Source organism: Nothobranchius furzeri, chromosome 4, assembly GCF_043380555.1.
Source record: "Nothobranchius furzeri strain GRZ-AD chromosome 4, NfurGRZ-RIMD1, whole genome shotgun sequence".
In the NCBI taxonomy this organism is placed as follows: domain Eukaryota; kingdom Metazoa; phylum Chordata; class Actinopteri; order Cyprinodontiformes; family Nothobranchiidae; genus Nothobranchius; species Nothobranchius furzeri.
The window spans coordinates 71,012,309-71,156,487 of NC_091744.1; the positions used below are offsets into that span (position 1 = coordinate 71,012,309).

Below are 144,179 nucleotides of genomic sequence, written 5' to 3' on the forward strand. Positions count from 1 at the left end.
CATCCTTTTTTAAATGAGGACACACACGGTAGGAGGATTTTGTTTATGTTTGTGAATTTGGCCGATGCTTGTATTGCTTTTATCCAAAGCAACTTACAAAAGATCACATTGTATGAGAGTTTGCTCCTAAGATCCTTATTTTTTTTCTTAAGTTTGTGTTGTGGTAAAACATCTCCTAAGTTGCAAAGTGCATTACTTGTTAAAGGTCTTACATAACTAAAAACTAACATTGAGTCATGGACTTTCTTGTTAGGGTGGAAGGAAAGTGTACAGACAGGTTGAGGAAGATATTGCATATTTTTGTTACTGGCTAATTTACCATTAGTGTTGTTTATGTGGAAGCTGCAAAACATAAAGGTGCACACACACACACACACACACACACACACACACACACACACACACACACACACACACACACACACACACACACACACACACACACACACACACACACACACACACACATATAAACTGGTAAATTTCAAACATGTTCACAGCATAGTTGTTTGTCTTATTCTTTCAGTGTGACTTGTCATTAGCCTTTAGCACTCCACTACCCCCATCTCCACCACCTCCTTCCACTCTTACAGTGCTCTGCATAAATGATACACCCCCTTTAAAAAGTACAAATTTAATCAGTAGCTCAATGATCAAAAGAACAATTTTCAGAATTTTCACAAGGCTGGGTTTTATTAAACACTTGTTTCACTTCATAACAGGAAATTAAGGTTAATAATAAAACTTAGATCACAAAATATTCAGTCTTACTAAAATTGGTTGAAGCAAAAATGAATATACCCCACAACAATCACGACTGCATCTAGTAATTTGTTTGGCCACCGTGATTTTTAAGGTCAGCACCAAATCTTCTAGGCATGGAATGAACAAGTTGGCGACATGTTGCAACATCTTTTTTCCATTCTTCAAGAAGAACCTCTTTTAGAGCCTGGATGCTGGATGGAGAGTGATGCTCAACTTCCTGCTTCAGAATTCCCCACAGGTGTTGGATTGGGTTCAGATTAGGAGACATACTTGGCAGTTCAAGCACCTTCACCGTGTTCTTCAGAAATGCAACAGCAGCTTTAGATGTGTGTTTTGGATCATTGTCGTGTTGGAAAAGTGCACGGCGACCAAGTGCACCGAGTGATGGCAGCATCTTCTCCTTCCGCATAGAGGAGTACATTGTTGAGTTCTTGATACCATCAATGAAATGCAGCTCCCCAAAACCAGCAGCACTCATGCAGCTAGGGATGGGTACCTTTGACATTTGAATCGATCCGGTACTAATTCCCGGTACCTACGAATCGATACCGGTACTACCAATGTTCGATACTTTTGAGTGTTTAATATTTTTAATTCTCTTTTATAATTAAATATATATTTTTCTCACTATATAACCATATTTGATAAATATCACGATAAATAACGTACAACTGTTTGTATTTTAACATCGTCCTTGTAGTTTTATAAGCTGATAATTAAACTGAAGCAAACATCTTTACTGTGAACTAAATTTACTGTGTATCTTCATTCCTTTTACCGTCCATTTTCAATTGATTTTTCCTACAGGGAAGTTAGAATTTCCGAGGAGAAAGCGAACGCACCATTAGCTGATAACAATGGTGGCAATGGAAGCTAACATAACAAGCTAACGTTATCTTAAAAGTTTATTTGACTGCTGGAGCAGATTTAAACGATGATGCCTCACACTAAAATTGTTGTCACTGGTTTCATCTTCACCCAATCACCCGTCGCATTTAGTAAAGTGAAGCCAAACATTAGAGCGCGTTCATGTTCTTCTAGTCGGAATTTCGGAGTTCCGAGGAGAAAGCGAACGCACCATTAGTGAAACGGAAGCTAACAAATCGAGCTAACGTTATCTTAAACATTTTATTTACCTACCGGAGCAGATTAAGATAAGGATGTCTCACTTAGATCGTTGTTGCTGGTTTCCACCCAGTTACCCATCACATTTAGTGAAGTGAACCCAAGCTTTAGTGTTCGTTCTTTCTACTATGCTGCTGTTAACAACTGGCTCGCAGCGACCGATGACATAACGCCCTTGCGCATGCGCAGCTGTCTAGGCAAGTTCTCGTTGTGAAGGACGGGTACCGAAATGAGGCACCGTTTCAAATGAAATGAATCGGTGCTCGGTCGGTACTGTGGAATTCGGTCGGTACCTTAAAAAGTACCGAATTCGGTACCCATCCCTACATGCAGCCCACATAAGGACACTGCCACCACCATGTTTCACTATAGGTAACATGCATTTCTCTTTGAAATCTTCACCTGTAAGATGCCATAGAGTTTTGAAACCAGTAGTTCAGAAAACAGTGATCTTTTTCTCATCACTCCAGAGCCTAGAGTCCCAGTAGTCTTCATCTATTTCAGCATGGGCCCTAGCAAATCCTAGGCACACTTTTTTGTGCATGGGCTTTAGGAGAGGCTTCCTTCATGGACGATACCCATGCATGCCACTCCTCTACAATGTATGGTGTCACGGAAATGGTCACTCCAGTTTGGCTTTCTACTGCTGTCGCTAACTGCAGTGAACTTGCATGGCGATTTTCTTCAACCCTTCTCATCATTTCATCATCATGGAGATGTTAACTTTCATAGACGGCTTAGATGCCTCTGTAAGATGGCTGCAATTCCATCTTTCTTAATTTTGGATCACTTTTTCTACTTTATTTTGACTGATATGTAAAGCTTTGCTGGTCTTCATGTAGCCCTCACCTCTTTTGAGTAAAGAAAAAAAAAATTCTTGGATTTTGTGACATTTCTCTCCCATGTGGAGCCATTGCTGACAGCATTAAATGGGAAGGGCTTTTCTTTGTTAAGTAATGCCCTGTTATAATCACCTGTCTGCTGGACACCTCTAATAAATCATCAGACTCACCTGTGGAGGAATGCCTGTTTATTTGAATTTTGTAGTCTTAAGTGTGGCTTTTCTCCTAACACTATAATTGGGGTGTGCTCATTTTAGCAGCATGGGCTTGAATAGATTTGTTAGGAAAATCACTTTTTTGTGTGTGAAAATTGACAAATCTTGTTTGCATCCAATGGCCCACATTTGCGGGAGTATATATATATATATATTTTTTTTTTGTTTGTTTGGTCTCTCATAGAAAATGTTGATTCTGAAAGAAAACTAAAGGTTTTCTGACAAATGTAGAGGGGTGTACTCATTTATCCTGAACACTGTATGTCTTGCTGTTAATCTACATTTTTAAACACCTAGAAATTACCTAAAGTAGCCTTATTTTGGGAAGATGATTTGCAACACAATGAATGGTATGCAAATTGGATTGTTTTGTGTGGCTTGTCTGTTTAGAGAAGGATTGGGGCCGAGAAACATAGAAGGAAGACAAGTCAGTGTAATTGGCTAGGCTACTTTGTTGTGGGCTTAATGAGGAAACAGGGAAACAAAAACATACAACAAAAAGGATTCAGCTATTAAAATTAGCACATTTCAAGGTAGGGAGGAGACGTGGGAGCAAAAACCATTCATGTTTACAGGTATCAATACCTAAAATTAGACTTAAGTCAGTATTTACATTAGATGTGATTTTCTTTTATTGTCCAATTCATTTGGAGATTAATGTTTTTCTTAGTCATTTCTTATTTGTCTACTCATTCTTATTATATTTTTAAACATGTGGCCCAGAGAAAGAACAATTAATGTCTTTAAAACCTTTGCTCATCCAACCATTTCCCAATAACCTTGGATTCTACAGAGAAAGAATCTGAGAAAAATTCAATTTTTTTGATTAAATGCGTCAATCAGGAGATGCTGTGCCTACTAAACTTAACTTTCTGACACAAATTTAAAACAAATGTTTTAAAATGAACTAAATTGTTTCTATTCGGCAGAAAATGTGTTATTTCGATTACTGCTATCTCAACTATTTAATCAAAGCAGAGCCCAAGTAAGCTGTTAGTTTCAATTTCAGGCCTATTGAGCTAAGAAAATCAATTCATAAATGTAACTTTGAAACCCCATAACTATCATACTATTTAATAAGGTTTTGTTCCCTTGGTCATTGCCTCTATTTTTGATCTGATCAATCTGATCAGGATTTATAACCAGCCATAATACTAATGATAATCCCATGGACAACGGGTGTCTGTACTTAGTAGGTCTAATTTTTATCTAAGGTCCTTGAGAAAATAGTCTATGCACAGTTGATGAAACATCTAAATGAATATCAGGTAATGGACACCTGTCAGTCTGGTTTTAGACAACAGCACAGCACTGAAACTGCTCACGTTCGGGTGTTTAATGACATTTTTCTGGCTTTAGATTCAGGTTTCCATGTGGTTCTGGTACTTTTGGATATATCTGCAGCATTCGACACGATCGATCATGACATTTTGATCACAAGACTTCACACTTGGGCTGGCATTTCAGGCTCAGCCCTAGATTGGTTTAGGTCATACTTTTGTAACAGGTCTGCTAGGGTCATGTTGGACAGCTGTTCATCCGAGTCACAGCCTCTACGTTGGGGTGTCCCACAAGGTTCAATTCTCGGCCCGTTACTGTTCAACCTCTATATACTGCCCTTAGGAGCCATTTTCAGAAAGCACGCTGTCGCATACCATCTCTACGCTGACGACTGTCAAATCTACTTTTCATTTAAGCCAACTCAATCAATGAAATCTCTGTCTGATTGTATCCTTGAGGTCAAGCAATGGCTAGCTGACAACTTCCTCCATCTCAATGACTCCAAAACTGACTTAATCGTTTTCAGTCCTAACAGTACCACGGCGACTCATCAACCTGACCTCAACTATCTCTCACCTAATGTATCCTCTGTAATCTCCAACCTTGGAGTAAAAATGGACCAGGCTCTGAAGATGGATGCCCAGGTCAATAACACAGTTAAATCATGTTTTTACCAACTAAGACGCATCTCAAAACTAAAGCACATCCTGAGTGTACGTCTTCTGAAATCGGTGGTCCACACTTTTATCACCTCAAGGCTGGATTACTCCAACTCCTGCTTATATGGCATCAGTAAAGCAGCTCTTTCTAGACTTCAGCTGGTCCAGAATTCAGCAGCTAGGTTGCTGACTGGAGCTGACAGAAGACAACACATTTCTCCAATTCTGAAATCTCTCCACTGGTTGCCCGTGCAGTTCAGGATAAACTTCAAAATTATGCTTCTCACTTACAAATCCTTGAACCATCAAGCTCCTCCATATCTGTGTGAACTTGTCCATTACTACAACCCGCCGCGTGCTCTCAGGTCTGAGCTCCTCCTAGCTGTTCCGAATGCTCGTTTAAAAAGCCGTGGAGAAAGGGCTTTCTCTGTCTGTGCACCGAAGCTGTGGAACGCATTACCACTGCTAGTGAGGCAAGCACCAACAGCTAGCATTTTTAAATCACGCCTGAAAACTCACTACTTCAACCTAGCTTATACAACACAATTATGGACCTCACTGACATCTGCACTGTTTAAAAATGGACTCCACAATTATCGACTTCCGCATTATTGAGGTTCTTTGTAAAATGTTTTTTCCTATTTTTATTCACCCTGTGTCTTATTGATTTTTAGCTGTTATTTTTGGGAATTTTGTTGTATTTCCTTTTTATCTTTTATCTGTGTTCGACATGTTTATATAACGCCTGTTTAACTAACCAACATTTCTAGTGTACAGCACCTTGTTTGGTTGTAATGCCTTGTGAATGCGCTTTATAAATAAAATTGGATTGGATTGGATAGGTCTCAGTGGTGTGTTTGAAGCAGCTGACCTTGACACTCTCTGACATAGAACTGAATATTTTAAAGAACAGTGTGTATTTTCCATGGCAATAGGTGGCAGTACATACCTAAATAACTGCAAACAAGCAGTATTTTTGTGTTCAACTAAGAGCTTACCAATGGATGGCCATTAGGGTCAAAAACCCATGGAAGCGTAATTTTTGAGAGAGTACTTTGTCAGATCGTTCAACCTCCAGCAAAATGACAAGCACGTCAGACAAGCTCCTGTTGAAGGAAACATTGAGAGACTTAGACCCATTCCCATGTATTTTAGACCAAATTTTGATGGTTATATGTTGTGAATCTGTCAATATTTTTCAACAAATGGTCATCATTTAATTCATTTTGAATAATGTTTCCAGAGATTATGGTAAAGACTACACATTGTCACTTGAAGATTAAGCAAACACCATTATGTTTATTTGAAGTCATGATCCCTGAACAACTTACATTTTTCCTTGAACAATGAGTCTTAATGCATTGGTTTGTCATAGAGTTCCTCAGGTTACAATGCTCGAACCAACCATTTTTATTAATGCTTCCATTGAATAACATAGTAAAGCATATATTTTCATTGTGATACCATTGAGTTACATGTGTATATAAAGCCATTTATCCAATAATGCTTCCCCATTTATGTTTCATTAAAAAATGAGAAGTGTAAATATATGTGTTCACTGATTTTAAGAAAATAACCAGAACCCTTTAAACAGCTTTCAAGGTTTTAATAGAAACACAGTGCTCCTTTGGCTCTTGTAAAAAGGGGAATTCTTTCAAGTTGTACGTTGTTTTCTGATTTATCTGATTTGTCTAAAAGAATGAGGAACTGAAACAAAAGTATGAAGTGATTTGTATATAAAACGGTCCGAGTGAGAACATCACCTGGCTGTCCTTTGAATTTGCTCTCGGCTTTTGCTGAGGGAGAAAGTGTTTGACCTGTAATAAGCTAATCCATGTGCAGCCGTGGTCAGAAACTGTGTTCTCTCAGGCTGAACCATCACTGCAATGTCGCTTCTCACTTAATGACTTTCTGCTTCATGGAAAACCTGGGCCATAGAGATTATATATAAAAAAGACAGAGAGAGAAATGGACAGAAAAAGACAAAAAAAAAAAAAACTATGCAGAGAGAAGGACTTGAGGGTGAGCAGCGAACCATGCTAGCTCTACTAAAGCTGTAGAAATAGCTTTAGACTGATGTTGATCTTGATTACTGATTGATCTTGCTTCTGTTGTGTCCAACAAGTTCTCCAACCTGAACTCCGAGGGAGATTGTCCTTCTCACTGTGATTTTGACCCAACATTTTCTAATGTTTGGTTTGTCATTTAACAGGGCTACACAGTGGCACAGTGGTTAGAGCTGTTGCCTTGCAGCAAGAAGGTCCTGGGTTAACTTCCTGGCCTGGGATCTTTCTGCATGGAGTTTCCATGTTCTCCCTGTGCATGCGTGGGTTCTCTGTGCATACTCCAGCTTCCTCTCAAAGTCCATAAGTATGACTGTTAGGTTGGTTGGTCCGTCTAAATTGTCCTTAGGTGTGAGTGTGTGTGTGTGTGTGTGTGTGTGTGTGTGTGTGTGTGTGTGTGTGTGTGTGTGTGTGTGTATGTGTGTGTGTGTGTGTGTGTGTGTGTGTGTGTGTGTGTGTGTGTGTGTGTGTGTGTGTGTGTGTGTGTGTGTGTGTGTGTGTGTGTGTGTCGATGATTGATTGTCCTGTGTATCTCTGTATTGCCCTGCAATGGACTGGCACTTTGTCCAGGGTGTACCCCGCCTGATTGCCTGTTGACCTCTGGAGACAGGCACCAGCCCCCCCGCGACCCTACATGAACAAGCGGGTTCAGAAAATGGATGGATGGATAGATAGGACTAACAACCCTCCCTGCCCTGTCAGCATAGCTTGAGGGGTGAAATGCGGGTTCAAACATGCAAAAGAACACAGAATGATAGTGTGATGTATTTGTGTTTCATTGTAATTTCCTAGACCAGTGGCAACTTTTAACTTTATTTGTTCCTATGTGGGACGTGAAAAGAAGAAGGCGCGGTTTCTGATGCCGTGGTCAACCATCACAGCTCTCCCTGCTTTCATGTCTGAAATCAACAGAAATGTGTGGCCTAATGCTAGAAACTGAACATGAGGAGTTTTACAAAACTTGTTGCACATTTCATTGGACCTTTAAAGCTGTCATTCACTCGTTTTATCATACATTTGTTAGCCTGGCCTGCCAGACTCACCCTCTGTCTATTCTGCACAGAGTCTGGGTACTTAGAGGCAGAGAGCATCATGAGGGGCGGGACTAGCTAGCTCAAAAATAATCAGTCAGAAAAAAGGCGGAAATGATGACTGTATTCTGCTACGCTGTAGTTTTTTAGCCATAGTCAAAGATGGCTAAAGATGGCGACAGCGCAAACATCTTTCCTTAGAAGAAAAGCTTTTAGCGCTTCTACTTGTTGTGGTTTTAAAGACAAGTCCAAGTAATTTGGAACAGAGGAAAGAGCTGCTTCAGACCATCTTTGTTGTTTTTGAGAAACTGAGCATTGTGATGTGTGACGTACGCTGCTCAGCGCTGATTGGCTCGGTTAGAAATCTCTATTTGAATGGGAGCATGGGCATGGCTGTCCAGGCTAATCATTTGCAGTGGTCTCTAGTATGATTGCCCTGTGAGTTATTCTCTGTAGGTTATAAACTTGTGCGGTCCTATTTTCAGAAAGTAAAAGTTAGTGGAGCAGAAAACGACAGGATTTGAGTCTCAATCATTTTTATTTCGGTGTTGTTGCCTTGCAGCAAGAAGGCCCTGGGTTCATATCCCGGCCTGAGGTCTTTCTGCATGGAGTTTGCATGTTCTCCATGTGCATGCATGGGTATTCTCAGCTTCCTCCCACAGTCCACAAACATGACTGTCAGGTTAACTGGTCTGTCTAAATTATCCTTAGGTGTCAGTGTGTGTGCATGGTAGTCCTGTGTGTCTCTGTGTTGCCCTGTGATGAACTGGCAACCTGTCCAAGGTGTATCCTGCCTGTTTGCCCGAAGACTGCTGACATCACTCCTCTAGGCTGACAGTAATGCACTTCTATCACTGCCTCCTTTCTCTCTGCAACACTGATGTTTTATCCCCACAAACAACACAAACCTAATGAAGTTCTGTCATGTTGTGGAGTTTAACCCAGCCTTCCCCGTCACGAGCCAAAATGGGTGAGTTCATGAATGCAATTTACAGTGTGCTGTAGATCTGTGTGGCATTATCTCATCTATTTTCTGTTGATGCAGGAATCAGGGAAAGAAGACCATCTTCACAGTGACCGATCATAATTAAAAACAAATTAAAAAAACATTTCTGTCATGTTCTGAGGTAGATGCCTAACCCAAGACATGCAGAATCGGAGACTGAGGCGAGTATTAAGGAAAAAATAAAATATTTTATTTTTAAACAGGAGAACTAAGGGCGCACTGGGGTCCAGCGGATGAGAAACAGGAAGCAGCGTCTAAAGGGAAAACAGAGGTGAGTATGGGAGTTGTAGTCTAGAGGGAATTGTTTGGAGCCGGAACTTACGGACTTATGCGGAAGTAAGGCAGGAAAATGGAGGGGGAGTGAGCCGGGGTGATATCCAGAGCGAGAATGCAGTCCAGGAGGATGAGTGATGGTGGATTGAGTAGAGGAGACTGATTCGGAGAGGGAGCGTGAGCGAGGTGGAGTGCGGGTCGGCTGAATGAGAGGTGATGCAGAAATGAACCGGAGAACTTCTTCCAGAGATTGGCAGAGTATCCAAAGATGCAGCAACCTGAGGTAAGGATCCAAAAATATCCACATTAAGCGTAACTTCAAAAAACCAAGCACAAAAACGAGTCGAGAGACTAGAGAAAACTCGAAGGGCAAGAGACTACCAGTTAGTAGCAATCATCCGGCGTCGAAGCATGATCACCCCCTTCCTTATAAAGCCGGACCACTGATGAGGATCAGCTGTTGCTCCCTCTCCTGCAATCAGAACTCAGAGATAGTGAATCGTGTGAAGAGTACTCACCCCGGCTCATGACAATTTCTCAGCTGCTCTTTAAAAATCCTTCAGTCACTACCTTCTGTGCTATAACAATCTTCCATATCCTGAATTATGTGTATCTCAATCCAGCTTGTTCCAACACTGTGCTTTTTTCTTCCACTCACTGTACTTCTGAGGATGGTGACCCAACAGCTGGTCTTGGATGTTCTTTATTGGGAGGAAGGTTTGCACAGATTCCTTCATATTTTTCACATAAACAAATCTTTTTTACACAAATGGTCTGGTGCTCATATATCTAAAAAACACCATGCGCAAAACTGGGTACTAAAAATCTTTGGCAACAATGAGCTGATTTAGCTAGTATAATGGAATTAAAGGTTTGAGTACCTTTTTCGGCCGTCCTAGACAAATCCCTCATTGTGAACAGAATTGAGACAACAAATGATAAATGTGAGGGTGATTTGGAAATAAATGAATTAAAGTTATGTGAAGCAGGGTTTGAATTACTGACACTATCAAATGGGAGCTGATTAAGAACTTATTAAAAAAATCATCTCCTTGTTTTTACTTTTAATTTATTCTAGGATGAAACCAAACATTCACTTAAAGAATAATAATTACTTTAGAATGATGACATGTGTTAAAATAAGACAGTTCAGCTGGCTTTATCCTGATCCCGAAAAAAAAAAAAAAAAAAAAAAATATATATATATATATATATATATATATATATAGGGAAGTGCATAGCGCTGTAATGTAGTCAACAGATTAATTATTGAATAATTAATCAAAATAATGGTATGGCAACTTAAAATTTATCATCAAAATACATAAATCAAAACATGTGCTAATGAAATATATATATATACATATATATATATATATATATATATATATATATATATATATATATATATATATATATATAATTTTTAAAAATATCTTAAACTCTTTGTTCAATTGTACTTTTTAACTTAAGAACCCAATACAAACACACACAAAAAAATTCTGAGATCAGACATACATACAGTACATAGGCATAGACACATGTCAAGAATTGGTGATTGTGGTCATTCGCAACCCAAGTCTCGCTACCTTAATAGAGATCAGAGGGTTTACATGAGGATTGGGTCAGGTGGAGGAAAAAAAGGCACTTCAGAGTTACCCTCCACAGGGAGGGCAGCTTTGCTATGCAAAAAACACCTCAGACAGAAATGCAACAGAGTTCAGACATTACACAACATACTAGGTGGGGAGGGAGGGTTGGGGACTCTCCACACATCAGTGCATGCAGCCGCGATAAGCAGCACTCGTTACCTCCATTTGGACATGGGGGGGAGGTAGTTGGGTTTAGAAAGCACAGTGACTCCTGGAAACGATTCAACGGGCCTTCACCGGTCGCATGTATATATATATATATATATATATATATATATATATATATATATATATATATATATATATTATATTTATATTTATGTATGTGTGTGTGTGTGTGTGTGTATATCCTCAAACGTTACAACAATTTCTCGTGTTTTAAAGTTTGAAAGTATGAGATAACACAAGTAAAACTGTCTTGAGATTACAGCTTTATGTTTTGCTTCATTGTGATCTCTAAAGAACTTTATTTTGTTAAGGTATGGATTAGAACTGTGTCAAATTAGAGTTCATAATCCACAGATGGAAAAGTGTCCTCCTTACCTGGATGTAAAACTCTTCAGACCAATGCCAAATCTCATTTCAATATCAGATGGCCTGGTCCAGAAACAATGCCTCTATTATGCAACAGATGTTCTCTACTAAAACAGATCAAGTTTCAGGGAGCACTGTACATGCAAGCCTTATAAAACAGATTAAACAAAGATTCATTTTTTGCCTTTTGGTCCCGTGCTGCTTTGTCTTCCTGTGACAATTACAGGCTGAGTGGAATTAGTTCTGTCTCCATGCGTCTCCCGTCCCGTGACCCCTGGGCTCATTGTCATGCAAAACTACTTTTCATTTGCTAACGATGTGGCACGACTTCAGTCAGCTCGTCTGAATATGTATGGCGACTCAACAGAAAGAACAGGTTTCATGAATATGTGGATCCATCATTGTCACTTTACATGCTCTGATCCATTATGGACCATCCTGCTCTCTGGTAACAGTATTTTTGGGTTTATTCAGCACATTTGTGCGAGTGAGTGTTTGTGTGTACAGTAACCTCTCATTTAGTCACCCTTCATTTGGTCATTACGTCCACTAATGCAGAATATGCATGGCTCTACTCTTAATCACACTCCTCTGATATGCAAAACAAGCACTCACCTGCACCTGGCATACAGATACACACTTCTCATCAGCAACAGACTCCTCTCTCTAATTTGCTTCCTGTTCAAATGTAATTGGAAACCACTCATACAGACAACGTTTAAGGGGCTTTTTCTCGATACGCCTGTGCGTATTTGTATGGAACAAAGCCTTTATTCAGCTACAAGAAAACAAGAGAAAATTAGAAATAGGAAACAGGCTACAGATGGAGATAATAGAGTTGTTATAGGTGTGTTAAATTTTGCACATACTAACATTTGGTGAATAATCTCCTTTTGTCTGTGCCTGCGATGATCAAATCAGAGCTGCACTCGTCTGAGCCGCTCAAAGCACCTTTGACAACCAGCACATGTATTAATTCAGTCAAATCATTTCCAATACATATGATAATTAATCATCTGGCGACATTCCCATTACTTTCCTTGTCCTAAAGCGTGTTTGTGTGTGTGTGTGTGTGTGTGTGTGTGTGTGTGTGTGTGTGTGTGTGTGTGTGTGTGTGTGTGTGTGTGTGTGCCAGTGGGTGTTTATCATCTGTGTGGGTAGCAGATAGAACAGAAGGTGTGAAAAGCGGATGTGACCACAGGCTGCAGATAAGACACTCAAGCCCGTCTATCCACACTTCTTCTTTCTCCCTTCTCATCTCCTTGACTAAATATAAATAAGATCAGTTGGGCGTTTAAAGCTTTTTTCAGAAACCAAGCCCTCACATCTCCCGCAAATCGATTATCAATGCTTGGAATTCCGTTCTGTTCTGTTTGGATGCAACTTTGGTGGCTTGGACTTATGATTTAGGACAGTTCAAAAAAGGAAAAGGAAAAGTAGAGAAAGTCAGAGTTTCTCAAAAATAAACTCAAAGGAAAGTGGTATTTTAAAAATCAAATCCCTTCAAGGCTTGTTTAGGTTTAACATCAGGTCTAAAATGAGCTCGTGCACGAGTTCAACCTGTCGCTTTCATGAAGGGAGGATAAATAATTTTGGAATGATCACCCACAGCTCCATCTTTTCTGCTCACTCGATGAGCCCGGGATATGTTACACCTTCATGCTTCTTCTGCTGCATGTGTGTCAGATTGTAACGCAGAAACAAACCCTACTATCTAAAAAAAGGTTGGGAAAGGACACATCACCATGACAACCCAGGGAGGAGTAGAATGTGCACCATTAAAAAATATGGAACCAAATTTGTGTATTTTAGTCTCTCATTCTTTGTGCAGAGGCAAAAAAATGAGGAAACATTTTTGCATCATACAGAAAACGTGCGTGTGTACTCCCTCTTACTGCGATCCATTGAGTCAGCCCTTGCCTAATTTGCCACGATGGTGACAAACTGAAATAATTTCCTCCACATCTTTTTATTCCAGTTCACTGAACTCTTAAACAATTCAGCTTGAACTTTGATTACTTGCTGCTCATTTGCATACATTTAGTCTAAGCCCGTGTGTTTTTTCCAAAGGAAATGAAACAGCACTTGAGAAAACGTTGACTTTAGGCAGAAGTTTAACATCTTTACACCAGCAGCAGTTTGCTTCATGGTCCATGAGGTTGAACAGATCACAGAGTAACTCTTGCGTTACTTGGCAGGATTTAATTGGCTGTTTTTGTGCATTTTGAAAACATTGTGGCGAAATGACACTTTGAAGATGTTTGCAGTCAGGCAAACATGTCAGAAAGCTGAAAAAAATTAGCTTGATCACAGAGATTATGAGGACATCTAGTGGTCATTTTGTGTATTGTTGACATGTTTTGTAATTTGTGCACTATTCAAAGCGGCTTGGTGTTCACAAATTAATCTTTTTTAACCTCTTTTCTCATTTTTCCTCTCTTTTGTTTGTTTTGTTTATAGACAAGCATACGTTTCTAGATGTGGGAAATTTCAGTGACATCAAATTTATTTAATAAATCCAGCTGTCCAACATGAAGTGTTTCCCAATTATCCTCACTGCTCCTGGCTGTGCAAATTCTGATTACAATGTAATAAGAAGCTGAGAGGAATATACAACCATTTATGGACTTCATATTCTGCGCTATTGTGTCAGATAGGCGGCACGAGTGAAGATGGGACAAGCTGTGACGAAAGAGAGGGAGGTGAGGAGCAGACATAAATCCCAGGAGAGGAGGAGGAGTGATGGAATGAAGAAAACAGGGGATGCTGGGATGAAAAAAAAGGCAGACAGACACAGAGCCTGCAGGCCCCGGTGGAGCACACAGTTGTAGCTCCGCTGTCATCAAATCAAAACAGTGCATCCAGCAGAAAGGCGAGGCAGATATAATCCTAACTGTGTGGTGACAGGGCAGACGAGACATTAAATGCACATCAGGGGGGATGTCACAACCCCTACAGGGCAAACAGAAAGGAACAAGACAGAAAGAGATGACAGGTCAGTATATCAATGCCGGGTCTCAGAATTCTCACGAATCCCAACAGACAGCGTTGACTTTCTGAGACCCTCCCCTCAGCTTGAGCCTGAATGGGTGTAATTTGAAGCCGTAACCATTTTGACACCTAAGTGACTTTGTGATGTCAACGTGAACTCAGGTTGGATAAAAGACAGCATTGGGAAAAGTGGTGGGTCCAAGGTGTGGAAAAGTAAACCTTATGGTATTGTATCAGACAACTGACAGAGTGAGCAGTGCGGCGAGGCTGCTGTCAGCAGGGAGCCTCTATGACAAACGAGAGGAAGGAAGGTTAAAAGAGGCAAAACATCTGCAGTTCTGATGGGTTATTCTTTGAAGACCAAAGCAGGGAAGATGGACTGACCCCCTGAGATGCAACCCACAGTTTGACTCACCTTTGTGATGCGGGAAAAAAGAAAGACTGAAATTTGTTGCTATCACATTATTATTATTTTTTTAGAGCTGCGGCTCTTGGAGGGTGCAGACGCTTTTTTCCTCCTCTCCTCCATATCTTATCCTCAAGGCCCTTTGCCTGTCTCTGTGTACTGGGTGCACGGCTGCTTCTGCATTTTTTCTGGAAACTGGAAACTGAAATTCACTAAAACGGATCTTGTCAGTTGGTCTCTCAACGCGATTGATACATTTTTTTCAATGATGAGAACGGGAGAAGGGGCTCCTGGATGCCCCTCGGGACAGACCCAGTTGGACACATCATGGACTCCTGGAAACAGTGGAACTTGATCTGTCTATCTCAGCTGTCTGTGGATGAACTGAACTGAAGACGTGTGGATATTCATGGTGTTGGTGTCAGGTTTCCTGCTCATTGGCCTTGGAGGCTACCTGGCTTACAGGAAAATTAACGAGCTGTTGAGGAATATTGGCCTGATCCCGGAGCTCTGAGATGGTTTGCACCGCGCTGTGAATTCACAGACTCACATAATTGTCGAGATGAATTGTAAGCTTGGGACTTTGGCCGAGAGTCATTCATTGGCACAAAAGATGGATGCCATCAAGGAGAGAGTGGAAGAATCAGCACGGATTGGGATAGATTAACGTCCATTATTGGGATTTTGAGAGGTTGAGGACCAACAAACTGTAAGACAGAGAAAAAATGATCTCTGTCTGGCCCCAAAACAATTTCTAATCGGAATCTGGTGCCCTTGAGCTTTCAAGGCTCCAACAAAAACTCCCCCCTTAGAAGATATGTGGAATGTGCCATCGCCATCGCCATGGCAACTCAACTCTGTTTCCTTTCCCAGCCTGGGCGGGACTGCGGGAAGGCTGCTGAAACGTTCCAGTGTCACTGCAACCCTCCAACTCTCAATGCTCCTCCCCCTATCCACACTGAGGTGACATGCACTGCTTATTGTGGATGCAAGAACTGAAGTGGGGATAGTCCCAACCCACCACCCCACCTAGTGGACACTTATGTTGTGTTGTCTGAAGTCTGTTGCATATCTGTCAGAGGTGGGGTTATTTTGCAGAGCAAAGCTGCCCTCCTGGTGGAGGGTAACTCTGTAGTGCCTTTTTTTCCCTCCACCTGAACCAATCCTCATGTAACCCCTCCTATCTCTATTAAGGTAACACGACTCAGGGTTGCGAATGACCACAGTCACCATTTCTTGGCATGTGTCTTGCCCATGTATGTCTGATCTCTGAATTGTGTGTACTGAAACTCTATATTCCCTCTGGGATTAATAAAGTATCTTTGATTTGATTGATTTGATTTGATTTGAAAACACAAACAGCAACTGCAACTTGGGCTTAATATTTCCATAAGACAAAATATCAACATTTTCTACATTTTTACTCCAGTTTTGTCTCCTTTCAGATTTTCCCTTGACCTTTTTTACCTAGCTAATACCCCACCATTTCATTTCAAGCTGTGATATTTACCACTTTTACCCGAGCTCAGCAGCTGCTGTGTTTCAGTATTTATACCAAACTACTCGAACTTAATTTGCTCTATTTGTGGGATTTTAAGGGTAATTGCCTCTTTGCTCAAGTATCACTTATTGCATTGCTCGACAGGAAAGCAACGCTGAAATTGCTCCTAGCATCAACATATTTACAGTATTTTACAGAAAACGGTTTTCATGTCGCATTTGTCAACAGCAAACTGGTGAAAAACAACAAATGACCCAAGTGTAAGAATTCTGGATTTGGGACAGACTGCAAGTGTATTATCTGATCTCGTGCTGAACTGCTATTGTGAAGTTACAGCCCTGACATAATAATGGAGTCCCCATCCCTGTTTTCAATTTCACAGTCAATGGCCTCCATGTGGTTAGGCTTAATTGGGGCATTATCTTGGGAGTTCTGAATAGACATGTCTCTGTGTGTTCACAGGTGTGTGTGTAAGAAAAAAAATAATGCTTAGCTAAATCTCAGAAGAAATTTAATATTTTATTATCTTGTTTGCATATTCATATAATAATTTTAGAAATATTTCAGATTTTCAGCTCTAAAAGCAGGAAACCTGACATTAACCAACAACACAGCATGGCGTCGGCCTCCTCACAGTTTTGAGACTAACTTGACTGCAATTGATGAGCTTCAAATGTTTTTCCTCTTCTTTGAAATCAACAGCAATCACAACTCAAATGCCCCAGGGCACTGAAGAAGCTGAGAAATCTTTTCATCCTTGAGCTTTTTGCATTTCCAATGAGGTCTGAGACCCCTTTCACATTGAATGAATATACTACAATGCAAAAAAGGGAAAGAATCCAGAGCATAAATGGTCCTTGAGTGTGTGTTAAGAATGCAGCTGGTTTTCCATTGCACACAGTGAGGCCATGCAAAAGATCTTGCTAGGAATGAGTGTTAGTAACTGTGGAAAGGCTCTGTAAATAAGTGATTGTTCTTGCATGGTTTTATTTAGATTTTTATAGTTTTATACTGCATGCTTTTATTTTGGCAAACCTTTAGAGGAAATAAGGGAGAGCAAAGAAGGTCTGTTGATTTTTGCTTGGAAACTGACAGCATGCTGTAAGACCAAACAGACAGGACCGGGCACCTAGCTGGAATTGGGAACAATGTATTGTTTGATGCATGTGTTTTATGTGGATTGATGTGACTTTCTATGCATGTTGTTGTGGTTAAAGTGGTTAAATTCAGAGCAATCGTAACAGCCATCTCAACCATAGAGCCATGTGAACACCCATGCTAGTATTAGCTTATGTGTGGTTCACATGTTTGGACTTAGTTTTAATATTGGCTTTAGCTTTTAACATGTTTATGCAAAATTGTTGATCTCACTCAGCCTACTATTAATGTAAATTCAATAATATTGTCACTGGTTATATGGCATAACGCTTGTCTTTGTAAGAGCTCATTATAATTTCCTTTGTCTGTTTTATTTAGCTCTTACGGTGTTTCAAGAAGGAAATGTGGATTTATGTTAAAAATAAGGATTCCAGCTGAACAGAAATAAAACATACCTTGAGAAACATCAGTACGCTTCACCATTGTCTGGCTGGGTTCGCTATAAGGTAGGATTGTCATCATGGTTGGAAAATATCAAAATTCTGGGTGGAGACATTTGATATTCCTATCTATAATGTTAGGCCCTTGAGTACCAGCATGGTTTGGCCTGTATGAATTTGAAGCAGAACAATACCAAATGCATGAACTTCATGCTGGTTTGGCTCATCATAGAAATCAGAGAAAAACATGGAAGGGAAGTGTGGACTTGTAAAATGTGGTGAGAGCTCAGGACATGGGAATTCCTTTTAAGATCAGACTTATAGCGTACAAGGATCATGACTGCAAACGTGCTAAAAAAGATTCCCCTAAATTTTAGGTAACGTCATGGTCATGGTCTGACAGGTTTTGGAGACTGTCGAGGAGTTTTCATCCATCCATTTTCAGCCGGAGTCAGGTCGCGGGTGCAGCAGCCTAAGCCGAGAGGCCCAGATCCCCCTCTCCCCAGCCACTTGTGCAAGCTCCTCCGGGGAATCCCAAAGCATTCCCTGGCCAGCCGAGAAACACAGTCCCATCTTGGGTCTTCCTTTAGGTCTATTCCCAGTTGGACATACCTGGAAAACGTCACCAGGAAGGCATCCAAGAGGCATCCCCGATGGCCGAGCCACCTCAACTGGCTCCTCTCGATGTGGAGGAGTAGCGGATCTACTCTGAGTCCCTCCCGGATGACCGAGCTTCTCACCCTATCTCTAAAGCCCCCTTCAGACAGGCCATGAAAAACGGAAATGCTCCGGACTCTGTCCGTAAGACCTTTGTGTCTGAATACAAACATCTGGATAACGTTTTCCATAATTAAACTGGACAAAGCCCCTAGTAACAGGTCTGGACATGTTATGGACAAAGTGGCTGCTTCAGACTGGTGAGGTCGAGTTCCGGACAGGGAGGAGGGGGAGGAGGAGGGGACCGTGGGACGCTGTGCGCACCTAGATAGCTCGCTCCTGTAGCATGCGGCGAACCATGGCAGCTTGCCTCCTACGGTACCGTCTAGACGCGTGACGGAGCGCTTCACACCACTTCAATTATTCCTTTAACCATTGAGTTTCATCATCCAGGTCTCTTATGCATCTTCGTGTGCGCAGAATTATGCTTAACATAAGTCCGTTCCCCCCGCTCAGTCTGTCCCTGTCGTTAAGTCCTTGAGCAAGACACTTAACCCACCTTGCCTGCTGGTGGTGGTGGTGCATGTGTATGGCAGACTCACCTCTGTCAATGCGCCCCAGGGCAGCTATGACTACAATGTAGCACATCACCACCGTGTGAATGTGTGTAAGTGAATAGGTGAATGACTGATTGTGTTGTAAAGCACTTTGGGGGGTTCCATGACTCTAGAAGGCTCTACATCAAATACAGGCAATTTACCATTCTGTCTATCGATCTCACGCTCCATATTTCCCTCCCTTGTGAACAAGACCTCAAGATACTTAAACTCCTCCACTTGAGCAAAGACCTTGCCCCTGACCTGGAGAACCAAACTCTTTTCCAATTTAAGACCATGGTCTCAGATTCAGAGTTTTCATGCTACGTGAATTGGGTCTATGATTTAAAAATTTAAAAACAAAGTTCTCATTTTTAAAATACATTTGTTGTGGTCTCTGATATCAATGACCGCCTAGGGATCTACCTCTGTGGAGAAAAAGCTCTTGCACTGTTTCAGGATCTGGAAGTGAGCCAGAGGAGTAGGGAGCTGGACATTGCAAGTTTTGGAGTCTTATGATATTTAGACTTCTTGCCTCTTATTGGCTAATCACAACACAACTCTACCACTCTCTGTTTGCTTTGCAGTTTTGATATTTTATACCCACAAATAACACAAGCCTGGAGGAGTTCTGCCATGTTGTAGAGCTGCTAATGCTAACGGTTAGCTTAGTCTAGACGTTCTCTGCTGTTTCCTGGATGCTAAACCAACTACAGCCTTCCCCGTGGCGGGTCAAGATGGATGAGTCCATCAATACTTTTTTGATTAAGTAACATGAAAATATCACTGGCTTTTCTTGATTTTGCTATCAGCAGCTAGTGCAGGAAATGGGTAGAAATCTATTTTCATATTTAGCGTGCATGCTAAACTCAGAATGACCATTCATATAAAAAAAACATAACAAGTAAAAATAGGTTTCTCAGTGAACTTGGCCTTTAAAGAAAACAAAATGAATGAAATTGAAAAGAAAAAATAATTTTTTGGCCCATTTTTAATGTTCTCATCAGAACCTCACCCTAAATGTTTCAGGTAATCTGTATGACCTTGGAGAAGTAAGTTTTTCCATTGGTGGCCTACATGTGACTTCATTCACCGATTCCCATTTTTGTGGAGAGAAATGTCTCCCCTGAGAATGCTTAGATACTTCCTCTGGTTTCTTCAGCCTAAAATTTGTGATGAAAAATCTCCTAAAGATAAATGCCTCTGGTTATTTTTTTCAGCTTCACATGAGTCATAAGGATCAGTTTTATTTAAAAAGTCCAGGTTTTACACTGGGAGTGTCTTAGGAAAACAGAGCTGATGGATAACGAGTGGGAATCCATAAATTGTGACTGTTTCACCTCTTCATTCAGAGTTAGGTGTCCTGTTATTTCCTTTCATGTTCAGATGAAAGAATGTCATAAAATTGGTTTAATAGACAATGTTAATGTAGAATAAATGTTTTATCCTGCCGGAGGCCTACGTTACTTACAGACATCAAACACATGATCAGGTCTTTGACCAGCCTCACATCAAAGTGTTTGCTTCCTTCTGGCTCCATCTGTCCTTTCATTCCTTTAGTCCCTCCCTAAACACTGGAACTGCATCACCTCTTTGGGATATCAGCAGTCAGCAAACCATTTCCTTTTAAGAGTAACAATAAAATTCAGTGGTCCAAAGAGGAGGCAGGGTTAATAAAATAACATTTACAGTGAACTGAGAGGAAGCCTATTTAACAGTGCTCCTGAAAAAGAGCCGTCAGGCCTGGCTTCGTATGATTGTGTGCAAATCTTTTGACAGATTTGAAGTTCACATAGTTTAAATTGTACATCGCCACTATTTCTAGCATGTTTTTTTCCTTATTATTCACCCCCGACCTCCCATTGTATTAAGCCTGCCGCACACGAGAGCAATCTGCTGAGCAAACTGCCTCGAATGGCCATTCGCCGTGTGTGCACTACATGAGCTGCCGGCTGAGCTGAGCTATTCTAGTGGCCAATCAAAGCACATTTCACATGATTCCAAGATGGTAGCCCCCTGTCTGCATGTCAGAAAACAAACAAAATGGAGACAGAGCTGGAAACGGAGGAAAGGCCTCTACTTTTGTTGTTGATGAAGCGTCGCCGCCACTGGCATTCCAAGGTTAGGAAAGTATGGGTACGGTGGCTGGAAAGATGGGCCAGGCAAGGAGTTTATGTCAATTTACTCCAAGAGATGCACCTGGAAGACCCAGAATCCTTCCGACAGCACCGTCGCCCGGATCCTTGGAGAAGGTAATGGAAACAGTGGGCCCATCGATCCGCAAGGTACTGTTTTGTTTATTTTTCAGACACGCAGACAGGGCAGGGGACAGCTTCTGAATACATCTTGGAGTCATGTGAGCAGAGAACGCGTTTTGATTGGCCACTAGAATATTTCAGCTCAGCCAGCAGCTCAGTAGTGTGCACACAGCGAGTTTTTACCCCTGTGAGGCGGAAAATATCTAACTGGTCAGATATTCGGCTCAGCGTCTCATCAGGCGGAAAACTCAGTGAAAATCAGGCGCGCACAGCGAGCAATCTGCAGAGCAAACGATCATTCGAGGCTGTTTGCTCAGCAGATTGCTCTCATGCGTGGCAGGCTTTAGTATCTACGTTCCTTCAGAGCAGACCAGATTGTTTAGGTGTATGATGCATGAACTTGCACTTGCAGAAATGTCTATTTATCCAAAAATGAAAAACAAAATAAATAACCCTCATTTGTATAGAACTTTTCTGAGCCAGAAGACTTTAAAGCAATTTACTCCACAGTACATCATTCATCCGTTCACACGCTGGTGATGATAAGCTACATATTAGCTACAGCTGCCCTGGGGTGCACCGACAGAAGCTAGGCTGCCGTATGCAGTCCCCACTGATCCCTTTGACCTCCATCAGCAGGTAAGGAAAGATAATAGTTTTACCCAATAAGGATTTTGACATGGACGGAGGCTGGGTTCCAAATGGTAACCCCCACAAATTCCTAACTCCTGAACCGTCATTGCTCCTTTAATCTATAATCTATAAATTAGTGCAAAATAGGAACAATTTCTCAAAAATATCTGTTGATTTATCAAAACTTTAAAGTGAACATGTTGGCAATAATCAAGATAAAGTTTGATTTTCAGTTAATCCAAATAAATACAATTAAAGACAGAAAATGTGTTTTATTTGAAACGTAACCAACTAATCAGATTCCCAGCTAATTCATGTAAAAGTAGAAATGCACTAATACAAAAAATAAATGTTACATGACTAATGTGACACTTAGACAAACCTCCTCTGTGTTATTTACAATTTGTTTTTGTTTTCTCCATTTTTTGTACTGTGGAATGATAAAGATCCTAAATTGTGAGCTCAAAGTATGAACTTTGAGATGAAAATCTCTGAATCAGGATAATCTGAAGGATTGCAGCATCATCTTAAAAACTTTATTAACAACACTACTTTCAACTGTTCACACATTCAGTCAGGTTTATTATGACTAAAATGGCAGAATTATATAAACAAATTATACAGATTTTTGATGTGACGCTACCATAAAGAAGCAAAGACACAAAGCAATATCAACCATGCTAAAAGTTATTTCAGTTTGTGGTCTTAAACATTATTAGTTTGGGAACGTGAAGGAAACAGATCCAGGATGGAAACCCAAACGTGCCTCTTCATGGTGAGACTCCAGCTTCTCCTGGTTGGATCCTAAGGTATTCCCACACTAAAGAGGATCTATATAGCTTTCAATATTTTATATTCAATCCCAAGAATGAAACATGGTTTGTTAAATATAATTGAGGGTTGAACCGTTTCACCAGAAAGAGTGGTGGAAGATTTAACCCCCATGAGTGCGTTACGATGCACATTCCTGTAACATATACTGCATGTGAGTCAAATTATGAAGCAGGTACAAACCCTGTATACCTATCAGTGTGTAACATGAGATCCAGTTATTTAGTTTCAGACAGACAGATTTGTTCCTCAGACAAATATAGGAGCTGACATTAACGGCAGCAGTAGGAAAACGACCTCCTCCAAAAGCAAATAACTAAAGTATATTTGCTGCAAGGTACAGAGGGCTGATGAAAGGGAGGCGTGTCTCACCCAATGATACGGTACATTTGCTGTAGCTGCCAGCAGCATTTATAAAACAGACCTGAGTTTTTTTTTTGGGGGGGTGGGGGGGGGGGGGGGGTGCAAACTTCAGTTAAAAAGTGATAAACAGCAGGAGATTGTGCATTTACAGACCTGTCCTCCTCCTTCACTCAGCCTATACTTCAGTGGAGCAGGTGTGGTGCATCAAGCTGCCTTTGACTTCACACAAACACTAAAAAACTCCTGTTCCAAGACAAAAGCAAGAATAGTTCTCCATATTAATGTTGAAAACATGCATCTGTGTGGTGTGCATGCACACACTTGGAAACAGGAAGCTAATCAACTGAACCACATTCCATATTAATGTGATATATTACTGCTGTGAAGGCTAAATCTGATCTTGCAGACTGTCGGCGTGGAGAATTAATCTGTTTCAGTTTTAACTAATGACACATGCCACAGGCACGCTACAGACATGTTTTCCCATTCATGATGATTTCTGGTCCACAGTGATTGTAGTTTTTAGAAAGTTTTTTCTGCTCTACATTAGTAACAAGTACTCTGTTTTATTTTGCCTGGTCAAGAACTAGATTTAAAATGTGTTTTATTGCATCTTCACTCAGGTCTTGAATGATAGAATCATCATTTTTTATTTTAAATTATTTAAGAGAAATGTACCCGAATTGAAAGGCATCATGAAAACATGTGTAAAAGGAGGATTTTAGGAGAAAATTTAGGAAAAAAGAAAACTAAATTAAACTTTAGAAAAAAAACAAAAATGCAAAGTTATAAATAAAAACAGTTCAAAACCAGAAACTAGACTAGACTGTGTCATGTAACCATACATACATTCAGAAACTTCAGGAAATTCAGTAACATGAAGGATTATTTAACAATTCTATGGTTTGATTTAATTATCATCATGGCAAATTTCTATGGCATCTTCATTTTCATATACATATATATGTATATTACATACATGAACACATGAGCAACTATAAACATTCAGAAAAATCTTAATAAATATAAGAAAAACCTGGAAACAATGAATGCTCTTGGAAACACACACACACACACACACACACACACACACACACACACACACACACACACACACACACACACACACACACACACACAAACACACAAACACACACACGCAGGTGACCTCGTGGTAGACACCTCATGATTGATTACCAGCCTCTGGCTATCACTCTCCTTAAATTTCCTGGTTTTTAAACTCCTGCTTCCTGAAGGAATTGATGCTTTTTTTGTGGAGTGCTTTTTTGTGTGGTCTTCCAACCACTGGAGAGGAGACCTTAGACTAGAGATAGTTTTCCAGCTGGACTAGCTTTTGGTGGGGAGGGGGCAAGGTGGGGTGAAGAGAAACAACAGCAGGAGTTTAATGTTTAGATGCAGAAGAGCTATTTGACTCCAGGTTGTCCCTTATTTTTAGTCTTTGTTAAATTGGGCTATAATGTAATACAGTTAAGCCTTCAATTCACTTCTGCATCTGCACTGTGTGTAAATGTCACATTATTTGTTGGTCTATTTTTTTTTAATAAATTTTGACAAGATATCATTCTCCAAGTATAACAATCAGTTTTGGAGCCCTGAACCTAATTCATTTTATGCTCGTTCTTGCAGGTGTTCAAAATGGATCCCACCAATTATTTGGCAGGATAACGATACTTTGCATGACTTTTTATCTTGTGTTTGCATAACAGTTGAGGAAATGCAGAGACAACAAATAGAAAACTCTGCCAGAAGCGAGCAAAGTGAAAGTAGATTCACTCGACTCTTCAGCATCACAGATTTCCACCCCTGGCAAAACGGAGATGAAAGAGATGAGAAATCAGAGATATAAAGGAAAGTGATTATATAATATAAACAGCCTGTTTAAATACCGGCTCTGTGGAGTAAAGGTGAGTTGACCTATTTAGAGATTTTTTTTACAGGAGTTTAAATGTCACACCATTACTGCAAAACTATGACCTTTACACACAGACTGACAAATTGTACAGGATGCATTATATATGATAACACAGTGGCTGTTTTTCAATACTAAAGTATGCTAGTACATTTGTGTACATCACAAGTACGTTCTTGGCAAGTACAGCACAAAGTCCTTTCTTTGAGTACAGGAGGATGAGGGCAACATTTGAAACAGAACTGGACTCCGTGACATCATGGCAACAAGCACTGCTTTATGTTGTAAAAATATCTAGTTTGTCCCCAAAATTACAAAATAACAATCACTGCATTTCATTAGTATATTTGGTCCACTTTTTTCTAGCTTTTAAATGAAATAACTAAGTAAATGTTTTCTCGTCTGCCATTTTATATTTAGGGTATAAAGATTTGTGGTCCAAATCTGCAAAAGGATGTGTGGATGCATCTTCAATACAGTGGGTGGAGCAAGAACACATCCAGGAGTTTCGAGCATACTTGCAATGATACGTACTCAGGATTGGAAAAGTACTTGGTTCAACATTGATGATGTTTCACAACATGAGAACACCAATTCAGACAACTGTTTAAAATCAGCCATTGTGTTGAGCTCTGCTGTTGATTTTGAATTACATAATGTTACTTTTTATTATAAGGGTCGATAGCATGCATAAAAATAACAATGTAGGAAAATGAGCTGCACTAGAGGCACATTGCTCAGAAATTTTTGTAATCAACAGACGGACAGAACAAGAAATTAATTTATCAAGTTTGAAAATAAAAAAATGCCAAGTGAGAGGGACAGTTTGGTGTTTAGCACAGACTCCTAACCCAGATATTCCAACAGTAAGCGTCAGGTAATGTCTGCTAAGCGTAGTACGCAGTAATCAGCCGGTGTTACAGTGGTGCTTTTTGGATGTGAATGTTACATTTCAAATTAATTTCCATGTGCTACGCTTCTAGAACGTATCAAGCTCAGCAGCTCATACTTTGATGACAGAAGGCAAAAGGAGAGCAGCTTGCAACTTTAGAAAAAAAATGTAATTTTCTGTGAACCCTTCATAGCGGAGGTAAACCCAAAAATAGAAAAAAAAAAACACAGACCTTTCTGGATACATGCCTCAGTCTTTTCTCCTTGTTTGTTATTGTGTGAATTGCTGATGTCATACATGATCTTGAAATTCTCTAGTGATTTCGTGACCCCATGGGAGCAGCTGTTTGGAACACTTCTGCTGCATTTTTGTGTCTGAAACACTCCTGGTGGGAAGGGATGTGCTGCTGAGTTTGCAAGTCAAACTTGTCTAATACATGATGTATATTATTATGCATCCAGTAGAAATGCCAGGGTTACAGACAAAAGCTATCAGGGACGTAGTCTATTTCATGTAAAGTTTTCATGTTTTAAATGCCTCCAAATTCCCCCAATTAGAAAACCTGGAAATTCAAAAGTGACTGTAAAAAAGTAAAAATCAACATGGGCTGTTTGTCTTGTTTATTTCAGTTTTCACATTAAGTTGGTCTGTTTTGTACACAGTCTTTCACTTCATTACATTACGATAGAGTGCATTGCTCCCTACCAAAATCATGTGCTTTTCAAATAGACTGCGGCTTAATGTGCACTAATAGCAGGGCAGATGAAGATTTCCACTATAAAGGTGATACAAGCACCAAATTCAACATGACTGTTCCCTGCTCTAGCAAATATGCTTGGTTGGTCTCTAGAAAGAAAAAAAAAAAAGAAAACTTTGACCTTTTAGTTTTTAATGATACTGTTCCAATGGCAGTCAAATGCTTTGGATGGATGCAGCACTCCTCAGTTCTACTCACCCAACTTTCAGCTTTGAAAATATACATCAATGTTATTGATGTCATCTTTCCCTGTCTCTCACTGCTGTGAGGAGCGTGCACACACACACACACACACACACACACACACACACACACACACACACACACACACACACACACACACACACACACACACACACACACACACACACACACACACACACAGAGTGCTGCCAGACACAGCAAAGTAGGATGCAAAATCAGAGTCACAGTCTCCAAAATTCATTAAACAAGCCTACAATGAAACAGCACAAGCATGCACATGGGCCGGACCTGGCCCGCGGACCACCTATTGAGTATCGCTGGTCTAGAATAAAGGATAGCTTCCCTTTTCTGCTATGTAAATCTCACTGTTGGAACTCAATGGCCTCAAATAACCCTGTTAGCCTGCTAATTGCATTTCTTCTCTTAACAGCCATATGGTATTGGTTTCACTTGCACAGCTTCATTCTAATGAGCTATCCCCCGGGAGAAAAAGAAATAAAACCCTTTAGATTTATAACAGTCTCCAAACTGAATCTAAGAATCGACCCTGTGATTTGAAAGGTTAACAGTTTACCGCACGCTAGCACAAAGGCAGCTAATGATCATTATCGCAGACGAAAAGCAGATAAAGGGTTTCCTTTCCCAAACTTTATCACCACTTTACCCTTTTCCAAACCTCCTCCGATTTTGCTCCTTCCCATGTATTGCCTGTTTTTCATGTTGTGGTTGTCGAAGTCAGATTGCATATAGTGTCACACAATCAGCTTAAGAGAAACCAAAAAGTCAGAACAAAGAAAATTTTCTATAAATATTAAGAACAAAATAAGAACACAGAACCATATATGTATCACTTTTTTCGGGGGAAAAAATAAGTACTTAAAATCCAACTTGATTCAACACAGTGGCGAGAGTTTAGAAGGTTTAATGACCATGCGACATAGTACTTAATCTGTATTCATGCTATTAGAGATTGTTGCTGCATGACACAATCTGGCGTTAGCAGCCTGTGAGAGTCTGGAAACAGCAGGTGTGCTAACACGAAGTAAAATTCCACATTTAGAACACAAATCTGCAACTTTATTTGTCCCCCACGCTGCCACACGCTCACACACAGACTACGAGTTGTTTCCTGTCTCAGCAGCAACACTCTGCAGGGTTAATGAGCGCCACAGTTGACGGAAACCCTGCCACCACTCCTACCACATTATTCCAACCTGTCCCACCGCCGCTTTTGCTTCACAGTGAGTCATTGTGCCGATCACTCTTCATTTCCTCTCCAGTGAAGGCTTGAGCTGTATGGCAGCAGCCAGAGAGCAGTACACAGCAGCCTGACACACAGTACTCATTATAGCCTAATGGAGGTAAAGGTGTTTTAATGGCTGAGTCTGGACTGTTCAGACGGTCAGGTGCCATGCGCCTCACCTCTCCAAGTCCCTTATTATAAATGTCTCTTACACTTCACTCAAATACTCACACACACACAGTCACACACACTCAAACCAGCTTGTGCCTTCATCTTGTAAACGTATGCCTGCTGAAAAAGTGGCACTCTTAAAAATATTCCTAACTGCTGTAAATTGTTTCCAATTACTCCAAATTGGTCAGTCAATCTTTGGTTTATAGAGGAACCAAGTGAGTTACTGAGTCACCTCAGAAGGGTCTGTGACCATATTAGCATCGGACTACTCTGTAACAATGCGGGGGCTCTACAGGAACCTGAATGTGTGCATAATTGGGTGCCTAACTGCTCTTAATTTTCCCAGTTGTTTAAAAAAATATACTGTAATAGCATGATTTATGGCTCCCACTAAGCCAGCTAGCACCAGACGTCTGCAGCGAGTATCCCCAAATGAAGCAGTAGAACAAAAACGCACCAAAGTTTGCCTTTTAGGATATAATAATCATGCTTCGCCGCACATTCACATTATCCTCCATTCATTCCTTGAGGACATAAAAGAAGGTCATGTAAATGCATTCCATTATTATAATGAATAAGTGGAGAAATACAAGTTCAGTAGACTGAGCAGGGACATCTGCAGCTTGCTAAAGAGGATTAAAAATAACGATAGAGTTGATGCTAGCTTGTATCAGTAACTCGATCATGTAATCTAACTTTACCGGCACGCCTCCTCTAACTTCATGTGAAGGGCTGACAGCCTGGAACAGAGGAACGCTGGTGCATGATAAAATTAAATGGATTCAAGTTTCTGGTATTACTTTTGAAAGGATTAAGGATCAGCGTAGAAGAAATTAAAGGGTTCACAAAACAACAAAAAGGTAATTGAACTTTGTTAATGAAAGTTTGCCGAGCACGAGTCGGAAATCTTTGTCTTTTAAATCACTATTTGCCCATTTTCAGAACTTTTAGATACAATCTGCTGATGCAGCTTAGGAAACGTTTGTCAGAGTTTGATTTGGAGTTGCACGTTTATACTTATAGCAGCAACACTGAAACAAGTGGACAAAATCACAATTAAAAAATCAAACAGACACAACTGTATTTGTACAGGTTTCACTCTTTTCCACAGCAGTTTTTTTGCACAGTCTCTACTGATTAAAAGTCCATATTATTTTTATCTGCAATTTGTGCCAGTGTGATGCAGGTGTGTGATGACCATGGTGATCCCAATGAAGCCACTTGCTGCAACTTTGACATTTCTGTGGATCTAGCTTAAAATATTAAAGTGACAATGTGTAAATTCCCTGGCAATAGGGGGCAGTACATACCCAAATAATTTCAAGCAAGTAAGCAGTGTTTATGTGTTTGAGTAAGACCTTATTAACGGACTAAATGGTTTAGGGTCAAAAATCCCTGGGAGTGCCACCTCCAGCACATCAGACTCCCTTTCATCACTGGTAATGACCAAAGATATAAATTTGTAAAACAACAATGTTTATGACTGGCTAAGGTTTTGCTACCATTTGTTACAAATCAGTAAATACATTTTGTCCTCACGGGTTCCCATAGAAGGAAAAATGGTATCTAATATGGCATCGCCCATAAGGGTGGTTCTCAATGTCAAGGAACCTTGCCTTGATGTCTTGGTGCTGCCCTGGTTGCCTAGGACATACGTCATCAGGAGACATACGTCATCAGGAACCGCCAAAGCATGTTCCAATGTTTATGTGCTACAGAGGCATCTGTCCTCCGTTTGTTAGCTGTTTAGCTAATTGACCAAGGATACTGTAGCGTACCCAAAGGTCAAGTATTTAACCTTCCCACTGCCCTAGTGGGTGTGACTCCGCGAGGAAAGTTGACCGTTGAGCAGGATTGATGGTTTATCCCTTGGGTCAAGTTGGCCAGTTTTTAGGTACTGTTTGACCATTCAACATCTGGTCAAAAAGGAGACACAAGACTGCATGTGTTCCCTTTAAATTGGCCTGCCTTCATCCCATCAGCTGGAGCTCAGAGCCTCTCTGCAGCTCTGAACACAGATAACGAATTGTCAACAATAATGTTCTCTCGTCAAGGTCCAAGCTTCCCTTATCATCCTACCGGATTCATCATGCCTATCATTCACAGTTCGGATCAGTTGCAAAATCAAAGAATAATTCCTAAATAAAATATGAACTTCTAAAACTTATAAGCTAGATAATCATTTAATAAACATTTGTTTATTGCTACTTATGCTATTTATAATATAATGAAATGTTTCATTAATCTGTGCTTAATGATTTAAGTTTGAAATAAATTTTATGTTATGATTACATGGATTGAAATATGTTTCAGCATGTTGAATGGCGTCAATGAGCTAGAGGTGATGAGAAAATGTTGGTCTTATTTAAAATTGCACGCATTTAGTTGTATTCAGTATTAAAAAAATATATATATATATATATGTATATGTATATATATATATATATATATATATATATATATATATATACATATATATATATATATATATATATATATATATATATATATATATATATATATATATATATATATATATACATTTCAAAATATTTGGCTTTCATGGCTCTCTCAGCCAAAAAGGTTCCCGACTCCTGCTCTAGCTTATCAAACCAAACAGCCAAATTGATTTTACCACCCAGACTCCACAATCTCTCTCAGATACTTATAAGGTTTGCTAAAACATCTAGCTCACATTCCAATTCCACTCATAATCTGTTATCTGTACAACCATCATTTCATTCATACTTTGTCATCTACAATCATTTAGTTTAGAAAATGGAATTAAAGTCATTTTTACAACTATATTCTTGACTGTCTGAATTAATGTGAATTGAATGTTCTAAAGACTTCTGATTAAACATTCAATGACCAATCAGATTGATATTTCATATTTATATGGAACAGCACATCTTATTGATCATTTAAAGAAAAAGTTTCTAAAAATTAACACTCCAGCATATGGCAGGTGTCTTGTTGCCTTCTCTCGGTCAAACATTTCCCAGAATACAGTGCGGTATTTTCAAAAGGAAGGCGGATCAGGAGCCAGCAGCAGCTACATCTGGGGCAAATTTCCTGTTCAAATGTAAGTAAGCTAACTGTAGCTATTGGGCTGATATCTGACATGTTTTTTTTTAATTCGATAGTTGCAGCTTCGGTGGCAGGTACTAACTTGCTTACGTATATAATTTGACCAATATATACACAATTAAAAAGGTAAAAAGCTCGTTTTACATTTATATTGAAACTTATATGTATAAAATATAACTTTACATCACGTGTCACGTGACGTGACTGCCACATGAGCCACAGTCACATGAGGTAAGTTTGTTCCATTTAACAGTTTTCTTTGACCAAGGAAGAATAGAGTCCTTGTTAGCAAGGCACCTAGCCTAGAAAGGTAGGTTGGGCACCTTGACATTGAGAAACACACTTAAACCCGCTCCTATGTATTTAAGACCTAATTCTTATGGTTGAGTGTTACGATGCCGCCAATATTTTTCAACAACAGGGCATCATTTAACTCTTTTTCAACCACATTTCGATGGATATTTCCAGAGAATAATGATAAAAACTACACATTGTCTCTTTAAACCCCAGATTACTGTTGAGATTTTTGTTGAACGTTATGTTGAAGCTTCTAGTTGCGTTTCCTTTATCATGCGAGTTTTTCTCATGCAGTTCTGGTTTGGATGACCCACAGATACAGTGACTCAAAACAGTGTATTTCATGAATCCAGTCAAAACCTGAAGCACAGGCTCACCAAACCACCTCTGATCTCACCAAGAGGTATTTAAACAACAAAAACGCTAAATGCATCATAAAGACGCCAAATTTGTATACAGATGTCATTAAAAGTAAGCACATTTGCTTTTGTTATAGTCCAAAAATGCATCTCTAACATTGTTTCACAGTATTTACTCTCTGGAATCAGGTCAACAAATGTTTACTCCAGCACGTCCAATCCCAGTTTTGTTTTCGCAGGCAAACAGTTCCAGTGTTTGTGACTGTAGGATCACCTCAGGCGGCGTGTCCCTCACCAAGTGGTCTGAGATGTCTGATAAGCCATGAGAGCTCTGAAGTAAATTCAGTGTGATTGAGCCACAGGCATTGCTTTTTTTCCATCTACATCCCTCTTCATCCTCTCAACCCTCTTGGGCTTTCTTTATCTTCCTCACTTCTCCTAATTTTTAATTACCTTTGGTTCAGATTTGAATCACAAGTGTTGGGAAGAGCTAAAATGAGTAAGCGAGTGAGTGAACAACAACAATCGGCTAACCACATGAGTTAACAATCCAACAGGAACTAGAGTGAGCATGTTTCCTGTCTCCATTTCCCCTTCCACATCTCTGGCTGCTGACCTTTATCTGACCTTTATGATGAAAACAAAAGTCAGACCCTCAGGATGACCACTGTAATATTAAATGAGATTTTGGTCATCACTTCAACTCATGTACTTATGTTAAAACAGACATAACAAATTCAGAATTACCGTAATATATTTTAAAACCACTTTTGCAATAAAGCATTTTTCAACAGTAAAGGGACCAAAAGCTTGACGGAGCATGTGCACAACAAATAAATAATATGAGAAAATAATAATTAAAGGGTGCCAGAAGCAGGTTGAGCATTTCAGACATGAATATAAATAGCATAAAACCATTGTAAATGAGAATCTTGGACCTATAAGGAGCTGAATAACTTTTGGCAAGGACAAAGAAAACCAAGCTGGATTTGTTCTGAAAGAAAACAATTAACAGGATAAAAAGCAGACATGATTATTACCTAATAGGACTTCCAAGAAAACAGCGAACCTGATAAATCAGCAAAATAAAACAAAAAAGACCTGAAAACAATACAAAAAGCAACAAAAACATTCTTTTGCTTGTTGCAGACAATTGAAAATGAAAGAGTTCAGGTTGATAAAACAATGTATATTTTTCTACTAAGTTCCTTTATGACATTTGTTGCTTTATGACTAGTGTAAATTGCACCTATACTTCAGTTTGTTGAGCTGTAATTCACCAAAAAACACAAACTCTTCTGCATAAATGTTTGTTTTTTCTGATTAACATTGAGATAAATGACAAAAGGCTACACATCCTTGTTATTCCATTTAAACCCTTCATGACAGCAGCAGGAGTAACAGTACAAAGTCTATGGCTTTGGGCTGAAGCATGTTTGTCATCATGTTTCCCATTATCCCATTATTTCTCCTCTAAATTGTTTGTCTTTTACTAAACGGTGAAGGATAATGGGATCAAATATAAAACCTCGTGTTTTTAAACCATTACCTAAGAGTCTGGATTTATGTAGTGCAAACAGCTGATGGAGGGAGGAGGTTTTCTTGATAATTTAACACAGAAAGCAGATGTGCTGTATCATACACACTCATGCATGCGCGCACACACACATGCATCTACATTCACACAGGGGAGAATGTTGTTATATGTATTTTGTTGAAAGACTTACAGACAATTTGAGGCTGCATGTCAGCCGCCTCCCCTCGAGGGTCTAGTTTACACTCCATCCTTCTTAGTCCTTCATTCTGTCTCCTCTTCATCCTGAGTTGTGCTGTTGGCTCATCCGATGACATCCCCAGATGTTTATTTCACAAGAGAGGAATCTGAAGACCCATCAAGATCTCAGACAGATCAAGTATTTGGTCGGGACTCCCTGTCAAACCGAATATTTTTGTACAGTTTGTCTGGATTTTTTCTAAGGAGCTGTATCAGTTTCTGACAGGATGAAGTTATGGAATGATAGGATTCAAAAATTCTCCAGATAAAATAATTTAGAAAAAAAACCAACCTTTCTTTAGTGATAGTTATATTTGCTGGTATTTGTGGATATTTGAGTTATTATTCTAAGGAATAGCAAAACAATGGCCATTTTTTCCAGATAGATATGATTTATGTTTGGTGATTTCCACTTTTCTCCTTCACTACAGATAAGGACAAAACTATAGTACTCTGAAGTTTAACTCAATGCTTTAGAAAACATCTGGGATGATCTAGGTCACCTAAAATGTCCCCTTCAATAGTTTTACGTAGTACTTTTCTTTTCTGTTTGCTTTTTGTTCAAAGTAGAAAAAATTGGAAAACGTGAGAATTAGGATAGCCAGGAAGAAGAGATGAAACATGAGAAAAAAAGTAAATATGGAGCAAAGTGCAGATAGTTTCCTGTCTTTGTGTTTTCTTACAACGCCCAGAAAAAACCTCAAGGATGAATCTTGAACTTTCAATGTTATTTTGTTTTATCTCATTTTAGGCTAATTTATTGATCTTTTCACTCGGATTTTTCTCTTTCAAAATTCAACGTCTTCCTGCCCATCTATCCATATCACATCCAAACTGTTTCTACTTTTGGATGTAAACATCAGGGGTCCATGTTCCTGCTGCAAATAAAATAAATAATCCCACGCTCAGACACTCAACGCAAAGCCAGGAAAAATAAATAAACAAAATGCAAGCAGTGGGGAAAATCCCCCCAAAATAAACTCATTTTGTCTGTGCACCAGTCTGCTTATGCTCTGATTCAACTACGGTTCCTAATATAATGGGTCAACCTGTTTTGTGTTTACCTTTGGCAAATTAGTTCAGTGAATTTTTGAACATGTCTTTTGAAGTGAGTGCAATTGGAAAATGCAGATAATTGGGGGTGTGGAGTCGTTGTTTGTACGAGACTGTAAAGTTTGCAGCTTTGATTTTTTTTGCCTCCCAACTAGAGTAAAGAAGCCCTGTGATGTTTGCTCAGTGAGTGTGTGTGTGTGTGTGTGTGTGTGTGTGTGTGTGTGTGTGTGTGTGTGTGTGTGTGTGTGTTTGCTTGCTTGTGTGCGTGTGAGAGCATAAATCCCTTTGGAGTTTCAGTGAGAAAATTTGCCTTCAAATTACAAATTGATCACATTTTTATGACCTTTATTTTGTGGGATGATGAAAGGGTTTTTGGTTGATTACTTCTGAATCATTAGCATCACAAACAAGAGACAACTGATTAAAATGGACTGGAAGCACAGAATGAACAACATTAAAGTTAAAGTCCCATTAGTCGTCACACAGTGGTGAAGTATTCTTTCCACATTTGATCCATCCCCATGCGGAGCGGTGAGCTGCAGACACGGTCGTGCTTGGGAACTATTTGGTGGTTTTACTCCCCCAGTTGAACCCCTTGATGTTGAGTGTCTAGCGGGGAGGTTTGGGGATGCCGATCTTTGGTGTAACTCGACCATGGATTTGAACTCTCATTCTCCCAGTCTCAGGGTGGACACTCCCACTACGAAGCTACTGAGCTAGTTCTCTGTGTGATCTAGCTGCGGCAATCTCAGGCCCTGTCCACACGTAGCCGGGGATCTGCGTAGATATTTTTCTACGTTTTGGCCTGTCATCCACACGAAAACAGAGTTTTTTCACACGAAAACGGATCTTTTTAAAAACTCCGGCCAAAGTGAAGATCTGCGTTTTCTCCGTTTTGGGCGACTGCGTGTGGACAGAAAAAAACGGAGTTTTAAGGTCCGCAACGTCACTTTCCGCGACAAAAAAATGCTGACATCACGTGTGCGACCTGTGTTTACACTAGCCGACATCATGGAAGCCCTCAGAGCTGCGCTCGCTTTATCAATTGTCCAAGCGCTTTTTGCTTGTTTGTTTTTGCAAGCGGAATTACTGCTCCTAGCAGAAGACCACAGACGACGCTGACTGGATACAATTCGGGGGAAGTACTGCCGCCTACAGGTCTGGCATGTCCTTAACAACGTATTTATCTGGGTACGTGTGGACAGAGTTTTTTTTTTTAAAGAGGTGGTGTGGATGCAAGTTTTTGGAGGGGTGGATATTCGTTTTTAAAAAAACCTGGCTACATGTGGACTAGGCCTCAGTTTGAACAGAAAATCATACGTCGTTTACAAAGGTTGTTCGAGATGTTGAGTCATGAGATAAAGCAAAAAGGGGTTTTACTAATGATTACTGCTGTGCCAAATTATTCCATTTGTTTACTTCGGAAGATTGTTCTCCAAACAACATGCCTTTGACATCGCTACTGTCAGGTTAAAACCTTGTATCTGTTTTTCCATCATTTGCATGTTTAACATAAATCAGCTATACTGGTCACCCTTCACGTCAGTCGGTGTTTTTATGAAAGGTTATCAAACTAAATGTTTTAAAATGACCTTTTGCCCCTTTCAGGTTTAGATTTTGGAGACACAAGGTGTTTATCCAATAGTCTAAAGTGGTTTTGTTCTTGTTGTTTGTTGTATGGTGATCCAATCTGGGTCCAACATGAACTCAGAAAGTGGTTTCTGCACCTGCAACAAGAATTTACGTAATCTTTAATTCTGCTGCTATAATTAAAGAGTCCTCAGGAGAACAAGTATTGGGATCGAGCTTCCATCTCCAAATGTGAAAATGTCCTCGGGAAAGAAACTGAACCCCATGTGGTCCTGATCTGCAAATCGTTGTGTGATTGGGATAAGGTGACATTTATTGCAAAAGGGACTCTGAGTAGTCAAGACTAGAAAAGTGGCAAATAAATGCAGTCCATTTACTGTTCTGTTGATCTAAATTATGTAGGAGTAGTCAGAATCTTTATTTGCTGGCTAATGTTTCCAGCTGAGTTCTAATTAATGACGCTTATCGATAATCTTTGATAAGAAACAATCAGTAACAATTAGTTCTGCTCCAGTTGTTTCAGATTACTGCAAGTTGTATAGAAGCTATCGAGTTAGTGAATCGGTTTAAGTTCAGTGATGGAGCGTGGAGGCTGTGTGTGTGTGTGTGTGTGTGTGTGTGTGCGTGTGTGTGTGTGTGTGTGTGTTGAGGAGCTCCCTTGGTGACCAAGCCTGGATGGCTGCCGTCTTGTCGAAGATTTTCAGTGATTACTGTGAAAATTACTCGCAGATTGCCGTGAATTCTGGACTTTCTCCATCTCTCCGTGTGACACCATTTCCACCTGACAACCACAGAATCATTAGGAAAAACTATTTCAGCTATTTTCAGATATATATTGCAAATGTATGGATGCCAAAGTTATAGTTTCACACTTAATTTCAAAGTGCATTTCAAACGACAACTGACCAGAGCTAAAATGATCAATGTAATATTTTATAGTTACATATTCAAAACCACACAAATTCACCATGAAGGTGTGTCTAGTTTCGCTTTACCTGGACATTGTCCCAGAAAAAAAAAGATGTACACCCTTCGTTTGTTTCCCAAACCTCGTTTCCCGCAATTTAAAATCTTCATCCTGCTTTTGATGACAAGGGTGACCATTGATCCTCAGTAAAAACACATCAGCTCGATTCATAACCAGTTGCTTATTGTAGCTATTTTTGCATTGCCAAGACCACCGAGTGTATTCAGGATTCATATTAAAGACACAAAACACAGTTGTGTTTTCTCAAAAACCTTGGGTTCCTGAAAGTTCAAGTGAAAAGGTTTATTCCAATGTGAATTATGTTTTTCTGATACAAACTAAGCAGACTAAACATCGAGAGAAAAATATTAAGGAAACAAAAAAAGAGCAAAGGTCCCACAAGATGTGGAAACACTTTCCAAGTTGGAATTAAACAAGCTTATTATTTTATTGTTGGTCTTTGCTTTTGATTTTAAAATATCCAGGCAGCTCCAAACTCTGCTCTGCTATGCTGTATTTATTAGAGATAAACAGTTTAATATACTCTAGAGTGTGTAGAATACAAGCAAAAAGTTTGAGCCACAATGCCACCTTCTCCTTTTAGTCCAAATTAAACCATTTCTGGCTCCAAAGAAACACAGGTCAATACTACTGCGTGCTGGACTTCACAACACCTGGTAAACATGTGTGACATCATAGTGGCCAAGTCCATCTTTTATCTGCAGCACGTGATCCAAACCAGAACCACAGATATGATGGGTGAGTTCCCAAAGTCAGCATTTTTGTCCTTTTGCATCACAAAACAAATACACACACCCAATGTTTAGCATAACTTCCAGATGGCAACGTAGAGACGCTGTGGACACTGTTGAATCGATTTCAATTGACATCATTGCTGCTGCTCATCACTAACATCTTTGTTCCTGTGTGTTATCAAGAGGAAGTGAACACCCTGACACTAAACCTCCCAAAAGAGAGGGAGGATACAGATTTAACCTGTTAACCTTTAACCTATAATCCTTTTAAACAACTAGGATCCAGTCACATCTGTTAAGAACACGCCCGACGCTGGAGCAGCAAGGTGAAATAACAGGCACATCCCATCTGAATTAATAGGAACTGGACACATTGTACATCTCCTTTCTGGGTTCCAACATCAACGTTTGATCTTGAGTGAACGTGACCTCAGCGCACATTCACGCAGGATCAGTTTCTCCTAAAGGAAGAGTGGAATTAATATGGTTTGTGTGTTGATGTGATTGCCAAGTTTGGTTCAGAATTCATCCCTCTATTTATTACCCACACTTGTCTACACTAAAGGAACTTGTTGTCTGTTGTTTCTGCTCATCTCTTCTGTATGAAGTTGTTCATTACAGGTTATAACTAGATTAACATGTCTGACATGAAAAGCGTAATTATAGCATCTTCCCTAGGGCGTGACACGTTTCCACAATTACTCAGTATACGTTTGTTCAGTTAATAAGGCAGAAAATCATTTCGATCTCTGCAGCAAATATTATTTAACTTATCAAACGGCCTCAGTGCTTCCCAGTGACCTCGTATATTGTTCTATTATAAGATCCTATTTAAATATGCAGAGTTTGGTATGAATGAATCAAACATAAATCAAGAAGGCATTCTTATTGTGGAGCAGCATTGTAAAAGTGTGTAAACATGAATAAATTAGAAAGTTCAACATAACCAAGCAAGACTTGATTAAAAGTGTAGAAAACTCATTTAATAAATGCATTTGCAGTGGGGTTTAGTAGGAATGGATGTCTTTTAAGTTGCACAGAGGGGGAACAAATATACCGGTGCACTATTTCCAGTGACCCACATAGCAGCAGACTGAGGTTTTGGAGTCTCATTTCCTGATATTTGGGCATCTCTTAGGATTGGATAACAGCAAGACGACTCTACCACTGACTTGTTACATGGAAGTTTCATCCCCCCAAAAACCACAAGGCTGGAGGAGCTTCTGCCATGTGGTGATGTCGCTAATGCTAACAGTTAGCTTCTGCTAGTCAAGACGTCATCTGCTGTTTCCTGGACGATAAACCAACAGCTTTCCCATTGTGAATTTAGATGGGTGAGTTCATGATTATTAAGTGACTGTGTGACATAGATCTGTCAGGCTTTTTAAGTCCTAGAGTTTTACTATTTATTGTCTATCAGAAGCTAATGCAAGAGATAGGTGTAGGAAACAATTTTCATGTTGAGCCTGCATGAACAACTCACCCTTACCAATTATAATCAGGAATATTCATTAAAAATGGGTTTTCAGTGTTCCACACCTTTAAAGTTTTGATTCACATAACTTGACTCCACAGCTATTGCAGACATTCCTTTAAAAAATCTCTCCATGATGTTTTATATATTATTATATTATTTTAGTCAAAGGCGAGATTCAGAAATTCCAGTGGCAGCACAGGAAATGTGAGCTGTCTGGCAGCATTACAGATGCCGAGGGCCCCTCCCCTCCCGCGGTAACACAACTGGGAGGATGCCGTCTCTTCCCGGGGCCAGCTGCCACACAATAACCCATCTATCCACAACACACACACGCACCATGGTCTGAGAGTTAAAGAAGAGTGCCTGTTTCTCTAGAACTAACAAACAGAGAGGAGTGGAACCCATCTCGCCTTCTTACTGAAGCCGTTCTAGCATTATACCCCTGTTTGGTTTTTTCACTTATTTTCAAGTGCATCAAGGAACTCTCATGAAGGGAAGAGACGTGCTCCTTTGAGCGCCGCAGGTTCTGTTGCACGTGAAGACAAGAAGTTGAGCACACGAGCAGGTGAGATGAAAGGCACAGCAGCACTCAAAACTGTCATTTAATCCTCGTTTTCTGTGTAGCAGTGATAACCAGAGGTTTGTTGGTGTTTACATTTCTCATGGAAAAAGTAGCAAAACAGTTTGACAAGTTTAGTTTGTTTTTGTAATTTCGGTTGATTTCTTGTTCTTTACGGATGCTATTCTCTTTCTTGCACTTTGTAATACCAGACATTTTTTGGAAGGCATTCCAAGTGCTTCTACTCATGAACTTTCCATACTTCTAACAGTACCCCCAAAAACATTTTAATTTAATAATGAATTCTTACTGCAAAGAGATGAAATCACAGATGAATGAAGAAAGTATTATATATATATATATATATATATATATATATATATATATATATATATATATATATATATATATATATATATATTAGATACCTTTACAAACAAAGATGCTGTGCAATTATACCCCCAGTCCACTGCAGGGTTTACTATTAGCGTTCCACAGCATGGATTTTTGATTTATCCAAACCAGGTTTTTACTTCAGAGATTATCTATGAAGCTGTAAAAATAAAGTTGTGCACCTCTTCATCCAACCATGCCTGTGTATCAAAAAGTCAGACGCTCGCATATCTCTTGTTGCGTGTCTGAAGGTTTATCTTACTCTCTAGAATGAGTTATGGGCTGCAGGGAGTGTTATGAGTGTGGCAAAGTAACTGATGAGGCAAGGTAGAAAAAGGAAGATTTAGCTGCATTTCACTGGTTGCATTTGTGAGCTTTTGGTCAGCATGACGTTTCAGCCCACAGAGGAACACCTTATTGTTTAAGCATTCTCGTTTTAGCTCAGTCTATTTTAGTCAGTCAGAGAGATAGGGTTAGGCGCACCAAACGGACTGTTTACTCCAACATGGGGGAGGTTCAAAACTACTTCTTTGCACGTTCAGAGCACTGATCTGACCCAGAGTATGAAATAAACATTTGATCTGTTCAAATTTTATGTGAGACATGTCCAGACAGATGTAAAAACACCCATACAGAGATGTGTTTTCACTGGCTTGACAGACCTTTCCTGACATCATCCCAATCATCTCGAGACTCTTTATTTTCTGGAAGGTGATAAAAAATGTAAAATGAAAGAAAGCTTTCTCTAAAGTCAACAGGTTTTGATGGAAAGTGTTTTTAAGGCATGCTGTAACCATGATGCGTGCTTGCCTTACCTAATATGGTTATGTTTTCTGAATCCCCCAGTGCCGACAAACAAAGCAACTACCTTTACAGCACAGAGGATATTTAAAGAGTCTGCAGTAACAGTTAGGTGCCAATGAGTCGCTGGCAGACAGGCTGGCTGGGGTTGTGTCTCTCTTAACTCAGCATTGTCTCTACCCTAAGTCAGTGACTTAACTTTGCTGAGTCTTTGCATAAACAACATGATTTTAAACTGCACAACAATAGAAGTGGATCTGAAGTTTGTAGACAACAGTAATGCTCTTGAGAGGAGTTGGTGCATAGCATAGATGGGTGTATCCCTGTGTCCTCGGGCTACGAGGGGACAAGTGAGAACACTTATATCTGTCAGTCACTGTTTTCATGCCCTAATGCTCCCGTCCTTCTGCCTCAGGATGGTATTAGCTTACTTGCAGACAAATGTCTAAACACTCACGGACAACTGGTGCACATTCAGACTTGCATGCTCAGGTCATGTCCCATCCAGGATGTGTAGAATGACTTGATTGGTTATCAGTTATCAACAAGCCTACCAGCATGTTTATCCGGCTGTCATCTGCTCGGTTACATGGTTACCGCTCTGTTTTGATTAGCCCCCTGACTTTGTTTCCATTTTGGCTTTTTGTGTTCATCATGCCTATTGAAGAGTTGAAGCACAGATCGAGTATCACTTCCCAGCCCCTGCTCCCACCGTTTTCATTAACCCTTTTGTGTAAGAGCAGAGGTGAGCTGGCGCTGATCCAGGCTAGAAGATTAAACCACAACATTAAGGATGGGATGAGTCCTAAATAAAGGGTGCACATACATCATAATCAGTCTTTAGTGTATTTAATTACCACTCCTAGCATGCACATGCGGGATTATTTTACCGCTGTTTTGAGATAGCGGCTTTGAGATGGACAAAACATGATCAGACAAGGCTGCAGGGCTGCAATTTTACTCTTAAACAAACTTTTTTGAAACTCAAAGGAAAAAAACAAGTGATTTTGCTCCCCCGTCAATTAATACATTTCATAAAATTATCCGTAAACTCCTCCAAAAGTGCTTATTTTCATATCCAAAATTATGGCCTTATTATTTTACTGTGTAAAGGCTGGGCTGTGAAGTGTGCCACCTTGAGTCAATTCAGTCAGGTGTTCCGCTACATCAACATCCGATCGGTCTTTTGGATTTTATCAACGAAACATGGCTGCAGCAACTCAAGCAAAGCACCAAAAAATGGCTGTGCTCAAATCCACGGAGACATAATAGATTTTCTTACCTATAATGTTTTGCAGAAACATTCATTTAGTGTTTAACTTTAATCTAATGCAGTATTTTCTACTTCAAAGCCAATCCCTGCCTCCATCTGTATGATTAGATGATTAAATGGCGAGTAAGGTGATATTCTGGCGATTCATTCTGCATTCGGTTATCAGGGCGACATCATTTCCCAAGAGATGCAAATGCTGAGAAAAGCTCTGAGAATGCAATAACTTATGAAGTTAGAATCAAAAGGGAATCCCAGCTTAATGCTCTCAATATTTATGACTCAACAAAGCCATTTCAAATTTTCTGTAAAGATTGCCAAAAAGCTTTTATGATAATGGTCCTTGGGTTGGCTTCTGATGTTTGTTCCAATTATTCTTGTGTTTTATATTTACAGTGAGTTTTTGGCACACAGTAAGCCACATCGGGATTTATGTGTATGTGGTGTCAACCCTGTTTTGACAGAATCAACATGAATCAAGCATCCATCTGATATGATTAGGCTTCAAATAGAGGTCTTACCCTGCTGTTTTCAGTTATTTTAAAGTCTTTTAGCTTCATAATGGTGGAGAAATAAATTAGTGCTAAGATGTAAAGAGTGAACGGTGTCTGTATGTCCAGCTTTGATAGTTATTACACGAATACTGGTCCACTTTGGAGGTCCGACGTTCCCCGCAGCGAGACCCGATCTCACACAGACTCACAAGCGAGTTACATGCTGGCCTAACCGTGAGGTTAAAAAAAGATGATTGACTGTTGCCAAAAAAAACAACAAATGCCTCGAGAGCTAGAAACAATTACCGATGTTGTTCTGCCAGGTCAGTGCCTGTGGTCAGGGAATAAAGACAAATAGTTGTGCTAATGCACTCTGTCCTGTGGAGATGGAGGGGGTCGATAATGACGTGTTAGCCAGGGCACCTGGGTGTTGCTAAACGCCTCATTAGGGGTGGTCTCTGTGAAAATGCCCATGGCCAGAGCACTTCTTCACCATCTGCTGCTTTCTCGTGACTTCTGGTAACTCCTATGAATGGTGGTTACTTGATGATGGCTACTCAAATGATTTTGTTACAACAAAGCATTAAAGCAACCAGGTTCTTGATAAGTGTTAAGTACCAAATACTAAATAAGCTATATTTTATAGTTAAAATCAGATTTTTCTAAAATAAATCCATAACACTTAAAATGACAATAAATTGCACGTGTTTGAATTATATTTTGATGTTGGATCAGAAGCCAAAAACCTTTTTAGGCTTTAAATCTGTCAAACGTTCTACCAGAGATGTTTCCCATCACCCTCTGCACCACATGCCAGCCACAAAGACAACAGGGGCTCGCGTCACCAGGAAACAGAGGTGTTAGCTTAACCCCCATGCTACGGGCTGTATGTTTGCCCTTTTTCAGCAATCCTTTACCTTTTTATGTGCACGTAAGGGGGTGAGTTAGTCACTTTGCCTCTCAAAAAAAGGTTTTTAAAAGCTCAAGTTCCAATGCATAGTCCCCCCTTTGTTTGGGTGTCGATCTTTGGAGCGATTGCTGTAAAAACCGAAGCTGATGATGAGTGCACTTGAGCCAAGAATAGAGATACCTTTCCTGAACGCTTTGCACTTGGGTCACATCATGTCACCACTGTTCTGCAGATTCTGTCAGGAGGATAAGCTCTGCCTTTGGCACTATCACCTTTTCCCACAAAGTGCAAATACCACACGGATTTAAACCTTTTGACTTCCCTTCTCTCTTTGCCCACTGCTCATCCATCACACAGAGCTCTGTATCTGTATTCCTAACCCTGAAGGTGTGAAGGTGCCTCGAATTTGTCATTTTAAGTAAACAGCAGTCTGTTTATCAGGGTTTAATCCTCTTGGTTTTAAAGGTGTAGGGAACTTGGATGGATGCCACTCTGCCTTTCGAGTTCACTCAATCTTCAGTGAACTTAAGATTTTAACACAACATGATCAAACTGAACAGAAAAAAATAAATGCATCTCAATAAAATCTAGTTTTACGGTAAAAACTTTTAATTTTTATTATGTCATGACAAACGCATGCCCTAAACCATATCATTAATTAATTACGATGTGCTGCCTACGTTATGCTAGACTTAATGGCAGTGTTGTTTATTATTTTTGCGCACAGCCATTCTGTCTGCAAGCACCATATTTGGATTCAGAACGTAAGATAAATGTGCGTCTCATCAACATCTAATCAATAAATTTACCTTGACATTGTTTACGCTGCCACTTGACAGGTTGATGTGTGTTATCTGCGGTGGGTGTGGAAGAAAAGTAATGAGGGCGGCCGCAAGGTCAAAGGAGGAAGCTTTCTTTAGATGTGCTGATTAATTTCTTCACCAATCGTCTGGTTGATTAGTAACTAAACTGCTGTGAAAGCTGCAGTTTTGGCAAGATGTGAAAGAAACTTGAAAAAGTGAAACTTTTTTTGCACATTTGTGACTGAAAAGTAATTGTCCCACAACGACTTCACTCATTACAGCCAACTAATCAGAGCATGAGCACATGCTTGTCCCAAAGTCCTCATGTTAGGTCCTAACTAAGACTTTTTATGTTTAATGAAATAAGATCCATGAGCCGCACGAGCCTCGGGTGACACAGAAGAGGCGAATACATCAGGCAACTAGCTGAATAAGATATCTGTGAGAGATGGAAATGAAGGAGAGGGAGGAACTGGAACAGGAAGAGCTTGAGGCAAGATGGTAAAATTCATTAGTGTGGTTAGTTTGACCTTTGTTTTGGGCAAACAGGCTTAAAATCAACACAAAAGGAAAGCTACTGATGGACAACAGCTGATAGGGTGAGCTAAAGAAAGGGGGATGCCTGCAGGGCTCCATGGTGAAACAGCTGAATGGTAACAGATACGAGTGTGCACATCCGACTGCACACACCCTCGTGCACACTCACTTGTGATTGCTCCACCCTGGCTTAACCCTTTACGCTGGTACCCCCCTCCCTCCAACAGGTTTGAGAGAAGAGTGGAAACAGAACGAGGCTACTACACACAACCATGAAGACAGAAGAGTCTGGTAATCAGAGCTGGAAAAGAGCTGGAGATCTGTTCTGCTTGCCTGGCAGTGATTATGACGGTAAAGGAAGAAGGACTCTGGTTCTGTCCCATCCAGTGGTCTCATTAGTGGGGCTGATTTTGTTGGCCAGCCTCCCTTTTGGAGCAAGCATCAAACAGAGCGTCCCCAGGGTCAAACTCAGCTACAAAGGTAAGAACTGAAATAACCTTAATATGTCTTGCACACGCTGCGCAGTGGCACAGTGGTTAGAGCTGTTGCCTTGCAGCAAGAAGGTCCTGGGTTCGCTTCCCGGCCTGGGATCTTTCTGCATGGAGTTGTGCATGCGTGGGTTCTCTCCGGGTACTCCGGCTTCCTCCCACAGTCCAAAAACATGACTGTTAGGTTGATTGGTCTGTCTAAATTGTCCTTAGGTGTGAGTGTGTGTGCATGGTTGTTTGTCCTGTGTGTCTCTGATTGCCCCTTGACCGCTGGAGATAGCCCCCCCCCGGACGGAAAGGGTTCAGAAAATGGATGGATTGATGGATGGATGTTTTGCACATTTTATTGTACTACAAATGTCATACAAACTTCAGTTTTGTTTTCAATTTAGAGCAAAAGAAAGTAAAGGAACTTGATTTGCTTTTAATTTTCTGTCATTAACTTCATTTATTTTTCAGTAACCTCACTCAAAAAGGAGCCCTTTGTGAAGAGTTCCTAATGTTAAATCAAACCTGAGACATGCCTGTGAGGCTGAGTACAAGATTTAAGACTCATCCATTAGTCTGCATTATAATTCCATGTCTAAGTTCCTTTGCGATTCCTTTTTTTGTGGTACAGCTCCGTTATCCTCTCCAAATGTAAATCCTTTTAACTCTAAACTCATGCTCTTTTTTGCTAACACCACAACGGCATTTCAATTTTCCAGTCGTTGTGTCTTCTTTAAATGAAACCTGTATTACTTGTTGACTCTCTTGTAAAAAAACAGACACAAAGTCTGTCTGAGTCCGTTTGCTTCGTGCTTCCAGGGAAACACAAAATTGTTGTGGCCTTAAAGCCAACTCTCAGCTCCTGCCCACACTTTACTTCAAAGTCCCGTGTATCCTCTGCCGTGTGGACTGCAAGAAACCACACAAATGAACTTCAGTCTTGCTTCATAAAACGGAATCCCCACGGCGACCTGAAAGTAAACTCACTCTGACTTCAAGACTCTAAAGGCTCCCTTTCAGTCAAAGCTTCCAAGTGTTGCTGGAAAAAGATGTACACATGTTCTTCGTGTCCAACATAAATACATCGAAGTAGCTGCTCGAATAATAACTGCAAGGGACAGTGTTTATGCAGCACTTAAGGCAGCATTTGACTCTGCAGATAGTCTCAGTTTTTAAGTTTTTTTCCAAAATAAAGCAGCTCGTGTAATTACTTTTTAATAGGGCCACATGTGCATTTGAGGCTTCTTATTTCATTCACTGTCTCGGGATGTTTTATTGATTTGGCAAAAAATGACAGACGTTCAGGATTTAGTCACGCAGTTGATGATCAGACTGTAAAATAGTAGCCCTCTGAGCACAGTGCCCATTTTTGGAATGACCGAGACGTTAAAGACATCCCTCCAAAGTGATTCCTCCAGTGCTTCCGTTATACTCACATGTCATCATCATCTCATCAGTGCACAGTGCTTAAAAGCAACACCGCCCTGCAGAGATCACTCTTCAAACATCACACCACGTCCATGCCCTCCTCCCCCTGCAAAAGCACAGGCTCAGTGAGTGAAGGTTGAAGTGATCAAAGTCGAATCATCCCTGTGTGAGTGAACACCTTCAAAACAAGCAGCTCCAACCGCCTGAGCTGAAAATCCCCCGCTGAAGGATGGCTTTCATCAGAGTCGGAGTTAAACAGCGTGACTGCCTGATAATGAAAAGGAAAGCTGTTTAATGAAATTGTAAAAACTTATTTATTGCACGGTATTGTGAGTTATTGTCGTGGCTCTGTGCGTGTCTGAAACAGCGGCGCATGTCTTCGTCATGTGGGTTTAATTACTCAAAATGTGGTTTCAATTAGATCGAATTTGATTTGTAAATAGCGGCTACTTATCTTCTGTGCATTTATTGAACACATTTGCTTGGTTGCGTCTCTTCTTGAGATTTAAAACCAGCTGTTGCGTTGACCTTTGTGTCCTGAATCCTTGAACAGAACATTTTGCCCTGAATGTTAACGAGGGAGACCAGGATTGTGTAACAAATACAAAACAGGCTTTTGTCAGCTGGTCTAAATGTCAGGACAGCCTTTCTAAAGCTTGGTTTATGCTTGACGCATTCACTTTCCACGCGGTGATGCGGCTCGCGGATGGAACGTGCTTCACAACTCGCAGCTTTTATGGTTCGTGCGGCTCGTCTCTGCGGTGAGCCAATATTCTCCCAAACTGAACGGGGCAGCATGGAGCTCTACGGCATGCACCCAACACTACACCATAGTAGAAGTAGAAATTACTGTTTACAACATGACATTCCAGCATTTTTAACAGCGTTCTCGTCTTTTCCGACAATGCGAGCTATTTCTCTCCAAGAATTATTAACAACATGTTGATCACGGTGATCTCTGAGAGCTGAAACATACAAATGTCTGTATTTACGAACCTCTGCCATACTAGTTCTTGCCGGTCCGCCATGTTTTTCCGCGTCCGTCCGCCCGCGTGGTTAGAAATTTTCCAAGGTGCGCGTTGCGGAAATTCTGGGCCGTGCGGAGACGCAGTGGAGGGGCGTGGTTGTTAAAATGACGCAAAATGACGCAACTTTTCCGTGCGGAGCCGTGGGGACCTCGCGGACGCGTCAAGCATAAACCAACCTTAAGGAAACACTGCTCTAATTAGAATTTTTAATCAAACATTTCCATCACATGCAACCATGTCAGATTGACCGTTGTTGGAAAAATTGTGTTTTAATATGATTAGACGTACATTTAGTGGCCTCTCGATTAGGTTCAACATGTTCACACAAATAGGTAATCAGCCAATCACATTGCTGCAATGCAATACAATGCATTTAGTCTTCTGGTGCAGAGAAGTCAACTTGCTGAGCTTCAAGCAAACATCAGAAGAAAGAAGAATGGAGATTTATCTGACTTTGGAAATGCTAATTTACCTGAATTGTATCCAAAACCATCTCTAGGGTTTACAGAGAAAAGAAGAAAACATTGAGTGAGTGTCAGGTTTGATACCCCGTTGATGTCAGAGGTCAGTGGATAAAATGCAGACTGGTTCTAGATGATAGGAGGCAACAGAAGCTCACATACCCCCTCATTACAGCAATGGTCTGCAGAATACCATCTCTTTACAAACATGTTAAAGCAGATGAACAGCAGACAACACCAGGTGTTACCCGTGTCGGCTACAGCAGGACCGAAGCCAAACAGAATCACAGTAATCTTATGGTAAATACCTTGTATAGTGTTTTTCTGAGTGAGATTACTCAAAAGTACTTTACACTACAGTTCACTTGTTCACACACTTGTTCACACACTTGTTCACACACTTGTTCATGACCCCAGGAAGAATAGCAACTGTTTTAACAGTGGCTAATGGTGATCTTAATAAACAAACAAACACTGTTGAAATAAGCTGCATTGTGGTCACACCTGCCTTGGGACACACTGACAGAGTTAGGTTGATATGCACGAGTGTCACCGGTCCTTCCAACCACTACAAGCAGGGTGAAGTGTCTTACCCAAGGACACAATGACCGACACGGCCAGAGCCTGGATTTGAACTGGCAACTTACCCATTACAAGCTGAACTCCAAACCGTGAGCTACTGTCACCCCCTAACCTGAGGCCATCACGTCCACATTGACTGCTGTTGACAGACAGCGAGGTGTTCCCAATAAAGAGGCTTTTTAGTGTTTATTAGATGAATAAATCAGGTGCAACAAATGCAGCAACATGATAATTTTGGGTCATTGGAAAAAAATAAAAAGCTCACTCTGCCTTTTCAGCAAATGTAAATGACAGCTCCTCTGAGTTCCAGTTATGGAGCTAATCAAGAGTTTTTCATAATGTTGAGGGCTCTGATCTTTGAAGAAAGGCGAGAAGCACCAGCAGCTAAAAGAGATGGACTCATAGTGCTGCGTGTTTACAGAACAGATTACTGTTAGTCAGAGGGCCTAATCTCTCTGTGAGGTTTAGTCTTCTGGGGGCACGATGTGTGTGTAGGAGTGGGAGATACCAGAACGTGGGGGTTCCTATGTGTGAAAGCGTATGCAAGGGTGGTGTGTGTGTGTGTGTGTGTGTGTGTGTGTGTGTGTGTGTGGGTGGGTGGGGTATTAGGCAAGACTGCATGGTGTGGAGGGGTCCCAGAAGTTCAAATATTGAAGGTTCCTAACCTCTCCAATCCTTCACACCAAGAGGGTAATCACAGTGTCAATCCTTTCAGAGTGACTCCCACAGGACTCCACTGCACCGAGGCCAGTGTTTACTCAAGGCATGTTGCTGTACTGGCGTGCTGAAAAGAGCCTGGTGATAGAAAAGATTTCCTCAGATCAAGGAGATCAAGGACTCAGAGCTGAGCTGAGCTGAGAAAGTAGCTGCGTCCAGCTTCTAGGAAAACTTTCTACGATGCGAGCCCTGGACACAGGGAGTCCGTGACCAACTAGTCAAAACAAAGCATCTGTTTTAAATGTTTATAGACAGCACGCATTAAGTAAGAGTCAAAAGTAAGCTACCGTGATGTGATGGTTGAGCAAGAGGCATTCCACGTGCCCTCATAAGGGATCTAATCTTCTATTGCCTATGGCATACGCTTCAGCCTGAGTTCATGTTCATGAAGATGTTCGCTCATGTGGAAATTAAGCAAAACTGTAGCTTATGAGGATTTCTTCAGAGATGGATGGGAAAGAAAACGTTTCAGTGAAACTACCAATTTAAACAATGGATAATTAGCAAACAGTCTCTTTTTTTTAATCAGCAAGTGCAGTTGAGTGTATTCATCCCAAACAGGCATGTGTTGAGTTTTTTTCTCCTGAGCAGGAGCCTTGCACTTGTCTGCAAAGAATGAGTTTGGCATTGTGATCCTACTGAAACATGTACAGTAACCCAATGCTAGTCGATGCATACTCAAATGTACAAGTTGCGTGCCCATTGGGTATTTTAATCGTTTTGTGTTTGTTTTTCTTGTCTTGTTCTTGGCCAGAATTGCAGCAGGCTGGCAGCGTGTCTCTGTTTCCGAGCCCAGCCGATGGCCTGCACTCCCACTCGCTGCTGTTGGACGAGGAGAGAGGACGTCTTTTGTTGGGAGCCAGGGATCACATCTATCTGCTTGACCCTAACAATCTGGCCAAAGCTCCTAGAAAGGTAATGATAGGAATGCGTGCTGGTGCACATGAAAATCTGTGGAAAAACTCAGATACAACTAGCAAGAAAATAAAGAAAGATCTCAGGTTTGATTCTGCCCTGGCCATTCACTCATATTGAGAGTAAACGTCAGGGTGTTTATAGAGGGTCTCTGCAAAATTTGACAGTGGGAGAAGTTCTGGAAAATATTCAAGCAAGAGCTCTTTGTACACATTACCTCACCCACTGCTCAAATGAGACTTATGCTTGGAGACACTTAAGACATCTTAACCTCAGTTTTTCATTGCGGGCAGCAACATTAAGCCGTCATTTAGCTTAATCTTATGACACGTATACTTCTGCTGCCATTAAGTGGGGTGACGCAAGGTATTTTTTCATTACAATGTTGCCAAAAGGCTCTCAGACATGTTTTGTTTTAGAGAAGCGCTCACCTTTCAGTCAGCAGCAGTCTGAATCCGTCTGTCTGCTAAAGGTCAGGGCCATCGTCTTGGAGGGCACACTCTCACACACACACGCATTTAGACAATTGCATACATAAACATTTGCAAAGCGCACACTCTCCGCTACACATTCACACAGACAGATGCATTTGGATTGGTGCCATATGTTTAAGTTTGTAGATGCAAGTGTTTATGCAGCTGAGGCTGATCCATCAGCGTGGAGACTGTTTATTTGATCTTTATCAAGTCGTCTGATAGTCCTGCTTCTCAGAGCGTTGCCTCTTGGCTCGTCGATACCAATGCCAAAAGAGATGTTCAACAAAAGAAGGACTCCGTTGGACTTTCAAAGCTGCCCTTGACAGTGAACATGATTCAAGTTTGTGCAAACCTGGTGTTAATGAGAGCAGGCAAACCTGGAATGGCAACAGCAGCCACTAAACTACAAGCGTGATAACGTTCCAGGTGTTTCTACCTCAGTTTTCAGGAGGTAGCTGCTGGGTTGTAAAGCTTTTATAACAGTTTTGGAACAAGTCCATATGCTGTTGCACATCCTGGTCACTCCTCATTTAAAACTGCATTGTAAAACTTTTTTGAAACACGAGCGCTCTTCTCATCGTACTGGTGTGTTCCGTATGAATTCCTCTGCTGTGAATATGTGTGGCGATAGCTCTCCGTGGTAGGGTTTAGCAGAAGTAACACACTAAGCAGATAAGCTTGTTATATCACATGTATGAACATGGTGCAACACACTGACGGGACACGGGATAAAGTGCTCCCTCTCGTACCAGTACCCACATATGTCTGACTATACCGACTGTATAGATTTGCATCCAACAGGGGTCTAATTGTACATCCTTTTACTTAGCTCCTGTTTTATTTATTTATAAAAATATGTTTTGCATAATATTGGTGGTTTCTCTGTCTGCAGGCTTAAATGACAAAAATGAAACATCTGTTGGGCTTGAACCTGTCTGGGGAGTCTGCTCTTGTTTTAAGCCTTAAAAAGCCACTAAAAAGGCTTCTGAAGAATCTTGGGTTGCACTCAGACTGATATCGGGTCAAGGGGTCAAGAGTTTTCCCCAGTGGAGCCTTTTAACAAGATCCATAAAATCTTAGATTTTATTCTATAACGCACAAGTAATTAGTGTAAAGAAACTAAGAGAGGGCAGGTCATTCTCTCTTCCTTCTGATCTAGTGTATTTTGATAGCGTTGTATATTTTAAACACTATCATGTTCTGCTTTGTTGCTTACAAACCTACATAAATGAACAAGAATCAACTGTTATAAACAGATATGTTTACAGAATACTGTTATTTTAAATAGATATTTTTATTGATTGTGATACTCATGTTTTTATCCGTAAGAAATATTCAATCTCAGTGATGCAAAAAGCCCACTTTTATTACTTATGTATGTATTAAACAATACCTACACTACAGTGCAAGTGTGAAAGATGCTTCAAACAAAGAATGCCTTCAAAAATGGAAGTGTTGATCATGTATTTTCAATCAACATAAACAGCGAATTAACAAAATAGAATAATAGATGAAATTAATAATTGGTGTGACTACCCTTTGCCTTTAAAACTGCATCAGTTATTTTAAGTACCGCACACGGTTTTTGGCTGGGCAGGTTGTTCCAAACATCTTGGAGAACAAACAGATCTTTTGTGGATGTAGGCTTCCTCACATCCTTCTCTGTCTGGCTCCAAAGAGTCCAAACAAGTAGCTTTTGTTTGAAACTTCCAGTTTCCATTCGTACGTCCTGTCTCTTTGTAGGTCAAAGCTCATCCCTTTAGTTATGCTCCTATTAACATATTTTACTGAATGGCATAAAGGCCACATTTCCTCACTCAGCTCTCAAATGACATTATTTAAAATAATACAGATAGAAATGAATATATTCTGTCTGATAAACAGGTATTTACGTTTCTAATTGTGCTCAGTAATTTAATGGTCAATGTGTATTGTGCAGAACACATGCAGCTTGCTGCCAACACATTGTAGTCTTAGATAAAATGTCTGTTTATTTATTTATGGCTAAACTGTCATAAATAGCATGAATGTCTTTGAAATGCTGCTGTTCAATTAGCACTGGTCTTTCTCTGGATTGCTTTAAACTGAAGCCATCTGCTTTTTTCCTAAAAGGGCAACTTTTATTTTTAGCTGGCATTGAAACATTTTATAATCATATAATAACATGAATCAAGTGACTTTGACTCTGGACCTGCTTTGGATTAAATTGACTGTCTTGTATATCTTTTTGAAAGGACCTTTGTTAACTGACACCATATAAACACACCTAATTGAATCTGTCACTAGATCCACTGGCCTGCTTCAAGGGACAGAGTTGAGGCTTGTAAACTGGCTGGCAAAAATCCAAACGTGAGTATTTCTGAAAGAAAAAAAAAGAAACACACTTTTTACTTACAGTACAATTTGTAGTTTGCGTTAACACATGCCATATGTGTCTTCGTGCACATCCTGTTTAATCAGGTTGTTTATTTTCTGTCCTTGCTTGTCCCAGTTGGAATGTGCTAATTTTATCCGAGTCCTCCACAATTACAACCGAACACATGTCTATGCCTGTGGGACCGGCGCCTTCCACCCCACCTGTGCTTTCGTTCAACTCGCTGGCCACAAAGAGGTAGAGCACAAAAAGATGGGGATATTTTGTTGGGGTTTTGCGTGTTGGCTCAAACACTTTAAATCGTTATTCTGCCTTTATCCACAGGATATGGTGTTCCAGCTGCTGTCTGATACGGTGGAGTCTGGCAGGTTGAAATGTCCTTTTGATCCCTTGCAGCCGTTCTCCTCAGTCCTCACGGGTAAACTTGAACAATGATTGAGAGTTTTATTGCTACTGAGCACCATCTTCCTGTGAGGAAATGTTTCCCCTCCACACAATTGTTTGTGAGAATGAATTTTGTTTTCCAAGAACTCCTTCCCTGATAGTTTTGGTACGCAATTAAGTAGATGAGCTGAGATTTCATAGAGAACAACAAATGCGTTTGGCAGACAGTCATGAACAACATGTGGTTTTAAGCTCCTCTGCCATATGTTACTTATTCTGCCGGGCCTATTTGCACTTGCTCAGGTTAAGATTTTAACTAAATGATAAAATTACTCCATTGTTGACTTTAGCTCTCAAAATACGAGGACATTTTTACTATATTTCACTTTTAGACTCAATGATGCTATGTGTCCATGTCTAATTAATTTAAAGGAATTTATTTTTTTACATTTTTCAATCATTTTCTTGAGCCAGCATGAGCTAAAATGACCATTTACTGGGAGCGGGATTCCCAGTTTGTAACTTCAGTTTCTCCGGACCGTTGACCTGAAGTCTCAGAAAGTCGCACCTGGTTAGCATTTATTGTAACGTATTTATCATGGCGGAGGCTCAGATTAAACAAACAAAAAATACATTTATCTGATGAAGAAACAAAAAGAATATCAGACAACAATAGACGTGTCAAAAAAGAGTCAACATCAGGATTTTTTATTTTATCGCGAGAGCTCAGAGATGTGATTCCTACATGTTTTAATTCAATTCAATTTCATTTATAACGCACCTTCCACAACCTTATCGGAAGCCCAAAGTGCTGAACACCATCATAAATAAAGATAAGCATAAAAACAAGTAACGATCATATGGTAACTCAAGTGATAAAAGCTATTATAAAAGAAAGTAAAATAATCAATTAACAAATGACAAGAATAAGAACAAATGAAACACATTAAAATATTTTAGATTGTAAACAGCTGATTTGTTTTATTTAGTGATGAACCGCTCCTGTAGACACTAAGAAAGGCTGAAGAGACATTTCAGCTGTTAGATTAACCCCGGCTTTCCACGGGAGCCGTCAGCAGCACGTTACTGCAGCAGCACGTCATAGCTGCTGATAGGAACCGCTATGGTCAACAGAACCTTTTCCACCGGAGCCGCCGGCAGCCATCAGCAGCGCGAGTCGGCCGCGTCTCAGGAGCAGCATGTCGCGGCCTTTACGCGCCGGTTCTATTTTCTACGCGCGACGCCTCTGAAACGGGTCAAGTTCGACATTTTTGGGGAAGGAAAGACAGGAAATTGGATGCGGAAACGGAGCGAAGCTCCCGAGATTTTCAGAATAAAGAACGTACTGCTTTCCGGTTGCTTTACTTTTAAAAAAGGTTACTAACTGTGCGGCCCCGTGAGAAGTTATCACCTAGCTAGCGGTCTCCTTTGTTTTTCAGGTCCGTATTGGCGATTATAAAACGGACAGAACATAAAACACAAACCATGTTGTAGTTTTCTCCTGCTTGTTGTTGTGTTTACTGACGAAGTCACTCGTGTGACTTCGTGCTCGGTCGGTGACAGCTGCTCCCCTGCTGCTTCGCGCCTCGTGGGAAGGGCCAAGCAGCAGCTTACGCGAGCGAGACGTGCTGCTGCAGTAACGTGCTGCTGGCGGCTCCGGTGGAAACCCGGGGTTAGGCGTAAAAACGCAAACGCACTGCGAGGAAGGGAGTTTCATTATCATCTTTATCACAGTGAAATAAAAAGGACACTAAGGGGGTGCTAAAAGCAATGAAAACTGCAAAGTTTCCCTTTGACACATATTTCCAGATGAGTACCTGTATGCCGGGACATCTTCAGACTTCCTGGGGAAGGACTCTACGTTCACACGCTCCCTAGGACCTCCGCCTGACCAGCACTACATTCGCACAGACATCTCCGAAGATTACTGGATCAACGGTAAACACACGCTCTTTAAACCCATCACCACGCTGAGTGCACTCAAAACTTGTTATTGCTTTTTTTTTTGGTTAGTTTTCACAAACCTTCCGGCCTCTACCAACACAAAGAGGCTGCTTATGCCCTTGGGATAGTTATTGGCATTCCGGAGAAGAGAATACAGTCCACTTGTTCATTTAGCTGGGACTTTTATTTGAATGCCATCGCTGAGCAGTGGCCACACCCACTGGGGAATTTAAAGTGTGCCACAAAGTTCACAGCCCCCCTACCACACACACACACACACACACACACACACACACACACACACACACACACACACACACACACACACACGCACGCACTTGCACACGCACACACACGCACACACACACACAAGCATGCAGAGTCATAACTGAGTGGGGAGCCCTCTCTATGCATGCATCTTCAGTGGAGTGTTTTAAAGCCGCTGACAGGCTGCTGAGTATCAACAGTTGTCTCCAAGATCTAAATCCTTGCACATGGTCTTCACATTTCACAACTACATGGTCAAAGATGTTTGGAGTAATTTTGACTGTCTCTGTCTCAGTAAGTGTAAACACTGTGTGTTGGTGTAGGGCAGGCAGACGACGCATCATTCCCCTCTGGGTCTCTTTTCCTGCGAGCCTGTGGAACGTCTTTTGAGCTGCATGACTAACAATGACCTTCAGTCGAGTGTGTTAGCGGTAGTTTATTAAGCTGTTCCAGTTGGGGAATAACCCTCTGGTTTCTTGGCTGGGCTTTTGGAGGTTGAGCTAATGTTGATGTAATGTCACAGCAACTTTAGAGTATTTGGATTGGTTCCCTTCTGAATCAAGACACAGTTGGAAAAGTTTTTTGTTCTTTTCTTCTTTATTGCCGTATTCTTTTGGTTGTGTTTACCCCATGTTAGTGATAATTGTTATTTTGAGAAAAGTAATATTGTTTATTCTTTAAAAATTATACCAAATTGCCACAATTTAAACTGTTTCCAATGCATTTGTTGAACAACCTTTTTTCTCTCATACTGTAGATTGTGGCCATGCAACAATGTTTTACATGAATCAAAAAGACATTTTTCTTTATGTTGCAGGAATACTGAAGTCAAAGGTTTCTACAGGATGTTCAATGTTTGTAGGGAATCAGATATTAGAGTAAGATATGAAAATAAAATTCTATTCTAAATTACCTAGCAAATCAGGTTTAATAATCAATGCAGATGGAAGCGGCCACTCTTTTTCTTTGGAAGCTGGAGTTTTGTTAAAGGTGTGGAACACTGAAAAACCATCATTATTTCTGATTATAATCGGCCACTCTGAGGTTTTCATGCCGACTGAACATGAAAATAGTCTCCTACACCTATCTCCTGCATTAGCTTCTGATAGAAAATAGACGGTGAAACTATGATTTGAAAAGCCTGACAGATCTACGTCACACTGTCACTTTTAACTCATGGACTCACTCACCTTGACTCGCGACAGCGAAGGCTGTTGTTTTATCATTCAGGAAACAGCAGATACCGTTTCAGCTAGTAAAAGCTAACTGTTAGCATTAGCAACTCCATCACATGGCAGAACTCCTTCAGGCTTGTGATATTTGTGAAGATGAAGCATCAACGTTGCAAAACAAACAGAGTCAGTGTTAGAGTTGTGTTGCTGTTAGCCAGTCAAAGGCAAGATGTCCGTCCAAATATCAGGACATAAGACTCCAAATCCTGTCGTCTGAAGTTACTTTTTCCTCCTGCTGACTTGTACTTCCTGTTTACGGTGCATCTGAATTTTGTTTCCCCAGGGTACAACTATGCGGCATTTGTTCCAACCAGAGACCACTGCAAATAAATTAAATAAATGTGTGAACCACACCTTTAAAGTTAACTAAAACAGGCTGGCCTAGCATGGCTTACGGTACAGCAAATGTACACAGACTTTTTACTTTCAGTGAGCTACAAGAAGACTTATTTTCATTTCAAAACCTACACATTCTAGGTTTTATTTCTTTGTTATAGTAAAATTGAATCACTTGCAATCATAATCAAAATCACAGATCCTTCAAATCCTTTCAAGTATTTAAGCATTGTTCATGCAGCCAGACTGGTTTAAAATCATTAAAAAAAATTTTTTTTTGATTTAGTGAAAAGAAGCAATAATTACCTACACCTAGTAAATACAGTTTGCTGTTGTGTTAAAGCCCCCGTTAGATTCTGGTTCATAGTGAAACCATTACTGAATTGTTCTGAATACTCCTCTTTTGTTTCCTTAGAGGCCAAGTTCATTTCTGCTCACCCCATCGCCGACACGTACAATCCAGACGATGATAAGATATACCTTTTCTTCCGCGAGGCGTCGTGGGAGGGCAACGACAAGAGCATCCTCTCCCGAGTGGCTCGTGTGTGCAAGGTGAGATATTACACAAGAATGGTGTGGACAGTGGGAGGCACGCCGAGGCACAAGAGGTAGAGGCTACAAATGGAGGGAGAGGAAAGTGATGGATGGTAGCTAAAACCCAGGATGTATGATTTAATATAGGTATAGCAGACATGTAGAGTGCAACACGTCTTCCATTACATGAGGGGGGTGCTGTAAGGGTCTAATCAGATAAAGATCTTTGTGCTAGCCTCTGCAAAGGTGTTTGTTGTTCCGTAGTGAGGCCATACTAATAGAATTAACCTTTTCTGGCCTATACAGAGTTTGCTCAAAGGCACATGTACACACACTTCTTCTATGTCACAACCCCCCCCCCCCCCCCCCCCTTTTTTTTTAAAGAATCAAAGAATCCGTGTACGGTTTCTTCTAGATGTCATCAAATAGTGTTTTGTTGTCACACATTTCAAGTTTCATCAACATTTTTACTTTGAAACAGTATCATATAATCAGAATCGGGTCGACATAAGAAGTTGCCTCACATTAAGACAGATGGCCAAAGCTGCTGAGGCTTTCTGCTCCTATGGGGCAAAAGTGAAAAGGTCATAATCTAAAGTATCATTTCCACATTTGCTAACCTCAAATTCACTTGAAAGATTTAGATAATTCCTTTTTTTCGAGACGGTTATAAACGGGTTTCAATAACTTTAATATTTAAGTTTCTGACTAATTCTATTTGTCAGCTTGTCGAAATAACTATAAGCAGATATTTCTAATCTGGCTCCTCAGTAAACTATAACTTAATTGTTTTCTGATGTTAATCTATCTCTGTTTTGAGATCATTATGATTGTATGACTTTGTTTTATTTTGTTTTAATTTATGTGAAGCACTTTGTCATTCTATGTCTGTGATAAGTGCTATATGAATAAAATTAACTTACATATTTATGTACTAAACCACACACTGTGCTGTTAGACACTCTGAATGGAACCAACTAACACAGCAGATTGCTGCTAGCATTCAGAGATCTATCGCTAAATTCTAAAAGAAACCATTTCAGCATGTTTATAACTTCAGAGTAAGCCGTAAAGCGGGCTCCTCTTAATTAAAACCCTGCTTTTTCTCCTTTCTTGCAATCATCTCTTTCTCTCCTGCACTTTGTATTTTTTCATCACTTTTGTTATTGCTGAGTGTTTTTTCCTCTCTTGTGAGAAGAATTAGCTGAGCACTCTTAAGACTGGTTCTCTTGGAAGATTGGCATCATTTGAAGCTTCATTTGTAAGTGCTTACATCTTCGTAGGGGTCTCTGAAACACTTAAGCAGGCTTTTGAGTTTGTTGACCCCCAATGCTCTTCACTCATATAGCAAATTGGCTAAGTTTAACAAGAGGGTGCTGCAAAGCACTACTTGAACTCTCTTTAAAGGGTTCAGTCAAAGATCTCAAATTTAAATTGGCAGTTCATAGTTTAAAGTAAAACAGAGATTGGTACGCATAAAATATCACTTAAACAAGCAGCACCATTGTTCTTATTGTTTTTCCTGTTCTCCTTTGAACCATTCCTGCATTTTAGGAGACTCACTACAGTTTTTCTACGAAACCCCAATTACAATTCAGTCTTCTTTACTTCTCTCTTTCTCCTTGTATTCAATATTTAGCAAGTCACACAACAATGCAACAATGCTGCTGTTTTTCTATGGTAGCATAATCTTCCCATATGGTTTGCATTTCATGACATCTTCAGGTCTCTGTGTCAGGCATCAAACGATAAAAAAACGTATCAGGTTTCATTCAAAACCCATCAGACTTCTAATTAAACAGCATCAGACCAAAAAGGTCTCAGGAAACAAAATCTGTCAAACTGAAAGGTCTTAGACAAAAAGGTCTCAAGAAAAAAAATCTATCAAAGAAAAAAGTATCAGAAATAACTATCTCAAGGTCTCAGGAAATACTTTGACAGACTAAAAGGTCTCAGGAAAATGTATGTCAGGAAAAAAAAAGATCTTAGGAAAAAGTGTCAGACAAAAAGGTCTCAGGGAAAACTGTCAAAGGCAAAAGACTTTCTGACACTTTTTCCTGAGACATTTTTGTCGGACAAACTTTTTCTGAGACATTTTTGTCTGATGCCATTTAGTCAGACATCTGATGGGTTTTTGAATGGAACCTGATGTTTGTTCCTCTATGGTTTGATGTCTGACACCCGCGACCTGAGGATGTACATCATACTCCCACATTAAATTCTAATTACTTGCAGATATTGTTCAGAATATGACTGTGTGACATTAGCTAATGCATTTGCAGCATCAACCCATCAGAAATATTTAACAGCATCAGAAATGTTCACAAGAAACATAAATTGAAAACAGTGTAGCACTGTTCATAGCAACAGCAAATCTTGCAACGCTAACAATCATAGTAGCATAAGGAAACTGCAAGTTAGCTCTTGTACCATTAGGTATGCTAACTGAAAATAAGGCTAACATTTTGCCACAGCTGGTAATTTAAAGTAAATGTAAAGTAAATTCCCTTCTTCAAGAAGAGTTTTGTTAACAGAGCACATTTTAACATGAACACGTTGCAGTGATCAGGCATTAGACGTGTCACATCTAAAACAGCCTGGTCAGAAGCATAGAATCTTTCTCAATGTCAAGGCACCTGGCGCTTTGATTACAAGGACACTGTCCTTCCTTGGTCATAGAAAATAGTTAAATGAAACAAACTTGTGTCACGTGACCATGGCTTCTGCAGTGGTCATGTAGAGTGACTTGACACTGGAGATAACATTATATTTCATACGTATAAGTTTCAATAAAAATATATAACGAGACTTTAACTTTTAAAAGTGTGTATATATTGGTTAAAAAAATGTATGCGAGTTACTACCTGCTAGCCACTGAAACAGCAACTACTAAGCAACTAACCAACCATGCATAACTTCTGTGGATCTACAAAGAAACATTTCAGATATCAGCCTGATAGCTACAATTAGTTGACTTACATTTAAACTTGAAAATTGCCCCCGAAGTCGCTGCCGGCTTCTGGTCCGCCATCCTTTTGAAAATACTGCGGTGTATTCGGGGAAATTTTTGACCAAGGCTAGGCTACAAGACACCTCCCATGTATCCTTGCTCAGCTAGCTAAACGGCTAACAAACGGGGAACAGATGCCTCAGTAGAACATGAACATTGGAACACGCCTTGGCTGTTCTTGATGACGGATCTCCTAGGCAACCGGGGTAGGACCAAGACATCAAGGCAAGGCTCCTTGGCATTAGGAAACACCCCTGGTCTACTCAGCATTTTTGACAAGACGTGTTCTATTGATTGTTCTATGACCTCTATTTTGGCAGATCATAGACGTGTTTGAACCCATCAGCTGCAGTCGTGTTTGTTGTCTTCTCATGCACAAGTTCAATAAATGAACTAGATATGGACAAACTGTTATAGATAGTCTCATGGCTATGGCGGTTTCTGACTGTGTGCATGTGTTTCAGAATGATGTTGGTGGACGCAGGAGTCTGACCAATAAATGGACAACCTTCCTCAAAGCCAGGCTAGTGTGTTCCATTCCCGGACCAGATGGTGTGAACACGCACTTTGACGAGCTCCGTAAGTGTGTGTGAGATTAAAAAGAGATTTACGCCAACAAGCAAGCTTTTATCTTTCAGTTGTGTGAGCAATTTATCAGAGGACTGACTTGCATTAGCGCAACAATTCCAGGATTCGGTCTTGGATTCATGAAAAACAGTAAGTAAATTAACCTTTACATTTCCCCATTTCATTGTTATAGAGGACATCTTCCTGCTCCCTACCACAGATGACAAAAACCCTGTTGTGTATGCAGTCTTCACAACTTCCAGGTAATTCTGTTTTCATCTCACCAACTGTGGGCTCCCTCTTTACCCCTTAACTTAACTAGATTTGTTGTTTTTGCCCTCCTTCAAGCTCCATTTTCCGTGGCTCAGCAGTGTGTGTCTACAGCATGGCAGACATTAGGGCTGTGTTTAATGGACCCTACGCTCACAAAGAGGGGCCTGACCACAGATGGGTCGAATATGATGGAAGAATACCTTATCCTCGCCCTGGAACGGTAGGGAGAACTTCATGGAGAACACATAACATATAATAGCCCTGCATTTTACCTATAGCTGCAAATTATGTTTAGAGAAATTAGGAAAAAAATACACAACTTTCTTCCAAATTGTAAAATAATAAACATGCTTCATAGAAAAGTGGAGGATTAAAGAAAGGAATGCTGAAGAAGCTGCGGGGTATGCTATCATCTGCACATGCAGCCTCATTACAGATGACCTAATCGTAGCTTTAAAGTGGTTGCATGCCATGTTAATCAGATTCTTGTTGAATTTGTTTGAAAAACTTCAATCAAGCCAGCTAAGAGGATGCATTGAAGACTTGGCTCTGTATAAATCTCAGGTGGACAGCTGAGTGACTCTTTACTTTGACTTATTATAAACACAGAAAGTAGGAGGTGCAGGAGTAACACACATGGTTCAAATTTTCTTTGCTGCCTGCAATTCATACTTTTACCACAAGAAGGAGCCACATACCTGTCAGATTATAAAGTCAAGAGATGAGCTGCTGAAATTATAGAACCTAACTTACATACCATTACAAGAAATTCTTGTTTCTTAGTGCCCCAGTAAAACTTATGATCCAAGAATCACGTCCACCAAAGACTTCCCAGACGATGTCATCAGCTTCATTCGATTCCACCCTCTGATGCACCGCTCTGTGCACCCCCTGACTGGCCGTCCCGTCTTCACACGCGTCAGAGTGGATTATACCCTGACCCACATTGTGGTGGACAAAGTAATGGCAGATGATGGACAATATGAGGTTATGTTTCTGGGGACAGGTAGGACACTTCTCAGTACTCATTTAACTTGAAGTCTTCTTCTTGAACACTAAAGGGCAGTAGAGTCACCCGTATTCTGAAAGAGGCTTTAAATGATTGTTGTTGGTCATGGAAATGGATTTGAACTTTAAAAGCTCTTTAGGTGTTTGCAGATTCACATTTAGTGAAAATATTTGTTCATTTGTGTTTCTGCTGCAGATGCTGGCTCAGTTCTGAAGGTGGTGAGCATCACTCAAGAGAACTGGTCCACAGAGGAAGTAATTCTGGAGGAGCTTCAGGTTTTCCAGGTGATCATCTCAACACAACCGGACACACAATACACACAGTTATTCTGCTTCCCAGTAGATTAAATTCTGTGGCTCTTGGTGGGGTAGCTGACTCATCAAACCGTAAAATACTCATCATGCTTTTTTGATGCAAAGTTTGCATTATTTAGTTGTTTTACTTCAAATAATAATCCAGACATTTCACTTGTTGACAGGTTTCTTCCCCTATCCTCACTCTGGAGATTTCTTCCAAACAGGTTTGTTCTCTCTGCTCTTATTGTTCCTGTGATTGGTTGTGTCTGCACAAAATCTGAGTTTCTTTCCCCTCATACAGCTTGTCTTGTGACGCTTGCCTGATGTGTCACAAGACATCCTGATTTATTAAACCTTTGCTCACACACGTGCTCAGATTCACTCCTCATCTTTAGCTGTCCTCATTCTCTTGCCTTTCCATCTCATTAACTTGAGGTCATGGGTGTCAGTAGACACTTCAGCCCCAATCACAGCTCCCATTAAGCTCCAGCATTGTTCGACTTGCATGTCCTTCTTGTCTGCTTCTTGGTGTTTACAGACTAGTCAGACCAGGTCATCTAAGTTGCAATATACAATATTCAACAAATCAGGAAGCCTGTGAAACAGAATCATGGTGATGTTTCGACACTTGGAACAAACCATTATGAGCCAGAAATGGCTTTAATTTCCACCTTTTTTCTGTAGCTTTAAAGAAAGTAATTTTAAGAATCAGTAATTGAAGAAAGTGTTATTTATGCCATTTTATGAAAGTAACTAAATGGTAGAAATGTAATGTGTGCCCATGTTATGGTTCTGATCACCCTAATGTCCTTTAATAACAGATATACTTCCTAATCTAAAGTATTGTTGTTTGTTACCATAGCAGCAGCTGTATGTGGGATCCAGAGAAGGATTAGCTCAGGTCTCTCTCAGCAGATGTCACCTGCACGGTCAAGCCTGTGCTGAATGCTGTCTGGCCCGCGATCCATACTGTGGCTGGGATGGACACACATGCTCACGATACATCCCTGCCTCTAAGAGGTTGGTCATAAATGAACTGCTTTTAGAGCCCCTCCCCCCCATTTTTAAATGATCTACTGTATAAAACCCACTTCATCACCTCAAGAGGAAAACACACACAGAAGCCCATACAATACTTGAATTTGTATCACACAGTGGGTACAGAAAGTATTCAGACCCCCATCAATTTTTCGCTCTTAGTTATTTTGCAGCCATTTGCTAAAATCAATGAAATTAATTTTCCTCATGTACACACAGCACCTCATATTGACAGAAAAACACTGAATTTTAGAAATGTATGCAGTTATTAAAAAAAAAAACTACTGAAATATCACATGGTCCTAAGTATTCAGAGCCTTTGCTGTGACATATATTTAACTCAGGTGTCTTCTGTTTCTTCTGATCATCCTTGAGAGGGCCCTACACCTTCCTTTGTGTCCAACTGTGTTTGATTATACTGATTGGACCTGATTAGGAAAGACACACACCTGTCTATTTGACCTTACAGCTCACAATGCATGTCAGAAGTGAGTATCGTGAGGTCAAAGGAACTGCCTGAAGAGCTCAGATACAGTATTGTAGCAAGGCACAGATCTGGCCAGGGTTACAACATAATCTCTGCTGCATTTAAGGTTCCTAAGAGCACAGTGGCCTCCATAGTTCTTAAATAGAAGATGTTTGGAATGACCTGGGGCCTCTTTTATCAAGCTTGCTTACGCACAAATCGGGGCCGGAAAACTGCGTAAGCAACTTTCCACGCAAATTTTGTGAGTTATGAAAGAAAACTTAGCAGAGAAATGTGCACAACTTTCAGTTGACTAAGGATCTGGCTTACGCACATTTTGGACATGGAGAGCACCTGCAGTGCTGCTGCTGAGAAGGATAAAATTTTGAATTTCAGCAGCATTATCACTTGTACTGCTTCATTTTCACACACAAAACACCCCCCCCCCCCCCCCCCACACACACACACACACACAGAATATCAGCAGGGGGACAGATTGAGACAGAATGTCATGTGTCTGTGACAGTGTGAGCGTTCTGTCACTCTGACCCGATTGACCATGCAACCTGGCTAATTGGTCAAGGGAGATCTCTGTTTGGGTGACTGGTTAGCGTGCGTGACTTTCATCCGGGATTCTGGGGATCGACTCCCAATCGGACCACCTTTTTTACATCCACCACAGATCTCTCTGAAGAACTCAGCATTGACGACTTCAGCAACTCTGCGCCACTCCATGGATTTTCTCTTATTTGTTTTGCAAAAGCACTTCCTTTCATTTCTCCACCTCATCCACAAGTACATCAATTTCTGCTTGTGAAATAGCGCTTCCTTGATCTACGGTCTTGAGCGAAATGCTGCAACAAGCCGGCTTATGCATATGCATGAGGCACTTTGCATTGACCATTTATGGCAGAAAGTGGGCGTGTTGAGAGCGGGATGTGACTAACAAGCAGCTGAGAACCTTTCTAGATAGTTTCTGATTTATGAAGCAGAGACTGCGTGCAGCTGTGCGTACTCCATGTTTGATAGATCACAAACCTACTTGGCGTAAGTAAATTATTTTTGCTGAGCTTAAGTACGGTTTTAGTAAGGATTCTACACAATGTTTGATAAATGAGACCCCATAACGTTCCCCAGAGCAGGTCGTCGGGCTAAACTCAGCTGGTGAGAGAGGTGAAGAAGAACCCAAATATCGCTGTGGCTGAGCTCCAGAGATGCAGTCAGGAGATGGGAGAAAGTCGTAAAAAGTCAACCATCACAGCCTTTATGGCAGAGTGACCCGTTGGAGGCCTCTCAGTGCACGCATGGAGTTTGCTAAAAGACACCTGAAGGTATCCTGGCCAGCCATCCCATTGCTTCCTTATGGGAAGCAATGGTCCTGGTAACGCTCCGATTGAAATAACCCCACCCCCTCAGAATTCTGACTAAGCCAATCAGCGCTGAGCAGCATACGCCTCACACCGCAACACTCAGTTTCTCATAAACAACAAAGATTACTTGCTCGATTAGTCCAGCTGTTGTTCAGACACCTCCAGTGTGTTGCCCTGGGGGTTTAAAAGCTGTGTGTGCTGTTGCTTTTCATGATTTAGGTCTCTTTGCTTTCACCCTTGTATCTACAGCATCAGTACCCTACAGCAATAGGTCAAACTGCCATACTATTAGACAGTGGGGGTGTTGTTTTTGTTTGGATGTTATCAGAGGCCCTGCTTTAGGTCTGCTGCGCTCTTTGAAAGGAGATCTTCTGTGAATGTGCGCTACAGATGTCCTATCACACCAAACCAAAAGGAAGTGGAGGAAGAAATCAATACAAACTAAAAAGGAAATGGAGTCAGTAACACCACAGAGAGGGTCACATAAACATGCATCTGTTGTCTTCTTCTCAGTTCATGTCCTCTGTGGCATTTTAGTAATACAAGAATTTCATTTTACAATAGTTAAATGTAAAAAATATTTAGGAAAATGTTTTGTCTAAAAGGACACAAGAAAAGAGTAGATGTCCATTTAATAGGATGTCTTAAAAATGCAACTTACAAGTTTAACAATTATGGACAAAAACTCAAGATACTTAATATTTATAAAAAATATACTTTACTGTATTTTTGGTTGAAATAAGTGTACAATGAAACCTTTGGAAATTACTAATGTGTAAAAAATAAGCTAATAACTATATGTGATTCATGTTTCAGTTAACTGGTGATAAAACAAGGATTAAAAAAAAAACAAAAATGTGATGCAAATCAGACCAACAAAAACATGATACCAAAAACTTTTATTAACAAAAAAGGGTTGTTTTCAGATTAGCTTTCATTGAGGAAATATGATATTTTGTGATCGACTTAGATTAACCCTTTCCTCAGCCCAACATTAAATGGAAGTCACAATCATGTTGGACACATCTTAGTGCATCAATGTCAAAAACACACAAAACTCCTCATGTTTGATAAAGAATTAACTGGGTAAGGAACAGCTGATCAATTAAAATGATTATGTGATTATCAGCAAGTGTGATAATGAAAACCATGCATATGTCTGATTTCTGGTGTGTGTGTGTGTGTGTGTGTGTGTGTGTGTGTGTGTGTGTGTGTGTGTGTGTGTGTGTGTGTGTGTGTGTGTGTGTGTGTGTGTTACAGGCGAGCCAGAAGACAGGACATTAAACGAGGTGATCCTGCTATTCTGTGCTGGGGGACAGAAAACAGTAGGTGGACTACATGCCGTTTAAAACGTTGATCTTCTGTCTGTCTCACGGTGGAGCGAGCCGCGTGCGGAAACTGCTGAAAATACCTTTGCTAGAACCACAGATCAGATTATTCGTGTTTCCTTCAGGTCTTGGTGGAGGTCGAGTAGAGGAGAAGGTTCTCTTCGGAGTTCAGAACAACTCCACCTTCCTTGAATGTGTCCCCAAATCTCCACAAGCCCAAATCCGATGGTACGTCCAAAATCCTGGATCTGAACATAGGGACGAGGTCAGTGCTGCCAATCCCTTTACACACACACACACACACACACTCTCTCTCTCTCTCTCTCTCTCTCTCTCTCTCTCTCTCTCTCTCTCTCTCTCTCTCTCTCTCTCTCTCTCTCTCTCTCTCTCTCTCTCTCTCTCTCTCTCTCTCTCTCTCTCTCTCTCTCTCTCTCTCTCTCTCTCTCTCTCTCTCTCTCTCTCTCTCTCTCTCTCTCTCTCTCTCTCTCTCTCTCTCTCTCTCTCTCTCTCTCTCAAGGTTTTACCCAGTCTTTTGTTTATTGCCTGAAGGTTAACGTTATTTCTGCTTTGCTTTGGATCTACCTTAAGATTTTTCTCTCAGTCTGACAGACCCAAAAGCTACAGAGCCAAAACAATTATTTCTTACATAAGAACACCAACATGCCAAAAATACCACACACAGTTTCAGCCTCCTTGGCCCTGAGGTCAGCTACAAATCTTACGACTCCCCGTGTTGTCGATGTTTTTGGGAGTTCACGACTTTCTGCCAATTTAAGCAGCTCTCTTGTCTTTGAGGGAGGTAGGGAATGACTAAACCAGACATATAAAAGTGATCATGTTGGGGCAGAATTGTTCCCGGAGGGGATTTTGTTTACTCAACATTAAAGATAACCTTTTAATTTAGTAAATGTATAAATGTATTAACAAGGAAACAGGTGAGAAAGACTTATCTGAAAATTAAATGACTTAACTGGAATAAAATGACCAAAGAAAGATGCATTAAAATATAATAAAACCCATTTAAAAATATATGTACTATGCTGTTCCCACGGTGAATAACCCTCCACCAGCCTCCACACTCCATGTGCTCCCTCTTGTCACTCCTGGCTGCCGACACCGAGTTCCTTCCTCTGACCTGGAGCGAGTGTAAACACCAACAGGTGCAGAGGCCACTAAACACCCCCTGTGTTCATTAACAGACTCACTACAAAAAGCTCTGTGTTTTTATGTGATGGCTTTCTGTTTGCAATCCCCCTTCGGACAGAAATCACAACACTGCATCCCACAGGAACGGCCATTTTTTTTTTTGGAGTAATGGACACAGTGGGATGCTTTTTTTTTTTTGCTTTGTGTCTGGGCTCAGTGATATGTGACCTTTTGTACACAAAAATAAAGTGTGAACGCTTTAATCCATTGAATGATTAAATGATGGCAATAAAAATAAACAAATCTGAAGAGATCTTACTTCCTGAAAGAAGGATGACGACTGTTTCTATGGGATTTGATTTGTGAAAACACACAAATCAATAATATGCATATATTTATGCATTTTTAGTTTAATTTCTTTCAATGCAAACTGTTAAGTGTAAAAAAAAGTACAAAACACAGAGGGTGTATCTCAATGCCTTGCGAGGTGATATCTTGCGAGGCCAGGTGCCTTGTTTACCAGGACACTGTCCTTCCTTGGTCAAAGAAAATGGTTAAATGGAACAGACTTGCATCACGTGACCGCAGCTTTCAATTCAATTCAATTCAATTCAATTCAATTCAATTCAATTCAAAATTACTTTATTAATCCCAGAGGGAAATTGATTGCTGTAGTAGCTCAGAATAATAATAATAATCAAGTCATCAAAGAGTTATTGTATATTACAAAGGCTGTTGGCAGGAAGGATCTCCAGTAGCGGTCAGTGTTGCAGCGAAACTGAAGAAGCCTCTGACTGAAGACACTCTTCCGTTGTCGGACAGTCTTGTGAAGAGAATGCTCAGGGTTGTCCATAATTTTCTTGATTCTCTGGAGAATCCTTCTTTGCATGATCTCCTCCAGTGGTTCCACTGTCGTCCCCAGAGCAGAACCAGCCTTTTTTATTTGGCTGTTGAGCCGTTTCAGGTCCCTGCTTCTGACGCTACTACCCCAACATTCGATGGCTGAAGAGATTACACTCTCAACACCAGACTTGTAGATGGTCGGCAGCATTTTGCTACAGACATTGAAGGACCTAAGCGTCCTCAAGAAGTGCAGTCTGCTTTGTCCCTTCTTGTAAACGGCTTCGCTGTTCTTTCTCCAGTCCAGTCTGTTGTCCAGGTGAACTCCAAAGTATTTGTATTCCTCAAGCTGCAATTACTAACCAACTAACCAACAACAGATAACTTCTTTGGATCTATAAAAAACATTTTAAATGGTTTTTCTTACTTTTAAATTAGAAAAATTGTCCCTGAAGTAGCTGCCGGCTTCTGATCTGCCATCCTTTTGAAAATACCGCAATGTATTCTGGGTAATTTTTGACCAAGGCTAGACAACTCCCGTGTATCCTCACTTAGCTAGCTAAACGGCTAACAAACGGAGAACACACGCCTCGGTAGAATATGAACATTGGAATACGTCTTGGAGGCTCTCGATGACTTATCTCCTAGGCAACTGGGGCGGGGCCAAGACATCAATGCAAGGTTCCTTGGCATTGAGAAACACCCTGAGACTTAAAGACACCAGCAAACACCTTTCTTTCGTAAATTTAGCGCCTTAATTCTGAAAGAACAACAAATTGCTCTCTGTTTACAAGTGAGATTCAAGACCCACTCCTATGCTTTGGCTTTAGGACAATGACTCCTTTCTAAGTTTGTTTTTTTCTCCCTTCTTTTAAAAATGCTTTTAGGTTGTTTTCAGTCAGTATTCATTGACTATTTTTTATTGTTTTAAATAATTATTTTATGATTGTTGCCTGTGTAGCACTTTGGTCAGCTCACTTGCTGTGTTTAAATATGCTACATAAATAAAACAGTGCAGTATGGTATACTTTAAAAGTAATACTGGAGATTATTAATTCATTAACTCATTCACTGCCATTGACGACAAAAGTCGTCATTTTAAATCCAAACTTTGAAAATTGTTGGCAGCAAAGGGCTTTACTGATCGGGAAACGTCTGGAAGTGAATGAGTTAATTAACACGAATGTAATGAACACATGCGCCATAAACACTGAACAAAGGCGCAATGAACATGCTTAAAAAACTATTTATTAACTCATTCACTGCCATTGACGACAAAAGTCGTGATTTTAAATCCAAATTTTTAAAATTGCTGGCAGCAAAGGGCTTTACTGATCAGGAAACATCTGGCAGTGAATGAGTTAAAGTCCAAAGATGGGTTAAAACAAAAAGGCAATGAAAGACCATAAACTTAAAGAGTAATCGAATGCAGAACAGAACACATGATGTTAAACAGGTGAAACAGAGAGTAAGTGAAGGGAAACCAGGAGTCTAAGTACTTGGGAGGGTGATTACTGATTACAAACAGGTGAGCTGATTACCAGATGAGGGCCAGGTGAGAGTAGCTGAGGGGTTCAATCACTGGAAAGTTAAAACTAATTAAACTGTAAATACTAGAAAACTAATGATCAACAAACATAAACATTATGAGCTATGAGCACTTTACAAAATAGCAGATAAAAATAAAAAAAGCACATTTACGTATAGACTTTGACTGTATGTGTAATGAACACTATTTAAATGTATCTAACATTTGATTAAAGTGAACATTTTTTTCCAATCTTTTTTTAATAAAATGAAAACGAGTTTACAATGCTCAGTCACTTTTTTCTAAAACAGTTTCAGGTATTTTGCTAAAACTAAAAAAGTAGGAAATGCACTTTGAATAGCTAAAGCAATGCTGCTGGTGAATTAAAACATAGAGAAGGAATCTGTTCTTCCCCAAAAATGTTTGAGTTTCACATTTTCAACATGGGCTTCTCTTCTTACACTCATTTGATTACGTGGCTTAATAATAATAATAATAATAATAATAATAATAATTTTTATTATTATTATGTTCATAACCTTTATGGACATAATTTCTAGGCGCAGCCGTGGTGTGGAGTGTGTCGAGTTTGGTGGCAGGAGAATCTCGTCTCTGCTTTTTGTGGATGATGTGGTCCTCCTAGCTTCATCCAGCTCTGACCTTCAGCTCTTGCTGGGTAGGTTCGCGGCCGAGTGTGAAGCGGCTGGGATGAGGATCAGCACCTCCAAATCTGAGACCATGGTTCTCAACCGGGAAAAGGTGGCTTGCCAACTCCGGGTCGGGAGAGAGGTCCTACCTCAAGTGGAGGAGTTTAAGTATCTCGGGGTCTTGTTCACGAGTGAGGGTAGGAGGGATCGGGAGATCGACAGGCGGATTGGTTCGGCGTCTGCAGTGATGCGGACGCTGAGCCGATCTGTCGTGGTGAAGAGGGAGCTGAGCCAGAAAGCCAGGCTCTCGATTTACCGGTCGATCTACTTCCCAATCCTCACCTATGGTCATGAGCTTTGGGTAATGACCGAAAGAACGAGAATGCGGATACAAGCGGCCAAAATGTGTTTCCTCCGTAGGGTGGCCGGGCTCAGCCTTAGAGATAGGGCAAGGAGATCGAACATTCGGCAGGGACTCAGAGTAGAACCGCTGCTCCTCCGGATCGAAAGGAGTCATTTGAGGTGGTTTGGGCATCTGGTCAGGATGCCTCCTGGACACCTCCCCGGAGAGGTGTTTCTGGCATGTCCTGCCAGCAGGAGGCCCCCGGGTCGACCCAGGACACGTTGGAGAGGTTACATCTCCAATTTGGTCCGGGAACGCCTTGGGGTCCTGCCGGAGGAGCTGGTGGGGATGGCCGGGGAGAGGACGGTCTGGAGCTCCCTAGTTGGGATGCTGCCCCCGCGACCCGGACCCGGATAAGCGGAGGAAGACGATGACGATGATGATGATGATGATTATTATTAATAGATATTTATTATTAATAATAGTAATAGTAATAATAGTACTCCTTTGTCTGTACACCTTCCCTCACTGTGTGTAACAGGTGATGTTTTCAGTCCTATCCATCTCTCACACTCCGTTTTTCCCCCCGTCACCCCATCCCCCTCGGTCCATCTTCTTAACCCTCTTTAACTAACAGTCCCTCCCTTATCCTTTCTGACTTCCTGGCCTCGTGCTTCTGAGTTTGCTCGCTTCGTTTCTTCGTACCTTTCATGTTGTTTCCACCGGTTCCCGCTGTGTTTTCCTGCTGAGTTTAAGACTTTAATAAAGTCATCTTCCACCAGCTGTTCAAAGCACCTGCAGACCAAACATTCACTCTACTCAATCACACCCTCCTCTTATTCTGCTAGTAAAAGTCAGCTAATAAAGACGTTAGCTGGAACAAATGTCTTTCTCACGATCGATCTGAAGCACAGACCTCCAGCCCATTAGGGAATTACTAATAGGAATGGCATGGACAATGACGAATTTAAGGTGTCGATTACATCAAAGCCCAATTGTCCAAAAAGCATTGCACATTAATCTAATACTTAAATAATGACTAGAAGGTAAACAAGAGAAAATATTCAACAACATCTCATTTTTTAAGTTTGATTATCCTCATATATGCTGGCAGCAATAAATGTCACTTTGAATGATGGATTTTGGTCCTTTGCAGGTTGCTAGCTTAGTCGCACGCCAAAATACAAACACACGCATGCACACTCTCAACACAAACAAAGACAGGCCATCTGGATGAGTTTAAATGTCTGGCTTTTCTGTTTAGTCACAGATGCCTTGATTTTGAATAGCTGGGGAGCAGCTTTACAAGAACACAAACAAACATAGTGAAATGTTTAAAACAGGCAGCGTTGCTTGAGTCAGGCATTAATGTTTTCTTGTATATTTCATGGACTTTTCAGGTGGCTGCATCAAGAAACAAGTGTGTGAAAGGATGAGTAGACAGAAGTCTTCATCTGCCACACCAGTATCTGACCAAAACACCATCTCTGACTTCTACATACATTAACACAAGCAAGAAAAGGCACAACTAAGCCTTTTTTGTTAAGTTTACAGCAAAGTTCTGCCCTTATTATCAGTTGCACCAATGGGGGTGGGGGGTGGGGTGGGGTGGGGGTGTTCAGAGCAGAGCTGTGGGAAGTATGCTTTTGAAGAAGCCCCGTACACCAGCTGTGTTGTTTCAGGTCCTGACAGCAGCAGTAACACCTGATGAGTTATGTCAGATGCTACACGAAAAGAGTACCATCAGCACGCTGTTCCTACCTTTACATCTTAAAGATAGAAGCATATGTTTTCCCGCAAGCACAAACACTCGTTATGCAACAAAGAGCTCTCTGCATCAAATCATGACCTCTGAACTTCCTACGCTGTTGGGAAAACTCAGCTCACCCAACTCGATGTGCCCAGGGACACATTATATATATTAAAGCATATAAATGGTATTGATATGATTATTCAAGATGCATTTTTCATGACTGATGGAGTGACATTGTGTGTAGATACAGATTCCCCTAAATGTAAGCTTCAGTAGAGCTTTCATTGATACCTGTAGGTTGAAACATTCAAAGGTTATAGAACTTTTTTCCATACGTTCCCTAATGTGTCCAAGCTGGATAGGTTTGGATAAAACAAAGGTCCCTCTAAAAAGCGCCTGGGCATACCCACACAAAAACTGGTGTAAAAAGCGTATTCTTACAGATATCCTTTTGAAATTTGAAATGTGAGTAGTCAACAAGTTACACTATTGGGACATATGTGTTTCTGTCCCCAACTACCTACTGCATAGGCACCTTTATTTTTACAATAACATTTTGGCGAAAACAAAAACAGTTATTTTTTCTGAGTTCTAAGATATATAACTTTTTATCAGTGATACATACAGTGGTTCTGAGTATTATGGGTGAAACTAGAGAGTATTACCTTTACAAAGAGACCAAACATTGCATTTATACTGCAGAGGGTTCAATAACAGCAATAATTTTAATTTGGAGAGGTCACATCACAAGCTATTTAGCCAAAATGACCTTGCTTGATTTTTAATTTTTCAATTTTCATTCAACAGCAAAAATTCAACATCCACCATTCAACAACTGACCTGTTGTTGAATGTTGTTGTTGATGTTTACAAACAACTGAGCTGACCTGTTGGCTATAGCCAAAGTAATTGTCACTCATTTGAGTCAAGTGGCTTTTAGCCAGTCAAATGACGCTTTTGTGATCATGTGAGATCAGTGAGGCATTGACTCGAGTGATTGCGTTTGCTTGGATCACAAGGAGTTCTACTCATTTGTTGTTGAATGTTTGCTGTTAAAATTCTGCTGATAAGATTTAACATAGAAATTCTGTTGTTTAACTTTAGAAGACAAAAAACTGCTGTTTAATGTTTACATACTTATTTTTCCTGGTGTATTTTACATTTAAATTTTCAAATACAAAATTTCACAGAATACAATTTTAATTTCATAAATTCAGTATCTAAAAATAGTCAAATTCAGGTGGGACTGTATTTCTTCCTTTAGGTTTCATAAGGAAATAAAAATAAAACATGGTCAAAAGCTCCAAAAAGTGGATGTTGCATGATATAGGACCTTTAATGACAGCAACGTCAGTTCACAGTGTCGTAGTTCACGCTGTTTCTACAAGTATATCTTTAGACGTATTATGTCAAATTTGTAGTCATTTGATGCTCTTGTGGGTGCAGATTTCCGGAGACGTTTAGCATCCATTCCAGGTGTTTGCTTAGTTTCAGTTTAAATTGATTGTACTTTAGTAATAAAGTATATATACTCAGGTACTTAGGTTAACATCAAAAATACCTGCAATGTTTGAGATGGACTGGTGATCTGTCTAAGGTCATAACAGGAGAAAACTGTAACCTCTAAAGTATTTTTCTTTTGCTTCCCAGGTAAAACTGGATGAACGTGTTGTCCACACAGACCGAGGTCTCCTGATTCGCTACCTTCAACCTTCCGATGTCGGTTTATATGTCTGTGTAGCACAGGAGCACTCACACTTCACCTACACTCTCCTCCATCTCAAGCTACAGCTTATCACACATGGACAATTGGACAAAAAACCCAAAGTTAAAGAGGACGCAGTTGTGGAGTCACGCAACGCAGCAGAGACACATCAGCGCTACAAACACTACCTAACAGCAATGCGCTCTCCCTTCCACTCTCTTGAAGAGTACTGTGATTCACTGTGGCTGGATAAGAGGTCATCAAGGGTGAGGGGGAGAGGTTTGGGCATCAGCAAGTGGAAACACATGCAGGAAATGAAAAAGAGCAGAAACAGGAGACATCACAGAGACAGAGGGGAAGGTGGAGGAAGAAAGGGCCAGACGAGGGTGGTGAGGACAGCAGAGTGAGATGGGCATTTATCACGTTAAGTGATGAGACACAAAACTGTAAAGCTACATTTTGCATGTCTTGTTTCATTGCAAGGGCAGCAATTTCATTTATTTCAAAAACACTCAAGCAGGTGAATGTAGAGTTTGTATTTTTGGTTAGAAAACATTTCTTTAGTTAGAAAATCAGTTAAAATATTCTGTTCTAATTATTTGGGAACATTCCAAAGAGCTTCTGCTTTGAATGACTTTGAAATATTGACGAAGAAAGAAAAATGTACCAAAAGGAAAAAAAAAAAAACATTACATTTTGCAGCGCCTGACCTTTCTGAATGGATTTGTTTGATCCAGATTACTAAAGTTATCAGTGATAGCTTGATAATATTGTGGTTGAATTTGTGAAACTGGAAACAATAAAAACATCACGCATTGCTCATAGTGAAGTCTTTGCAATAATGTCAAATGATTGTAAATATTTATGTACAGGAGATACAGCATGCTTATTTTGGCACATTACCAAATATTATGTCTAGAGATAAAGTATGTGTTTTTAAAACATATTGTTGTGTTTTTGTACAATTTCTCTTCACTCTAATTTTGATTAATGTTGTCACATATCAGCATTTATGGAAGTTATTTAAATAAAACTTGTAACAGAACTTGTGTCATAGAAAAAAGTTTTGTTTACTGTGGTGCATCTAATGCTCCAGTTTCTACAGGACTTGCATGATTTCATCCTCAGAACAAATCTTGCAAATAAAAAACTAAATAGCTGATTGAATTTAGGGGCAGAACAATAAAGTTTTAAATAAAAGAATGCTGCGAAGGCATCATTGTCAGAGGAGTGAGGATAAACATTTTCTAAGCAAACGTCCCAGATCTATTTTTATATTTTGACTTACATAACAATGCAAATCTTACAGAGTGCACTCATGTATAAATATAACAAAAACTGTGTGCAAAACAATGTTACAATCACAATAGCTTGAGTGATGTGAAACATTTACCTCTTGTGTTTAGTTTCGAGTATGATGGAAATGTGCCTCAACACCATCTCCAATGATTCCATCTCTCTGCAAGCAAATGTCATCCCTCTTCTTGTAACAAAGACAATAAATATTTTAGATTCTTCTTTCTTGTCTATTGTTTATTCATCAGTCAGATGTAGAGAGCAGCATGGCACCAGGAGCAGTTGGAAACATATCCTTAATGCGCATGATTAAAACAATAAATTTAGCAGAGGGGTGACATTGTGGCATCACCAAGTCATCTCCATGTCATGTTTTTGTTCTGCTCTGTAATTAAACCAGGTGATTTCAATCAGCACAGTGAATTAACCTGGTTCAGTTGCTGAGCAGAACAAAAGCATGACATGGCGATAACTTGATGATGCCACAATGTCACACCCCTGAAATTTATTACTAAAGATGCTAAACCGAACAGCTTTCTCAGTTCTCAGTCATCCATAGTTTGGCAGTAGGTTTATAGTTGAAAGGGAAACCACTTTAATATGTTTTGTTTCATATTTGATGAAGCGAGACCTTGATCAATGCAAGCTAATTGTCTCTGCTTGGTGGAGATGGTTCTGACCATCAAATCTGGAATCAAGTCTAGCAGAAGATGGTTTATAAAAAAGGTGTTGAGCTGCAAGAAAAGTTTAGCATATGACTGAAACGATGTTGTGATTGTGAAAATACCAACAGGTGTAGTTAACGTCCCATAGTTGTCACACACACTGGTGAGTGATGGAAATTGTCCTTAGCATTTGACCCATCTCCTTGGGGAGCGGTGAGCTGCTGACACTGCCGTGCTCAGGAACTATTTGGTGGTTTTAAGTAGTTCCAGAGATGGAACTCATCCCATTCCCGATCCCCATTGAAGAAAAAAGGGGCATGAAGTGTGTGTAAATGTGTATGTGTGTGTGTGTGTGTGTGTTTACTGGTTTATGTTACACATCATGGACCCAAGACACATTTTTTTACCTGTAAAGTGAGGACATTTTGCAGAGTCCTCACTTGCTATGTTCTTGAGCTGCACTGGTTGGTTTAAAAGTACTGTGTGAGCTACGTTTTAGTTCATGTCAGGATTAGAGTAAGACTGGTAATGCTTTGGGTACATAGGAGTCCCTAAAATGAAGGAAAGTGAGAGAAAGTCCTTTCAATTACCAGTAAAACAAGAATGTGTGTGCGTGCGTGCAGTGTTGGGAATTAAAAAAAAATGAACTAGTTCAAAATTCAGTTTGTACATTTTCAAAGGAACTAGTTGTGTTCAAAGTTCATAATTCATTTTTCAAACTAAGTTCACAATTCCAAAAACAAACTATTTCATTGTTTTTTTCACACAAACACACACACACACACACACACACAAACACACACACATATATATATATATATATATATAGGAAAAAGGAAAGGAAAAGACAAGACACTTTGTCAGTGTGCCCCAGAGCAGCTTTGGCTACATCGTGGTTCATTCCCACCAGCGTGTGAATGTGTGTGTGAATGAGTGAATGGCTGATTGTGTTGTGAAGTGCCTTGAGGGGTTCGAAGACTCTATAATGCGCTATATCAGATGCAGGCCATTTACCATAAACAACAGTAGTTTGTATGTATAAACATACACAGCATTAATGATAGGGGGTTGTGAATCAACATTTTGTAAAAAAAATAAGCTAATTCATGAATAGTAAAAATTTACTGGTGTGACTCTGTGACTAGGGACAGCAGTATCTCAGTAGGTAGAGTGGGTTGTCCAGTAATTGGAAGGTTGCATGTTTGATTGCAGCTCTGACCAGAGAATGCTGCTTTTGTGTCCTTGGGCAAGACACCTAACCCACCTTTCCTGCTGAGGGTGGTCGGATGGACCAATGGTGCCAGTGTTCGGCAGGCCTCTCCTCTGTCAGTGTGCCCCAGAGCAGCTGTGGCTTCATCGTAGCTTATCCCCACCAGCGTGTGAATGTGTATGTGAATGGGTAGATTACTGATAGTGTTGTGAAGCACCTTGGGGGGTTGTAGAACCCTAATAAGGTGCTATACAAATACAGGCCATTTACTATTTAATGTTTCAGATGTGATACTTACCCAAGTTCATTACAATTACTTTCATACTCGCAACTTCCAACTTTCCGTGTATGGAAATAATGAACTGGAACACCGCCTGTAGTCAGAAAATGTTTTTACATAATCCATTTTGAGGTTCAATACAGCAGCTTCCTGTAATAACAATAGTAGCTGTGGTCAAAACATGCTTATTATAGAAGATAAACCTGTGAGGGTGCATCTAACATTGATATTATGTGCAGTTGTGTGTTTTCCGAGGTAAATGGAACACACCATGACTATCGTCTTCCAGAGCATCTAAATTAAAAAGTAGACACCGGACCGACCGCTTCTACCTATGCTTATACAGTTTATGATTAACAGGGTATTTTGACTAGGGCTCTAGCTCCATGGGGATCTGGAGCTCATGCACGACAAGACAGCGTTGTTCATAAACCCATTCACATACACTAGAACAAACCGGCTCACTTGAACGTTCAGCGGGCAAAATACTAGCGAGTTCAGTTCAACTTTCACAAAAAATAAATAAATAAACGAACAAGTTCACGAACTATCGTTCAGACACAACACTGTGTGCATGCATGTGTCTGTGTCCTCTCAAAAACAAATGTGCCTGAGGCTGTGGGAAATAACTTTTGCCCATTTGCTCAATTCAGTTATCACACAAATTCATTTGATCTATTTATTATTTTGTTTGTTTGTTCAAAAACACCAAACATCCAAAAGCCATTCAAAATTGTCTTTATTGTGATGGTTCGCATTCATTTAGCAGACAAAGCAGTGGGACCTCATGCCAATCGGATAAAATGACAAACCTCATGTGCAGAGAGGAAACTTCTAAAACGGTCCGATTTCAACCCAACAGGGGGGTTTAAAGGTCTATTGTGAGATGATGTGCTTCTTCATAAAGAGTTCCTTTTGTCTGGTTGTTTGTGAAGCTTTCACTCAGCTGAGATTGAACTTGACCTTTACGTATTGATGGGAAGGAGCCAATGAGCAACAATGACTTGCTGTGATGGGCAGGCAGACAGAAACAGCAGGGGCGAGACAATGAAGCAGAACTCTAAGGAAAAGATTTGAGCTTCTTGAACAAAAGTGTGATTTTGATGTGATTGTTATAATGGGCAAATGAGCTTTCTAAAGACCCCACAGCAGCACGCTGAAATTAACTCAGATCCAGAGACCCAAGGGCAGTTCTTTATTTGCTCCTTGAACCAATTATCTAACATTTGATTAGATGAGTTTCTCAGCTGAGAAAGACGAGAAACTTTGTGTAGTTTAGAAGACTTTGCTGTGTTTGTGCTGGATCTTACCCTGCCGACTGAATTTCAACTGGTCAAAGGGTAATTGCTCTTCTCATACATATATTTTTCTTTCTAGGCCTGAACTACCGCACAATTCTCCACACAATTATTTTTGTCTTAGTTCTGCAGACAAAAATTGCAAAAATTGCAGCCATGTTATCTTATGAATTTTTTTGTTTTATTGGGTCCAATCAGGTTTTTCTGAACAACAATCTCTATATCAAACACTACGCCAGTAAGAAAAGAGGATCAAGATGTCAAGGCAGATATCTCTTTCTACATTTATATCATGGGTATTTACAGATGTGCAGATGTATGTTTGTCAGGCGTTGACAGTGAACTTCTGGTCCAGAGTGTAGACGTCCCAGTTGGAGTGGTTGGGTTGGGCAGTGTTGTTAGCTGCCTGGGGGTTTTAGGAAGGCAGAAGGTATGTGTGAAACAGTTGTTCCTAGAGTAATGACTACCTGTAGATCCTTCTGCCTAATTTATGGACATAAGTGATCTCTCATCACTCCAGGATTTGTGGCAGGATGTAGAGAAGACTCTCCACAACTCACCACATAATGGATGTTTTCATTTCAGCTGCTGTGTGAATCTAGATAAATGAGATGTCTCCTTGGTCTGTTTTTTCCCCTGCTTCTGTGAATTTCCATACTGAATGTAGACATTTTTGTGTATTCTGTGGGCATCGCTGTTTGACTGGATGAAGAGAGGTACTTTTGGTCCTCCAAAGCCTCGGCAGAAGTTTGTTGATCAGATCCATGTGCGTTTCAGTGAAAGGGTGAATCGTAAGTGCAACGCCGCTTGAGCTGCCTCCCCTCCCCACTATGCCTGCAGTTTGAGTCTCAGCAAGTAGGAATTAAAAGCTTTCATAACAAAAGAACACCATTTACACTTAACACTGTCCATTTTCATCCTATAACAAAATCCTTTCTAAAGTGTGACAGCAATGTAAAGAATTTGCCAGAATTCTGACTCTAATGAAATAGCCAGCACAATTTCTTGAAGCTGCTTGACAAAGTGTAACCAAGAAAGACTCCATGAAGCCAATCTGTTTTATGGGAGAAGCTCCAGGATGTATGGGCTGAACACTCATCAGATTACCTTACAATGTCCAAGAATGTTTACCTTAGTTATGATTTGACTTGAAATCATTAATGACCTATTCAAACTGTCTTTTGACATTGTTGGGCATTAAGGTAATCATTAAGGTAAACATTAAAGTAATCATAACTTTAAACATGTTATTTGCCATATTTCGTATTGTGACCCCCCTCCCCCCCAAAAAAAAAAAAAAACAGAATTCATGCTTTCGTTCTTTTTTAAACACAGAAACAGTTTTGTTTACCTGTTTGTAGCTACGGTTTCGCCGACAGCTGCCGGCTTCTTCAGGCTGACGCTGATGGTGGCGCGTCACTTCCTTCTCCGTTTATCTGCGGGCAGCAGAGGAGGTTGTCGCCCTCTACTGCCCGCTCTCCCCTCTCCGACGATGCAGTCCCATGCGTGGTCCAGCGTGTAAACTCCGTCGTCCCTGTTCATGGTCCCACATCCACGTCTCCTTATCTCTATTGCTACGTAGACGACATACTGGAAATCATACCAAAAGGTCAAACAGAAACACTAACACAACACTTAAACAATATTGACGACACGGGCAACATAAAATTCACTTATGAGTTAGAAACAGAAGGCAGCATAGCATTTATGGACATGAAAATCACCAGGCAGACCGACGGGACCCTAAACATAAACACATACAGGAAACCAACACACACAGACCAATATCTATTATGGACATCAGAACACCCCACCATACACAAAATGTCAGTAATCAGAACATTATATCACCGAGCAAACATAATAACAGAAGAGAGAGACCGTAAACAAGAGGACAAACACATACAACACACTTTAAAGACCTGCAGATACCCGACATGGGCAATAAACAAAGGAAAACAACAAACAAAAACAGAAAGCAAAGAACAACCCAAAAAAAGAACCAGAAACCCAGAAAGACAAGAACCAAAACCAGTGATAACCCTACCATACATCAGAGGCATAACGGAAAAAATAAGAGCAACAATGAAAAAACACAACATAAACACACCAACAAAGCCATACACAACAGTTAGAAACAGATTAGTACACCCAAAAGACAAAATATCAGCTGGACAAAAATGTGGAGTCATCTACGAAATCCCATGCAAAATATGCAATAAAACATACATAGGAGAAACCGGACGCCAACTCAATACACGGACAATAGAACACAGAAAGGAGTGCGAGAAAGAGGCAAATCGTAAACACACAAGAGCAGCAAAAGAAGAAGCAGAAAGTACAATAAAAAAGTCAGCCGTAACAGATCATTGCTTAAGAGAAAACCATATAATGGACTGGGACAGCACACGGATCATAACCACCGAACAACAAAAATACAAAAGATGGATCAAGGAAGCAATAGAGATAAGGAGACGTGGATGTGGGACCATGAACAGGGACGACGGAGTTTACACGCTGGACCACGCATGGGACTGCATCGTCGGAGAGGGGAGAGCGGGCAGTAGAGGGCGACAACGTCCTCTGCTGCCCGCAGATAAACGGAGAAGGAAGTGACGCGCCACCATCAGCGTCAGCCTGAAGAAGCCGGCAGCTGTCGGCGAAACCGTAGCTACAAACAGGTAAACAAAACTGTTTCTGTGTTTAAAAAAGAACGAAAGCATGGATTTACAAAGACACAGCAAGAACACACCTAAGATAAAAACAGAATTGTTTCCAAGTTGTTCTAAACGTCTGAATGAAAAGTAAACATGGCTGTTGAGTTTTAAAACTACCTTTCTGAAAAAAATAACAACCTGATTTTAGGTGTTTATTGTGACATAGCTGACAACAATACCAAATGGAATACACTGGAATTTAATAAACTAAAAATAAATATGGAATTCAAAGCTGCAGGGCGATTTTGATCAAACCCTTTATTCAAAGTGCATTGCTGAATATTGTCAATACTCTCTTTCATAAAACTGAGCTGCCAGCATGCTGCAAAGCTAAAGTGGCATAAGGGAACCTTTAGTCATTCTGAAGTGGTCAGATTGTGAAGGTAATGTGTCCCTGTTGTAACGTGAGGAAATATGGGTTTTCTATCACAAAGGTGGTGTTGGACTCAGCTGTGTCAAAGCTGGGTCGCTGAGAACTTTCACCCACAGATTAAGACCTGAACGCCAGCGAGTCTGGGAGGAAACCATAACATCAGCCACCTGCAGTCTACCAGAAGATGTGTTTACATGAGTTGTACCCAGACCAAGTCAAAACATAAAGTTTAAACTTCTTTTTCTTGATTTTAATGTTAAAGTAACCATTATCATTTTGCTCATTATAAATGTGATTAATCAAATGAATGACTATTTAGCTTTGGGGTAATTATAATGGTTTAATGAATCCATTCTTAAATAATGTTGAGAATGTTTGTTGCTGACCTTCACACACACTCAAGCACAAACATTCACACACATCCACACACACCTGCTCACAGTAAACTCCAGACACATTTGATGACGCACGTTTGCTTTGAGAAGAGAAAGGTTTTTGGTAAGTTTTCAGTCTTATGAGGCAGTTCGTGTTGGACAACGAGAGAGAACAGACCTGAAAACCAAAGGGGGGGCAGAGCCTGTTGGCTCGTTCTTCCCCCCTTCTCTCACGCTGTTTCTGCCACGCCAGGCAGAATAGCTGAACCGCAACTTCTAACGCAGACTCATTACCGAGTCTTTTGATTTCTGAGTGAATTAACTTAAGAAAGCGCGTCGACAAAACGCTTTACCATCAACGTGTACCGAGGGGCAACTCTGGACCGGGTCGCAGCGCATCTTTGTCTTCTTTGCCAGCCAAGGTGACCTGGATGAAACATCCTAAGGTGACGTCCCGGGTCCAACAGAGGGTCCGATTTTCGGTGAGGCAAAACACGACAGATAGCGTTTTGATGCATCTTTTCCACTAAACCTAAGTTTATTCAAACCATCACTTCACTCAGACACCTGTTTCTTCCTGAAGCAACATCAGATGCACACATGAATTCATCTCATCTCATGTTCAATTCTCACTACACTTGGCACCCACACGCATCCATAATCACATCATATCACTCTCAATCTTCATTCACCTACAGAAGGTCTATTTGAGCATTAACAGCATATCAACTGTTAAAAGATTGTCCCACAAAGTTATCAATGTTGATTGTATTTCCTGTTTGTCAATTTCAAAATCATTAGTTTAATTTGAAGAATTAAAACTTTTAAACGTCAAACTGGTTTCCTCATTGAACTGAAACACAGACACTCAGATATTATCGGCAGTTTATGGATGAAAACAACCTTTGAGTCTTCTGAACAATATAAAATTTGGTTATTGATTTATTAAAATTAATATTCCGAATTAATACGTAGCATGGTTTCTCTTTCATAAAAGAGCATAAATCCATAACGCTACACTGTCGTGAGCTTTTCACAAAACATTACACAATGGCGTTATGAAGGAGGTGTGGCTTCAGTCTACTCACTTTAACGGACTTCCTTTTAGGTTGGAAGAAACTTGCTTTTTTTTGCGATTGGAGCCTACATAAAGTATTTTTATGAAGTTTTCCCTTTTCAGAAACTATGTATAGTTTTTCAGAAATCTGTCAAAGTTATTGTCTTATCATGTACCGTGATATAATGTAAGCAACACGTCTTTATTTATTTATTTTTTTGCTAAGCACGCCCACTGTGCCACAGAGCTTCGTGAAATGGGAAGCTGAGCGCCAACCAGAACCAACCAATGGCATTAGACTGCCACTTATGTGCTTGAAATTTAAGGATGTGCCTTGGCTGATGCAGACTTGGTGAACGTTTCATGGACAAGTAAGTCTCTAAAATATAAATATAAGAACACAACATGACATGAGAATAATACTTGGAAAACAACATATTTTAGCTCTGTTTGTCAGCTACAGAAGCGCATTACTAAACAAGAAATGTGAAGTCAACATCTTAAAAAAAAACGGAAGGAGAAACTATTTGTGTGATATGCTTGTCAGCTAGATGGTGCCATCGGATAAGAGAAATACTCCGGAAAGAGACTTTAGTTTATTTTTATATTTATTTTTTTAAAGCCACTCCTACAGGTGGTTGTCCCACAATCCCCTTAAAATGTCTGGTGATCTGAACTTCAGCTCCAACGGAGATCTCAGCACCGCTCCAGTTTACCTTCTCAGCTGGTTCTGTTTACAAAAGCAAAACTTACTGCCCGTGTTTACTTTCATTCGTTGCCGGTCGGGGCTCGGCAGACGTTCCACATGTGATCATGACACATGGGCCAAGGTGTCCATTTAATTCTCATGTCCAGAGCTGTAACAATATTACTACCAAGCTTGGTGGCATGCATGCCCCAAAATTCCTGGATGCACACAATGGCAGGAATAATGTGCTGATTTGCTGGCATGGCATCTTATGAGAGTGGTTAATGTTTAAAGGCTAGAACACCGTGCCCCTTGCCTTTATTTTAAAGCAGAGTTGGACCACCTTTCCCTCTTTCATAAAATGTAGGACCACCAGGACAGTAAAGTTTTCCGAAGGCGTCTTGCTGTGAATATACAGTTTTGGTCAAAGAAGCATGTGAGTTTAATTCTTTCATTTAAATAGATGGCTAACTGAGTCTCTTTTGACCCCTTACATCCGCTTTATTCATTCTCTTCTACGACATGAGAACAATTCCTATGCTAGTCACTCTAACATTTGGAAGCAATTATAAAACCCTTTGAAATAGCGGACTATTAAATAATATTTAATGATACACCTTGGAAATCTGTTCCTGGTATTTAGCATTTTTGGAAGTAGGTCTTGCTGTGAAGATTAGAGTAGATCAGTGGTTCCCAAATTGGGGGTTGGGATCTCCAGGGGAGTCCCCACAATGTTGTCATTGCTGAGGCTACAAGGTTAGCAAGTTTTTATTTCTAAAGATTACATTTTTAAAAACCTAATAGCACACCCTACCGTATGATCAGAACTCCATATAAAAGTTATAACTCTGCCCGTATAAAGTTTGTAAATGATCACATGTTGGACACGAGCAAGGAAAATCCTCAAAGAAACATTTTTGGGAACCACTGAAGTAGATGATGCATGCATTACATTAAAACAAGGTAAAGCAATCAATCATTTCTTTGAAAATCTACTCATTATTTGTTTGTTGACCTAATATGGTAAAGGCAAAACTGTGTCAGGCAAACTGACCTAAATTCTTTACTTCTAGAGCTTTTGTAGTAAAAACACAAATAGACACATAACTCTAGATGCAAAAACAATTCTTTGGTCTGAGTGAACCAAAGTGTTAGCCCATCTTGCAAATATATCAGCTAAGCTAACATGGTAAAAATGCAGCATTTCATTCAGTCAGAACACAAAATGTTGCCTCTGAAAATAATCCACCTAGCCAGTGAGTTGGACTCAATTAAACGAGGGGAATATCTGAATAGTTTTTACATTTCATTTCTTGGAGACAGGTTTAATGTAGTGCTACTGCCATAAAGAAAGAAGCAGCGGGTATTTTGTTCTCCCAGGAATCTTTAGTTCAGAGGAAGTCTGGTTTATAAAAACAGTGCAAGCTACAAGCTTCCCTGGTGAACTTTGAACTTTGCACAGTGGCCTCTTACCCTTCACTTTTAATCTCTTTCCTGTTTCTATAGTTAAACTGATGTTTTCCATGAGTCTATACCTCACAATCTGAAATGAATGGAGGCTGTCATTGTCCTTTCTTATGAGAAATCACACAAAGTGAAGTCATAGATAAGAATAGGGTTTGAATTGAATTGGGTGGGAAAATGTGTTGTTGTACATTATTAGCAAAATCCCTAGTGGCTGTCCTGAGTCTGCCCTGCTTTGTGGAAACCCAAACTCACAAGGGAGAGTGTTGTGCCACGGAGGTTAATGAGCTCAGTAAACATGGAAATCTTCCAGAGCACTGTGGTCCAGAGAGGCTTTTCAGCTATTTTTCATGCCTGGGTGTAAAGAAAGCACTCAGATTTCATGCTTGATTTTTCAGATCAGCACACGAATTTTCCCACATTGTTTTTCTGAACCACTTCTGCCAAACAGCCTGTGGCTTGGCTTCCAGGTTAGCATAACACATTTGGCTGCAGGTATCAGGATAAATGCCATGTTTAGACAGTGCAGCTCTTGTTTTATTTTATTTATATATTTTTTTCTGGTTATGTATTATCTTTCCATTTTATTAGCAAATTCTAATACTTACTGGGTTAGGGTTAGGTTACTGGGATAACATTAACCAATGAGTTTATCTTCAAAGTGTTAATAATTGATTTTACTGAAAATCATTTCAGTAGCCTTGCAGCACGGAGGTCCTGCGTTCACACCCTAGCCTGGGGTCTCTCTGCATGGAGTTTGCATGTTCTCCCTGTGCATGCGTGGGATCTCTCCGGGTACTCTGGCTTCCTCCCACAGTCCAAAAAACATGACTGTCATGTTGATTGGCCTCTCAAAAAGTTGTTCTTAGGTGTGAGTGTGCACATGCATAGTTGTTTGTCCTGTGTGTTTCTGTGTTGCCCTGCGATGGGCTGGCAACCTGTCCAGGGTGTACCCCGCATGTTTGCCCGAAGACGGCTGGAGATAGGCATCAGCCCCGCCGTGACCCTCCATGGATGAGCAGGTAAAGAAAATGAATGAATGGATCTAGTTTTAGGTAAAAAAAAAAAATAATAATATATTTACCTAATGAAATGTTCTCAGTCGTTTATAAAATTCATTATATATATAATTTTATAAATGATTGAGAACATTTCTTTAGGTAAATGTATAACATTTATGTTATGAAGCAATAAACTTATGAAAGTATTTTGTAACCAGTATTAAAAACCTGCAATAAAACAAGCCATTGAAACCAACAGGCTTGAGTGAAACCTTAAGACTTTGACTGTCTGTTGATGACAGATTTTCCTGTTGTTTCAGTTTTGAAACTCTAGCTGGGGACATTTTTGTAGAGTCACAGTGCGTTTCACGTGACAACACTAGCAGATCAGCGAGCTGAATTAACACGTCTGGATGTCCATGAGGCTCATTACATCAGGAATTATGGTGTGTCAGTGTGTCCGCTGTCTATGAGCAACGTGGGGATAGATCACATTCCTGACTTTTTGAGTTAGAGAATTCGAGTTTGCGTATCTGTGTGTGCGTGTCATGTTGCTGCTGGCATCTGCAGAGGGGCAAATGCAGAGTGCATATCCATGAAATGGATATGGCTTTCAGGAAAGTTTGATGCTACACCTCGTTGACCCATAACCTTTTAATCTGTTTTTTATCTTTACTTCATCTTTGTTTTGCTCTGTGGCCATCTGGACTCCTAATTTCATTAGAAAAATATTCACAAGGCACATTTAAGCTTTATAAACGGTTTATATGCTCTTAAAATCAACGTTCTGTTTCTTTCTTTCTTTTTTTTTTTGTTTATGATGAATAAATGGCTGCATCCTACTGGGGTTTACCTTGAATAAGTCACCAGTTCCTCATAATGCATTCTGCTTTCGGGAGTAATGTACAAAGTTTCAAACCATCCTGAAAACAAACAAAAAAGTTGAGAAAATGTTCATATCCTGCTCTGTCAGAAGTGGGGAACAATAAAACAACAAACCACATAGTAAAGGCATTAAAACTGCTCTAAAGTCCAGAAGGAAGAGTATTACTGTAGGTTGGCCAAAAGTTAAACTCAGGATCTTCAAGTTCAGTCACAGTTCCTCATGTTTTGGTGTGAATCGGAAGCAGCACGGAAGAGGGAACTTAACAGAGTTAATATCTGTATGGTGACATGTGATGACATATTTTCTTTCCTCACATCACTAACAATTTGAGAGCTGAAACCAAACACCCTCTGATGCTGCTTCTGTTCAGCCCTGAGGAAAGAAATCTGTTCGATTACAAGTGTTTTTAAGAAAAAGCAATAAAAGTAGCTTTTAAAGTTGTGTTTTTCTAGTAATGGTTCAGCTTTTTTCTTTTTGAGTCAAGGATCTACTCACTGAGTCGCTCAGTTGGCAAATTTGACCCGAGGAAGGAGTTGAGTGTGCCATGAAGTCCAAACCTAAGCAAGCTGCCAAAGCAACCGTTTTCATAATCATGTGGACTTCTAATGCAATCCAACAGCTTTGCTGCATGCAATACCAGTTTGATAACACTGTTCAACCAGTTTGACATTTCAGTATTAGCATCAGTGGATGATGGCATCACACAGTTGTACATTTAAGCAATTTCCTGCTTTTCTTTTTGACAAAGATATCTTAGAGGAGCATTTTTCTATACAGCTTATTAAAAAAAGTTTATTTATAAAGCACATACCACATATATGAAGTAAGAAAGTGCTTTAAAAATACTTCAAAATTAAATCATGATTCAAAGACAAAAACATAATTAAAAACTGTTAAAGACAAAAGAACAATGATAATTTAAAACAACAAAATATCAAAGAAAACAAATAAAAAAAGACAATTAAAAACAAATAAAAAATACTAAAGTTTTAAGCACAAAGTGAATTTAAATAACATGGTCTTTAGATGCCTTTTAAAGGTAGCTGGATTTTCAATACACTGTAGTTATATATATATATATGTTGAGGGTCTGACCTCATGAGGAAATTACTATGCAGTGATTTTCTCCAAAATGACTGTGCTTAAATTGCTCTGGAAAGCAAATAATCACATCAGCGCCAAGAAACTTCATTTTCCATGATGCTTTGCACACGGAAGCATTGGGTGATGTTACCGCCTTGTACCAGAAACACGTTCTGCGCATGTGCGGGAAGCCGTGGAGCTTTTCCCGCGAACTAAAACCATAAATCTTCAGCAGAGACAAAGAAACCTCGTTTTTTTTTGCCCAGGATACCTGGCGGTAAGGACACGCTTGTCGAACGCTCCGACAACTTGAGCACGCGGAAGCTCTAAGTGCCCAAGTTGAGCCACGCAACCGCTGGAAACCACTCCACCATTATCGGGACCTGACTGGGAACGAGCGGAGCTCCATTCAGCTCTCTGAGACGCTGTAAGTTGTCAAACTCAGCACAAAAGAAACTTCGTTCTCTTTGTGTCCAGCCCGTGGAGAAACACTCGTGGAGCCAAACAACGGAGAAAGCATTAAACCGACGGATGACGCTGAAAACTGCGGAGAAAACGGAGAACTGTCAAATCAAACAGCTGGGGACGCCTTGCTGCTCTTCTGGTGATCAGAAAACACATTTCTCTCTCTCCTGTTCTTCTCCTGTTTCCTCTATAGTCCAGAATAAGCAATAAAACCGCGCTATTGCTTAAAAAGTAGCTTCGTGTTTTCCTCTTTCGCTCCCAATTCGTCCTTCGGGTCATTTTGAATAAATAAACTGCTTATTGATCATTGTTTGGTATCTTTAAATGTTTTCTGCTTGGCCACGTGGTTAAACTAAAAGATATTATTCGTGATTAATCCTTTGTGTTGTTTCATGATCCTTTGAAATGTTTTGAGTGAATTTAAGGTTAAGTTACTGATGATTCTAAGTGCCTTGGAAGTTAAAGTGCAAGTTGCCACTCACACTTTAGCCAGACAAAGGGGTCAGCCATCTTGCATACAGACTCCATTTTAGAAACACACACATACATACACACAAAACACCTTGAACATTATTTTGAATATACATCCTTTTATTATATCACATGTGGTTATTATTCATTTATGCCACTGTTTATTCATTTGACAAATTGTTAATTAAACGTTATAAAATTCAGATTTTCGTCTCCAGTAGCTTTGTTGTGTCGAAGAGAAGTCTCTGCTCCAAGGATTCTACGAACTTCAAGAAAGACTGATAAGAGTTTTGGATTCAATTTTTCCCCGGTTAAAGGGGAATGGTGCCCCGTATATCTAAGAATATCTTAATTAATTAATAAATCAGTAAATATTTACATATTTACAGAATTTATTGAAGAATCCAAAAGTAAGTTGAAGCTTACTAATTGTTCGCTCCTAATGACCCCAACATTAATTGGTGCCCCATGTGAGGCTTGGATACACAGAGATTTCTATCCGGCACAAACAAACAAATCAATCCAAAGAGCTTGAATTAAAAATAATCAGTTGTTCAGCCTTGAACCAGCAACAGAGTGGTGCTGATTTCGCTGAGCAGGAAGCTGCATCGAACTCTCACCAGTAACTCAGTGCTTCTTTAAAGGTGCAACATGTAAATTAATTCTGGTTGACTTTTAGGTTAAAATTCAGTTTTTCCTTAAAGGTGCAACGTGTAATTAATTCTGGCTAACCTTTTAGGTTAAAATTCAGTTCCTCATTAAAGGTGCAGTGTGTAAGTAATTCTGACTAACCCTTTTAGGCAAAAAAAAAATTAACTGCTAATTTAGCGACTTTAACTCACAGTGGCTATTATAACTAACTGAAACCTTCACTCAAAGACTGATAACACCCTGTTTGCTAATATTCTGAAGGAATAACTAGCATATTTAACACCACAAGTGTTGTAAGACGTTGCTACGGCAACGCACCAGCTTTTGCTAAAATACTGAAAGGAATAGTATTTTAAGCGTCAGTCACGGCATTCCGTGCAATCTTAAAACGCTAAAACCTGTGCGCACAAAGGTTAATTTAGTATTTTTCTGCTACAAAGCTAGCAGTTTGCTGCCCAAAAGGTGCAGTTTGAGCTATCTGCAGAAGCTCTACTAGGCCATTTTGGTTCGGTTGTTAAAAATGGAGGGACAGAGTAGTGAACTGACCTACTCCCAGCAACCAGGTGGCGCTGCGGCCCACGACTATGAACCTGGCCTACTTTCTGGACAAATATTGTCCAAACTGGTCGCGGTTGCTCGAGAACCCGACTACCCTTCTAGGGATTTCACTGAAGAACAGCTTGACGCTGTAATCGATCAAATAGAAAACCCGGATGGTACAAAACCAATCCAGGTTCACTTAGCTAAGTTAGCCCTGATCCTCTATCAGAAAGGACTCCAACATGATAGAGAGATCATGAACCTCCAGAGTATGCTAGCTGAAAAACAGCTAAATGGAAGGCTGATCGAGGAAGACGACACCCGCACCGATTCTGGGGAAGATGGGGAGGAGACCCCGCCCCCCTCTGCTGATGACAACAGACAGTGGGAAGGGGGGAAACACCAGGACTCTCTGGACGGACGCACGCCGCAGGGGAGAGATGAAGCTCATCTGTTCCAACCTTCGGCCCCGTTCCCTACACACACTATAGGGCATTCAGGACCACCTAGGGGCCGAGAGCAGTTCGCCCTCGAATCCCAGGTTGGACCACCACCCTCATCTTCACGGCCTTCTCAATCAGTGAGAAGTCGACCAGCTGAACGGCACCTCTATTTAGACCGCTCCCCCAGTCCACAAAGGGTGCAAGGTGCCGATTGGGGTTATGCACCCCAAGCTGCACCTCAACCATCCACCCATCCTAGCTACTCCGGTATTCGGCATGCCGGTAACCAGCTGCAGGACAAAGCATCATACGCCAGTCCGTATCCGGACAAAGTGTATTACGCAGAAGCCCCAGTTGAAAGACGCAGGCTGCACTACGCAGACGTGCCCCGGGAGGAGGACCTCCCAAGACACCCACGTGACGTGCCAGCAGCCCGCCACAACATGCCGGACCCCGATTTGGGCCCCAGGAGTCAACATTGGGAGCCCAGAGCACACCAGCGATATCCAGCGCTCTCTGAGACAGACCGTGGGTCAGAGTCAGAGGATGACGCGCCGTACCGTGAGTCAGGGCTCCGTGTACGTCAAATTGAATCGCTAGCTAAAGACATAGAACGCTTTGATCCTAACACCAATGAATCCAATATCGACGATTATCTCAGGGAGATAGAACGTTGTCTGCTTGATCTTCCAGCACCCTCTTCAAGGGAAAAGCTCAAGCTAATTTGGAAAACCACATCTAGAACGGTGCACGGTTTCATGGAAACTCTACCACCTGACATTCGAGATCGGTACTCCTCGCTCTGCCGAGCGTTGAGGGATGAATACGCCACTTATGCAGACTCTGCGTCAGCTACAATGGGGGCCTTCTCCATCAAACACGGGAGGAACGAACCCCCCAGAGAGTATTATCGCCGACTCAAAAGTGCTTATTTCCAAGGTCGAAACGGCCCTGGGCTCGAGGAAGACCCTGCCTTCAGATCCCTGTTCATTCACAACCTGCACGAGTGTGTTCGCTCCGAAGTCTCAATGTATTGTCGGATGAAAAAACTGACAACTCAGGAGATTAGGAGATACGCTCAACAGGCTTGGGAAGCCGGCGGAAAGCCCCAAAAGCCTGACGCACATCACCGCGTCATGCACCTAGCTCCCGACGCCGAGCCGCGTTTGGAGCTTGAAGGCACAGAAGCTCCACCCACTAAGCCAAAATCTGCTAAACCTAGACCTGCTAAACCGCTAAAGCAGTCCCAATCTCCTCAACAGGGGAAGGGGGGTGCTGATTGGCCGCCCAGGTCTGGACAATCAGACAGAAAGTGGCCCAACCAAAACCAACGGCAGGCAGGTCGGAACAGTGGAAGGTTTAAGGAGCGCCGCCCACAGGTAGGTCCCGAACGCGAGTCCGCAGGTGAGTACTTGACCAAAGCCGACGTCCAGGAGATGTTTCAGCAGTTCCTAGCTAAACAGAAGGAACAGCTGAGATCTGCAGAAGAAACCCTTGCACCAAAGTCGTCTTCTAAGAAGCCAGACCCAGAGCCAACGTCCGCATGACTAGGCGTGGCTCAACCCCCCAGCGTGGCCAGGACCTACCTGATCAGCTGGGGGAACACTACTGGTAGATCACATGAGTCTCCTGAAATCTACCCCCCAGAGAAACCAGATACTAAATTTCTGAAGTTCCTTGGTGACTTAACAAACCATGATCATGCTCGCCGTTTGTACTGTAGCACCAGCATAGGTGGATGCATACAGGTTGATGCCCTGCTGGATACCGGCTCAGAAATCACCCTGATGTGCTCCACATTGTTCCATCGCGTGTCTGACACCATGCAGTCGCTCGGGAAACCAGTCCAGGTTGAACCTTGTGACCTGAAAATCACCAGCTACACCCAGACCCGGGAGTGTATCACTCACCGGGCGTGGCTGGACATCACCTTCCAAGACATGACTCTGGTTCACCCGTTTTATGTCTGCCAGCTAGACACTGAACCACTTCTCATTGGTCAGGACCTGCTTGAGCGTCTAGCTCCCCTCATCGACTGCCAGAAGGGTCAACTGTGGGCCCAGGTGGAAACACCTAAGCCCTGGAACCCGGATAGCAGCCGACCATCCTCCATTCTTGAAGTCAGCCTAAGTGAGCCGCAAAACCCTTGTTCCAAGGTCATGCCCCTCCCTACGGCTCCCACAGACGATGTCCGCCTGCAAAGGCACGAAACCGCTCCTGGAACTCTGCTCTGCACACATTCATCTTTTCTCTGCTCGCTGAAGAACGTCAGCCTGCAGCCATATGCACCACACATAGTTGGTGGTCTCACCATCAACTGCACCCACATCTCAGATGCTCGCCTTGCTCTTTGGTCGGAAAAGTCAGCCATCAGCCAGCAGACGTTTGAACACCTGCGTCAGAAGGACCCCCTGCTGGTCAGCGTGACACGTAGCCATCGGCTCTTGTCACCTACTTGGCCGCAGAGGCTCCTGAAAGCGCCAGAGGTCTGCTCTCTGACTATCCAACTTGGAGCAAGACAGCTCACACATACATTCAGCATCATACCACAGCTTGATCCACCTGCACTCATCGGAGCAGATCTGCTGGTTCGACTCGGTGCCCAGCTGGACACTTGCAATCAAGTCCTTTGGGCCCGAGCCACACCATCCTCTGAGCCTCGCTCAGAAGGCCCTGAACACTTGCTGTCCGGTCAGACCATTCCACAGGCCTGCCGTGCAGTGGTTGAGGCCAGCACGGTTCTGCCCCCACTGGTCAAAGGAGTGCCTGTTCGTCTGACTCTGATGAAGCATCAGAAGCTGCCAGGCACACAGGCCTTCTTCCAGCCATCACCACACTTCTTGGAGCTCAACTTAGCCGTCTGTGGCACGCCACTCTTGGAGCTGAACAATCGTTCTGCTTACTTGTTGGTCGAAAATCCGACCCAGAGTCCTATCCACCTGCCGGCAGGAAAGCCCTTGGGCATGCTGATAGATAGCTCATTCCATGACTTCGAACTTTCAGTCCCCGTGATCGGACAACTTCCATTGTTCTTGAATGACAGACAGGTTGGTGCAGACACATTCAGTACTTTCCCTTCACAAATGATTACCATCAAGCGGCATGAAGCCCTTCCTGAGGAACCCATTTGCAGTGCAACCTTAGATACTGACGGCGGTCAGTGTCTAACGGTTTTTGCAATAAATACTCAACCCTCTGAGTCACCGGTTGAAAGCCCGGAACACCAGAGACCCTCCTCCTCTGAACCTTATGACGGCTTCGAGGCCGAAGTCAGCCAGCAGCTTGACAAAGCGGATGCGCTGGAGTCAGAGGAGCAGAGAGCAGCGCTTAGAAGCCTGTTCTATGAGTTTCAGTCCATCTTATCCAGGGACTCCCTGGACTGTGGACTCACAAACCTGCACACGGTTCGCATTCCGACGAACCCGAATGCCCCTCCTACTTTTGTACATCAGTACAAGATTCCCCTCGCTGCTTATGAGTCGATCCAGGAGATCCTCGATCAGCTGAAGGAGAAAAACATCATCAGAGAGTGTAACTCCACTTACAACTCTCCCATCTGGCCGGTTCTGAAACCGACTGGGAAATGGCGTCTCACCATAGACTATCGTGCACTGAAAAAACAAGTACCTCTCTCCAGGTGGCCTATGATCCATTTAGATCAGGAGCTAGCCAGAGTCAGAGATGCTCGTTTCTTCTCTACGGTTGACGTAGCCAACGGCTTCTGGACCATGAAGGTTGAGCCGGCGGACCAGTATAAACTGGCTTTCTCCTTTGGAAATCGCCAATATACTTGGAACCGCTGCCCCTTTGGCTACTCTAACTCACCTGCAGAGTTCAACATCTTCCTCCACAAAGCCATGTCAGATGCTGCTTCTAGAGGGAACCTCATATATGTCGATGACATCTTGATGAGGAGTCGAACCTTCGAGGAGCACCTGGCCGAACTCCGTCACGTGCTGCAACAGCTCGCTGACGCCGGAGCTAAATTGGCGATTCTCAAGGGACAGTGGTGTCGAACCAAAGTGGAGTATGTTGGACTGCTGGTTGGCCCTAATGGAGTCGAGCCCCAAGCGGGACGCATTAGAGCCATTCAGGACATCAAAGCCCCAGCTAATCTGACTGAACTCAGGAGCTTCCTCGGAGTCTGCAACTACTCCAGGCAGTTCATTGAGGAGTACGCTGAAACAGCGAGGCCCCTCACTGAGCTGCTTCGGAACGACACACCTTTCGTGTGGGACAGACCCCAAGAACTCTCCTTCCAGTTCCTAAAACAGAAGTTGGCGTCCGCACCCTGTCTGGCTTACCCAGACAAGGATAAAGAGTTCTACATAGAGGCTACTTTCTCCTCTCACTGCCTGAGCGCTGCTTTGAAGCAGAAACACGTTCAGGACATGGGAGTTGTGGCATACGCCAGCAAGCCTCTGAGCAAGGTGGAACTCCAGTTCTCAGACTGCGAGAGAGCTCTCCTCTCTACAGTCTGGGCCGTCGAACACTTTCGTAGTTACATCGGTGGACAGAAAGTGATCATTGAAACGTGTCATCAGCCTGTCACCTTCCTAAACAGCCAGCGTCTGCGCGAAGGAAGAGTGTCAAACAGCCGCATTGCGACGTGGATGATGGTGCTCCAAGGATACAACATTGAGGTCAAGTATGGTCAGAACACCAAGCTAGCACTAGGACAAGGGCTAGCAGGCTGTCAGCACTGTGACTCTGACTCCGTCTGGGGCCCCCTGGACACACCTGCCGCAGTCTACCCAACCGCATCCAATCATCGCTACTTTGATGAGAATGTTTGCCAAGGGCTTCCGAAAGTTTACACTGACGGATGCGCCTACCTTCACGAAGGCCAGCTCCGTGCCGGGGTTGGAGTCGTTTGGGTGGACTGTGACACCAAGCAACCAAATCACTACTGGTTGGGCCAAAAGTCTAGTCAGTACGCCGAAATTGCTGCAGTGTTGATAACCCTCCAACAGGCAGCAGCCTTGGACATCACTCAAATCGTCCTTTGCTCAGATTCAAACTACGCTAGACACAGCTTCATTTCTCACTTCCTCATGTGGAAGGAGAACCACATGAAGAACGCCAGGAACAGAGACGTGAAACACTCGGAGTTATTCCTAGCGTGTGATCTGCTCACCACTGAGAAAGGCATAATGGTCTACTGGAAAAAGGTCAAAGGTCACTCCAGGACCCTAGGTCCGGAGAAAGATGGTAATGACGAAGGGGCCCGCCTTGCTAAGCTCGGTGCTGACCAGGGAACCTGCTGGAAATTCAAAGACGAGTGGCTTCCTCCCAAGGCCGTTCACGAGGTCTGTGCGATTACTCGTCGCCATGCTAAACAGGCAGACGAACCTCGAACCGTTGGGGTACCCGTGTTTCTAGGCAGAAAACCACATGACGCGGACCTAGTCACCATGCAGGAACGAGATCCTGACCTGAAGCTCATCCGCAAGCTTCTCCAAAAGGGCCCGATGTCTAAACAACCGTCACCACCTACTGGCGTAAGCCAAGATTTGGTAAATCTGCATCGTCAACTCGCGCACCTGAAACTACAAAACGATTTGTTAGTTTACATGCGTGACGATCACAGCCCACCACGCTGGGTTGTTCCACTCGACCACAGAGGAGTAATGCTTGCCTACGCCCACGACACACCGGTTGGAGGTCACCGCGGAGCAAAAGCTACCCTCGCGTCACTGACAGAAGTAGCATATTGGCCGTCGATGTCCAAGGACGTACACAGCTATGTCCAAGGCTGCCTCATCTGTGCCCAGTTTCAACCCTCCCAGCCGCTTGCTAGAGCACCACTGCAACGCAGGGGAATAACCTTCCCTTGGTTCCACCTGCAGATCGACTGGGTTGGACCGGTTCCCAAATCGGCAAGAGGAAACAAATATATGCTAACTGTAACTTGCAGTTTCACGAAGTGGGTGGAGTGCCTTCCAGCGCCAAACGATACAGCCGTCACAACCGCTGTACTGCTGATTGACCACGTTTTCAGTCGATGGGGACTTCCACTCTGCATTGACTCTGACCGAGGAACTCATTTCACATCCAGTGTAATGACGTCCCTGTTTGAACTTCTGGGAGTGGAAGTGAGATTCCACCTCCCCTATCACCCACAGTCATCCGGCCAGGTCGAACGGATGAACCGCACGGTCGTCTCTATGCTCAAAAAGTACGTCTGCTCCACCGGGAAGGACTGGGACGTTAAGCTCCCTCTGGTCCTGATGGCCATACGGTCTACTCCCCAGCGATCCACGGGGGTTACGCCCTTTGAGATGATGACCGGCAGACTGATGACTCTACCACTGCACCTCCTGTATCACCCAGAGGATGTCAGTGTTGCCACTGCTTATACCGCTCATCAGTATGTGGCAGACTTGAAAACACACCTCAGAGCTACGTTCGCGCACGCTCAGAAGAAACTGGAGACCAACGTAGAAGGCGCTAAAGCCTACTACGACCAAAAGACAACCAGCCGCGAATACGAGGTGGGTGACAAAGTATTCTACTTTCGGTTCGCCCAACCGGCACGCAAAGCTAAGAAGTTCCTGCCCTGCTGGTCAGGACCATTTGAGATCGTGGCAAAACTCTCTCCAGTTGCATACAGGTTACGCATCACCAAAGCGAGACAGGAGCCTGTCTACAAATGGGTGCATGCAAACCAAATCAAACCCTACGTCAAACCATCCCCGCGGGTACAGAGACCAGACTCCCCGCAGGAGGTAGACGTAGTCTCGACATAGTTCTATGCATGGAAATGGAAAGGGGGGGAAAGTGCACGTTTAACCCACTAACATGTACTAACCGACAAAGAACCAGCCCCCCCCCCCCCCCCCCCCCCCCGCCGTCACTTTCACTAACCAAGAGAAACTCCTCCTAGAACGCTAACAGGAAGTACTTACTAAAACCTGACAGGGTACTCTGGTACCTACACTAGGCTCTGATTAATGAATCTCTACGTGCAATCAAGACTTTGTCTGAAACCATACCTCAGGATATTGTGTACACACGAGTGGTGAGAGATTTGATGCAGGACCTGCTCAGGGAAGTAAGTTCCACGCTGGACAGCTTGGTTGAAAGTCGTATTTCCCCGTACTTGGTACCACTGGACCTGCTCAAAGTTAGCTTGACAGCTGCTACCCCTCTACTGTGCACCTTTCACAAATCCACCTAGCGTACAGCCTAGGTAGTGCAATTCCCATTCACGTTGATGCAGAAAAATTAGAACTCGGTTTCCTGTTACATGTTCCCATAATTGTGACACCTCACATCTATAGGTTTAAGTCGATGCTTAACATTGGTATTTGAAAGGACGGTAGGCATTTCCACTTTGAACTAGAAACCTGGCACTCCATCATCTCAACCTCGAACAGCATGACTCAGAGATTGAGATCATGGACGCTTTCCAGGGTTATAACTTTGCCTTCGATTTAGAAATTGACCAACAATTACTGATTGAAGGGACCAAATTTGTTAAGTTCACACAAACCCCGCGTGAACTTACTTTGACGCCCATGAATAGATACCCAAGACGCTACATTGACACAGATTATACCACCTTAATCTGCACATTGGTCGCCCTGGGGATGGGATGGCTCATCACGGCCGTGATTGCTTATTCCGCCTACAGGCGTGTTAAGAAACTCCAAGATAAGATGCAGTTGCTCACCTACGGTGTGCCTCGTGACCGCGTTCGGGTAGACTCCAAGCGCGAATGTACCACACCTGTCTAAAGGGGGTGAGCAACATTTTCTTTGTTATTCTGTAACCCTAAGAGTAGTTCTCACTTTAGTCTACCTCACATTTTTTATCTGAGTGTTGCATTATGTCACATTCTTTATAAGCTACACACTGAATGTATGACCTAAGAATGTATTTTATGAGACCTCAAGGTTGCTATGAATTTTCTTGGATGTTATATATATATTTTTTTTTGGGTTTTCTGTATTTTTGTTTCGTACTTGGTCACATATTAACTAGTGGTTATGTGCCGGCCCAGCTCAGTCTGTCAATGACTCTGTCTGACGCACCAGCACATTGTAGTACCTCTTAGTTTTATGGTCCTTGTTTTAGCCCAAAGACTGCCCTGATCCACCCTTTGGACCAAAAAGGGGGGAATCTTGGGACCACATAGGTCAATGCGCGTTTGCGAACTATGGACCTCGTACATCACCGCGTGATCCATAAACTGAACTGTATGGCCGGCGGTGAGATGCCTTTGTGTCCCCTCGTGGAGTTAACCGCCCACCGACCTTCCTCCTTCTACACTACTACCTCTCGCATGGACGACATCATCATTGCGTACCACCTGCGTGAGTGGCTTCTTCTCGTTATGCGCGTTGGGGACTATCCCGTTTCCTATCCTCTTTTCTTTTGTGCCTGACCAGGATCCAAGACAAAGACAAAGACCAAAGGCGCCAGGATCCAAGACAAAGACCAAAGACAAAGGCGTCCAAGGAGACCAACGTCCTAAGGGACAAACCCACCTTTGCTTCTAACAATCAAGTCGACCTACGTTCATGAGGGACAAACCCATCTGTGCTTCCGACGATCGAGCTTTGGGCGCGATCCCCGAAACCAAAAGGGGGAATGTTGAGGGTCTGACCTCATGAGGAAATTACTATGCAGTGATTTTCTCCAAAATGACTGTGCTTAAATTGCTCTGGAAAGCAAATAATCACATCAGCGCCAAGAAACTTCATTTCCCATGATGCTTTGCACACGGAAGCATTGGGTGATGTTACCGCCTAGTACCAGAAACACGTTCTGCGCATGTGCGGGAAGCCGTGGAGCTTTTCCCGCGAACTAAGACCATAAATCTTCAGCAGAGACAAAGAAACCTCGTTTTTTTTGCCCAGGATACCTGGCGGTAAGGACACGCTTGTCGAACGCTCCGACAACTTGAGCACGCGGAAGCTCTAAGTGCCCAAGTTGAGCCACGCAACCGCTGGAAACCACTCCACCATTATCGGGACCTGACTGGGAACGAGCGGAGCTCCATTCAGCTCTCAGAGACGCTGTAAGTTGTCAAACTCAGCACAAAAGAAACTTCGTTCTCTTTGTGTCCAGCCCGTGGAGAAACACTCGTGGAGCCAAACAACGGAGAAAGCATTAAACCGACGGATGACGCTGAAAACTGCGGAGAAAACGGAAAACCGTCAAATCAAACAGCTGGGGACGCCTTGCTGCTCTTCTGGTGATCAGAAAACTCATTTCTCTCTCTCCTTTTCTTCTCCCGTTTCCTCTATAGTCCAGAATAAGCAATAAAACCGCGCTATTGCTTAAAAAGTAGCTTCGTGTTTTCCTCTTTCGCTCCCAATTCGTCCTTCGGGTCATTTTGAATAAATAAACTGCTTATTGATCATTGTTTGGTATCTTTAAATGTTTTCTGCTTGGCCACGTGGTTAAACTAAAATATATTATTCGTGATTAATCCTTTGTGTTGTTTCATGATCCTTTTGAAATGTTTTGAGTGAATTTAAGGTTAAGTTACTGATGATTCTAAGTGCCTTGGAAGTTAAAGTGCAAGTTGCCACTCACACTTTAGCCAGACAAAGGGGTCAGCCATCTTGCATACAGACTCCATTTTAGAAACACACACATACATACACACAAAACACCTTGAACATTATTTTGAATATACATCCTTTTATTATATCACATGGTTATTATTCATTTATGCCACTGTTTATTCATTTGACAAATTGTTAATTAAACGTTATAAAATTCAGATTTTCGTCTCCAGTAGCTTTGTTGTGTCGAAGAGAAGTCTCTGCTCCAAGGATTCTACGAACTTCAAGAAAGACTGATAAGAGTTTTGGATTCAATTTTTCCCCGGTTAAAGGGGAATGGTGCCCCGTATATCTAAGAATATCTTAATTAATTAATAAATCAGTAAATATTTACATATTTACAGAATTTATTGAAGAATCCAAAAGTAAGTTGAAGCTTACTAATTGTTCGCTCCTAATAACCCCAACATATATATATATATATATAAGCTGAGGTTTAAAAAAACACAACAGTAGCTGTAATTGCTGGACTGGATGTCCAATCTGAGTTTCACATCCATCTTTGATATCAGGATTTTCCACACAACTCCATCCGTTGATTTCATACAGTCCATAGTGCTAATATGTCCTTCATGAAATGTTAAATGAAGGCTTATAAAGAAAATCGTAAACATCCATCATGTAATGTAAAAATAGCTCCAAAAAATTAAATAACTTTTTATTTTAGTTATATGTACAGAATTATATGAGGCTTTCTTGTCCTTCAACAATATGAACACACACAGCTTTCATTTTCATTGTAAATCATCAGATGATTGCTCAGGCGGCTGTCACGCCCATATTCCTAATCATATAAACAAAAAGGGACGGTATAAACAAAATAATTGTTCTTAAATGAACCCATTTCTCAAATTGTTTAATTATGGAAATTGTCTAAAAAGGTTAAACAGGTCAGGTCTGTCTATTTGACCCTTGTGTTTTGAAGACACACTTTGATTTATTTTACAGACAAAAGATGTGCTGCAGGGTTAGTTGCAATGACATAAAGTCATGTTTATAATAACAAGAAATAAATCATTGGTTTTTACATGCTGCATTCAGCCTAAGTGAGTCTGTGTAAGCGTGTGTTTGTCTAAACATGCATGTGCACACTTGGTACTAAGTACTTTTCCGAGGTGTGAATGGTGATGAGTTGCCAGTGATGGGAGATCAAAAGCCTAAATGAAATGTTTGCCAGGCCAACAGCTGCAGCTCTGTTGGATTTCCACTTCATAACAGCAGGCAAGACCACAAGTACTGCTCTGTTTGGTCAGTTTGATTTAGCTGTTTGTTTCCTTGAATAAATGAAATAATCACAGTAATTGTGGGCTAAGTCTGCATGTTTATCAAGGTCTGTCACTTTTATGATGTCACCCCGGCAGCTGTGTAAAGTGCATGTTGTTGTTTTTTAACAAGGTTCTTCTCTGCTGTTATGTGGATCCATTACAAACAGAACTGTTTAATAAAGACCAAGGAACGTTCAAGTCCCTGGGTGCCAAGCTAAAATCACAAAAGCATTACATAAGAGCAAATCTGGGCAAAAGTTTCCTCAAAAATAAACAAAAAAAAATGGAAAACAGCCTTTTGAATTAAAAAGAAACGAGGCTAACACACTTCGCCATCATGAGTCAGTATTATTCGAGTTTCACTGACACAAATTGCCATTGTTATTAGATTTTTGGCACAAAAATCCAGTGCAAAAAGCTGTTAGATTTGGCATTCTCAGTAAATAATCAGTTTCATCTGCAAGTTGTAAAAATAGTTTCAAGGAATTCCAAATCCCTTTTGGGATTCAGGAACATTTATAGCTGAGGAAAGGATGCCGTTCCAAGAAACAAACAGGTTCCAGTTATAAAGGTCCATTGTTTACAGCTTTAACTTAAAAAAATAACTCCTCCCTCTCTAATTTACTTCATCATTCACAAGCCTGATGTCACTGCCCAGTGTTCACAAGGAAGTCATCAAAAAAAGCACCCATTTTTATTTCTTTTTAAAACAGATTTGTGTGAAGAGTGATTCAGTGCCTTCATAAAGGACAAGTTGCCAAGGCTCCTCGTTCAGCGATAAGCCCCGTCTCGTTACATTCATCCTAATGAGCTCATTCCAACATTCACTGCAAACTAATTACTTTCCTTAATCATCTCCAGACACATGGTAGCCTTATATGAGTATTATTTGTAACATAGAGTATAATTGACTAATCCCTTTGTTTGTGTAGTGTCTTCATCTTTTGTGTCTCTCTTCCTTCTTTCCTGTGGTTTTGGAAAACTAACCCATATGGCCGAGTCTCAGTCTTTGAAGTGTTTCCGAAATCCACGTGCCTGTTGGTAGTCATGTTGCTTCACGGCACATTCCTGTTTTCCATCATGGGGGCCTCTGAGCTCAGAAACACACACACACACACACACACACACACACACACACACACACACACACACACACACAGACACACACTTGCCATGATATGGATTGAAGTTATGACCTTTATCATTCAGCTGAGTGTGATGAGTTAAAATTGTAGATGGGGACCCACGCTACCCCCCAGCCCAAATCCAGAACCCCCATAGATATCCAAAGTTACCCAAAGTGCTTGCAAAGTAGCGGTGTGCAGCCAACAGTTTTGGCAAGCATGAAGGGCACTGCTATCATCAGAGCAGACGATGTTCGGTAGCTTTCTGCAAAGTGACGAATGACTGCACTCACTGCCTTTTTATGGCTCCTTCAGCCATGCTTAATGTTGAAATATGCGAAGGATCGAGCAGGGAATACATTTCACGCAGGAAATGGAGGTCACATTCAACCTGCTATGAGTTTTATGGTGGTTTGCATTCCTACTCGATTTATCGTGTGTGTGTGTGTGTGTGTGTGTGTGTGTGTGTGTGTGTGTGTGTGTGTGTGTGTGTGTGTGTGTGTGTGTGTGTGTGTGTGTGTGTGTGTGTGTGTGTGTGTGTGTGTGTGTGTGCATAAATGTTACTAAAGAGGAAAAATACGAAATAGGATGGCATTAAAGTCACAATCAGCTTGATAAATAGAGTAAGAATCTCCACTAAATGTGTCATCTTGTGAAATTCATTATTCTCAGTCGTTTTTGCTGTTTGTATTTTTGACTGTTGATGAATTCTAGACATTTACTTCCTTTTTAAAGACCTTTGTCATTTTCCAATGCATTTACATCACTGTCTCTTACACTATTTAATGCGAGATAACTATATACTCAACAGTAAACAACGATCTAACAGAGATGTCTATGGATTGTACAGGATGCTCACAGACCCCACTCTCTTTTAAGACGATGACAGGGTTAACTGTGCTAATCAGCACCCATGCTGCCTGCCCGTGCTATAAATTAGCTTCACCATTACTGTAAAAAGAAGACCCTGTAGGATAAATAGATGTGATGTAAATGTCCCATATAAAAGATGGACCGTTTAATGCAAGAGAGAGACATTTGAGTTAATGCTTGTTTGGACTGGTCATATTTTACATGCACAAATGTCCTCAGTACCCTCTAAACTGGCATTGTTTATGCAAAGAGTATGGTAATAGTAACCTCTTCTGTGCAACTGCATAAATGTAGATTTGAGTTAGTGTGTGTGTTTGTGTGTGTGTGTGTGTGTGTGTGTGTGTGTGTGTGTGTGTGTGTGTGTGTGTGTGTGTGTGTGTGTGTGTGTGTGTGTACCAGAGTGTAAAAGAGAGGAAAAACAAAAGGCGATGGATCACAAAGAGGTATTACTCCGCTGTGGGTTTTATAAGGGAGATATTATTATGTAGATGAGCGGTTAAATGTCGTTGGACACCCAACAGCATGTCATTAATTCTGTAATGGCAGTGAGACCTTAATGTTAGGTTCTGCATTTCTGCTCAAAACAACCCTGAGCACCCATTAACCACCTGGCATCGTGTCTCACATGCTGATATACCCTCTGATCTTTGCATATGGCAAATTCTCCATCCTTGTTTCAGTTTACTTTGTTCCTTTCCCCAAAAACGTTTTCCTTTTGGGTGTTTTTTGTTCATACTGTGTGTGTTTTGAAATGAAACTAACAAATACACCAGATGACTGTCGCTATAGTTCTTCCCTTTGTGCTCCTCAGCGGTTGGTGTAAAAGTCCTCAAACACAGCAGCTCAAAAGAGGTTTGCAATGACAAGCTTAGACAACCACAGCAAGACCCATTACCGCAATTACCCAATTATCTCAAATGATGGGTGATTATCAGGTATCATCTCTAATACTGCTGTTGCACCACCTCTAGTGTAGCTCTACTGATGGTCTGAATCAAACCCTGCATGTGTTTGTTGTCTTTATAACAACAGAGTCTCAGGAAAACACTTGCCTGCTGTCTTATTCGGACAGGTCGTTTAGTGACGGTTTCTGTTTTTTGAACCTTTCCGGGATCGCGGATGAAGCCCTCCTATCTTGTGGCAAAGGAAATAGAGCTGTTAGCATGGGGTCGTGACCTCTGGCCTGACATGTGAGAAGAGTGCACGAGTGTGTGCGTGTGTGACATGCGAGAAGCACAGATCAGACTGTTAGACATCCACTGATCGGTTGTTTTTGTGCCTCCTCTGTGTCTCCACATCCATCTATCTGTCCTCTGTCCCAGACTTTTGAAGCTCAGTGGAAACAGACCTTTGCTAGTCTCTCACAGCAACAAACGTGCAGTTTAAAAGACTGGATGGATCTCTGTCTTTTAATCAGCGATTATAGCCGCAGGTGTCCATGAATCAAAAGTCTAGAAAATTCCTCAGCACTCCTCAGCAGTCTTGGTTCCCAATGATTATCCCATCATCCCATCCTCCTATTTTCTCCATCTGCTCTTCCCCTTCTTCTCCACCTCCTCTTTATCTCTGTCATCCATCTCCTACAATTTACAACGTCACTCCTAGTGACGATGGACATCTGAAGCACGGATCACTGTCTCCACATGAGAGGGCAGATCCAAAACACTCCAACCTGTGTGCATACTTGCCTTTGAGGGGTTGCAGGGGTCAGTGATGCGGTCATGTGTATATTTCTACACCAAGTAAAAGAGATGTCCATTGAAGGACGAAGGCTCCTGTGTCTACCTGTCATCTCCCATGAGACATAGTCTCACTTGCCCCTTTGCCTCCTCCCCCACCAACCCCTGCCTCCCCCAAACTGGTGGTAATGCAGGCAGCACTATTCTTAGCTTCAGTGTTGAGGCTGTCTCTGGGGAGCAGTGGAAGGGGTTCTGTTACACACACACACACACACACACACACACACACACACACACACACACACACACACACACACACACACACACACACACACACACACACACACACAGGAGTTCTGAGACTTCCCTATTTGACCTGAGTCGATTTTGATGAACAACTTCTGATCCATAATAAACATTATAACTATTAAAAACCTAATAATGAAGTCGTAAGCGCTCGGATTTCAGATTGACGAGTGAGTTGACACATCAGCGGTGACAGAGTCCTCTCTGATGCAACCCCAAGAGTAAGCAGTTTCAATTACACTATTTAAGTGTTGGTGAAAGCTGCCCCAGTTCATCACAACTATTAGCTTTTAAACCAGATGAGAAACTTTACAGCATTTTGAGTGTGGATTTTGCTGTGCTGCTCAGATTTCAAACTGCAGCTTCTATGGCAGGGCCATTCAATTCACAGTTCTGGGCCTTGAGGGACGGTATCCAGCACATTTTAGCTTTAACTCTGCTTCAACACACCTGATTTCAACCAGCAAGTGATTAACAGGCTTCTGCAGAGCCTGATAAGCTGCTGCACAGGTGATTCAACCACTGAATCTAGTGTGTTGGAGCAGAGAAACCACTAATACGTGCTGGATGCCCTCGTGACCCGGAATTGAAAAACCCTGTACTACGGGATTTAAGCTTGTAACTAAGCTAATAAGGAAACGTTGGCTATTATCTGATTTTAAACTCCTGAATCATTTTAAACTCATACATGATTCTCGTTGTGGGTGGGGGCTGTGGCTTCAGGAGGAAAACGTTGCGTTATTTCTACTATTTTCTGTGCTTTTACTAACCCTCTCAGGCTCAAAATAAGTTTTGATAAAAGGACGAACAACTAAGTCCTTTAGTGGTATTTTGAGTAAAAAAATGCTCATGAAATATGTGTGTGGAGTAACCAGGTAGATAGGTTTCAACATTGCAAATTTGCAATGCCTGCCTCCAGAGGGTTAAACAAACCTGCTAATTAATGGTCTTTTTTGGAAGCGTATCAGGAACAGAGTTAGTGTAACTGGTCTTCCGCCCCTGGAAGTAAAGAACCAGGAAAATAAGGTCCGCCAGCTAGAGATGAGCTAGACAACAAAGGAGCTTTCTATGAAAACAGCAGGTTGTTTATTATCACTGCAGGTGAGAGTGATGAGAGTTCCTTAGATTCTTACAGATACAACTCTTCAATGTTTGACATATGCAGCAACATAATCCATGAAAACCATTTAAAATGCAAACAAAACTTAAACTTGTTGCTATGCTAGACTGAACGTAACCACAAGGAGGATAATGCGACATTTACTTTGATAAAACCATGAAGCTCCAACAAATGCTTTTCTTTGATGGGGACACATTGTAAATGTCTTCTCTGGTTAAGTTCTGTGGTCGATACCAAGCATGCTCATGAAGTTCTATGGACAAAATTCTTCTCACAGAAATTGATTTTAGCAGTTTTATTCTTGACATGTTCAGTACCTTCCAGATTGAGCAAATTTCAGGGCTCGGTCAATTAAAGAGAACAAGCTGGATCTGGCCATGCCCACCCATCCCCCACTCGGGCTGCTATAAGCTGAGAAGCTCTGATATACTGGAGTAGCTTGTAGTAGAGCCGCTGCTTGCTCGCACATGGTATGTGATTCTATTCTAATTTCCCCTTTTGTGACATCACAAATGGGGACTTTTTGAAAAGGCCTCTTTTATGCACAGTATTCCTAAAATCAAACATTGACGGAAAACAGATACTTTTTTCATGCAAAGTATGTTTTTAGAGGCATTAGAAACCTTGGCAGCACAGAAGGATGCAAAAGGAGGTTTTTGCATCATATGTAATGAGTACGAGAAAATAAACAAAAAACAGCTGCTGACTTTGTCATGAAGTTGGACATGTCAACGGCAAATTCACAAAACCAAATGAACAGTACAGATAATTAAATTGTGTTTCCATGAAGATGGTTCGAACAATACATTTTCTACTTATTGTAAATCGCTCTTTAAACATCGTTGTGTTTTGTGTAGTTTAGTGTCTATAGCTCTGACCAGATGACCTAATCAAATATGAATATTACTATTAATAACTACATTTTCACATCATATTTGGTTAAAACTAAAGATGCTAGAGGACCAAGGTAAATAAGAAATATAAATATTGCATTTATCATACACGTTAAAAAATCTGTACTGGCACAGCATCACAAATATGACATTCAATTAAATAATAAATACATGACATTATGCTTCCTGTGTGTGTGTGTGTGTGTGTGTGTGTGTGTGTGCCCACGCGCGCGTGCATGTGTGTGTATTTCTGGATCAGCTGAAATGTCTTGGGATGAAGCACTTCATGACAAGAGCGTAGCCTTACAGACCACACACTCGATAGGCACCCAGCTAAAGTCTCAGGATTGGTTGTGGTAAGATGCCCCGTCAGTGTGTCTCTGATGGTCAGTGAGATGGTGGGGACTGAAGGACCAAGGTCTGCGTCAGTCCTCATCACAGCTGCCTGCTAATGGTGACAGCAAAACAATTCACTCCTCATCACTTGTTTGATGCTGGAAGCAACAAGTTCTAATAAAAGCTGTCAAAGACCAAAAAAAATAAATAAATAAATAACTTATCAGACGAATAATATAATAAAACAATAATATCTAACACACTTGCTGAAATAAAAATAACAAAATATGTTTTGTTTGTGCAAAAGAAAAAATCCTAAATTTGCTCAGCAGTAGGGTTGAATATTTCCAGCTGCTTAATCAAACTTTGTTGAGTCGTTGTGTGACAGGAGCTGCAGTCGCTCTCCCTGCAGCAGGGTGAGGGTTAATGCAGTGATTCTCATGGTTAATGGCCTCCCACGAGCCTGCTTATGTTTTACTGCTCAGGCTTAGGAAAGGAGGAGGGGGAATGGGATGTTGCCTGAGGGAAAATGGAGGAAAGAAGCCAAAGAAAACTTAAAAAAGTTAAATTTCAGATTAAAAAAAGGCAGAAGGAATTGGATGGTTAAGGAACGTTTAATATTATGTAACAACAATTAAAAATTCTGGCAATTATAAACTTGTAAAAAAGAGTTAAAGTGGTCTGAGGCATAATGTCAGATAAATAAAAGTTCCTCTTTCAGTTAGATCATCATTTGCACTGATTTTCCGGCTGAATGGACCATAGGAATTCACCATAAACAGCGTAAAAATCTCAGAGAAATAAAATGCACCACATGCTTTACATACAACCCACACAGACAAAGCATTTATTTTAAATGGTTTTGTGTGGTTTAGTTTCTATGTGGCATTCAGTGCACAGGGGTCAAAAATCAAGTCCATGCCCACATTGACACCCATTATTCATGCAAACAACTCCAGACTTAAAGTAAAGCCATTATATTCCTGTCAGGCAGACTGAGGTTTAGAAAATCAGCTAAAGACATGCCTGATTCATCCGTCCATAATGGATCCAGTTGTTATTCAATAGAAGAAGAAGTTTGATGAAAGTTTACATTACAGAAGTGAAATGTGGAGTTTCATTTGTAGAATGTAATGATCTCGTCTTCCAGGTCATCCACTTGAGTTGTCTCGCCTCATAGATGCTGCATTCGGGGATGGGTTTTAAGACTTTCCTTTGACTTGACTATTGTAAATCAGTCATTTATACGGCACACAGGCTGACGTGAAAGGTAAGACAAGAAAGAACGATCACACTCCAACTGTTATGTCCTCACAACTAAAAATATTTGTTAGAATTATATAATATCTGTCCTTAACATGTTTAAAAGAATATTCCACCCAAGGACACCTACTTCATTTGTCATGTACTTGGCAAGTTTTAATGCAAATCACTATGCTGCTCCTTCACAAATAATACCGGTTATAAGCCTAGTAGCCATGCGTTTGTGTTTATGGAACTAGGTGTCTTTTGGGAACACTGCATCATGTCCATGCACCTTGCAATGGAGGCTTACAGCGGTGCTAGTTATGATGTAGTTCCAGGTCTAAACTGGCCCCTGTCACTGTTGTAATGCGCTGTGTTTTGGATTACCACAGTTTGCCTTAAAGTGCTTATAGTGTACAGCATGTGGCAGCCTGCCTTTTGACAGGGACAAGGAAATATGACCACGTCACTCCTGTGCTGGGTGATCTTCATTAGCTTTCTGTGAAGTTGAGGATTGATGTTAAGACAATGTTAGTGGTCTTGAAATGTCACCATTGGGTCCTTCATATCTGTGTGAACTTCTTCAACCTTATGCTCCACCCGGATCGCTGAGATCAGCTGACCTCCATCTGCGAGCGACACAAATTAAGGTTAAAAACTAAGGATGGGTCATAATGTTTTGTGATGTCTCCTGTTTTGTGGAATTGCTTTCTTTTAAAGGTTAAAACAGCTGATACTGTCGCCCTTTTTAAAGCACATCTGAAGACACATTTGTATGCCTTGTCATTGTGCTGAAAACCAACAAGCCGCAGGTTTCATTTACGGCTTTTTTTACTTTTAGTCTTATACAGTTTTGTACAATTTGTTGTAACATTGTAGCTTGTTTTAATGTATCTCTACTTTGTGTGCAGCACTTTGGGGCAATGGCCATCGCCTTTAAAATGTGCCATAGAAATAACATTTGACTTGATAGACAAATTCCTTTGCGTTAGTTGCAAATTTTCACTTGCAATCAATTAAAGAGACAATGTGCAGTTTTTTTTTTTTACCGTTAATCCCTGGAAAAATCCACCAACATGTTGTTGACAATGAATTAAATGATGCCTAGTTTAGAAAAAATATTGACGGCTTCATAATATATAAACATGAAAAATGGGTCTAAAATAGATGAGAGCAGGTCTAAGTCTTTGGGTGATGCCATAGTAGCCATGTTTCCTTCACAGGAGCCCGAGAGGACAAATTGCATTCACTAATTTGTAACAATTGGTTACAAAACTTTCGCAATTCATAAACATTTTTGTTTTACACATTTACCTCTTTGTTTGTTTCCAGTGATGAAAGTCATTCTGATGTGCTTGTCATTTTGCTGGAGGTTGCACTACCAGGAAGTTTTGACCCTAATGGCCATCCGTTGGTAATATCTTACTCGAACATACAAATACAGCTTTCTTGCAATGATTTAGGTAAGTGCTGCCCCCTATTGCCAGGGAAAATACCCACTGTCACGTAAAATTATTGAGGTTACCAACAAAAATTGCAATCATCACTGAGTAATTTTCTTGACGTTTCACACTAAATGCTAGCTGATACCGTTGACTTACATTGATGATTCTAAGCTAAAGGTAAAGGAATCCTGCTAGATTAGGAGAATGACTGGGCTGGTCACAAAATGGTTTTTCCCACTTATATAACTGTAGGGAATATGGCAACAGACTACATTTACACCACATTAAAAAGGATTTGACGCTTACTCATCACTAGTTTCCTTTCTTGCTTGTGTTTCTATTGTCTCCATTTAATTCACCTTGTGCTTTTTTGTCTTGAAAAGAGCTTTAAAAATAAACTTTTCTTACTTACAACAAACATAGTTGATAGGTTGTTGTTCCTTGAAATGTTTGTGTTAAAGAAAAATGAACAACTTGCTGCTTTTGACATTTTTATTCAATTTTTTCATCATGATGTGACACAAAAACATTGGGAAAAAAATAGGTAAAATGTCAGACATGATATTTTTAATTTTTTGTTGTGTAGGTTATTTTTTTGTAGTACAACAGCAAGTTTTGATTTATTAGAATATTGTTAGTGCAGCAGCTGCAGCCATAGGTTTTAACACCCCCAAGGTTTTAAATGTGCCATGTTTAAAACCTCACTGTCACAAAGCAATAATCATAAACACGTGGTATAGATGAATAATAAAAAAGTCAATCAGAAGATATATTTTCCTGTTGGCCAAAGAAAATGTCTCTTCATTTCCTCTATTAAAGTGAAGGAAGAAAGTCAGGGAGAAAAAAAAACTGAAAGAGGAGTGGCAGCAACAGGATGCATGGACAAGGTCACAGTGCCATTGTTTGAGGCCTCCCATGGTGATGTGAATGTTTTCTCCATGCTGGCAGTGAGCGTGTGAGAGGTCAGAGGTCAATGGGACACTGTGGCTTTTGTCTCTGGATAGCTGACGACACTTTTACTCTCATTTAAAGCGGAAGACTTTGAGTTGGGGATCGACCAGTGATATGACCAAAGGTCCGTGTTTCAAACTTTGCTCTCAGACTTTTGTAATTTCATTTTTAACTCATTCACTGCCATTGATGACTAAAGCCGTCAATTGCGTTCTCTAACGGGGTGGGCTTTGGAACAAGTTTCTGCACCTTGTGAGTAAACATTGCGCCTCTAAAGTTGATTTTCACCCGTGCGTGTCACACGTCACATGATTGTGAAGTAGACAACCCATGAACTCGGTGATTCTTTTGGGATGCCGCTATGCCTAAAGTGAGGCGCAAACCGGAAAACCTGCAGCTCACACTTCAACAATGGATTGTGAAAGAACAGAAAAGGCTAGAAACACACTGATTGTTGCGGATGTAAGAAGTGATTATACTCTTTATTTAGGAAGTTTTGGTGTTTACGTGGTCATAGAGCACAATATTCTGTGAGTCTTCAAAAAACAGTAAAAATGCTCAAAATATGCTGGCAGTCAGGGGCTTTCTGTTCAGAAAAGGGATGGCAGTGAATGAGGTAAATACTCAAATGTTAAAGGAGGAATAAAAGCAAGAAAGTTTTAGGTTAAGTAGTCAACACTGTGACAGAAAGTGAGTTTTTACATGTTTTAGGATGTTTTACTAAAAGTGCACGCCACAAATTATAGTATATTGTAATGACTGTAGCATCTTGAAATGAACACGAATGTGCACACATTTTTACTAAGAGCGCCACATCCAATGTCCTAAAAATTGTTGCACAGTTGTAATTAGTAAAGTAATTAGAATTTCATATATTTAATTTTCAATGTATCAGTTGTTTTCCTTCCTGCTTTCCTTCCTTCTGGGCTTGGTGGCTATCAGCTGCTGGGGCGTGCGTGGCCCCGGACTGGCAGTGGTGGGACTTGGGCTGCTGTGGGGCAGCCCCTCCCTCATCACAAACACAATATTAATAAAATCAAAAACAGAAAAAAAAAAAAACAACACTTTTGGTGGCAAATCAACAAACACATAATTCCCACAAACATAGCTTAGGCCTGCACACATAAGTAATCACACAAACACATGCAAGAAGATATTCTATAAGATGTAAACACACACACACACACACACACACACACACACACACACACACACACACACACACACACACACACGCGTACATACTATTACAAATATGGAATAATACCATTCACTTCCTACTTCATTTATCCTTTTTTTTTTATATTGACCCCTGTCTTGTCCTGTCTGTGTATTTGTGGTCTGTTGTGTACTGTTGTCCTTCCATTTCTCCCCATCCATTATTTCCCTGTTTGAGTTGTACGTCTCTTTTCTCCCTGCCTGTCCAGGGTCTAATATGCCACAAACATAATAAAGGCTACTGCGTTACAGGAGGAACATCCCACATCCCTCTGAGTAAAACTGCTCTGGCATGTTATGGCACCCAGATCAACATTCGGTCTGTTTCAACTGCCAGGACAGGACAAGTAGCAAAATAAATAAATAAATAAAGGCTGTTAGTAGCGTAACCATAGCGGATGTTGAGTTATGTTGAGAGGTAAAACATAAATGTGTTGTAGAAACTGAAGATTTGCAAAGCATCAAAACAAAACACGCTGCAGAAGACAATTTATTCTTCAGCTGTCTCACCTTTAACTGATGCAACACATTTTAGAAATCTTTCGTGAGAAATTGACAGTCAAAACATTTGCACACATTTTAAATTGCACAGGATGTGACATTTCTTACAAGGCTACTGATTTTACTGATCTGAAGCCCATCGTGCTCTACAGTCACCGTTAGTTTACGCCAGCGCAGAACAGATTATGTTACCAAACATTTCCTCTTCAGGTTGAAATAATAAATAGCAGCACTGCAGGTCAGGTTGGAGAGACGGTGTGTATTTTCATACTGCTGAAGAAAACGACTGCATGCTGAAACTCCAACACTCTACAGATGGTTCCACTCACTTGTCAACCACAGAATGTGTCCTTTCTTTATCCTCACTGCATGATGTGCTGACGCTTGACCAGACCCCGGATGTTCCCATGAGTGTGTGTGTGATTGGTGGTGGTGGTGGTGGTGGTGGGGTGTTCAAGGCTTGTGCTAAAATGACCAATACACAGTGTTAAAGTGTTAACCTGTTGATTATTTTTCTTTGCTGCCTGAAAAAATGTTGAATTCAAGATAAAACTCTCTTTGGAAAATGGCAGCAGTGGCTTTAAACTTCAGTGGAAGAAAGAAATAAAACGATGTTTTATATGGTGCCTCTCAAGATAAAAATCACATGGTGCTTCACAAAAACAAATTAAAAAAAAAGAAAAATTAAAGTATAAAAATATTTGAATAATTATTTAAAAATGTGTTTAAAAGAAGGAACAAATGTAAGAAAATGAATAGGAATGAGGGAAATCAAAGGATCCCAGAAAAGGTAGAATTAGAACAGAATAAGGAGAGGGTGGTGGCGAAGGTCACACCAAAGTCAGCTCGAACAGGTGAGTCTTCAGCTGCTTTTTAAAGGAGACCACTGAGTCGACTGATCTCAGGCTCAGATAGGAGAGAATTCCAGAGTCTGGGGACCACAGACTGCATCTTGTCAGAGCTGTACAAAGTTTGAGTTTGATAAAGTGAAGAAAAACAATTTTACGGAGGTTTATATAAAGACAGTTCAGTTACGCTCTTAAATGGCACATCCGTGCCAAGTGTATTTGGATTGCAATGATGTTTCTTCCATGGACTAGTTTCAGTTATTTAACTTTTTAGGCATCTTTATCAACATTGTAAATTCATTCAGTGACAAATAAAGTTTATTGAATGTTTTGAATTTGTGTCTAATGGGCATTGGCAGAAGCTCCATTATGCACAAGTATCTCAGAATCCCATTGGACTATTTTGGTAACCCCACCCCTGGATGGAACCTCTAAGCCAATAGAATCACTTGTTCCATTTTTTTCGGCTGGTTTTTGTAAACCAATCACAGGAAGAGAATCGCTGTAAACCATAAAATGGCATCGGAGATTTGCAAAGACGCTCCAGCAGTTATTGTTGGCATTGGATGTTGGTGAGGTAGAAAACATGGATTCTATCGTTAAGGTGAGCCTCTTCTCGTTATGTACATGTGCTGTTTACATATAAATGATAAATTACCCACACTTGTAAAATGCCTTTCAGATCCAGACAACTCCAAAGTGCTTTACACTACAGTGTATCATTCAGAAATTCCCACACACATTCACACACTGATGGTGATGAGCTACAATACAAGCACAGCTGCCCTGGGGTGCACTGACAGAGATTTACTGGTGAATATTAAGCTTGTTTATGGTACGATTTTGTTATGACTTTGTTACCAGAAGTGCGCGTGGACCTGGCACTGTCAGTCGGGGTCAAGTTAAACAAAAAATCATTATGATCTTCATCCCATCAATACAAAAGATGCATTTTACATGTTATTACTTTATATTGTTTTTTTTAATGATCTAATAATCACAAATGATATTTAAAATAATAATTGATCACATAAATTTAGGTTTAAATGAAGAAGAAGAATTCGATCTACATTGGATTAAATTTGAACTTGAAAACTACAGAAGCACACACACACACACACACACACACACACACACACACATTCTGTTTTGGTTTCATCTGACCATATGACATTCTCCCAATCCTCTTCTGGATCATCCAGATGCTTTCCAGCAAACTTCAGATGTGCCTGCACATGTACTGGCTTAACCAGGGGGGCACGTCTGGCACTGCTGAATTTTCCCTGGTGGTGTTAAGTGTTACTTGTGGTAGCCTTTGTAACATTGGTCCTGGAGGTCATTCACTAGGTCCCCAGTGCAGTTATGAGGTTTTACGCACCGTTCTTGTGACCCCACAGGGTGAGATCTCGTGTGGAGCCTCTGATTGAGGGAGATCATCACTGATCTTGTATGTCTTCCACTAATAATTGCTCCCACAGTTGGTTTCTTCCGAATATTAACAACAACTTTATGTTTATCACATAGTAAACAGAGATGTAAGAGCTAAGAGACAGAATGCTGTATTTTTTACTTATTTTTTAATTTATCTCGTTGAATTGGAATTTCACGTTGACCCACACTGAGTAGTCTCTTTTTCCACATTTGGCAAGTTTGGATCTGGTTACCCTACTCAAGCCCAGGAGATAATAAATATTACCTTTGATAATGAATACATTTATCAAACTAATTCATCAAAATGTTATAAATTGCATTTCTATTTGAATGCTGCCTGCTGAAGAAGATAGCTAAAGCCGTTTAACAAATGAAGAGAAAGTAAAAAAAAGATAAATTGCAAAATATAAATAAATATCTAACGAAATAAGAATAGAAATGAAGAAAGAACAAAAGAAAACAAGGTAAGCTCTGCCCACTCGGTTACCATGACTACTGTGCCAAAAACAATTTAGCTTTATCAAATTAATTAGATAAATTAATTGATTTATCAAATTAATTTATCTAGTTCATTTATCAAGAGAGTTAATTAGTTTGATGAATGAATTTGATAAATAAATTCATTTATCAAATTCATTTGTCAAAAGGGCAAACTTTATAATCTACTATATGACCTCATAGCATGAGCTAAAACACTGTCTGTAAAACACCGTGGGTAAAATACTGGTGATTAAACCGCTGGGGATGCGATCTGCTGAACTCAGGACGACAAGGTCTGCTGAGAGCTACTGCAGTCTGCCACTCTGTGTGAGCTGTGAATGCAGTGTGGTGATGTCATGCTATGATGTCATATAGTAGATTCTGAAGTTTGAGTACAGGATCTGGGTGGGGGGGGGGATTCCTGGGGGTGGGTGGGGGGGACTGGAGGGGCTGCAGACAAGGGGACACATGAGGAACACAAGGAGAAACATAAAGGGATCCTAGAGGGGGAGGAGAACACAAGAAGACAAATGAAGGAGAGCAGAGGAAGACCAGGACACTAATCTACTATATGACATCATAGCATGACATCATCACACTGCATTCACTAGCTCACAGAGTGGCATACTGCAGTAGCTCTCAGCAGGCCTTGTCGTCTTGAGTTCAGCAGATCGTATCCCCAGCGGTTTAATCACCAGTATTTTACCCACGGTGTTTTACAGACAGTGTTTTTGCTCACAGCATTACTCTTAAAACCTTTTATCCGATGGCTAACCAGAGAACCATAGCCAGTGCTCGACAGGCTTCCATGGATCAGCTTAGTCTGCAGAACGAGGTTCAGAGACTGAATGCTCTTTTGAAACAGGAGCAAACTAAATGGTTCAACGAGAATCAACGTGTTTGCCAATTGGAGCAAGAACTAGATGAAGCGAAAGCTAATTTGGTGAAACAGAAGACTCTGAAAGAAATGTATATCAACAAAGGAAAAGAAACGAAGAGAGAACTCGAGAGACTTCAGAAATACAGCAATTCAGAGACTCTCAGTAACGCCAAGATCGCTTCTCAGGTTCAGACTTCAGTTAAACATCGCAAAAAGAAACATCTTCAGCAGGATTATGAAGAACTGAAGGTTGCTCATATTAAAAACATAGAGCAACTTTCATCTGAGCTCCAAGCAGAGAAGGAGCTAAACCGGACTCTCAGAACTGAAATGAACAGACTGCAGAGCCAAAATCAGGAACTGAGTCTTAAATACCAGCTAGAGGTTTCAGCCCATCAGCAGGAAGTGTCTTCTCTGCAAGAACAGTCTGACAGAGAAATACAGATTCTCACTGAGAAAATGCAGCTCGACCAACAGCAGCTTTTCCAGCTGAGAGCTCAGAAAGACGACCTCCATCAGGCTCTCTTCCATCTGCGACAAACATCTGAGCAGAAGGAAATGCAGCTCTCTGCACAACTGGAGAAGATCAGTGCTTCTTACCAGGAGTTCAGAACCCAACATGAAGCTGAGGTTTCTGAGTTAAAACAGCAAAGAGAAAATCTGGACCAAAAACTGAAAGATGAAGTGACGTCTCACTCTGAAATACAGGCTAAGAGTGAGACTGAAATCATCAAACTGACGCTGGAAAATGATGGTTTACATCAGGAGATCGATGTGATCCAAAAAACAGCGTCTGACAAAGAGTTGGACTTGAAAGTTGGGGTTGAACACCTGGAAAGCCAGCTCAGCAATCAAGTCCAGCTAAACCAGTCTCTCACTGCTGAATTGAAAGAAAGGGATGAGTTTGGTCCTCGTAAAAGGAAACTAGTTCGTAGAGAGGAACCAAGCCAGGAGCTGACCCCTGTTCCAGCTGTGGAAGTGACTGAACTTAGAGAAGACATCCTCCCAACAGGAACTAACAGCTCTGATCCTGAGTCTTTACAAACTTTGGTCTCTGAAAACATCTCAGAGCCAAAGAAAAAACAGTCTTCAGTTTGGAAACGACTGAGACATTTTCTGGGACTTAGAAAGCCTCAGAGGTGGAAGAGAAAGGACTCGTCTGATGGAAGTGGCTAAAACCACTGTCCTTCACATGTTCTATCCACCCCCCCTAAAACAAACAACCACACACTCCCAAAGAACCAAAAAATAATCCTTCAACCCCATGAAAAACAAACAAGTTAGTTTAAAAAACAGGGCTGCATGGTGGCGCAGCAGACAGTACTGTTGCCTCGCTCAAAGGCTGCAGGTTCAAATCCTGCATCCTTTCTGCGTGGAGTTAGCATGTTCTCCCCATGCATGTGTGGGTTTACTCCCGGTGCTCGGGTTCCCCCCACACACCAAAAACATGCAGGTTAGGTTAATCTGTGACTGTAAAATATCCCTAGTCATGACTATGGTGATGGATTGATCAGCTAATGGCTAGTACAGGCATCCTCTACATTGAGAGAAGCCAGGTGAGGTGGGTTGAACATGGGGTCAGGATTCATAGAGGATCAAAATAAAAAAAAACACCCTCCTCATCCTCAAAGATGAAGGAAAACAAGTTAAATAAGAAAAAACACAAAGAACAAACAAACATTTTGAACATTTCTGAAGAAATTCAACAAAGGGACCTGCCACCTGATATATTAGGTTAACTGTGACTAAATTATCTCTAGTTATGAGTTGGATATGGTGATGGATTGATAAGCTAAGGGCTAGTGCAGGCATGCCTATACTAAAGTGGATTTCTGACATCCTAAGACACGATGCAGTGTGGTTCATGCAAACACAAATTTATAAGTTTTTGTGCGCGTCTTTCAGAAATATCATCCTCTCTCCAAAAGAATCACTTTTATGAAACAGCCTCCTGCAAGAACCACCATACAAATTAGCTCAGACATCCAAGAGGAGCTTGAAGTGGAACATTTGCTCCTCAACACTGAGAGAAGCCAGGTGAGGTGGGTTGGACCTGGGGTCAGGATTCACAGAGGGTCAAAATTAAAATCCCTCAACCTCCTCATCCTCAACGATGAACGAAAACAGCTTAAGTAGGAAAAAACACACAAAGAACAAACCAACAATTAGAAAATCCCTGAAGAAATTTTGAAAAGGGACCTGCCACCTGATAGATAGTGGTTATTTGGCATTTAGGCCCAAAATCCTGATAACTCAGTAACTTTAATTAATGAGGCTGCATGGTGGAGATGTTTGTAGCTAAAAAACTTTCTCAGAACCCAATCAGGACTCGTCGTTTGTGTTAATAAACATCTGTAAAGGTTATTTTCCCTGCATCAGCTACATTTGTGTTCATCTGTAAAAGAGCAAATGTTTACTCTGCAGCTATAACACAAATGTGGGCGATGCAGGTTTTGCTTAACCTTTCGCGTCACCAACAAAAGGCAAAAGGCACCGGTAACGGTACTCTCAGTCATGAGATGGGGCTCGATTCCCTGCAGTGCCTTGCTGATTGTTACTGCCATCAGGCTTTCATTAATGTAGCACCTTAAAGCCACACTTACATAGAAAACAATGCTAAGAAAGGTCCTGAGGAGACTCTGATGTGGGTTTCAAGACTTCTCTCAAAAAACGTGCAGCACATATTTGGACAATGTTAGTTAATCAGACAGTTTGAGAGGCGGGCTGATCGCTGAAACGATGAACACATAAATAAACAAATTACTTAATTACATAGAATTTGACATGAACCAATGACCTAACACCACACTGAGACACAGACAGGGTTAAATACACTGGGGCAGGATGGGTGGGAGATGAGCTGCAGGTGCGTGGAGGTGAGAAACCTAGAGAAATCAATTAACTAATTAGGGAGAGGAAAGTGAGCTGCGGAGGGGAAAATAACATGACCTAAGAATAAAAACAAAACCTAAAGAAGAAGAGCAAGATAAACAACTAATGATCTAAGGAGGGAGGAGAACTAAAAAAACCGGTGGGGAAAGAAACACACTAAAAGAGATTAATTAAATGAAAAGCTGAACCTATAGAAAAACTACAGAGGGGTGACTAGGGGAGACCAGCGGGAGCACAGGACCTGGGGGGAGAACCTGGAGGGGCTACAGACAAGGGGACACATACATAGTATGTGAAATAGTATGAAAGCTTCATATTTTTGCTAGTTCAAGTTGAGTTCAAATAAAACATATAGTATGAAATAATAATAATAATAATGTTGTTATTATTATTATGATGGTTATTATTATTATTATTATTATTATTATTATTATTATTATTATTATTATTATTATTATTATATTATTAGTATATTTATAATTTTTTATTCATAATAATATTAACAGCACTTTTATGTTTATCACATAGTAAACAGAGATGTAAGAGCTAAGAGACAGAAAAATGTTTTTTTTTAAACGTATATTTTAATTTATCTTGTCGAATTGGAATTTCACGTTGACCCACACTGAGTAGTCTCGTTTTCCACATTCAGCAAGTTTGGATCTGGTTACCCTACTCAAGCCCAGGAGATAATAAATATTACCTTTGATAAATGAATTAAATTATCGAATTAATTCATCAAAACGTTATAAATTGCCTTTCTATTTGAATGCTGCCTGCTGAAGAAGATACCTAAACCCGTTAAACAAATGAAGAGAAAGTAAAAAAAAGATAAATTGCAAAAGCCAAATAAACATCTTAAAAAAGGATTGAAATGAAGAAAGAACAAAGGAAAACAAGGTAGGCTCTGCCAACTCGGTTACCATGACTACTGTGCCAAACACAAGTTAGCTTTATCAAATTAATTACATAAATTAATTGATTTATCACATTAATTTATCTAGTTCATTTATCGAGAGAGTTAATTAATTTGATAAATAAATTCATTCATCAAATTCATTTGTCAAAAGGGCAACCTTTATAATCTACTATATGACCTCATAGCGTAGTATATTCTGAAGTTTGAGCACAGGACCTGGGGGGGGGGGGGGGGGGGGGTACCTGGGGGGAGAAACTGGAGGGGCTGCAGACAAGGGGACACATGAGGAACACAAGGAGAAACATAAAGGGATCCTAGAGGGGGATGGAGACACAAGAAGACAAATGAAGGAGAGCAGAGGAAGACCAGGACACGAATCTACTATATGACATCATAGCATGACATCATCACACTGCATTCACTAGCTCACAGAGTGGCATACTGCAGTAGCTCTCAGCAGGCCTTGTCGTCTTGAGTTCAGCAGATCGTATCCCCAGCGGTTTAATCACCAGTATTTTACCCACGGTGTTTTACAGACAGTGTTTTTGCTCACAGCATTACTCTTAAAACCTTTTATCCAATGGCTAACCAGAGAACCACAGCCAGTGCTCGACAGGCTTCCATGGATCAGCTTAGTCTGCAGAACGAGGTTCAGAGACTGAATGCTCTTTTGAAACAGGAGCAAACTAAATGGTTCAATGAGAATCAACGTGTTTGCCAATTGGAGCAAGAACTAGATGAAGCGACAGCTAATTTGGTGAAACAGAAGAATCTGAAAGAAATGTATATCAACAAAGGAACAGAAACGAAGAGAGAACTCGAGAGACTTCAGAAATACAGCAATTCAGAGACTCTCAGTAACGCCAAGATCGCTTCTCAGGTTCAGAATTCAGTTAAACATCGCAAAAAGAAACATCTTCAGCAGGATTATGAAGAACTGAAGGTTGCTCATATTAAAAACTTAGAGCAACTTTCATCTGAGCTCCAAGCAGAGAAGGAGCTAAACCAGACTATCAGAACTGAAATGAACAGACTGCAGAGCCAAAATCAGGAACTGAGTCTTAAATACCAGCTAGAGATTTTAGCCCATCAACAGGAAGTGTCTTCTCTGCAAGAACAGTCTGACAGAGAAATACAGATTCTCACTGAGAAAATGCAGCTCGACCAACAGCAGCTTTTCCAGCTGAGAACTCAGAAAGATGACCTCCATCAGACTCTCTTCCATCTGCGACAAACATCTGAGCAGAAGGAAATGCAGCTCTCTGCACAACTGGAGAAGATCAGTGCTTCTTACCAGGAGTTCAGAAACCAACATGAAGCTGAGGTTTCTGAGTTAAAACAGCAAAGAGAAAATCTGGACCAAAAACTGAAAGATGAAGTGACGTCTCACTCTGAAATACAGGCTAAGAGTGAGACTGAAATCATCAAACTGACGCTGGAAAATGATGGTTTACATCAGGAGATCGACATGATCCAAAAAACAGCGTCTGACAAAGAGTTGGACTTGAAAGTTGGGGTTGAACACCTGGAAACCCAGCTCAGCAATCAAGTCCAGCTAAACCAGTCTCTCATTGCTGAATTGAAAGAAAGGGATGAGTTTGGTCCTCGTAAAAGGAAACTAGTTCGTAGAGAGGAACCAAGCCAGGAGCTGACCCCTGTTCCAGCTGTGGAAGTGACTGAACTTAGAGAAGACGTCCTCCCAACAGGAACTAACAGCTCTGATCCTGAGTCTTTACAAACTTTGGTCTCTGAAAACATCTCAGAGCCAAAGAAAAAACAGCCTTCAGTTTGGAAACGACTGAGACATTTTCTGGGACTTAGAAAGCCTCAGAGGTGGAAGAGAAAGGACTCGTCTGATGGAAGTGGCTAAAACCACTGTCCTTCACATGTTCTATCCACCCCCCCTAAAACAAACAACCACAAACTCCCAAAGAACCAAAAAATAAACCTTCAACACTCTCCCATGAAAACAAAAAAACAAACAAAACAAGTTAGTTTAAAAAACAGGGCTGCATGGTGGCGCAGCAGACAGTACTGTTGCCTCGCTCAAAGGCTGCAGGTTCAAATCCTGCATCCTTTCTGCGTGGAGTTAGCATGTTCTCCCCATGCATGTGTGGGTTTACTCCCGGTGCTCGGGTTCCCCCCACACACCAAAAACATGCAGGTTAGGTTAATCTGTGACTGTAAAATATCCCTAGTCATGACTATGGTGATGGATTGATCAGCTAATGGCTAGTACAGGCATCCTCTACATTGAGAGAAGCCAGGTGAGGTGGGTTGAACATGGGGTCAGGATTCATAGAGGATCAAAATAAAAATCCCCCACCCTCCTCATCCTCAATGATGAAGGAAAACAGCTTAAAAAAACACAAAGAACAAACAAACATTTAGAACATTTCTGAAGAAATTCGACAAAGGGACCTGCCACCTGATAGATTAGGTTAACTGGTGACTAAATTATCTCTCGTTCTGAGTTAGGTATGGTGATGGATTGATAAGCTAAGGGCTAGTGCAGGCATGCCTATACTAAAGTGGATTTCTGACATCCTAAAACACGATGCAGTGTGGTTCATGCAAACACAATTTTATAAGTTTTTGTGTGCGTCTTTCAGAAATATCATCCTCTCTCCAAAATAATCACTTTTATGAAACAGCCTCCTGCAAGAACCACCATACAAATTAGCTCAGACATCCAAGAGGAGCTTGAAGTGGAACATTTGCTCCTCAACACTGAGAGAAGCCAGGTGAGGTGGGTTGGACCTGGGGTCAGGATTCACAGAGGGTCAAAATTAAAATCCCTCAACCTCCTCATCCTCAACGATGAACGAAAACACCTTAAGTAGGAAAAAACACACAAAGAACAAACCAACAATTAGAAAATCCCTGAAGAAATTTTGAAAAGGGACCTGCCACCTGATAGATAGTGGTTATTTGGCATGGAGAACCAAAATCTTGATAACTCAGTAACTTTAACTAATGAGGCTGCATGGTGGAGATGTTTGTAGCTAAAAAACTTTCTCAGAACCCAATCAGGACTCGTCGTTTGTGTTAATAAACATCTGTAAAGGTTCTTTTTCCTGCATCAGCCACATTTGTGTTCATCTGTAAAAGAGCAAATGTTTACTCTGCAGCTATAACACAAATGTGGGCGATGCAGGTTTTGCTTAGCCTTTCGCGTCACCAACAAAAGGCACCGGTAACGGTACTCTCAGTCATGAGATGGGGTTCGATTCCCTGCAGTGCCTTGCTGATTGTTACTGACATCAGGCTTTCATTAATGTAGCACCTTAAAGCCACACTTACATAGAAAACAATGCTAAGAAAGGTCCTGAGGAGACTCTGATGTGGGTTTCAAGACTTCTCTCAGAAAACGTGCAGCACATATTTGGACAATGTTAGTTAATCAGACAGTTTGAGAGGCGGGCTGATCGCTGAAACGATGAACACATAAATAAACAAATTACTTAATTACATAGAATTTGACATGAACCAATGACCTAACACCACACTGAGACACAGACAGGGTTAAATACACTGGGGCAGGATGAGTGGGAGATGAGCTGCAGGTGCGTGGAGGTGAGAAACCTAGAGAAATCAATTAACTAATCAGGGAGAGGAAAGTGAGCTGAGGAGGGGAAAATAACATGACCTAAGAATAAAAACAAAACCTAAAGAAGAAGAGCAAGATAAACAACTAATGATCTAAGGAGGGAGGAGAACTAAAAAAAACCGGTGGGGAAAGAAACACACTAAAAGAGACTAATTAAATGAAAAGCTGAACCTATAGAAAAACTACAGAGGGGTGACTAGGAGAGACCAACGGGAGCACAGGACCTGGGGGGAGAACCTGGAGGTGCTGCAGACAAGGGGACACATACATAGTATGTGAAATAGTATGAAAGCTTCATAGTTTTGCTAGTTCAAGTTGAATTCAAATAAAATTTACAGTATGAAATAATAATAACAATAATAATAATAATAATAATAATAATAATAATAATAATAATAATGTAATTAATATTATTATTTATAATTTTTTATTCATAATAATATTAACAACACTTTTATGTTCATCACATAGTAAACAGAGATGTAAGAGCTAAGAGACAGAATAATGTTTTTTCTTACTTATTTTTTAATTTATCTCGTCGAATTGGAATTTCACGTTGACCCACACTGAGTAGTCTCGTTTTCCACATTCAGCAAGTTTGGATCTAGTTACCCTACTCAAGCCCAGGAAATAATAAATATTACCTTTGATAAATGAATTAATTTATCAAATTAATTCATCAAAAGGTTATAAATTGCATTTCTATTTGAATGCTGCCTGCTGAAGAAGATACCTAAACCCGTTTAACAAATGAAGAGAAAGTAAAAAAAAAAAGAAAAATTGCAAAACATAAATAAATATCTAACGAAATAAGAATAGAAATGAAGAAAGAACAAAAGAAAACAAGGTAGGCTCTGCCCACTCGGTTACCATGACTACTGTGCCAAACACAATTAAGCTTTATCAAATTTATTACATAAACTAATTGATTTATCACATTAATTTATCTAGTTCATTTATCGAAAGAGTTAATTAACTTGATAATTGAATTTGATAAATAAATTCATTTATCAAATTCATCTGTCAAAAGGGCAAACTTTAGAATCTACTATATGACCTCATAGCATGAGCAAAAACACTGTCTGTAAAACACCGTGGGTAAAATACTGGTGATTAAACCGCTGGGGATGCGATCTGCTGAACTCAAGACGACAAGGTCTGCTGAGAGCTACTGCAGTCTGCCACTCTGTGTGAGCTGTGAATGCAGTGTGGTGATGTCATATAGTAGATTCTGAAGTTTGAGCACAGGATCTGGGGGGGGGGGGGATACCTGGGGGGAGAAACTGGAGGTGCTGCAGACAAGGGGACACATGAGGAACACAAGGAGAAACGTAAAGGGATCCTAGAGGGGGAGGAGAACACAAGAAGACAAATGAAGGAGAGCAGAGGAAGACCAGGACACTAATCTACTATATGACATCATAGCATGACATCATCACACTGCATTCACTAGCTCACAGAGTGGCATACTGCAGTTGCTCTCAGCAGGCCTTGTCGTCTTGAGTTCAGCAGATCGTATCCCCAGCGGTTTAATCACCAGTATTTTACCCACGGTGTTTTACAGACAGTGTTTTTGCTCACAGCATTACTCTTAAAACCTTTTATCCGATGGCTAACCAGAGAACCACAGCCAGTGCTCGACAGGCTTCCATGGATCAGCTTAGTCTGCAGAACGAGGTTCAGAGACTGAATGCTCTTTTGAAACAGGAGCAAACTAAATGGTTCAACGAGAATCAACGTGTTTGCCAATTGGAGCAAGAACTAGATGAAGCGAAAGCTAATTTGGTGAAACAGAAGAATCTGAAAGAAATGTATATCAACAAAGGAAAAAAAACGAAGAGAGAACTCGAGAGACTTCAGAAATACAGCAATTCAGAGACTCTCAGTAACGCCAAGATCGCTTCTCAGGTTCAGACTTCAGTTAAACATCGCAAAAAGAAACATCTTCAGCAGGATTATGAAGAACTGAAGGTTGCTCATATTAAAAACTTAGAGCAACTTTCATCTGAGCTCCAAGCAGAGAAGGAGCTAAACCGGACTCTCAGAACTGAAATGAACAGACTGCAGAGCCAAAATCAGGAACTGAGTCTTCAATACCAGCAAGAGATTTCAGCCCATCAGCAGGAAGTGTCTTCTCTGCAAGAACAGTCTGACAGAGAAATACAGATTCTCACTGAGAAAATGCAGCTCGACCAACAGCAGCTTTTCCAGCTGAGAACTCAGAAAGATGACCTCCATCAGGCTCTCTTCCATCTGCGACAAACATCTGAGCAGAAGGAAATGCAGCTCTCTGCACAACTGGAGAAGATCAGTGCTTCTTACCAGGAGTTCAGAAACCAACATGAAGCTGAGGTTTCTGAGTTAAAACAGCAAAGAGAAAATCTGGACCAAAAACTGAAAGATCAAGTGACGTCTCACTCTGAAATACAGGCTAAGAGTGAGACTGAAATCATCAAACTGACGCTGGAAAATGATGGTTTACATCAGGAGATCGATGTGATCCAAAAAACAGCGTCTGACAAAGAGTTGGACTTGAAAGTTGGGGTTGAACACCTGGAAAGCCAGCTCAGCAATCAAGTCCAGCTAAACCAGTCTCTCATTGCTGAATTGAAAGAAAGGGATGAGTTTGGTCCTCGTAAAAGGAAACTAGTTCGCAGAGAGGAACCAAGCCAGGAGCTGACCCCTGTTCCAGCTGTGGAAGTGACTGAACTTAGAGAAGACGTCCTCCCAACAGGAACTAACAGCTCTGATCCTGAGTCTTTACAAACTTTGGTCTCTGAAAACATCTCAGAGCCAAAGAAAAAACAGTCTTCAGTTTGGAAACGACTGAGACATTTTCTGGGACTTAGAAAGCCTCAGAGGTGGAAGAGAAAGGACTTGTCTGATGGAAGTGGCTAAAACCACTGTCCTTCACATGTTCTATCCACCCCCCCTAAAACAAACAACCACAAACTCCCAAAGAACCAAAAAATAATCCTTCAACCCTCTCCCATGAAAAACAAACACGTTAGTTTAAAAAACAGGGCTGCATGGTGGTGCAGCAGACAGTACTGTTGCCTCGCTCAAAGGCTGCAGGTTCAAATCCTGCATCCTTTCTGCGTGGAGTTAGCATGTTCTCCCCATGCATGTGTGGGTTTACTCCCGGTGCTCGGGTTCCCCCCACACACCAAAAACATGCAGGTTAGGTTAATCTGTGACTGTAAAATATCCCTAGTCATGACTATGGTGATGGATTGATCAGCTAATGGCTAGTACAGGCATCCTCTAATTGAGAGAAGCCAGGTGAGGTGGGTTGAACATGGGGTCAGGATTCATAGAGGGTCAAAATAAAAATCCCCCACCCTCCTCATCCTCAATGATGAAGGAAAACAGCTTAAAAAACACAAAGAACAAACAAACAATTTGAACATTTCTGAAGAAATTCGACAAAGGGACCTGCCACCTGATAGATTAGGTTAACTGGTGACTAAATTATCTCTAGTTCTGAGTTAGGTATGGTGATGGATTGATAAGCTAAGGGCTAGTGCAGGCAGGCCCATACTAAAGTGGATTTCTGACATCCTAAAACACGATGCAGTGTGGTTCATGCAAACACAATTTTATAAGTTTTTTGTGTGCGTCTTTCAGAAATATCATCCTCTCTCCAAAATAATCACTTTTATGAAACAGCGTCCTGCAAGAACCACCGTACAAATTAGCTCAGACATCCAAGAGGAGCTTGAAGTGGAACATTTGCTCCTCAACACTGAGAGAAGCCAGGTGAGGTGGGTTGGACCTGGGGTCAGGATTCACAGAGGGTCAAAATTAAAATCCCTCAACCTCCTCATCCTCAACGATGAACGAAAACAGCTTAAGTAGGAAAAAACACACAAAGAACAAACCAACAATTAGAAAATCCCTGAAGAAATTTTGAAAAGGGACCTGCCACCTGATAGATAGTGGTTATTTGGCATGGAGAACCAAAATCTTGATAACTTAGTAACTTTAATTAATGAGGCTGCATGGTGGAGATGTTTGTAGCTAAAAAACTTTCTCAGAACCCAATCAGGACTCGTCGTTTGTGTTAATAAACATCTGTAAAGGTTCTTTTTCCTGCATCAGCCACATTTGTGTTCATCTGTAAAAGAGCAAATGTTTACTCTGCAGCTATAACACAAATGTGGGCGATGCAGGTTTTGCTTAACCTTTCGCGTCACCAACAAAAGGCAAAAGGCACCGGTAACGGTACTCTCAGTCATGAGACGGGGCTCGATTCCCTGCAGTGCCCTGCTGATTGTTACTGACATCAGGCTTTCATTAATGTAGCACCTTAAAGCCACACTTATATAGAAAACAATGCTAAGAAAGGTCCTGAGGAGACTCTGATGTGGGTTTCAAGACTTCTCTCAGAAAACGTGCAGCACATATTTGGACAATGTTAGTTAATCAGACAGTTTGAGAGGCGGGCTGACCGCTGAACCGATGAACACATAAATAAACAAATTACTTAATTACATAGAATTTGACATGAAACAATTAACCAACACCACACTGAGACACAGACAGGGTTAAATACACTGGGGCAGGATGAGTGGGAGATGAGCTGCAGGTGCGTGGAGGTGAGAAACCTAGAGAAATCAATTAACTAATCAGGGAGAGGAAAGTGAGCTGCGGAGGGGAAAATAACATGACCTAAGAATAAAAACAAAACCTAAAGAAGAAGAGCAAGATAAACAACTAATGATCTAAGGAGGGAGGAGAACTAAAAAAAACGGTGGGGAAAGAAACACACTTAAAGAGATTAATTAAATGAAAAGCTGAACCTATAGAAAAACTACAGAGGGGTGACTAGGGGAGACCAACGGGAGCACAGGACCTGGGGGGAGAACCTGGAGGGGCAACAGACAAGGGGACACACGAGGAACACAAGGGGACACATACATAGTATGTGAAATAGTATGAAAGCTTCATTATTTTGCTAGTTCAAGTTGAATTCAAATAAAACATATAGTATGAAAAAAAAAATAATAATAATAATAATGTTATTATTATTATTATGATGGTTATTATTATTATTATTATATTATTATTATTATTATTATTAGAATTATTTATAATTTTTTATTCATAATAATATTAACAACACTTTTATGTTTATCACATAGTAAACAGAGATGTAAGAGCTAAGAGACAGAATAATGTTTTTTTTAAACGTATATTTTAATTTATCTTGTCGAATTGGAATTTCACGTTGACCCACACTGAGTAGTCTCGTTTTCCACATTCAGCAAGTTTGGATCTGGTTACCCTACTCAAGCCCAGGAGATAATAAATATTACCTTTGATAAATGAATTAATTTATCAAATTAATTCATCAAAACGTTATAAATTGCCTTTCTATTTGAATGCTGCCTGCTGAAGAAGATACCTAAACCCGTTTAACAAATGAAGAGAAAGTAAAAAAAAGATGAATTGCAAAAGCCAAATAAACATCTTAAAAAAGGATTGAAATGAAGAAAGAACAAAAGAAAACAAGGTAGGCTCTGCCAACTCGGTTACCATGACTACTGTGCCAAACACAAGCTAGCTTTATCAAATTAATTACATAAATTAATTGATTTATCACATTAATTTATCTAGTTCATTTATCGAGAGAGTTAATTAATTTGATAAATAAATTCATTCATCAAATTCATTTGCCAAAAGGGCAACCTTTATAATCTACTATATGACCTCATAGCGTAGTAGATTCTGAAGTTTGAGCACAGGACCTGGGGGGGGGGGGGGGGGGGTACCTGGGGGGAGAAACTGGAGGGGCTGCAGACAAGGGGACACATGAGGAACACAAGGAGAAACATAAAGGGATCCTGGAGGGGGATGGAGACACAAGAAGACAAATGAAGGAGAGCAGAGGAAGACCAGGACACGAATCTACTATATGACATCATAGCATGACATCATCACACTGCATTCACTAGCTCACAGAGTGGCAGGCTGCAGTAGCTCTCAGCAGGCCTTGTCATCTTGAGTTCAGCAGATTGCATCCCCAGCGGTTTAATCACCAGTATTTTACCCATGGTGTTTTACAGACAGTGTTTTTGCTCACAGCATTACTCTTAAAACCTTTTATCCAATGGCTAACCAGAGAACCACAGCCAGTGCTCGACAGGCTTCCATGGATCAGCTTAGTCTGCAGAACGAGGTTCAGAGACTGAATGCTCTTTTGAAACAGGAGCAAACTAAATGGTTCAACGAGAATCAACGTGTTTGCCAATTGGAGAAAGAACTAGATGAAGCGAAAGCTAATTTGGTGAAACAGAAGACTCTGAAAGAAATGTATATCAACAAAGAAAAAAAAACGAAGAGAGAACTCGAGAGACTTCAGAAATACAGCAATTCAGAGACTCTCAGTAACGCCAAGATCGCTTCTCAGGTTCAGACTTCAGTTAAACATCGCAAAAAGAAACATCTTCAGCAGGATTATGAAGAACTGAAGGTTGCTCATATTAAAAACTTAGAGCAACTTTCATCTGAGCTCCAAGCAGAGAAGGAGCTAAACCGGACTCTCAGAACTGAAATGAACAGACTGCAGAGTCAAAATCAGGAACTGAGTCTTAAATACCAGCAAGAGATTTCAGCCCATCAGCAGGAAGTGTCTTCTCTGCAAGAACAGTCTGACAGAGAAATACAGATTCTCACTGAGAAAATGCAGCTCGACCAACAGCAGCTTTTCCAGCTGAGAACTCAGAAAGACGACCTCCATCAGACTCTCTTCCATCTGCGACAAACATCTGAGCAGAAGGAAATGCAGCTCTCTGCACAACTGGAGAAGATCAGTGCTTCTTACCAGGAGTTCAGAAACCAACATGAAGCTGAGGTTTCTGAGTTAAAACAGCAAAGAGAAAATCTGGACCAAAAACTGAAAGATGAAGTGACGTCTCACTCTGAAATACAGGCTAAGAGTGAGACTGAAATCATCAAACTGACGCTGGAAAATGATGGTTTACATCAGGAGATCGATGTGATCCAAAAAACAGCGTCTGACAAAGAGTTGGACTTGAAAGTTGGGGTTGAACACCTGGAAAGCCAGCTCAGCAATCAAGTCCAGCTAAACCAGTCTCTCATTGCTGAATTGAAAGAAAGGGATGAGTTTGGTCCTCGTAAAAGGAAACTAGTTCGTAGAGAGGAACCAAGCCAGGAGCTGACCCCTGTTCCAGCTGTGGAAGTGACTGAACTTAGAGAAGACGTCCTCCCAACAGGAACTAACAGCTCTGATCCTGAGTCTTTACAAACTTTGGTCTCTGAAAACATCTCAGAGCCAAAGAAAAAACAGCCTTCAGTTTGGAAACGACTGAGACATTTTCTGGGACTTAGAAAGCCTCAGAGGTGGAAGAGAAAGGACTCGTCTGATGGAAGTGGCTAAAACCACTGTCCTTCACATGTTCTATCCACCCCCCCTAAAACAAACAACCACAAACTCCCAAAGAACCAAAAAATAATCCTTCAACCCTCTCCCATGAAAAACAAACAAGTTAGTTTAAAAAACAGGGCTGCATGGTGGCGCAGCAGACAGTACTGTTGCCTCGCTCAAAGGCTGCAGGTTCAAATCCTGCATCCTTTCTGCGTGGAGTTAGCATGTTCTCCCCATGCATGTGTGGGTTTACTCCCGGTGCTCGGGTTCCCCCCACACACCAAAAACATGCAGGTTAGGTTAATCTGTGACTGTAAAATATCCCTAGTCATGACTATGGTGATGGATTGATCAGCTAATGGCTAGTACAGGCATCCTCTACATTGAGAGAAGCCAGGTGAGGTGGGTTGAACATGGGGTCAGGATTCATAGAGGATCAAAATAAAAATCCCCCACCCTCCTCATCCTCAACGATGAAGGAAAACAGCTTAAATTAGAAAAAAAATACACAAAGAACAAACAAACAATTTGAACATTTCTGAAGAAATTCAACAAAGGGACCTGCCACCTGATAGATTAGGTTAACTGGTGACTAAATTATCTTTAGTTATGAGTTAGGTATGTGATGGATTGATAAGCTAAGGACTAGTGCAGGCAAGCCTATACTAAAGTGGATTTCTACCATCCTAAAACACGATGCAGTGTGGTTCATGCAAACACAATTTTATAAGTTTTTGTGCACGTCTTTCAGAAATATCATCCTCTCTCCAAAAGAATCACTTTTATGAAACAGCCTCCTGCATGAACCACCGTACAAATTAGCTCAGACATCCAAGAGGAGCTTGAAGTGGAACATTTGCTCCTCAACACTGAGAGAAACCAGGTGAGGTGGGTTGGACCTGGGGTCAGGATTCACAGAGGGTCAAAATTAAAATCCCTCTTCCTCCTCATCCTCAACGATGAATGAAAACAGCTTAAGTAGGAAAAAACACACAAAGAACAAACCAACAATTAGAAAATCCCTGAAGAAATTTTGAAAAGGGACCTGCCACCTGATAGATAGTGGTTATTTGGCATGGAGAACCAAAATCTTGATAACTCAGTAACTTTAATTAATGAGGCTGCATGGTGGAGATGTTTGTAGCTAAAAAACTTTCTCAGAACCCAATCAGGACTCGTCGTTTGTGTTAATAAACATCTGTAAAGGTTCTTTTCCCTGCATCAGCTACATTTGTGTTCATCTGTAAAAGAGCAAATGTTTACTCTGCAGCTATAACACAAATGTGGGCGATGCAGGTTTTGCTTAACCTTTCGCGTCACCAACAAAAGGCAAAAGGCACCGGTAACGGTACTCTCAGTCATGAGATGGGGTTCGATTCCCTGCAGTGCCTTGCTGATTGTTACTGACATCAGGCTTTCATTAATGTAGCACCTTAAAGCCACACTTACATAGAAAACAATGCTAAGAAAGGTCCTGAGGAGACTCTGATGTGGGTTTCATGACTTCTCTCAGAAAACGTGCAGCACATATTTGGACAATGTTAGTTAATCAGACAGTTTGAGAGGCGGGCTGATCGCTGAAACGATGAACACATAAATAAACAAATTACTTAATTACATAGAATTTGACATGAACCAATGACCTAACACCACACTGAGACACAGACAGGGTTAAATACACTGGGGCAGGATGAGTGGGAGATGAGCTGCAGGTGCGTGGAGGTGAGAAACCTAGAGAAATCAATTAACTAATCAGGGAGAGGAAAGTGAGCTGAGGAGGGGAAAATAACATGACCTAAGAATAAAAACAAAACCTAAAGAAGAAGAGCAAGATAAACAACTAATGATCTAAGGAGGGAGGAGAACTAAAAAAACCGGTGGGGAAAGAAACACACTAAAAGAGATTAATTAAATGAAAAGCTGAACCTATAGAAAAACTACAGAGGGGTGACTAGGGGAGACCAACGGGAGCACAGGACCTGGGGGGAGAACCTGGAGGTGCTGCAGACAAGGAGACACATACATAGTATGTGAAATAGTATGAAAGCTTCATATTTTTGCTAGTTCAAGTTGAATTCAAATAAAATATACAGTATGAAATAATAATAACAATAATAATAATAATAATAATAATAATAATAATAATAATAATAATAATAATAATGTAATTAATATTATTATTTATAATTTTTTATTCATAATAATATTAACAACACTTTTATGTTCATCACATAGTAAACAGAGATGTAAGAGCTAAGAGACAGAATAATGTTTTTTCTTACTTATTTTTTAATTTATCTCGTCGAATTGGAATTTCACGTTGACCCACACTGAGTAGTCTCTTTTTCCACATTCAGCAAGTTTGGATCTAGTTACCCTACTCAAGCCCAGGAGATAATAAATATTACCTTTGATAAATGAATTAATTTATCAAATTAATTCATCAAAAGGTTATAAATTGCATTTCTATTTGAATGCTGCCTGCTGAAGAAGATAGCTAAAGCCGTTTAACAAATGAAGAGAAAGTAAAAAAAAAAAAAAGAAAAATTGCAAAACATAAATAAATATCTAACGAAATAAGAATAGAAATGAAGAAAGAACAAAAGAAAACAAGGTAGGCTCTGCCCACTCGGTTACCATGACTACTGTGCCAAACACAATTAATCTTTATCAAATTTATTACATAAACTAATTGATTTATCACATTAATTTATCTAGTTCATTTATCGAAAGAGTTAATTAACTTGATAAATGAATTTGATAAATAAATTCATTTATCAAATTCATCTGTCAAAAGGGCAAACTTTAGAATCTACTATATGAACTCATAGCATGAGCAAAAACACTGTCTGTAAAACACCGTGGGTAAAATACTGAAGATTAAACCGCTGGGGATGCGATCTGCTGAACTCAAGACGACAAGGTCTGCTGAGAGCTACTGCAGTCTGCCACTCTGTGTGAGCTGTGAATGCAGTGTGATGATGTCATGCTATGATGTCATATAGTGGATTCTGAAGTTTGAGCACAGGAAAGGGGGGGGGGGGGGATACCTGGGGGGAGAAACTGGAGGTGCTGCAGACAAGGGGACACATGAGGAACACAAGGAGAAACGTAAAGGGATCCTAGAGGGGGAGGAGAACACAAGAAGACAAATGAAGGAGAGCAGAGGAAGACCAGGACACTAATCTACTATATGACATCATAGCATGACATCATCACACTGCATTCACTAGCTCACAGAGTGGCATACTGCAGTAGCTCTCAGCAGGCCTTGTCGTCTTGAGTTCAGCAGATCGTATCCCCAGCGGTTTAATCACCAGTATTTTACCCACGGTGTTTTACAGACAGTGTTTTTGCTCACAGCATTACTCTTAAAACCTTTTATCCAATGGCTAACCAGAGAACCACAGCCAGTGCTCGACAGGCTTCCATGGATCAGCTTAGTCTGCAGAACGAGGTTCAGAGACTGAATGCTCTTTTGAAACAGGAGCAAACTAAATGGTTCAACGAGAATCAACGTGTTTGCCAATTGGAGCAAGAACTAGATGAAGCGACAGCTAATTTGGTGAAACAGAAGACTCTGAAAGAAATGTATATCAACAAAGGAAAAGAAACGAAGAGAGAACTCGAGAGACTTCAGAAATACAGCAATTCAGAGACTCTCAGTAACGCCAAGATTGCTTCTCAGGTTCAGACTTCAGTTAAACATCGCAAAAAGAAACATCTTCAGCAGGATTATGAAGAACTGAAGGTTGCTCATATTAAAAACTTAGAGCAACTTTCATCTGAGCTCCAAGCAGAGAAGGAGCTAAACCAGACTCTCAGAACTGAAATGAACAGACTGCAGAGTCAAAATCAGGAACTGAGTCTTAAATACCAGCAAGAGGTTTCAGCCCATCAGCAGGAAGTGTCTTCTCTGCAAGAACAGTCTGACAGAGAAATACAGATTCTCACTGAGAAAATGCAGCTCGACCAACAGCAGCTTTTCCAGCTGAGAGCTCAGAAAGACGACCTCCATCAGGCTCTCTTCCATCTGCGACAAACATCTGAGCAGAAGGAAATGCAGCTCTCTGCACAACTGGAGAAGATCAGTGCTTCTTACCAGGAGTTCAGAAACCAACATGAAGCTGAGGTTTCTGAGTTAAAACAGCAAAGAGAAAATCTGGACCAAAAACTGAAAGATGAAGTGACGTCTCACTCTGAAATACAGGCTAAGAGTGAGACTGAAATCATCAAACTGACGCTGGAAAATGATGGTTTACATCAGGAGATCGACATGATCCAAAAAACAGCGTCTGACAAAGAGTTGGACTTGAAAGTTGGGGTTGAACACCTGGAAAGCCAGCTCAGCAATCAAGTCCAGCTAAACCAGTCTCTCATTGCTGAATTGAAAGAAAGGGATGAGTTTGGTCCTCGTAAAAGGAAACTAGTTCGTAGAGAGGAACCAAGCCAGGAGCTGATCCCTGTTCCAGCTGTGGAAGTGACTGAACTTAGAGAAGACGTCCTCCCAACAGGAACTAACAGCTCTGATCCTGAGTCTTTACAAACTTTGGTCTCTGAAAACATCTCAGAGCCAAAGAAAAAACAGTCTTCAGTTTGGAAACGACTGAGACATTTTCTGGGACTTAGAAAGCCTCAGAGGTGGAAGAGAAAGGACTCGTCTGATGGAAGTGGCTAAAACCACTGTCCTTCACATGTTCTATCCACCCCCCCTAAAACAAACAACCACAAACTCCCAAAGAACCAAAAAATAAACCTTCAACACTCTCCCATGAAAACAAAAAAACAAACAAAACAAGTTAGTTTAAAAAACAGGGCTGCATGGTGGCGCAGCAGACAGTACTGTTGCCTCGCTCAAAGGCTGCAGGTTCAAATCCTGCATCCTTTCTGCGTGGAGTTAGCATGTTCTCCCCATGCATGTGTGGGTTTACTCCCGGTGCTCGGGTTCCCCCCACACACCAAAAACATGCAGGTTAGGTTAATCTGTGACTGTAAAATATCCCTAGTCATGACTATGGTGATGGATTGATCAGCTAATGGCTAGTACAGGAATCCTCTACATTGAGAGAAGCCAGGTGAGGTGGGTTGAACATGGGGTCAGGATTCATAGAGGATCAAAATAAAAATACCCCACCCTCCTCATCCTCAAAGATGAAGGAAAACAGCTTAAAAAAACACAAAGAACAAACAAACATTTAGAACATTTCTGAAGAAATTCGACAAAGGGACCTGCCACCTGATAGATTAGGTTAACTGGTGACTAAATTATCTCTCGTTCTGAGTTAGGTATGGTGATGGATTGATAAGCTAAGGGCTAGTTCAGGCAGGCCCATACTAAAGTGGATTTCTGACATCCTAAAACACGATGCAGTGTGGTTCATGCAAACACAATTTTATAAGTTTTTTGTGTGCGTCTTTCAGAAATATCATCCTCTCTCCAAAATAATCACTTTTATGAAACAGCGTCCTGCAAGAACCACCATACAAATTAGCTCAGACATCCAAGAGGAGCTTGAAGTGGAACATTTGCTCCTCAACACTGAGAGAAGCCAGGTGAGGTGGGTTGGACCTGGGGTCAGGATTCACAGAGGGTCAAAATTAAAATCCCTCAACCTCCTCATCCTCAACGATGAACGAAAACAGCTTAAGTAGGAAAAAACACACAAAGAACAAACCAACAATTAGAAAATCCCTGAAGAAATTTTGAAAAGGGACCTGCCACCTGATAGATAGTGGTTATTTGGCATGGAGAACCAAAATCTTGATAACTCAGTAACTTTAATTAATGAGGCTGCATGGTGGAGATATTTGTAGCTAAAAAACTTTCTCAGAACCCAATCAGGACTCGTCGTTTGTGTTAATAAAAATCTGTAAAGGTTCTTTTTCCTGCATCAGCTACATTTGTGTTCATCTGTAAAAGAGCAAATGTTTACTCTGCAGCTATAACACAAATGTGGGCGATGCAGGTTTTGCTTAACCTTTCGCGTCACCAACAAAAGGCAAAAGGCACCGGTAACGGTACTCTCAGTCATGAGACGGGGCTCGATTCCCTGCAGTGCCTTGCTGATTGTTACTGACATCAGGCTTTCATTAATGTAGCACCTTAAAGCCACACTTACATAGAAAACAATGCTAAGAAAGGTCCTGAGGAGACTCTGATGTGGGTTTCAAGACTTCTCTCAGAAAACGTGAAGCACATATTTGGACAATATTAGTTAATCAGACAGTTTGAGAGGCGGGCTGACCGCTGAACCGATGAACACATAAATAAACAAATTACTTAATTACATAGAATTTGACATGAAACAATGAACCAACACCACACTGAGACACAGACAGGGTTAAATACACTGGGGCAGGATGGGTGGGAGATGAGCTGCAGGTGCGTGGAGGTGAGAAACCTAGAGAAATCAATTAACTAATCAGGGAGAGGAAAGTGAGCTGAGGAGGGGAAAATAACATGACCTAAGAATAAAAACAAAACCTAAAGAAGAAGAGCAAGATAAACAACTAATGATCTAAGGAGGGAGGAGAACTAAAAAAACCGGTGGGGAAAGAAACACACTAAAAGAGATTAATTAAATGAAAAGCTGAACCTATAGAAAAACTACAGAGGGGTGACTAGGGGAGACCAACGGGAGCACAGGACCTGGGGGGAGAACCTGGAGGTGCTGCAGACAAGGAGACACATACATAGTATGTGAAATAGTATGAAAGCTTCATATTTTTGCTAGTTCAAGTTGAATTCAAATAAAATATACAGTATGAAATAATAATAACAATAATAATAATAATAATAATAATAATAATAATAATAATAATAATGTAATTAATATTATTATTTATAATTTTTTATTCATAATAAAATTAACAACACTTTTATGTTCATCACATAGTAAACAGAGATGTAAGAGCTAAGAGACAGAATAATGTTTTTTCTTACTTATTTTTTAATTTATCTCGTCGAATTGGAATTTCACGTTGACCCACACTGAGTAGTCTCGTTTTCCACATTCAGCAAGTTTGGATCTAGTTACCCTACTCAAGCCCAGGAAATAATAAATATTACCTTTGATAAATGAATTAATTTATCAAATTAATTCATCAAAAGGTTATAAATTGCAATTCTATTTGAATGCTGCCTGCTGAAGAAGATAGCTAAAGCCGTTTAACAAATGAAGAGAAAGTAAAAAAAAAAAAGAAAAATTGCAAAACATAAATAAATATCTAACGAAATAAGAATAGAAATGAAGAAAGAACAAAAGAAAACAAGGTAGGCTCTGCCCACTCGGTTACCATGACTACTGTGCCAAACACAATTAAGCTTTATCAAATTTATTACATAAACTAATTGATTTATCACATTAATTTATCTAGTTCATTTATCGAAAGAGTTAATTAACTTGATAAATGAATTTGATAAATAAATTCATTTATCAAATTCATCTGTCAAAAGGGCAAACTTTAGAATCTACTATATGACCTCATAGCATGAGCAAAAACACTGTCTGTAAAACACCGTGGGTAAAATACTGGTGATTAAACCGCTGGGGATGCGATCTGCTGAACTCAAGACGACAAGGTCTGCTGAGAGCTACTGCAGTCTGCCACTCTGTGTGAGCTGTGAATGCAGTGTGGTGATGTCATATAGTAGATTCTGAAGTTTGAGCACAGGATCTGGGGGGGGGGATACCTGGGGGGAGAAACTGGAGGTGCTGCAGACAAGGGGACACATGAGGAACACAAGGAGAAACGTAAAGGGATCCTAGAGGGGGAGGAGAACACAAGAACACAAATGAAGGAGAGCAGAGGAAGACCAGGACACTAATCTACTATATGACATCATAGCATGACATCATCACACTGCATTCACTAGCTCACAGAGTGGCATACTGCAGTTGCTCTCAGCAGGCCTTGTCGTCTTGAGTTCAGCAGATCGTATCCCCAGCGGTTTAATCACCAGTATTTTACCCACGGTGTTTTACAGACAGTGTTTTTGCTCACAGCATTACTCTTAAAACCTTTTATCCGATGGCTAACCAGAGAACCACAGCCAGTGCTCGACAGGCTTCCATGGATCAGCTTAGTCTGCAGAACGAGGTTCAGAGACTGAATGCTCTTTTGAAACAGGAGCAAACTAAATGGTTCAACGAGAATCAACGTGTTTGCCAATTGGAGCAAGAACTAGATGAAGCGACAGCTAATTTGGTGAAACAGAAGAATCTGAAAGAAATGTATATCAACAAAGGAAAAGAAACGAAGAGAGAACTCGAGAGACTTCAGAAATACAGCAATTCAGAGACTCTCAGTAACGCCAAGATTGCTTCTCAGGTTCAGACTTCAGTTAAACATCGCAAAAAGAAACATCTTCAGCAGGATTATGAAGAACTGAAGGTTGCTCATATTAAAAACTTAGAGCAACTTTCATCTGAGCTCCAAGCAGAGAAGGAGCTAAACCGGACTCTCAGAACTGAAATGAACAGACTGCAGAGTCAAAATCAGGAACTGAGTCTTAAATACCAGCAAGAGATTTCAGCCCATCAGCAGGAAGTGTCTTCTCTGCAAGAACAGTCTGACAGAGAAATACAGATTCTCACTGAGAAAATGCAGCTCGACCAACAGCAGCTTTTCCAGCTGAGAACTCAGAAAGACGACCTCCATCAGGCTCTCTTCCATCTGCGACAAACATCTGAGCAGAAGGAAATGCAGCTCTCTGCACAACTGGAGAAGATCAGTGCTTCTTACCAGGAGTTCAGAAACCAACATGAAGCTGAGGTTTCTGAGTTAAAACAGCAAAGAGAAAATCTGGACCAAAAACTGAAAGATGAAGTGACGTCTCACTCTGAAATACAGGCTAAGAGTGAGACTGAAATCATCAAACTGACGCTGGAAAATGATGGTTTACATCAGGAGATCGATGTGATCCAAAAAACAGCGTCTGACAAACAGTTGGACTTGAAAGTTGGGGTTGAACACCTGGAAAGCCAGCTCAGCAATCAAGTCCAGCTAAACCAGTCTCTCACTGCTGAATTGAAAGAAAGGGATGAGTTTGGTCCTCGTAAAAGGAAACTAGTTCGTAGAGAGGAACCAAGCCAGGAGCTGATCCCTGTTCCAGCTGTGGAAGTGACTGAACTTAGAGAAGACGTCCTCCCAACAGGAACTAACAGCTCTGATCCTGAGTCTTTACAAACTTTGGTCTCTGAAAACATCTCAGAGCCAAAGAAAAAACAATCTTCAGTTTGGAAACGACTGAGACATTTTCTGGGACTTAGAAAGCCTCAGAGGTGGAAGAGAAAGGACTTGTCTGATGGAAGTGGCTAAAACCACTGTCCTTCGCATGTTCTATCCACCCCCCCTAAAACAAACAACCACAAACTCCCAAAGAACCAAAAAATAAACCTTCAACACTCTCCCATGAAAACAAAAAAACAAACAAAACAAGTTAGTTTAAAAAACAGGGCTGCATGGTGGCGCAGTAGACAGTACTGTTGCCTCGCTCAAAGGCTGCAGGTTCAAATCCTGCATCCTTTCTGCGTGGAGTTAGCATGTTCTCCCCATGCATGTGTGGGTTTACTCCCGGTGCTCGGGTTCCCCCCACACACCAAAAACATGCAGGTTAGGTTAATCTGTGACTGTAAAATATCCCTAGTCATGACTATGGTGATGGATTGATCAGCTAATGGCTAGTACAGGCATCCTCTACATTGAGAGAAGCCAGGTGAGGTGGGTTGAACATGGGGTCAGGATTCATAGAGGATCAAAATAAAAAAAAAACACCCTCCTCATCCTCAAAGATGAAGGAAAACAAGTTAAATAAGAAAAAACACAAAGAACAAACAAACATTTTGAACATTTCTGAAGAAATTCAACAAAGGGACCTGCCACCTGATATATTAGGTTAACTGTGACTAAATTATCTCTAGTTATGAGTTGGATATGGTGATGGATTGATAAGCTAAGGGCTAGTGCAGGCATGCCTATACTAAAGTGGATTTCTGACATCCTAAAACACGATGCAGTGTGGTTCATGCAAACACAAATTTATAAGTTTTTGTGCGCGTCTTTCAGAAATATCATCCTCTCTCCAAAAGAATCACTTTTATGAAACAGCCTCCTGCAAGAACCACCGTACAAATTAGCTCAGACATCCAAGAGGAGCTTGAAGTGGAACATTTGCTCCTCAACACTGAGAGAAGCCAGGTGAGGTGGGTT

The 144,179-nt window shown here is 40.9% G+C and overlaps 3 protein-coding genes across 4 annotated transcripts; all 3 read left to right on the forward strand.

Moving 5' to 3' along the window:
* Positions 1–40,208: 40,208 nt before the first annotated feature.
* Positions 40,209–77,064, forward strand: sema3d (sema domain, immunoglobulin domain (Ig), short basic domain, secreted, (semaphorin) 3D). 2 transcript variants are annotated; one of them, XM_015964629.3, is made up of 18 exons: positions 40,209–40,347; positions 45,777–46,029; positions 50,996–51,156; positions 53,919–53,981; positions 54,124–54,243; positions 54,331–54,424; positions 56,200–56,328; positions 58,585–58,721; positions 62,178–62,292; positions 62,474–62,543; positions 62,629–62,773; positions 63,337–63,559; positions 63,758–63,846; positions 64,041–64,082; positions 64,721–64,878; positions 67,993–68,057; positions 68,186–68,325; positions 75,967–77,064. In XM_015964629.3, the coding sequence occupies exons 2-18, from the start codon at positions 45,822–45,824 to the stop codon at positions 76,426–76,428; spliced, it is 2,421 nt and encodes an 806-aa protein (XP_015820115.3). In that variant the 5' UTR covers positions 40,209–40,347; positions 45,777–45,821; the 3' UTR covers positions 76,429–77,064. The 2 variants fall into 2 exon arrangements, with proteins under 2 accessions (XP_015820115.3, XP_015820116.3); XM_015964630.3 differs by having other exon boundaries at positions 64,724–64,878.
* Positions 77,065–137,355: 60,291 nt separating this feature from the next.
* On the forward strand, positions 137,356–138,645 carry LOC139069794 (cilia- and flagella-associated protein 58-like). The gene has a single exon (XM_070550751.1). The coding sequence runs from the start codon at positions 137,356–137,358 to the stop codon at positions 138,643–138,645; it is 1,290 nt and encodes a 429-aa protein (XP_070406852.1).
* Positions 138,646–141,998: 3,353 nt separating this feature from the next.
* On the forward strand, positions 141,999–143,288 carry LOC129153585 (uncharacterized). The gene has a single exon (XM_070550752.1). The coding sequence runs from the start codon at positions 141,999–142,001 to the stop codon at positions 143,286–143,288; it is 1,290 nt and encodes a 429-aa protein (XP_070406853.1).
* Positions 143,289–144,179: the final 891 nt, after the last annotated feature.

Excerpts from the sequence above, each read along its gene's own strand:
- LOC129153585 (XM_070550752.1), top strand. The coding sequence starts at position 141,999 with ATGGCTAACCAGAGAACCACAGCCAGTGCTCGACAGGCTTCCATGGAT.
- sema3d (XM_015964629.3), top strand. The coding sequence starts at position 45,822 with ATGAAGACAGAAGAGTCTGGTAATCAGAGCTGGAAAAGAGCTGGAGAT. Across the intron at positions 63,847-64,040 it reads AGGAGCTTCAGGTTTTCCAG|GTTTCTTCCCCTATCCTCAC; the intron begins GTGATCATCTCA and ends ACTTGTTGACAG. Across the intron at positions 64,083-64,720 it reads TGGAGATTTCTTCCAAACAG|CAGCAGCTGTATGTGGGATC; the intron begins GTTTGTTCTCTC and ends TTGTTACCATAG.
- LOC139069794 (XM_070550751.1), top strand. The coding sequence starts at position 137,356 with ATGGCTAACCAGAGAACCACAGCCAGTGCTCGACAGGCTTCCATGGAT.